The sequence below is a fragment of the Rhinolophus hipposideros genome (assembly GCF_964194185.1).
Source record: "Rhinolophus hipposideros genome assembly, chromosome: 3".
Classification (NCBI taxonomy): Eukaryota; Metazoa; Chordata; class Mammalia; order Chiroptera; family Rhinolophidae; genus Rhinolophus; species Rhinolophus hipposideros.
The window spans coordinates 92710069-92854247 of NC_138049.1; the positions used below are offsets into that span (position 1 = coordinate 92710069).

Genomic DNA, 144179 nt, shown 5'->3' on the forward strand with positions numbered 1-144179 from the left:
AGCAGAAAAGAGGACCAGGGCAAAATACTTTAGGATCATACAAATTTGGTTAGAATAAGTGAATAAAAGATCAAATGTTGGTTTCTGTTTTTAAACCTTGGTCAACGGACTTAGTAGAGTTTAGTAACACTTGATGGGTTTAGCGATTTTTATATACGGTTCTGTTTTTGTTTCACATATGCCAACATTTCCACCAAGCAAACCACGTCCATGGCAGATTCCTGTTTCCCCAGGAGCGTAACCAAACCATGACTGCTTTCCTAGTGTCAAGGGACCTTCAGTAGAAGCATCATAGCTCAAGAAGAAATAACCTTTCTGGCCCTAAGTTAACCTAAAAATACGGCAACGAGGGCATGCTATATTCCCACTTGTGGACACCTTTGCTCTTTTCCTGTTATCCTAGCAACTTCTTTTTCTGAAATTCAGGTGGACAGCAATTTGGGAAGCTGGAATCCAGAGGAACCATAGTGACTTTGATTTCTAGCTGTGAGGAAGAACTGCCCAGTGGCCAACCTCCCAATGCAATGATATCAATGGGGACGGAGCTCCAGAGATCATGGAAGCAGGACCTGGCAAGCATCCAGGCTGACAGCTGGACACTTACTACCAGTGTGAACCTATGGCAAGCTGGCCTCTGGCATCCTCTGTAGTGGCCAACAGAAACAAATAGAGTCTACTCTAAGGAACAATTACTTCTCAATATTTTTTATAGGGGACAGGTTTACTGTTAAGTAAATGTGGGATTTTTAAAGGGTAAAATATCAAATAAAGGCAGAAGAATGGAATAGAAAGGGAAGAAATGAGATTTGGAATCAGAGAGTCCTGAGTTTAAATATAGGCTTCACCACTTACTAGCAGACTTATATATAATTTGTCACAAAGGAGACATACAATTCTCACTGAACAAAATTCTTAAAAATTCACTCTTCTGTTAATTTTTACATTCTTGTAGCTCTTCCTGTGCACCCCAATCCATTGTAATATTTTCATTCACCCTGAACTGTTTTTTCATTTACCATCTGCACAAACCATTTGGCTATTAGTATGTATTAGTCAGGGTTTTCTAGAGAAACAGAACCAATAGGATATATATATATATATATATATATATATATATATATATATATGAATAGATTTATTGTAAGAAATTGGCACATGCAATTATGGAGGCTGAGAAGTGTCACAATGTGCAGTCTGCAAGCTGGTGACCCAGGAAAGCCAGTGCTGTAATTGAGTTTGAAGGCCTGAAAACCAGGAGAACCAAGGGCAAAATCAAGATTAATGTCCCAGCTCAACCAATCAGGCAGGAAAAGCAAAATATTTGCTTCCCTTGCCTTTAAAAAAAATAAATTTTCTATTGGGGAATATTAGGGAACAGTGTGTTTCTCCAGGGCCCATCAGCTCCAAGTCATTGTCCTTCAATCTAGTTGTGGAGGGCGCAGCTCACTGGCCCATGTGGGAATCGAACCGGCAACCCTGTTGTTGAGAGCTAGTGCTCTAATCAACTGAGCCATCCAGCCGCCCCCTCCCTTGCCTTTTTGTCCTATTCAGGCCCTCAACAGAGTAGATGACGCCCAGCTACCCTGGGAAGGCAAACCAATTCACTGAGTCCACTGGCTCAGATACTAATTTAACCTGGAAACACCCTCACAGACACACTCAGAAATAATGTTTAGCCAAATATTTGGGCATCCCATGGTCCAGTCAAGTCGAACATAAAATTAATCACCACATAATAGATGCTGTTACATACTGTTGTCTGTATAAAAATACTAATCAGATTTAGTATTTTTCCTTTTTCCCATGATTCAAAAATAAGCTCCATAAGGGAAGAAAGAGAAGACTATATCTTATGCCTCTTTATGTCTTCTTCAGCAAAGAAAAGTCCTTCACGGTGGGAACTCATTTGACCATTACTAGACAGTTAGCATCCCTGGACCTCAACACTAAATATGCATACTAATAGCACCTGCCACCCATGGTGACTACCAAAAACGTCTTTACAAATTTCCAAAGGTCTCCATATGGGGGGTACAACCTTTGGCTGAAAATCACCACAGTGTCTAATATATGGTAAATATATGTTCAGTAAGCATAAGTTTATTTGCTCATTTTACATGATTCCTCCATTAGTTGCAGGTGGGCAATTTTAGTCTACAATCCATTACTTTTTCTACAACAACAACAAAAAAATAGCTAAAAAATTGGATCATTCAATATTCTTTCAATTCTTGTTTGATCTACTAATCTATGCGTATGAAAAGACCTTCATGCTTGTGTCACAGGTAGCATTCCCTGAGCTGCAGATCTGAGGAAGATATTGTGCAGGAAGTGTATTAGGGGGTAATTTTGGGATCAACAATTGTGGAAAGGAAATGCAGGAAGTAGGATGAAGCAGAGGGAGAAGTTGAGCTGTGATGCAGATTCAAGAAAGGCCTGAGCCAACCCTGTGGGGATCTCTGAAACTGAGATGTTCCTTTAGAGTTGTCCGCAGCTGGAAAAGGAAGCCAGACTTTAATATCCTCTGTCAGTCAGCCATTGGGTGTAGACTGCAGAAGCAGAGCATGATCTGGAATGAGGCAATGAAGCAGCTCTTTTCAGCAGAAGGCATGTACCAAAAAGAGCTGAGAGCTGAGGGCTCTTTGCAGGCAACTTTCCCAGCAGCTGATGGAATAAGTTCTTCAGTCCTGAAGGAGGATATTGGTGGTGTATTGTCACAGCACGCACTCCTGTACACATCAGTTCACCTGTATACAAAGACGACCCCTAATCACAGTGTTTTTAAAAAGTTAGAAGAGTTGGTTAGAGCACGGTGCTCTTCACAACGAGATTGCCTGTTCGATCCCCACATGGGCCACTGTGAGCTGCGCCCTCCACAACTAGATTGAAACAACTGCTTTACTTGGAGCTGATGGCTCCTGGAAAAACACACTAAAAATGAATTTAAAAAGTTAAAAAAAAAAAAGCTGTGTCCCTCTGGACATAAAATAAGTCCAGAGGGAGTTAGTTCTAATTATCAAGGTTCTGTTACTAAGAAAAAAAATGGGAGAATGCATATTGGAGGGAAACAATGTCTATAATGCTTTATTGTATCATATCAACCCTTTGTGTACATATTTATAATGTTTATGCAATATTAACTTTAAGGGCCTCTCTCAAAATTTCCCACACATGAAAATCTCAGAAATTGATTGAGAACATTTTTAAAAAGTTGCTAGTAATTCAGGTTTTTCCACTTCTGCTTAAATATTTTCATTTCCATTATTATTATTATTATTATTTTATTTTATTTTAAAAAACATAGTTGTAATTAATTCCTTAATTGTATTTTTTCTTTGCTGGTTTATAATCTCAATAAAAGCTACAATCGCATCTATTTTGCTCATGCCTTTATCTCTAGTACCTAGTTCATATAGTAGGAACTGAGTTAATTTAGAAAGGGTAAATACGTGAGAAAATGTGACTATTTTTTCTCATTTTTAAATTTCTTTAAAAGATACTATTTAAAATAAAACCAAATAATGATAATATATAGCTTATAAGATTTGTAGAGGTAACTTGTACATAACAATTATAAATAACAATGTATGTTCTTACTATACAATGATAATGTATAGTTTATAACATGTAGATAACTCATTTACTATATGTTATAATTTGTATAATAATGTATATTGCAAATTTTATAATTACAGTATTTAATTTGTAACAGAGAGAGGTCAATTATATAATGATCTATATTGGGGATACGCAAATGTCTGAAATTTGGGAAACAATGCAATAATCAAAGATGACTTAAAACATTTAATCAACCTTGTAATAGAAAGGTAAACAGACCCCATATTTATATATTCATATATATGTTAGATTTTCTCTGGCATATATTAACTGATGACATACCATAAGGTTAGACTGACTAGACTCAAAGATAATTTATTGAGTGCATGCCACCTATTTGCATTGTAATCTCTGCAATCTTCATACTATTATCAATAAATTCCTTTACACTTTGATCGATCAGTCTCTACTGCTCCTCTCCCTTCTATTTCTTCATGTTATTTGAAACCTTATTTCTTATATCTTATAATCCTCTCAATTAGTTGTTTTTTTTATACTTTTACCCTAAACCCAGAAAAGGGTTCCTGTTTTTGTTATTCTTCAGTGCTCTTTCCAGATTGTTGCACTAACTTCTACCTTTGTGCTCTGTAATCTTTCTTCCCTTGAAAACCAGGATGTCAGATCATCACCTTCTTTCCAGCTTTGTCATTGTCATCTTCCAACTTCTAAATAATGCCTCCAAATGGCTGAAGAGTTTGAATTCCATGTATTGGCAACAGCCTTCTTCTCTAAAACATTTTCCACCCTTAGAATCTATGAACCTGAACTTTTCTGATTCTGAACTTTAAGGGCAGGCATTTGTCAAGATTCTTGTCTCAGCCCTTTGCCCAACTCCCTTGACCTCCTCTCCTTCACATTTTAAGTGAAAACCACTTTTTCTGACTAATTCCTGTGCTTCAGGAAGATGAATTTGGGAGTGCTTGCAAGAAGTACCAAAGTTTATAGCACCCCTGTGATCCCTTTAAACTGTACTGACTACAGAATAATCCTTACATAATATAGCCTTAATCAATTCTTCAACGACATTCGTTAGCTTTTCATTGCCTTCATGATATAGACTCAATTTCCTGACCTAGAAAACTGCACACACTATTTAACCTTACTCGTATATGTGGTAGGGAAAAGTCATTCACTTTTTTCATTCAATTCAACAAATACAGGGCGTGTCAAAAAAAATGTATACACATTTTAAGAGATGTTATCTGTGTAGCAATAGTTCGCCGTAATCAGAAGTGTCTGGACGCTGATGGTAACTACTTTGAGCACCTCCTGTAATTGCAGAAGTCAAATATTACTATAGAATGAGTATTACAAATTTAATAGTTTTTTCCTTTATTAAAATGTGTACACATTTTTTTGGTACCCTCTGTATTTTTCGAGAACTTTCTATTACCCAGGCTCTCTCTCTGTCCTAAGTGCTGGGGACACGTTAATGAACTCCAAGGACCTAGATGCCCGGCCTTTACAGAGCTTATATTCTAGCAGAGGGTGGGGTAGACACACAGTAAACAATAGAGATAATATGTAAGTAGATTAGTGTGTTAAACGTAATAATGATATGCAAAAATTAGGCAAAAAGTAGAGCAGAGTAAGAAGGTTTGGAGTGTTCGGGAGTGGATGTGTGGTGAGGAGGAGGCTGCAAAGAGTTGAAAGAGATCAGTGAGTCCTATGACTAACTGGTATCAGGGCCTTGCAAACAGAGAGGACAGCCAGTGCAAAGGTCTGTATGCACAAGCATTCTTGGTATGTTGGAGAACAATTAAACAGTATACTTATCCTCTTCATGACCAATAAACGTTCTATACCTCCATCAATCCTTGAGAGTATCAGTGTATTACCGTTATTCATAAGAATAGGTTAAACAAATTTTTGGAATGTTTCACATGTATGGAAAAATACAGGAGGTGCCAAAAAATGTATACATATTTTAAGAGAGGAAAAAACTGTATTAAAATTGTAATACTCAATATATACCAATAATAAAAGACAAATACATGTCACGTCTGACTTCTGCTATTACAAGAGGTGCTCAACGTGGTTGTCACCAGTGTAATTTTAATACAGTTTTTCCTTTTTTAAAATGTGTATACATTTTTTTCACACCCTTTGTATATAATGCATTTAAAAAGACCTCTGCCAAAATTGTTACAATAAAAAAAGTTTATAATTTTAGCCATTAACCACTTATATTCTCTAAGAGTTTCAAAAAGACAGTTTCTGCTATGTAATGGTAGTACAGAATAGTAATAACTCACCTACTGCTATATAAAAGCGCAGTATTAGGCTGGTACAAAAGTAATTGCAGCTTAAAAGTTGCAAAAACTGCAATTACTTTTGCACCAACCTAATACATTGCATAAAAAATAGATTAAATATTTAAAATATAAAAACATGAAAAGACAGCTTTTTGCTCAATATGAAGAAAATGAAATGTCCTAGCTGCACACAAGTAGCACACAAAGGTGAAAACAGATTGTTTTCAGAAAGATACACAATACCAATCAAATTACATTCTTTTTATTCTTCATTATATCCATTTTTGAAGTAGAAACATGTCAAACCTTTTATTTTTGTAGAGATGATTTGAGACATAGTGTAAATAACAAAAGATGTCATTGTTTCAGCATATTTCAAAAATATGGACAAAAATATCCACTCTCAAACTCTTTGCTGAGGTGTTTCCCCCCCCAACAATACTTTCTGTTTTATTTGGACAACTGCCTTTTGGGGGTTCAGGCTGATGGAGAAATTCAGTAGGACTAATTCTGGATTAATTTCTTTCAATTTAATTTTGCAGCTGCCGATTCTACAAGCCAGAGAATTTTGTGCCAATGGGCTAAGTGTGAAAGATTTTTCCAAGAGAGATTCTTAAAGTTATTGGCATCATTGTCACTGTCGTCATCATCATCATCACCACCATCACCACCACCATCACCACCATCATCATCACCACCATCATCACCACCATCACCACCGTCATCATCACCATCATCATCATCACCATCATCACTACCACCATCATCATCACCACCATCACCATCATCATCACCACCATCATCACCACCATCATCATCACCACCATCATCGCCATCACCATCATCACCATCATCATGACCATCATCACCACCACCATCACTACCACCATCAAGTTATCAGCCTCTTTCATGGTTCTGGCTTTAGTAAATGGAACACACTCAGACTTCAAAGGATAAATGAAAGGTGAGGAAGCTTTGTCTTATGCTGTTCAGGTTGATTCGGTAAAGGTGTCACAGTGTATCTGAGGTTTTATTTGTCCCCCTCCCTTCCACATACTGTCGACCTGGCATGCTGTGCTTCTGGTTACGAGACCTGCGTGCCATATATCCAGTACTGTGAGCACAGCCCTCAGTGGTAACTTTTTCAAACTGCTCTGAAGAGCTTCTCTGCTTCTCTCTTAGTAATTTATCAATATGCTTGTTTTGACCAGCAAAATCTTGGCAGCAACAAGGGGTCATCTTGGGAATGCTAGTTCTATCGTTTACCAGTGGGGTAGCTTAAGGCAACCCATTTCAAACCCTTAGATTCTTCATCTGTATGAGAATAATTACACTTATATTTGTTCAAATTTTGAGAATTTGAGATTGTGACTATAACTCCCTAATGCATGGGAAGTATTTAGGATAGAAAACGTGATGGATTGTTCCTGTAGGCAGTAGGTGAACTGAGCTGGATTGTTCCTGTAGGCAGTAGGTGAACTGAAGACAAATTGAAAAGTACGCTAAGAGGCTGGACCATATGCACTTGAATTCTGGGTCTCTCTCCTTCTGACCATTGATTCAGGACATGTTATTTAACCTTTCTGCCTCAGTTTTCTTATCTTTAAAATAGGGGAAGTAATATACCTACATCCTTGGCAGGTGTGAGGATAAGTCTGAATTCACATGATTACAGTTGGTGTTGCTAGGGCTCTATGATGTTAGTTTTGGAAATTATTGTTTTCTCCCCTCTATTTTCCTTTTCTTGGTTCCTGTCATATTTTTCCAGGCTGCTCATGGAAACCTCCAACTGGGAAAGGCACTGATAAATCTGTTCCCATCAAGGCTCTGAGGAAAGGGTAAGTGTGGCACCAAAGAGGAATAAAGAAGGCTGACGGTGTCGGAACAGAAGGTGTGAGGAAAGAAGTAATGGGAAAGGAGGCTGAGAAGGTGGGTAGGACACAAAGAGAACAGGAAGCCTTCAATCAAAGAATGATAACTTAATGATAACACTTCTATGTGACTTCTATATGACATGTTGGTAAAGGAGACACAAAGGAAGGATGAATACCCTCAGTGAACCTGCATTAAAGTTACAGAGGTTTATGAGCACAAGTCGTGAAATAACAGGGCTGAGTGCCACGTGTATGACATCAATAGTAGCCAAAGCCAGCCTTCAGCAGAGAAGGAGGCAGGCACTGCAGATGGAGCTGTGTTCTGGAAGTCAGAAGACCTTGGTTGTGGTCACTACTCAATTATTAACCAGCTGTATGACCTTTGCCATTTTGGGTCTGAGTGTCCTTATCTGTAAACTGAGACAGAAAAACTTTCTCATCTTTCCCATTGCTACACAATTCTAAAGGAGAAATTACTTATGGCCCAAGTGGTACAGATCTTTGTAGAGAATAGAGGATGTGAATTAGTGTCCAGTCTCAGGATCCAACTATCTCAAATTTTCTTAGGACGTACTCTGAAGAAGAGGTACCCATGATGTATTAGTTTCCTAGAGCTGCTATAACAAATCACCACACACTTTGTGGCTTAGAACAACAGAAATTTATTCTCTACAATTCTAGAGGCCAGAAGTTCAAAATCAAGGCGTCCCCAAGACTGTTTCCTCCAAAAGCTTTAAAAGAGAATCCTTCTTGGTCCATTGGCATTCCTTGGTGTGGGGCAGGATAACTCTAGTCTCTGCCTGATGTCACGTATCTTCTCTTCCTATCTTTGTCTGAGTCTCTTCTGTATCTTATAAGCATCCTTGTCATTGGATTTAGGGCCCCACTTGGATAATCCAGAATATGTCATCTCAAGGTTCTTATATCAGCAGAGACCCCTTTTCCAAATAAACTCACATTCACAAGTTTGAGGGAGGATGGCTAATGGTAAATGTCCCAGATTAGCATAAATCAAATATCCTAATGTTCAAAAGCAAAGAACTTTGATGCGAAATGTAATGCTCCATGGGGGGGGGGTGGAAATTTGAGGAGTAATAATGATGCACTATTCATAGAGTGAGCAAGGATTAGGGTTGCCCCTTGTGTAAAGTATTTCCACATAAAACATAATTGACCCATGTTCTACAACAAATTTTCAAAGTCCTACGCAACTTGCATATGTCCCCTAGGACACTGATGTAGGTAAAACCTGTTTATAATTATTTGGGTTTAGAACATGCTTCTGTTTAACAAACAAACAGGTGGTTATACCATCTGTGAATTTCATTTTAGAGTACGGAAAAGGTCATCACAAAATATTTATTATAAAAGGGGGTTGTTGTGACTGATTGGGTGGACCCTCACATATTAGAAAAAAATCCCTCCCAACATGTTTTTCTCAAATCTTCTTTTGAGTGAATTTTCTATTTTATCAGCATTTACTAAAGTAATTCCAATTTTCAGCCTCGACCTGAGTGACGCATACTTAGATCCAATGTAGCTCATGACAGGGTCTTGGAGAGGAGTCTAGAGATCCTGGGATGGGAACCAGAGTATTATGAAGTGAGACCTTCACAGTCTCTTGGTTGGCAGCGGATGTGGTGACCGGCCTCTCTAAAACTTAATTTTCTTATCTTTCAAATAGGAATGTCGTACATCAAATCACTGTTGTTTACAAATTGATCTGAACCTCCAAATAAGTTAATTATGAAACAATACCTACATGCTAATTGGAATACCGAGAAGTAGGAACCCTCTGAGCAGAAGTAAAGCTCAGCAAGGTTGATGTCTGCCTCAGTTTCTCTGCCTACCAGTGCAGGTGATGGAGATAAGAAAGTGGGGGAGAACAATAATCCACAAGTCAAAACCAAACTCTCCAGTGGCGCTCCTATAATTCACTCCATTAATGGTAGACTATGACCCATGTTTTTAACATCTGTGCTGTTCTCAGACTGTCAGAACAATATCGTTTTGAAAGAACTGAGAGAAAAATACAAAATAACAAGGTCCAAAAAATGCAGCTCCAGGTGTATGGTGGCCTTCAGATGGAATGCCTACCATAGCCTCAGACACTGTAAAATCTGGCTTTCTACTACATCCTCCCCACTCACTCTCCTTCATACTCATTCTCTTAGTCCTGTTCCTTGGGACGCCAACTTTTATTGCCTGTGTCTCCCCTTGGAAGTCTCTTCCCCTAGATATGAGGTCAGACAATTAAGTTCACGAACTCATCCTAGAAAAAGTGCTACATACCTCATTGCTGAGTATCACTATGGTCACCTTTGAAGTACTCCCCTTGGGAAGCTATGCACTAATGCCAGAGCCTAGTCCACCCTTCAAAGCAATTTTAGAACTTTTTCTGGAATGGTCATCAGAGCTGTCGTCATATTACCATTGAGGTCCTGAATGTCATCAAAATGTCTTCCTTTCAATATTGCCTTTATCTTCTGGTAAAGAAAGAAGTCATTGGGGGCCAGATCAGGGGAGTAGGGAGGGTGTTCCAATACAGTTATTTATTTACTGGCTACAAACTCCCTCACAGACAGTGCCGTGTGAGCTGGTGCATTGTCGTGATGCAAGAGCCATGAATTGTTGGTGAAAAGTTCAGGTCGTGTAACTTTTTCACGCAGCCTTTTCAGCACTTCCAAACAATAAACTTGGTGAACTGTTTGTCCAGTTGGTACAAATTCACAATGAATAATCCCTCTGATATCAAAAAAAGGTGAGCAACATTGTTGAAACAAGTTTGCGAACTGACTTGTCAGACTGTATTCTCATGCTTCATACTTCACATTGTAATGTGCCCCCTTTTCCTGACTTCCTTGTATAATATAGCATCCCTAGCCAATCATTCCTTTACCCTACTTGATTTTTCATCATAGCACCTGACATCGTATTACACACTTATTTGATAATTGGTTTAGTACCTCTGTCTCCCACTGGAACAGAAGGCCCAACAGCGCAGTGACATTGCCTGGCTCATTGCTTTATCCTCCGTGCCAAGAACAGAAACTGACGTATCATGAGATCCCAGTAACTATTTGTTCACTTTTGCATTCCATTCTTTCTTAACTGTATATTTTTCGTGAGGGCTAGAGTTCCAAGTTGGTACTTCCTCATGGGTTTCTTCTGCATGTGTTCTATGTGAGTTAAATGATGCACTTCTCTAGGGCCAAGAGTTGTGCCTTCCATTTTTCTTCTCCTTTCTGAATTTCCTTTTGATAATTACTAAATATCTTTGTCAGATCAGTTTTTATTATTTCGTTCCAAGCAATTTGTTAGTTATGGCTTAAAGGACTAGTTAGAAGTTTGGTTACACCTCCACACAGGGCTCATCTAATTCATTCCGTAAACTTTGCAACCATAGACCACTGAACATGGGCAGGGTTAACCACATTGTAAGGGGATTTACAGCAGATGATGGAAACATGGACTCCTGAAATGTTTATTATTTATGTTGGGGAAAAAAGGGGTTTCCGGTCACCATAATGTAATTACTGGCTACTATAGACTGTAAATCCATGAGGTACTGCTCTTGTCTATCATGCTCTCTTTTGTCTCTTCAGCACCCAAGACAGTGTCTGGTATATAGTTGGGGTTCAATACATGTTTTGAATGAATCACTGAATGGAAGAAGGAATACAGCCGTTGGGAAGGTGGCAGAAAGATACTCTGGAAATCAACACTGGTAATATTTCTCATGCATGTGCCTTTTATTCACACTTCTATTTTCAGCAGAACAATTCAGAGCCCTGTCACAGCATTCTCATATTCACTGATATGTTTTATCTTCTATTTAGCAAAGTTTAAGTAACAATTTTAATTGTCAACTAATTCTAAGAACAAAGAAGGGTGCATTCTTCAAGTGCTATTTTTTTTTATTTTTTAAATTTTTTTTATTTTTTTATTTTTTTATTTATTTTATTTATTTTTTTATTTTTTTATTCTTTTTTTATTTTTTTATTTTATTTTTTTTTATTTTATTTTTTTTTTTACTTCAAGTGCTACTTTTAATATTCTTTTCTCAAGGAAGTTTGTGCTAGAGCAGTAAAGCGTTCTTCACTTTGTGATCAACTTTGGCAACAAGATCACTGTAGAAAATTGAATGGTGGGCCCCAAGAGATATGTCTATGTCCTAATCACTAGGACCTGTGATTATTACCTTATGTGGCAAAAGATGTGATTGAGTTAAGGATTTTGAGAGTGGAGCTTATTTTGCCTTAAAACCCTAAATGCAGTCACATGTACTCTTATAAGAGAGAAACACGGAGGAGAAGACACACAGCGGAGGAGAAGGCAGTGAGTGATGTGGCCACAAGTCAAGGAGTGCCAGCAGCTACTCCCAGCTGGAAGAGGCAAAGAAGGACTTTTCCCCTATGGCCATCGGGGGAGTGTGGCCCTGCTGACACCTTGATTTCAGACTTATTGCCTGCAGAACTATGACAAAATAAATGTCTGTTTTTTTAAGTCACCTAACTTGTGGTGGTTAGTTATAGCAGCCACAGGAAACTAAGACACTCAGAGTCACTTAAAAAAAATAATAATTAAGTTGCTATCAATTTTCCTAAGGCCCTAATTAGGGCCTTTCCTAATCCTTTGGTACTCTAATCAATCTCTTGGACATTCTGATCTTGTCATTATCGTTGATCTTCTTTTCTTCCATTGTAAACTGGTAGTGTCCTACCAGCTTCTCATTGGTGGATGGTTTTTATTTGTGATGTGGGCAGTTTTCTACCAGGGAGGCAGGATGATTAGGTGAGGACTAATTTTAGCTAATGATCCATACCTTGGCAAATACTGTCAAATTATGACCACTTTTGCTTCCCTGACTAACTCATAAATGGAGAGTCAGAATAGAGGATTCATGCTCATTGTAAGGGAAATTAATTCAGAGAGATTGATGTGAGCTTGATGGGTTAGTCAGAAAAGTAAATACTTGGTCTGTGTTCTGAAAAACCATGATTGGATCAGGAAGAGACAGCATTGAATAAGGGTATTCTAGGTGGTTGGTGAGATGAGCCGCTTTCATGGCCAACATTACTTGGTAGGGTGCCATGAAATCCCTCACTCAATCAAGGTATGTCTAAGGTTGGGAGGCCCACTGGGCTTCCGTGATGGAGATAAAATAGAAAGTAGAAGAAGCAGGTCTGGGTGGAGTTCCCATCTGCTATTTTCACTCTGTTTACTGGTCTTTTTCTGAGGGCCTGGAGAGTGGCAGATGGGCACCACTTAATTACCTAACCAGAGAGGAAGTAAGAAGGACAAACACAGTTTTGATCTGCAGTCAGGCTACATGGCATGTTCTGTTCCCTCTACCTACTGAGCTCAGCTGTGCTCTGCCACTCTGAGCAGGCCCTGGAGTCCTGACCCAACATAATAAATTGACAGCACAGTTCTCTCAATTATGTTGTAGCTACATTCGTGGTATAGCCTGTCAATTAAGATGATAATAAATTGAACCTGATTTTTCCACATTTTGGACACAGCATTGGATGCTGACATCTAAACACCTGGATCAAATCCAAGTCCATTCGATTTTTCTAGATTTGTGATTCCTAATATTCTAGGGGCTTGGTTTTCCATCTCTACAATGATAACAACACCCTCCCCCACCTACCCACAATTAGATCAGCTGTGGCTATCTTTAGCAAAGTTAGTATTCCTATGAAGAGTTGGGTATTATCTGTCCTCTCACCGGGACTATGAGCTCTATGAAAGCAGGGACCCTCTGTCTTGTTCTCTGTTGAATCCTCAGATTAGAATGGAATATGTTGTACACAGCAGGGACTCAGCAAACATTTGTTGAATCAATGAATAAATGAAACATGCATCACCTCATATTCACAAGAAAGCTGAAGTCAACATGGTTCAGAGTCACCACAGATGGGTGAAAACTTACATCTTTGGCCCCCTTGACATAGAAATCAGAGAATAGCTCATACTCTGCTGTCACAGGCTCTGCCACCACTACATCTTTGAAACTGTAGGACCCCTGAGTGTTTTGTGACTTTCTTTCACTAGGAAGGGTTTCCTTATTTACCTTTTTAAGTTTTCTAGTGCCCCAATCTGCTGCCATACTTCAGGTTTCTTTGCCAAACGTACCTATCCAAAGTCCCCTTCATGGGTGAATGATCCATTCTTTGCCATGAAAGGGCACACGGAATCACAGGTATTGCCTGGACAACCTAGGCCAAAAGCAGTCATCTAGCCCAGATAATTTATCTCTTTGGAAATGTTCTGTAATGTACCTCTAGATACCAAGTTTTAGAATAATAACATTATCTCAAAGGTAATCTGTGTAAGCAGGTACTAATGATGAGGCAAGGGTACAAAGGCTCCTCTTCCCACCTATTTGTTTTGAGTAGGTCTGGTTCTTTCCCCAGCGCTCTGTTTGTCTGATCTATGAAATGGGTGTGTAAGCACCACACCTTCCCACAGAACTATAACTTTGACTTAGCTTTGTTAGGGGCTGTTTGTCTAGCCAAGGAGAACACAGGAGAGGTGGAAATTATCTTTTAATTGTCTGTCTGCCTATATGCCGGGTGTCACTCACCCAGCTTTCAAACTGAGATTGGTGTCAAATAGACTGGCCAAGCAAGGAAATATGGAACAATAGAAATGAAAGGCAGAAAAGAAGCCCAAGAGAGGCTGCTGAGTAAGCAGAACTTTGGTCTGGGCCCTGTGTTGTGGGAGGGTGTGATAGAGGCACCATGACCTGGTAGGTTAGGCAGACTCAGATTCAAGTCCCAGACAAGAGTCTTTGCAAGTTACTGAAATGTCTGAGCCCTAGTTCCAAGATTAAAACAGGGAAAAATAATACTAATCTCTTTGGATCGTTGTAAGAACTAGAGACATGTGTGTAAACCATATGTTGCATTGTACTACTCAAACACTATTAGGTTGGTGCAAAAGCAATTGTGGTTTAAAAGGTTAAAGATAACTGCAAAAACTGCAATGACTGTGCACCAACCTAATACTATTTCTGGCACTCTAAGGAAAGAGAGGGTAAAGTTTGATAATTCCTGCTATGTGTTCGGGTGGAAGCAAGTAGCCAGTTTTTCCCTCCTCCATGCTAGAAGAAACTATTGCCTATCAATTAGACTAATAAATATATTTTGAAGATGAAATCTTTTTATCAAAAGTTTTGCTTCAAAAAAATCCTTTTCTCCCTCACGTATCAGTTTTGTTTTTAATTTTTGTTTCTGGAACATCTTTCTTATAAACTTATCCTTGGTTGTAGCTGAGGTTGCTGGAAATGAATGAAAAATGACATATACACTTGTGTCATCCTGATGGGTTTCTCCTCCCATCCCAGACACACTGCTAATGTTGTCCTATTCCACATGTCCACATTGACTATGGACCCAAGCCTGCAGTAGAGCCAGAACGACCACACATATACTGTATTTGCCCCGTTTGAGAGCTCCTCACCCCAGCCTCTAAGTGCCTTCTGTTCTGAGGAAACCCTCACATAGTAGTTTAGAAGTGCATGTAAAATTCCCTGGATCAGGAAATGCAGGTGTAAGAAACTTTGGTGAGCCAAGCTGGTGTGACCCTGGTCTTGGGAGAAATGCAGTCCAGGTAAAAATAAGAATTTAAACAGATGAGCAATAGAGAACTCAAATACATGGGAGGATAGTTGAAAAGTAAAGGAGGCGGGAGGATTTGCCATTGGTTTAGCCAAGCTATCGCCCGATATATTAGCAGGCAAGTTGGGCATGGTACCTAACCTAAGTCTTATTTTCCACAGCTTTACAATGGGGATAATGAATACCTACCTCAAATGTTTATTATCATGATTAAGTAAAATAATATTGATGAAGCACCTTGCAGATTACCCAGTACTTCACAGGTACTCAAAAATATCAGTCGCCACCTCCTTTCTACAAATTCTTTCTCATATTGGAGTATTGGAGTTGGCTCACACGGGGGCGAGGGCCAATGGCGTGCATCTCTTTCCCAAGTCATGTTTCAGGGACATGACGTTGTTGGTAGCTTGCCATTTGCTATGGTGAGAGGATTTACACTATGGCAATTGGCAAATGCTATCAGTCAGGGCTTCCTCATCCACTTCCCTCCCAAGAAAGCTTGTTGTGAAACATTCACCAGTACATCACTGGGCATTGATCAGATAAGTTAACATCTTTGAGTCTCAGTTCCTCACCTTTAAATGAAGGAGCACACACACATTCTACCCATCTCATGGGGATTTTGTGTCAAATAACATAATGAAAACTGAAAATGACTGTGAGTAGTAATGATTAATATTAATGTTAATCAGAGAAGGTAACAATGGCATTTCTTTCAGGCAAGTGCTCTCAAGTCCCCATTTTTCTGGGTACCCTGAGGGTGTAAAAGACCACAAAAGTGGACATCCCAAGTGGGATAAGGTCAGCATACTTACCTTTGAACCAAGAACACTCAATAGACATATGTGTACTTGGCCCTGTATTAGACGCCAAGGATGTAACGATGTTGAAGATACTGCCTGCCTTCAGGGGGCTTACAGTCCAAGGGGAGAAAGGCTAGTAAAGCACAATAATAATAATTCTAAGTGATTATTCTGAGTGACAAGTGTTAGGACAGGAGTGAGCATAGGTTGCTTTAGAATTATGCTAATTCAGTAACCACTAGCCCCCTGCAGCTACTGACTACTTGAAATGTGGCTCGTCCAAATTGAGATGTGCTGTAAATATAAAACATACCAGATTATGAAACCTAGTATTAAAAATATAAGCTATCTCATAAATAATTTCATCATATTACTTACATCATCAGAATATTAATATTTTGGATATATTGGGTAAAATATGTTCTTGAAATTAATTTCCTAATTTTGTTTTACTTTTTTAAAGGCAGCTACTACAAACTTTAAAATTATATATGTAATATGCCTGATCACTGCACTGTACACCTGAAGCTGAACAATAATGAATGCCAACTATAATTTTATATATATGTATATGTATGTATATACTTACAAGAAGCAGAGTACAGCATTGGGAATAGAGACAGTTGAATAAGCAGTTCGCAGAAGGAGGAAAATCTTGTATCTAATGAGTTCATGGACAGGCTTAGCCTCACCAGTAGTCAGAAAAAGTGCAATTACGATTCCATTTTACTCTCAACATTAGGCAAAATTTAAATTATGTTACCAAATGCTGATGAAAATGGGGAAAGAGGAAGCCTCAGTTTCTTTTGGTGAGAGTAGGGTTTCCAGATGGGAATTCCTGCCCATTCTCAGGAATTTTTTTCGCTTTCCCATTCCTGAATACTGAGAAAAGTTGGTTGAGAAATCGGGAAAATCGGCTCCTTGAACCCAGGTGGTTGGTAGTATCGGCCGTCACTTTGTGGAAACGATTCATCGTGGAGAACAGAAAATAGATTCTATATCTCGGGATTTGGGAACGGGAAAGCAAAAAAAATTCCTGAGAATGGGTGGGAATTCCCGCCTGGAAATCCTAGGTGAGAGTATAAGCTTTTGGAAAGCAGTTTGGTGGTATTTAGTGAAATTAAGTATGCGCTTAGCCTATGGCCCAGGAAATTCCATGCTTGAGTAAATACTTTACAGAATCCTTCACAAAGAATCAAGGGGAAGGTGATTCATGGCAGCAATGTTATTAATGTTTGTCAGAGCTAAGACTGGAACCAACCTAAATGTTCACCCACAGAGATTGGATAAACACAATGTAGCATATGCACATTATGTAGCATATGCACAGTATGATGCACATACTGCATCAATAAAAGAAAAAACTAGATCTGTATTTATCAAAAAGGATACTTCCCAGATGTAATATTGAGTCTGAAAAGTAAAAACCAAAATGCCTAGCGAAACACAATTGATTTAGAACATAAAATACTTTACGTTGTTCATTATTACACAGATTTGTGAGTAAAAGTATGAATAGTGGGATGATATATCTTAAACACACGAGCATCTGTGTGTAGAGTGGGAAAGGAGATGATAAATGGCACTGGGTATGGAAGTGAAGGTGACAAAAATAAATGCATAAAATTAAATTGAAACGAGACTATGTAGGTAGTGCCATCAATAAGGCCCAGGCTAACTAGGAGCATTGGTCCTATCACCCTCATTCTACGTTCCTGAGATTCTCATAATATTACTGATGATCAAGTATGATAATGCATGTCCAAGTGACTAGCAGTGCGACTGATACGGGCCAACGAGTAGCCCCCACCCCAATGTAAAAGTTTAAGTTTTCTTTCCTATAGAAATTTTAAGTTTCCTTTCCCCCAGTTTTTTAGCTCCTACCCCTGTTTTAGATGATTACCCTAAAACTTCTGATTCATACTTGTTGATTGTGATCATTGAAGCCTAAGGTTCTCTCTTACCTGTTCCGGACCTAACTCCTAGACAACTACAACATCTGAATGACTGGATGAGTGGCCACAGGCTCTATAGAACTAACGGATTAATTAAAATCTATTTTTCCTCATTCAGGGGACTTGGGGATACAGAAGATACCCCAGCAAGATTGCCAGCCACAACCAAAAAGCCAACACGGTCTTCCAGGCGGATCTCAAGACCCCCTCCTCTCATGTGAGATCAGATAGAGTGAGAATTCTGTGAATCCTCCAATAGGTAGAGACAGCTCTATGCCCCTGTCCAGCAGGAAGCATACAGAAGAAAAGACCTCCTGTCCCTCAACTTCCCATAGAGAGTTTATGAGGATCATGTCTCTCAAGGGGAAAACAAGGCAGGGAGTTAGAGATAGGCATTTCTGCATAACCCACAGAATGTGACCGCCCAAAAGAGCTCCCCTCTCCACCCAACACTTCACCTTTTCATTGTAATTACCTACCCCTATGAGGAACAAATAGGTACAAAATACCCAACTAGATTAAACCGACCACTCACACCTGCACAGTAAAGGCCACAATTTCACCTGGGCCTCATTATACCATCATTATAATATCACACGTACGCCCAGAAGTTTGTTAATATGACGATAACAGACTGAATTCTGGGAAGGAACACGTGTAGTCTCAAAAGATGAGGTAATGGCCTGTTAATCACAGGTGTCAATCAAGTGGTCCCACACCTGGAAAGGAACAGCCCATTCTAGAGAAGAAAGAATAAAAACTCCAAGTTCTGGCCAGTCCGAGCCCTTTGAGCCTCTTCTCTTGTTTGGGGCCCACTCCAAACTCTTTGGAGTATACTTTTTCTCCTTATAATGCCACCTTGGGCCCTTGTGCCATTCTCTGCTGCTCGGGTCTGCTCCTATTTCTTTGGAGGGTACTATGTCTGTGTCTCATTGTCATGCAGGGTCTCAGCTCCCGCTCCCCGCACCAGAATGCAGGACATGGTGAGGCCAAAAAGGAACACCCACGGAGCCATGGATAGGGGGTTCATACCATTATATTCTCGCTGGCGGTTGGGTTGGAGACACAGGAAGCAGGAGCCACACGACCTGTTATCTGCCGTCTGCTTCTCTGCCAACCAACCGACCCCCTTGCCAGTGTAGCCACGGCAGCCACATTAAAGGCCAACTGGCAACAGCTGACGGCTACCCAGCCACAGCGGATGGCCATCTGATTATAGCTGATGACCATCTAATAACTGAGCCAGCACCTTCCCCGTGAGGCCGACGGCTCTCCTGCCTCGTCCCCACACTGGTTCAATTCTTTGCTTGAGATGCCAAGAACCTGGACACCGTGCCGAGAAGAGCCCACTCTCTGGTAACACAACCACCCATTGCTAGTTTTTCTTTCCCTTCTGACTACCTTACAAAAATTAGGAAGGAACAGCACAAAAATTAGATGAACATTCAACATGGACTTTAAAAATTCCCACAAAAATTTTAGTTTCAATTATTTTTGAAAAAATCAGGCTGTCATGCAGGGTCTCTGGTCCTGCTCCCCAAACAAGAACACAGGACATGGTGAGGCCAAAAAGGAATAAGAATGGAGCCATACATAGGGCAGTCAGACCACTATATTCTCGATGGTGGCAGGTCGAGACACAGAAGCAAACATCCGCCAGTACCCCAACGAGCGGTCTTCCTGCACCCCTGTCTTGCTGGCGGTTGGGCGAGACACAGGAAGTAGGATCAACCTGATCCGCAATTCGTCATCTGCCATCCGCTTCTCTGTCTGTCTGTCTGTCTGTCTGTCTGCCCGCCTGCCTGCCAGCCAGCCAGCCAGCCAGACCAACAAACCTACCCCCTTGCCAGCGTAGCCACAGCAGTTATATTACTGGCTAATGGCTAACTGGTAACAGCTGATGGCCACCCAGCCACAGCGGATGGCCATCTGATTACAGCTAATGGCCATCTAATAACCAAGCCAGCACCTTTCCACGTGAGGCCGAGAGCCTGGAAACTGCTCTCTGGGGCTCTGTCCCCACACAGGCATAAATTACAATTATAAAAAGTATTATTTATTGGTTTAAACTGGCTAGTGGCTTAGTCAGGTAGAGACCACCTGGGAGGGTAGACTTTACAAAGAAAATATTTGAGCAAGGCAAGGTGTCAAGGCTCATATGAATTTTACACAGAAAATGGGAATAAAAAGTTCCTGGACAAAATCTGTAAGTCCTGAAATATGATCCAAATGGTGCCATCTGCTCATAAAATCATGAGGCTTTTGGAACTTTCCAGCACTGTGTTGGACTGTTTCCACAATGTTGCCTAGGCAAAATTCTGTGACACCAAATCATCAGGAGAGTTTCCAAGGAAAGAAGGCCACCGGGATGTTTTCACTCTCTTTGTCTTATTTCCGCACAGCAATCCCCAATAAAGAAAATGAGGATTTGTCCTTATAGTCTAAACCATACCTCCTTCTGCTGAACTAAACCCTGGGATGCCTCTTCTTTATTATTCCACCCATCCAATTCATAATTATTCTTCAAATCTCATCTCAAGTCTAAGAGAGAGTGGAATCAGAGGGATGTTGGATACAAACCTCTGTACAAATCTAGACTTAAGTACTTGTTAGCTGCGTGAGCTCGGGCATAGTTTTAAGTCTCACTGGACTGCAATTTTCTAAGTAAAATTGGGGGAAAATAATACCTAACCTTCAAGTTGTAAGAATGAAAAAACTATAGTAGATATTTACATCAATCTTCACACCTGCGTTCCTGTCGTGGGGGAGACCCTGCTTGCTGTGCCATTTGTCATGCGAGGTGACCTGCAGGGTCTCTGGTCCCACTCCCCACATAAGAATGCAGGACATGGTGAGGCCAAACAGGAACACCCACGCGGAGCCATAGATGGGGAAGTCATATCACTATAGTCTCGCTGGCAGCTGGGTTGGAGACACAGGAAGCAGGAGCCATACTATCCACTACCTGCCGTTCACTTCTCTGCCAATCAACTAACTGCAATCCGCTCTTGCTAGCTGAGCCCCCATCTTCTTGCTAGCCCCCATTTTTCTGCTGGCGTAGCCACAGCAGTTATATTAGTGGCCAATGGCTCACTGGTTACAGCTGACGGCCAACTAGCCACAGCTGATGGCCATACGCCCACAGTTGGCCATTTACTACCCAAGTGAGCACCTTTCCACGTGAGGGCGAGAGCCTGGAAACTGCACTCCTGGCTCTGTCCCCACAGTCCCCTTCATGTGCTTTGATCACTCCTGTCCCTATTGATCTTTCCCTTCTTGGAACTTTCCTAACACCTGTACGTGCAATGCAGTAACTTCCTGTCTGGATTATAATCTCATTTCATGGTGTAAATCTTATCTCACCAGGAAGATGTTGCCATAAACTTTCTTTTCCTTCTTCAGACCTTCCCTGGCTTTTTCTCCCCATCTCCTCCCTCCCATGCCTAACGAACTGACATTTAAACCCTTGCAGACTTCCCGCCTCACAGCTTTCCAAGAGGCCTCCAGGAAAACATCTCAGTTAGGTGTAAACTATCTGGAAAGGGTGTGCAGGAAAAGTTTATTACCAGAAAGTGAAGCAAAATGTTACTGTTGGACAAACAATTGCAGTGCACAGGGCAGTGCGAAGGATTTCTGTGTATGCCCAGAGTCACCTTCTAGTTTTTACAGAGCCAACCTCACACAGGCAACCAGAGGCCTTTTCCAATGTGGTCTCTTTTCCCCTTCTCCAATGGCCTCTCCCAACCTTTCCTTCCACTTTTAGTCTGAAGGCACCCCGAAGAGCACTTTGTAGGCCTCTGGGCCTTGGAAATCACTAAGCTCCATCCAGAAGAATCTCCAGGCCCACCCTGGGTGTAGCTGAAAGAAGCTTTATGTCCTCAAATGCTTTGGAGGGGGGCATTTCAGAACCGCAAGCAAACAACATTTGTTTTGTCAATGTAAAATTTTACTTAGCGAATAACTTCATTGCCTCACTCTGCCGACAAAGCCTCTGTTTCAATATTGCATTAAAAAAAATAAACTCACTTACTGACCACTTATACTTATGCATTTCAGGTATAAATGCTTACTTCTATTTTACAGATGAGGAAACTGAGGCACACAGAGTTTGACAAACTTCCACAAAGTCTCTATCTATTGCCTGGTCAAATCTGTTATACTGTATTTCTCTGAAAAGAAGACCTAGCCGGACCATCAGCTCTCATGTATTTTTTGGAGCAAAAATTAATATAAGACCCAGTCTTATATTATATTAAAATAAGACCCGGTATTAAATTATATTATATTATATTATATTATATTATATTATACCCGGTCTTATATAAAACCCAGTCTTATAATTAAAATCAGACCGGGTCTTACATGAATTTTTACTCAAAAAGACACATTAGCTCTGATGGTCCGGCTAGGTCTTATTTTTGGGGAAACATGGTAGCACCACGATCCAATAGTTAAATAACGTGGGAGGAACAAAATTCCCACCCTGTCTCATAAGTCTTGATGTATGGAAATGCTTCCCCAGCAGTCCCTCAGACTTCCCAGTGATGAACTGGGTGAGATAGGAGTCTCATTCTCTATTGAATCCCCTAAAGAAGATTTAATGGGGTTAGGGCTCTGCCAGAGAGGACACTTCTCCAGGCCTCCCTGGCCTTTCATGGTCAGTGGGGAGCCCAGGAATCTTAGTGAGGGAGATGAGCATTTCCATAAGGGCACTTCTCAGGAAGCTTCTTCATAACCAGGGGACCAGATAGTATCAACCTGAGATGGCAGGATCACCCAACTTCAAAAGGTATTAAGAAAAACTCTCCTTGTCATAAGGAAGAGTGACAGAGGAGGACCTACTAGGACTCTAGCCTGTGTGCGTTCTTAGGGAACAAATCCGAAGGAACACTTATCAGCACAGGAGGCTGACTGCTTTTCACCAAAGTACCACGAATAGATAAGAACCAGAGGGACCCGCATTACACTTAAAATACCTCACTGGTAATCAGCGATAGAAAAAAGAAAAGTCTAACAATCTTCATCAGAAATGGGTGCTTTAGATAAAACAAAACTGAATGAAGTATTTTCAGCCACGGAGCGGCTACTCTCATTGTCTGTATGTTTCTGAAGGGGCCCCAGTGAGGGGAAACCAGATCCTTTGTTTCACCCTCTACAAATAGAGCAGTGACTCAACTTCTGTTTATTCTGCTGCCACGAAGGGAGGTGGACAATTTATTTTTCCTATGATAAATCTAAAGCAGATAATCATTCTTTTCTCCAGATAACAAGGCAACACTCACAGGCAAAAAGGATTCTCTTTTCTTGTTCATGTAAACTGAGAATGTCACATAGGCCTGTAATAATATACCAAATGCCAAAAATAGGTCAGTTTCATCACACTGTTACCAATCAAAAAAAAAAAGAGAAAAATTTAACTGGAAAAGGAGGGTGTTGATAGCTAAATGGCTATATAACAAACCATTTCCCCAACATTCCCTGGGAAAAGAGATGCCTTCTATTTTTCTGGGTGCGGGAAGCCGAGTGCCCTGCTTTGTGGGAATGCACATGGAGTACCTTTCAGTTCCCTTTCCATGTCTTAGTGGCCCCCAGGAAGGCAATCACTCGGCCAGCTCCAGAGTGACCAACTGCCAAGGCTATTGGGCCAAAAAACTTTACCCCTTTTAATGTAATACAACTTTCTATGAAGGGCTTACAACCTTCAAAGGAACTTAAAGTAATTATATTATGGCTTTAATATAGAGGGCTGTTTGTTCCACACATGTACCGTGTTTCCCCAAAAATAACACCTAGCTGGGCCATCAGCTCTAATGCATCTTTTGGAGCAAAACTTAATATAAGACCCAGTCTGATTTTAATATAAAACCGGGTATAATATAATATAATATAATATAATATAATGTAATATAATATAATATAATACTGGATCTTATATAATATTAAACCAGGCCTTATATAATATAAAACTGGGTCTTACATTAATTTTTGCTCCAAAAGATGCATTAGAGCTGATGGTTCGGCTAGGTCTTATCTTCGGGGAAACACGGTAAATCAATCCAGCTACATTTCGATTTACACAGTTAATATTTGCTGAGTGGCTACTGTGAACAAAGCACTATATATAGGCTTAAGAATAGCAGTTCTCACTCATGGAAGGAAAATAAGAAGACCTGGGGAGATTTTTATTTTCCTTTTAAACAGCTTCATTGTGGTTCAATTCACATATTCCTAAAATTTACCCATTTTAAGTGTACAACTCCATGATTTATAGTAAATTTGCAGAACAGTATGAAAATTGTCACAATCCAATTTTAGAATATTTCCATCACCTCAGGAGCTTTGAAAATCTACTGATGCCCAGGCCTCACCCACACCAATTTAGTCAGACATTTTAGGGTGAGTTTAGGCGTCTTCCCAAGTAGTTGTGAAATGCAGCATGTTGAGAAGGACGACTGTGGAGGATATGGACATAGGTGGTACCTACTTCCTGCTCTTAGGGAACTTACAGTCTACAGCTCTCATCCTTGGCACTGATGACATTTTGAGCAGGAAAATTTTCTTGGGAAGGGGTGGCTGTCCTGGGTATTGTAGGATGTTTAGCAGCATCCTTAGCCTTTACCTACTAGATGTTAATAGCAACCCTCCTCCCCAGATCAGATCATTGCCAAGTGTCCTCAGGGGGGGAAATTGCCCCCAGTTGAAAGCCACTCGTCTAGAGAGGTGATAAGACATGATTACAAATAAGTTGAAAACTTGACAGAGACATAACGATACCATGAGAGATACAAAAACGATGCTATAGAAGTTTAAAGAAGAAGAGCTTGTATGTCAGTGTAGTATAGTGTCAAGTTGGTGGGCTTTGATGCAACAAATGTTTAGACTGATACCTTGGCTAAGCCATTGGCTGGCTTAATGATCTTGGATAAGATAGCTAAATTCTATGAACCTATTTTTTCATAGTAACCCATTCAGTATGTGTAATTTAATGTTTCCTGCAAAATGAAGATAAGCATACCTTGGCAGGAGGAGTAGAGGTACCGTGTTTCCCTGAAAAATAAGACCTAACTGGAAAATAACCCTAGCATGATTTTTCAGGATGACATCCCCTGAACATAAGTCCTAATGCATCTTTTGGAGCAAAAATTAATATAAGACCCGGTCTTATTTTGGGGGAAACATGGTAGTATGCCAAGTATTAGCACATAGTCGACACTTGATATAGCCTTACACTGACTGAGCACTCTGCCAGGCATTGTGGTACATGCATTGCATAATATCCATTTCATTCTCACTACAATACTATTCAATAGGTACAATTATCATTCCCATTTTACAGCTAAAGATAAGCTGAGACTTAGAGAAATTAAGAAACTTATCCAAGTCTTGGAGCTTAGTAAAGAGAGAGATTCCAAAGGCAAATTGGCCCCACTTGAAAGCCAGGGTATTTGAGAACTATGCTATATGACAATGCTTCTTAAACTTTGCTCATCATAAAGACCGCCTGGCACATTATTAAAAGTGAACATCTTAGGATTCAGAAGTTCTGGGACATGATCGTGAGTCTGTATTTTCTACAAGTATCATAGATGATTCCTATGATCAGCCAAGTTTGGGGATTTTTCTTATGGTGCTTTTCATTAATACAGAATAGATGTTAAATTAAAAACAAGCTAGCTATCATGGACATTACCCGGAGTAAGATTTTCACTGATATATCCCCTCGCGCGAGGGAAGTAAGAGAAAAAATAAACATGTGGGATTACATCAAACTAAAAAGTTTTTTCACAGCAAAGGAAACCATCAATAAAACAAAAAGGGATCCTACTGAATGGGAAAAGATATTTGCCAATGATATATCTGATAAGGGATTAATATCACAAATCTATAAAAAACTTACTCAACTCAACTCCAAAAAAACAAACAACCCAATTAAAAAATGGGCAGAGGACTTGAGGAGACATTTTTCTAAAAAGGACATACAGAAGGCAAAAAGACATATGAAGAAATGCTCAACCTCACTAACCATCAGAGAAATGCAATGAGATACCACCTCACTCCAGTCAAAATGGCTATCATTAATAAATCAACAAACAACAAATGCTGGCGCGGATGTGGAGAAAAGGGAACACTAGTGCACTGTTGGTGGGATTGCAGATTAGTGCAGCCACTATGGAAAACAGTATGGAGGTATCTCAGGAATCTGAAGACAGAACTACCCTATGATCCAGTAATTCCACTGCTAGGCATCTACCCGAAGAAATCCAAAACTCCAATTCAAAAATCTATATGCACTCCTATGTTTATTGCAGCACTTTACACAATAGCCAAGATATGGAAACAACCGAAATGCCCATCGGTCGATGACTGGATTAAGAAGCTGTGGTACATTTATACAATGGAGTATTACGCAGTCATAAAGAAGAAAGAGATCTTATCATTTGCAACAACATGGATGGATCTAGAGAACATTATGTTAAGTGAAATAAGTCAGAAAGAGAAAAACAAGTACCATATGATCTCACTTATATGCGGAATCTAAAGAAAAGAATAGGTGAATGAACTAATCAGAGACAGTTTTGAGGACACAAAGAAAAAACCGAGAGTTGTTAGATGGGGGGGGGGTAGGTTGGGGATAAAGGGAAAGGTGAAGGGATTGGGAGGCGGCTGGTGGCCGCAAGATGGCCTCAGGGTTTTCTGGAAATTAATTTGGGGAACTTATTCAATAATGTTGTAGGGGTTTTGTTGGGTATCCGATGGGCATGCGTCCTATTTGGGAGACCACCTCAGGGATGGTGTGGATGCCTGATCGTGGCGTTGTGCACCAGAGGCTAAACATTAATGAATGCCAACTATAATTTTATGTGTGTGATGTAATGGCTGGGTGTGAGGTGGGAGGGATGGTGGGTGGGGGGAGGGGGTTCACAGTGTGAGGGATGTAGATGGTGGGCGTCTAAGTTGTACACCTGAAACTAATAAAAAATAAATAAATAAATAAAATAAAACATTATAATAATAAAAAGAAACAAGCCAGCTAAAAATTCTGGTTTGGAAAATTAGAAAAATGTGTAGGATTTTGATAAAAATAATAAGGAGGGAATGGGATGAACAAAGGTAAGAGCCTTAAATGTATGGGGTATGCTTGGGTGTTGCAGTAACAAAAGGTAACATTTATTTTGCACTTACGGGGAACAGGCACTATCTTAAGCATATTACATACATCATCTCCTTTGATCTTCACAAACAACTTTGTGAGACATGATTTTCTCATTTACAGATGAAGAAAATGAAGTCAAAGAGGTGAAGTAACTTGCATAAGTCTCATAAATGGCAAGTGGTCGAGCCCAGATTTGAAACCAGACAGCTTGTACTCCACCCTCAAAACAATCAAACTGAAGTACCTGAGACTCAGGGAGTGTATGAAACTTGTCCAACACAGCCACTCAGAGTTACAGGGGTTCGACTGAAACAGGACTTTATCTATTACCAAATCTTTATTTTTCTACTACACCACAATTGTCTCACTCCAAATTGTGGGCTGCTTTGAATACTATAAATTCCCAATTACTTTAAAAATATTTGTTTCATGCCTGTCATTCATTTAACAAACAGTCATGGAGTGTGTGCACTGGGCCAGAGCCCCAGAGCTACAGAGAACTAAGGCTTGGTTGTGTCCTGGGAGAGCACAATCTTGTGTGGAAACAGACACATAAACAATTAATTCTACCAGTAGGGAAATGTGAAAAACAGTCTAGAAAACAGGAAGAACCGAATTCTGACCAAGGGAGAAGAAACTTGAAGAATAAGCCCAGGAAACATGGTGGGGCAGAGTCAACACTTAATTCTTCACAATAGGACACGGGTGAGAGCAAATTCAAAACAGCATTTTAAGATTAGTTGATGGGCGAGAGATCTAAGATGGTGGAGTAGAAAAATACTGTGCCTGCTTCCTTCCGTGAACACATTAAAATTGCAACTAAATTATAGAACAATCACCCTGGAGAACCATCTGAAATGTGGCTGAACAGAAGTTTTATAATTAAGGACATAAAGAAGAAGCCATGTCAAAACTGGTAGGAGGGGTGGAGAGGCAAAACGGGCTGACCTTAAATTTCCATGTGACGGTTGAGAATCAGGAGGGATATCTCAGCCACGGAGATTCCCCTCAGGGAAGTGAGAGACCGTAGCCCCAGACTGGCCTTCCCAGCCTTGAGTACTGCTGCTGGGAAGAGGAGCCCCATCTGGCTGTGAAAAACAGTGGGGATTCTGACTATTCGGGAGGGAAGGCTGTGGGAAACCCAGACGTCCTCTTAAACAGCCCACACACAGATTCACTCGCTCACAGGCACTCACCTTGGGCTCCAGGGGAGGGACAATAACTCAGGGGGCGTCAGAGTCATATGGGGGGCAGACTGGGGTGTGTGGGTTCATTGTGAGGGATGGAAGAGAGTCAGCACTTTCCCTGTAAAGGGTGGTGTTCTTCCCTGCAGCAGACAGGTGGCACCATCTTTCCTGTATTGAGCCCTCCCCTTCCGGCCAAATATGAATCTGACTGGCCTTGTGAACTCCGCTACTCCACGGGCTGACTCCCTGAGATCCCATTCTACCCAACTCGCCCAACATCAGAGGCACTTTCTCCCAGAGCAGCCAGCCCTGCCTGCATTGCACTCTTTCTTGAAAAAAACGGTTGGAGTCCTCAGGACCCAGGTGGGCAGCAATTGCCTTTGGTGTGCTCTGAGACTTTTGCTGAGTAGCTCCAGGCTCAGCATTGGCACCAAACCAGAATTTACATCAATCTGTTGACCACAATTCTTCCCACTCTAGTGATTCCTGTGACCCTGTCTCACTCAACTCGTGTACCCCATGAGGCTTTATCGAGGGCTGAACCTTAAGGGAGCAGGTAGTTGGCAGCAGGTCTCAGGGTGTCCTGGCTTTTTGTGGGGCTACCTTGAGTCTGGTATTGGTGGCAGCTGTCCTCGGTTAGCAGCATTGCCTCTCCCATGCACCTCCAGGGTTAGTACAGAAAATAGGACGTAGAAACCATAAAAAAGAACCAGTCAAAAGTGAAAAATACAATTACTGAAATGAAAAATTAAAAAGAAGGAATCACCAGCAGACTAGATGAAGCAGAGGATTGAATCAGATCCTCAGGTAGCAGAAAACACCCAATCAAAACAGCAATGAAGAAAAAAGAATAATAATAAAAAAATGAGGATAGTTTAAGAGACCTCTAAGACAACATCAGGCATACCAACATTCACATCATAGGGGCACCAGAAGGAGAAGACAGAAAGCAAGGGATTGAGAACTAATTGAAGAAATAATGACGCAAAACTTTCTTAACCTGGTGAAGGAAATAGACATACAAGTCCAGCAAGTGCAGACAGTACCAAATAAGATGAGCCCAAACAGGCCCACATCAAGACACATGATAATTAGAATGGCAAAGATTAAAGACAAAGAGAGAATCCTAAACGCAGCAAGAGAAAGGCAACTAGTAACTTACAAGGGAACTTCCATAAGATTATCAGCTGATTTCTCAACAGAAACTTTGCAGGCCAGAAGGGATTGTCACAAAATATTCAATGCTATGAAAAGTGAGAATCTACAAACAAGATTACTCTATCCAGCAAATTTATCATTTAGAATCAAAGGACAGATAAAGAGCTTTCCAGACAAGAAAATAAGCTAAAGGAGTTCATCACCACCAAACCAGTATTACAAGGAATGCTAGAGGGACTTCTTTAAGACAGGAAAAAAAAAGATCAAAATTGTGAATAATAAAATGGCAATAACTACATGTGTGTCAACAATTACTTTCAAAGTTAAAGGGCTAAATGCTCTGCTCAAAAGACACAGGAGGGCTGAAGGGATAAGCAAACAAAACCCTTACATATGCTGCCTACAAGACAATCACATTGAAAGACACACACAGATGGAAAGTAAAGGGAGGGAAAAAATGTTTCATGAAAATGGAAACAAAACAAAACAAAAAAAAGCTGGGGAAGCAATACTTATACCAGACAAAATAGACTTTAAAACAAAGGCTATAAGAAGAGACAAAGAAGGACCCAGTAATCCCACTTCAGGGTATTTATCTGAAGAAACCCAAACGTTACTGTGAGGGGACATGTACATCCATATGTCCATTGAAGCATTGTTTACAATGGCCAAGATGTGGAGGCAGCCTGGGTGTCCATGGATGAATGAAAGGATAAAGAGGAGGTGGTACATATGTACAATGGAATATTGGTTGGCTATGAAAGGGAATGTGTTCTTGCCATCTGTGATGAATGGGTGGACCTGGAGGGTATTGTGCTGAGTGGAGTATTAGACAGAGAAAGACAAATGCAATGTGATTTCACTTATATGTGGAATCTAAAGAACAAAATTAACAAACAAAACAGAAACAAACTCATAGATACAGAGAACATATTGATAGTTGCCAGATGGGAGTGGGGTTGGGGATGAGTGGAAAAGGGGAATGGATTAAGAAGTACAAATTGGTTGTTACACAGTAATCACGGGAACATAGGGTATACCATAAGGAATATAGTCAGTAATATTGCAACTATGTATGGTGTCAGAGGGGTATTAGATTTATTAGGGTGGTTGATGGGAGGGGGTTGGGTGGCAGGGTGAAAAAGGTGAAGGCATTAAGAAGTACAAACTGGTAGTTACAAAATGGTCGTGAAGATGTAAAGTAAAGCACAGGGAATATAATCAAGAATGTGGTAATAACTATATATAGTGCCAGGTGAGTACTAGACTAGTCAGGGGGATCATTCCTTAAATTACAAAAATGTCTAACCACTATGCTGAAATTAATATAATACTTGAAATTAATATAAAATAATATTGAACATCAACTGTAATTGAAAAATTTAAAAGGGGGGCATAAAGGTGAAGCAGAATAGGAGGTCCAAATTTCCAGGTATAAAACAAATAAGTCATGGGGATGTAATATACAGCATAGGGAATGTAGTCAGTAACATTGTGATAGCATGGTACAGTGTCAGATGGTTGCTGGACTTATCATGGTGATCACTTCTTTACATATATAAATGTTGAATAACTATGGTGTACACCTGAAACTAACATAATATTGTATGTTAGGTATATTTTAATAAAAATAATAAAATAAAAAAGTAAAAATAAAATAAAATAATGACTAAAAAAAAAGATTAGTTGATGGTAGGATGGGAAATTGAGAGGAGATAAATTGTCAATCCAATCAGGAAGATACTCTGGGAGTTTGGGAATAATGTGGGAGGTACCTGGCTCATAAATTAGGGCCATGAACACGGAGAAGGGAAGGTGAGGAGAGCTGGTGGAGAATATGTACACAGTGAACACACAATCAGTAATTAAGTCTTTCTATGTGCTCAATATTGGGCAGGAGGATTTAGAGAGAGAAAAGGAGTGAGAGTGCAAGCCTGAAACTGTAATACAGGAGAGTCATGGACCCAAAGAAAAGGAAGAGAATCCTAAAGTTCCTGTGCATAAAACTTGACCTCCGTTCTCTCACACATAATATTCCTCCATTTAGAAGTCTTTTAGTGGGGTGGACGGGTGGCTCAGTTGATTAGAGTGTGAGCTCTGGGCAATAGGGCTGCTGGTTCGATTCCCACATGGGCCAGCGAGCTGTGCCCTCCGCAAGACAAGGAGCTGCAGCTGAGCTGCTACTGAGCTCCCAGCAACCAGGAGGCTCAGTTGGGTTGGAGCGCGTATTCTCAACTACACGGTTGCCGATTCGACTCCCGGAAGGGATGCTGGGCTGCGCCTCCTGAAACTAAGATTGAACAATGGTAACTGGACTTGGAGCTGAACTGCGCTCTCCACAACTAAGATTGAAAGGGCAACAACTTGACTTGGAGTTGGAAAAAGCACGCAGTTCCCCAATAAAGTCCTGGAAATACACACTGTTCCCCAATAAAGTTCTGTTAAAAAAAAAAAGTCTTTTAGAATTAGAAAGCTGTCCTTTGAGGTCAAGACAAAATTCCCCCCATTTTTTAATTTTTATTTTTTTAATATATTATACATATATACACATATATATGTATATATATTATTTGTTTGTTTGTTTGTTTGTTTTGCTGAAGCTTCTGATGACAGTTTGTGAGTGAAAATTCTAATCTTGAGTAGCTCTTATTATGACGATCTTTATTTTCATATTCCCACTAAGTAATCAGGACGTAGCTCTTCTCTTTGGCACCTTTCCTCTTCCTCTGTCGCCATAACCATGAAGGTCAAGGTCTGCAGGTTTGGTGGATATAGGGTCTACCCTGGACAGGGGGGGCTCTGTGCCAGGACTAACTGAAAGGTTTTCCAATTTCTTAATTGCAAAATGCAAGTCAGCATTCCTCTCGAAGAGAAATCCTCGGCAGATATAAACTGGACTGAAAGCACAAAAAAGGGACATCCTGAAGAAATTTCAAAAGGAAAGAACGCGCCATGCAGCCAAATTCCAGAAGGCCTTGACTGGTGCAGCTCTCGCTGATATAATGGCCAAGAGGCATCAGAAAGCCTTGAGGAAAGAGTGAAGACAGAGAACATATAAAATGGAGTCACATTAACCAAACCGCTAGAATTATTAATTACGAAGTGTGATATGTGAGAAAAGACTCCATTCTTATTCTAAGTAGCCTGGGAACTTACACATTTTTGAAACTTTCCAGTCCTGCATCAAAGCCTGGATATAGAGCTGAACTTCCAGGTAACCCTCTAATTACTCCCTGAAGGACTCACGTATACATTCACCTGACATCCATAACCCAGACCACTGGTCATGACCAGACTTCCTGGTGCCAATCTTCCGGACCACCTGGTGTCCATCACTCTGACAACTGAACATCTGAGTGACAATCGTCCTGGACTAATTGTAGGGCTAATTATGCAGGACTAATAATTCTCAAGTATACTTTTTATTTTTATTTTTTATTGGGGAATATTGGGGAACAGTGTGTTTCCCGAGGGCCCATCAGCTCCAAGTCGTTGTCCTTCAATCTAGTTGTAGAGGGCGCAGCTCAGCTCCAAGTCCAGTTGCCGTTTTCAATCTTTACTTGCAGGGGGCACAGCCCACCATCCCCTGCAGGAATTGAACCCGCACCCTTGTTGAGAGCTCACGCTCTAACCAACTGAGCCATTGGTCGCGACTCCGGAGGCTCAACGGCAGCTTGATGTCTTCAATCTAGTTGTGGAGGGTGCAGCTCACTGGCCCATATGGGAATCGAACAGGCAACCCTGTGGTTCAGAGCTCGCACTCTAACCAACTGAGCCATCGGCTGCCCCAAAAGTGTACTTTTTGCTATGCTAACTTAACTTTCTTTCTTCTTTGGAATACTGCTGGGTTTTTGCCTAACTCTATTTCCAATTTGAAAATTCTAAGACTCTTGAATAAATCTCTATCATTTATTTCTAGCAAAGCCTCCAGAATCTTTTTGAGTTTGTTTGACAGGGTCAATTAAAACAAGCTAACATGGCTGTTAAGGAGGCAAAAAAGACTAAGAAATCATCTAAAAAAGACAGCAATGGCTGCTGCTAAGGCTCCCACAAAGGCATCATGTAAGCAAAACATTTTAAAGGCTGTGAAATTTTTTGTTCCTTGAGTTGGTGGAAAACACCAAATTGGAAGATTTTAAAATAAAGATGTAAATATAAAAAAAGGACTTAGTTCTTCAAGTACAAGTATTTACATCTTTCTTTTTCCTCTATGCTCATTTCCTCCTGTGGGGACAGAGTCAGAGAGAGCAGTTTCCAGGCTCTCGACCTCACGTGGAAACGAGCTGGCTTGGGTAGTAGTAGATGGCCATCAACTGTAACCAGTTAGCCATTAGCCACTAATATAACTGCGGTGGCTATGCTGGCAAGCACAGATTGCAGCTAGCAAGTGGGATTGTTGGTTGGTTGGCAGAGAAGCGGACGGTAAATTGCAGATCGTGTGGAGCCTGCTTCCTGTGTCTCCAACCCAGCCGCCAGCTGGGTTGAGTGGCATGAGTCCTCTGTGGCTCCATTGGTGTTCCTTTTTGGCCTCACCATATCCTGCGTTCTTGTGCAGGGAACGGGACCAGAGACCCTGCATGACACCTCCCTTCCTTGTTTTTTCGTTTGTTTCATTTTGCTTTTTAAAGAACAAATTTGTTGAGAGGCTTCTATGAGTTAGCCATCAGCTGGAACTTCCCTGGCTCCGAATAACTATACATGATTGTCTTGCACCCCGTTCCATGCCTGATGAGAGTTCAAAGCTCACACTAAGATAACTGTATTTCCAGAAGGCTTACAGTGTATTCTGATCCAAGCTTCTGTTTTTTTCTCAGTTCCTGAGTTTCCTGATGAATCACTTGGCAAAAGTCTGAGTGCCTTCCCTTCTTCCTGCTGAATCTTTCACTCCAAGCATGTGATTGATATAGGACTCACTAAAGACTTAGGGAGAGAGAAGGAGGGTTTACATTGCAGAAAAACAAATCTACAAATTATGGGAGTGGAGGAAACTTTCCTCTACCCTCCAGTTTCTTTCTGCTGATCTAATAATCAAATAGACATGAGATAGACTAGCAAGAGAAAATGACCAAATTTAATTGCATACATATGTGTGGGAACCCTGCATACATGAGAGTCAGTGACTCTCATACGTGAGAAGTTCAAAGACAGGAAAAATGAGGGATATAGGACATTCTGAGTTAAGGATCATGTTGGGGCTTCAGAGGAGAGGGAACTTCATTGCAGGATGATTCGATAATAAGCGGATGTTCGATAATAAGAAGTGTGTCCGGGCCCCATAGATAGGTTAAAGAGGTTATCTCTGAAAATCTCCTATTGCGGGCAAGGCCCCTGATTCTAATTCATCTAGGTAGTTGGTAAGGGGGTGGGGCAAAAGTTTCTCTTGAGCTCACGGTAAGTTGGTGGCCTTCATCCCCAAACCATCTGCATACCACAGAGGCACATCTTGGGGTGACTCATTCTGAACCCCTTCAAAATGTACAAAGTCCTCCAGCTTTGTCAGTTTCCAGGGTCTCAGCCCTGATTTCCAGTCACACCAGCTTCTTCCTCTCTTCCTTCTCTTTGCTTTCTGAGAAGGTATCCAGGTCCCAGCAGCTCTGTGCTCAGCCCCAGGGGATGTTCAAGAGCTTAACAGCACAGTAGGGACTCTTTATTTAACAGAATTCAGCCATCTTAGATGGAAATGTCTGGTTGTAAACTTTCTCCAGTCTACTCCCACTACACTCTGCCTCTACTGTTACAGATGCCTTCCCTTTTAGGAGATTTTAATCTCTTGGGAATAAAGCCTGTGTACAATAAAGATTTGTACAAAGTGCTGAAAAGACATCAGAAAAGGAGAGACTTGCACCCAAAGGGACTTTGTAGGGCTATAGGGAAAGCTTTCTTCATCATTTGTCAGTCCGTTCCATCCATCTAACATTGACTGAGAGCAGCTAAGTGCCAGACATTGCTCCATTGGGTATACTCGTATAATCATGGACAAGAAAGCAAGGGCTCTGCCCAATCAGGGTTTATATTCTAGTTGGACGATATGAATTTGATTCATGTCTTACAGGAAAAATAGGAGTTCCCTACATAGGTAAGAGAATCAAGACTTTTCCAGCAGAGAGAGCAGGATCTCCAAAGGCTCAAAGGCAAGAAATAGCATGAAATAAGACTAAAGCCCTAAGAAACAATATGGTTGGCTCATAGGCTGTGAAGTAGCAAGGCAACAATGGAGGAAGATGAGACTGGGCCAGCCATGCCCAAGGCTGGAAGTTTGGGAATATCCTGTGATGAGGGGAAGGAGTGATAGACAGTACAGTGTTTCTTCCTGCCTATTTCCTGCTGTGGAGCCCTCTTTTTCCCTCTGTTCTAGTCAACATGTGTGCTTGTCATTCCCACTAAATTAGTCAGTGGAGCTGGCAACATTAATTTATTTGAACAGACATGTGTCAACATCATTTGGACAAAAGGCACCAGACCCATTACATACACTCAGATAACGTGATTAGGACTAGTTTGGAAGCAGCAAACCGCTGGTGCTCCAAATTCCGTCCTGACTGAAGCCCATTATGCTTCTCAGCCTTTCTCCTTGTTAATAGTTATTCTGCTTTCCTCTCTCCCTACTTCCCATCCCTTTTCCCCCATAACACACACACACTTTGCCCCATCTCAGTGTCTCTCCTCTTGTCTTGATTCTTGTTACAGCAAGCCACAATAGTCCCTGGATTTCCATAATACGTACGGGGTAAATTCGGAGAACCTGTCTCCCTTAATGTGGGGAAAGGCACTGTAATAAAAAAGATGTTTTGATTCTAATCTCGTCAGATCTTTATTAGATTCATGAAATCCTAAATTTTGCTAAATTCTAGTGAAATTCAACTCCTTCATTTTAGAAAAAACACAGTTCTTGACTGTCCCACCACCGGGGGTGGCTCAGCCCCCTCAGCCTCCTGTAACTGAAATGAGCAGAGGGTGGGGGAGCTCATCTTTGAGAATTTGGAGGATGAAAAGTGAGCCTGGAGTTTTAAATTCAGTCATTACACGGGTCAAAATTGAGGACCAAAAAGGCACAACGCAATATTAACAATAGCAATAATCAATATTTGGAATGAATAGATAGTAAAGGAATAGAAAGAAAGCAAAAATAATCTTTCAATAGTGTGGATGTATAACGGCTGGGCGGCAATATACAGAGTGAATTCAGAGAGCGGTCTTCAGGGAGGGTCAACTGGTATGGGGGAGGTTCTTCTCAGATTCTTCTCTGATCTTAGCTGGATAAAGCTGCATTTCTCAATCTGTGCCTTTGTTCCTGCCACCAACAGGTGTCATCCACAAGCAGCTGGGTAGGACTCTAGCTTTATTACTTGGCGGTGTGATCTTGAACTGGTCACTTGCCTCTCTGAAAATGTGTTTCTTCATCTATAAAATATAGCTAAGGATTCTTGCCCCACAAGATTAATATGAGGTGATGTTTGTGAAACTATCTGGCATATAGTATTCACTCAAACTAAAAGCCTCCGAACCATGACATTTGAAGTTACATCTCTGAGCTCTGCAGAGATACCAGTTCAGTCTTTACCCCTCACTTCCCCACCTTTAAATTCTGTTCTCTGTCTTACAAATCCCTCGGTCTCAGGAGAATCTGAAAAAAAATCAATAGAGCTAAAAGTGCAGTTATTTCTTTTTCAATTGTTTGTACACAGACTTAATTATTTTATTAGGAAAATAGTCATTTAATGCTTTCAAAAGAATCTCATTTTTTTTTTTAATACTTTTCTTTATTTTAAGTCTGTTTTTCCGGGACCCATCAGCTCCAAGTCAAGCAGTCATTTCAATCTAGTTGTGGAAGGCGCAGTTCACAGTGGCCCATGCGGGGATCGAACTGGCAACCTTGTTGTTAAGAGCACCGCGCTCTAACCAACTGAGCTAACCAGCCGCCCCCAAAAGAATCTCATTTTTACAATTACTTCTAAGAGGAGAATTTCATAAAATACGAATTTAGCAATGAATAAAGTCATTTTCAGCCCTCACTTCTTAAAAGAGTAAACAGCCCTGTATTAAAGACAGAATTTAACTGACCTGAGGAGGAGACATGTAAGTATGATGTTTTTTCAAACAACAGTGTTCATAAACCACTTCTAGAAAAGACTGCTTTGAAATACAAATATCCATTGTGTTCATCATTATGAATTTTTTATTTAGCTTTAGTTCTAGTGCTGTGAAGAGAGATGGATGGAAACCTTGCAAATTGACCGACATATTGTTGATTAGTCTTAGGCTTTAAAATAGTTTTGATTATTTCAGTAAAATGATTATTTTCCAAGAAAAGTTTGGGTGTTCTTGTTGGTTGTGAAATGACTGCAGCTACAGCAAGTTACTTCAATTCAGCCTAAGGCACACTGTGTGCAGGATTTCCCCAAATTCTTATTGCACTTTTAAGTTTCGATCACTTCGAGAGTGTATGTTACAAACAACAGCAACATAACAACAAATCCTTTGGAAGTGTTATTATTTCAATTTCTTTACTTTTAAGCATTTTGGTGAATTTGGATAATTGAATTTTATTTGTGTGTGTGTGTGTGTGTTTTAGTCAATGATTGTCATCTTCAATTAGAGGGACAAAATAAAAACTAAATATGTGTTATGCCAAAAAAATAAGAAAATGGGGCAGCCAGTTTAGCTCAGTTGGTGAGAGCACGGTGCTCTTAACACCAAGGTTGCCAGTTTGATCCCCACATGGGCCACTGTGAGCTGCGCCCTCCATAACTAGATTGAAACAACTACTTGACTTGGAGCAGATGGGTCCTGGAAAAACACACTTTAAATAAATAAAAGTTTTTAAAAAAGATAAGAAAATGTAGTAACTGTACAAAAAAGTTAAAAAATCAAGCTTAAGTTTTTTTGTAAGTTTATCACATATATACTTCTGAAAGCACTAACGTTTGAAACTCCACTAAGAACTTTGGGGCACCCATTGTAAACCACTACAATATCAAGTGCTGTGGAGAATAAAAGTGAAAAGATTTCACTAGAAGGGAAATTTTGCTCTAGAGAAAAAAAAAATCCCGTTTACTTAGATCAGTTGCCACAGGCAGAGCACCAAAGACCAATCATCCAAAACAGCCTTGAAGGCCTTTGAAGGGAGGAGGCAGGGTGTGTGTGAGGGATGGTGCATTGGGGAGTAGGAGATTATATTGCCTAAATTCCCGTTGCATATGGGACTCTGGATCCAGTTTTCTCTTGCTAATGAAGTTGTTTCTCTGTCCATTTATTAGAGGCTTTTAATGCTGCCTTCATCACTCACAAAAGCTGAAAGAATGGCTCAAGAGATGTGCTGGAATATCTATGTATCCAAATGATCTTCTGAAACCGACAACCTATTATTGTGAGGCAGTCTCCTGTATATTGGCTAAGCAGGTGAGCTATGAAGCCAGAAGACTTAGGCTCAAATCCAGTCTACACCAGTGGTTAGTTATGTGATCATAGGCAAGTTATAAAACCTCTATAAGCCTCAGTAAAGGCTCATTTTGCATCTGTAAAACAGAGGTGATGATTCCAATAATATATACCCCAAAAGTTTGCTGTGTGAGTCAAATGAGATAAAATGTTAGACTCATACATAGTAAATGTTCAATACATGTTGCTGACCATTAGTGTCACACTGATTACAGTGCCCCAAACTCTCTCCTTGCTCCCATCGTAAATGGAGTCAGGTTTCTTCATTTGAGGTTGGCAAAAAGAGAAAACTGCTTTTTGGTTTTGCAAAACGCCTACTGGAAAGGTAAGGTCCACTGGTGTCAAGACAAAGGGAGCTTAGGGGCACTACATAACAAAGTAAAATCTTTCTTTATGAAAGATATGAAGGGTTTTCTATGCAAAACAGTTTGCGCTTTTCTTGGGACAGACCCCAGAAAGGTTTCTGGAAGTATGGGGATGCTAATAAGAGGAAAGATGAGAGAAAGGATTCTGCAGAGAGTTGGCCCAAGAAACAAGGTGGGAATTTTCAGGAGAGAGAAGACTGTTTGTCCCAAACTGCCTTTAACTGGCAGATGTACTTTTAGAACAACATCTAATCTAACTTCACGTTCTGCCCAGGATCTTAACCACTATACTACACTCTGCTGAAAATCCAGCTTCTTTAGGTCTTCCCAGATGGGCTCCCAGTTGAAATGAATCTTTATTTCCTATTCTGTACAATGTACTATGCATAATATGCACTATGTTTGTACCTCACATAACAATTATTCAGCCATTCAAGAAAACATGCATTGCATAATCTGTGCAGCAGACCTTAGCCATGCATTTAGTACACAGTGTCAAAATCTGAACATATTTGTATATTCCCAATAACATGTCTTCTGAATAATATTGCCAACCCCTTGAAGGCAAAAGTCCCCTTTATTTACCATTGTGTACTTACATTGCCTAGCGTAATGCATTAAACATAGTCCTCAATAAATGTTTACTGAATTGAATGCAACTAAATAAGAAAGTAAAATATTAAGATAGGTCTTGAAATTACGGAGAAAATGGCCTAAATAGAATCACTTCACAAGAAAACGCATGGTATGCTCTAGTAACAGTGAGAAGCTCTTGTTCTCTGCAGCTAAGGGGATGGTGGGTGATGAGGCAAAAAAGGGAGGTTGAGACCATGTTGTGGAAAGCCTTGAATGGCAAAATGAAAATTTTATACTTAATTTTTCAATCAGTGGGAAGCCTTTGAGGGTTCTTTAGCAGTTGTGAGAAGTAATCAAAGTTGTGACTTAGGAAGCATAATTTGACGGTGGCATAGAGGAGTGTTAGAAGAGATGGGTGAGAGAGAAGTAACCCAGTAACCGAGCTAATTAATTCAGCTAAATAAAGATGGTAAAAACTTCCATTAGACTGTTTGTAGAGAAAAGTGGAAAGATATATAACGACATAAGAGACTGTGCTAGAATGTAGGTCTTAGTAGCAAAGTAGATGCTTGGATTGGGAGGTAGAAGGTGTGAGAAGGAGGGAAAAAAAAGAAGGAACTGGTTTTGGGAAGTGGATAGGGAAAACGTGGTGCCTTAAAAAAAAAAACCCAAAAAGTGATAGCAAAAAAAGAAAGAAATGGAGAATGGTAAAGTATAAGGGTGTCTTTTATTTGTTTATGTGATGATTTATGCATTTAAGGATGATGCTTCTTGGATATCACATGGGTGGGGAAAAAGAAAAGAGAGATTTTTAAGATGCAGGCGGAAAAGGAGTTACAATCTTAGAAGAGACAGGAGCAGTGAACTTACAATCATAAAGGGAAACATCGGTAAGAAAGACGGGGGCTTCAAACCCTGAAAGAGAAGTAAGAAAAGGGAAGGAGAGAGAAGATAGAGAAGGATTCAGACTTGTGAAGAAGACGTGAGGAAGCTTTCCTTACAGAACCATGATTAGCTGGTGAGGGTGAAGAGGCCACGGTAGGGACAGAGGATTTGACGGAAATAGAAGTAAAAGGAAAAAGCATGATTGCCCCTGAGCAGTAAGGACCAATCTGAGGGAGGACATCACAGACTTTGGTTAGCATGGGTGGGACTTCTTCACCAACACTAACTAGTCTGAGAACACAACGGCAAGCTTCTGCCCAAATGGACAGATGTTGTAAGGTGGGAATGGTAGGCCACAGGGTGAGGACATCTAGGATGAGGTGACAAGGGAAGGCGGGATGACAGACCAGGAGAGCAGGGAGAGGTATAAAGATCAGAAACCTTGAGGAGAACACAGGGCAGGCTCAGGAGGACTGAAGGAGAGAGAAAAGGATAGGATGTTTGGTCAGAGAGGGAATATCTCAGAGCTTGAGTTGGCAATGTCACATTTTATTGTCTCTGTGCCTTTGCTTGTGTTGCTTCCCTGGCTCAGAAACCCAACCAGTTTCTTCCAATACAAATTTCCCCACTCAGAGAATAGCCCATCCAGTCTTTCCCAAGTACTGAAACCCTCAACAATCTTACTTTCTTCTATACAGGTATAGCTTGGGCCACCTATCTTACTACTAAATCGTAGCCTGATCCTGTATGCTTTCATGGAGGTTCATTTCATCTATTTGATTTTGTTTGGATACTCGGCAATCCTGCCTTTTAGCACAAGGCTGGTCCAAAGCCTACCCTTCATAACTACTTGGTGGCTGAGTGGATGAAAGGAGATCAGTCAGAGAAAGCCAATGAGAAAAGTGGAGAATGCAATGACTCAATAAATCCCAAACTGGACAAGCAACTCCTGAACAGAAGCTAATTGTGCTCTATGCACCTTCCACATCTCCCAGCATCTTCTTGGACCTCCTCCTCTCAAAACATTTCTTTCTTTAATCTTCTCTGCCTTCCTCCTTCAAGCAGCTTGAACTCCTCAATGCCAGGAGAAAGTATGTCACATGAGCCAATTAGAATCTTAGAATTTCGGTAGTAGAAAGGATCATGAAAGATCACCTAGTCCATGTTTTGCACACCAGGAAACTTAAAAACAAAATTTAACCCAAACAAATATAGAGAAGTGCTGTTACATGTTTAGATTTGCCTAGCTAGCTAATACCAGAGCCAAGATCAGAAATCAGACAGCTCAACTATTATACTTTTCCTGACACTATATTGCACGATTACCACAGTAAGCAATTTTTCTATCCATCTTAACCCCAAATTCTACTGTGTTTCTGAAGAAATTTCAAACTCTTCAACCTAATGTTTTTTTCTCTAATTAGTTTATGAAAGGTTATCATTTCAAAAGGGGATTGTAGAGGCAACTTGATTTTTTGAGTACATACTAAGGGACAAGCGCTGTGCTGGGAATTTTACATATAATATTTTATCTCATTTATTCCTCATATCACCATTATGAGCTAGTGTCTTACAAGTGAAGAAATGAAAATAATAATAATAATAATTAAGGTACTTGCCTAAACCTACCCAATTAAGTGGTACAAAGGAGCTTTGATTCCAATCTGGTGGCTCCCCAAACCCATTATCTTTTGATTACACTATTAAATGAGGTCTATTTGCTCATCAACTCTCCCATCAAGTAAGAAATGATTCAGGGCTCTGAGTGGAAAAAGCTTGTGGTAAAATGAGAACATTACAGGCGTGGACATAATACACGTGGGTAATGGATAATTCAAGGTGAGCGGCATGTTCACAGTGTTGGCTGCTGGCTGCTGGCTCTCTCCCTCAGAGAAACAAAATCATTTAATCTCCTCACTGTACTTGGGAATGAGACAAAGGTGTCATCCCTTCAAAGGACTGGCTATTTTATTTGTCAGATAATCCCTCTTTTATCATTCAAGAGAGAAAGAAGCGTCTGTAAACTGCCTGCTTTTGCCATTCTGTTCCCATTTGATTTTATCCAAGAGTCCCTCCTTTGTCACCATGGAGACTTGATCAAACTCATGCTCATGCGTTTAATCTTGCAATCTGTTAGTGAATGGCTAATATTTCTTCTTAGGCCAAAGAACAGTGGGTTCTCAAATGAATTTGTTTAAGGAAACAGCTGCAGACAAGTTTAACTTAAATCTGTCCCAGTCATGTCCCATGGCACTTTAGTAATACGCAAGATTAAATCTGTTATTGTGTAACACAACTCAGGATGTTTTAATTAAGGTGTGGAAAATAAAAAGGTACATTAGGTGGGTTAGCTACTCCACTGCTTGTCAAATTTTCCAAGTTTGTTTCACTCAACAAATATTTATTGAGCCAGGTAAATATCTTGAATCTCGACTATGGAGATATGAAAATGATTAAGACAGGGACTTTGGCCCCAAAGAGCTCAAAATCTGCCCAGGGACGCAGAGAGGTAAATTAACTATAGTATAATGTCACATGTGCTACAACAGAGCCGCATGGGATAAAACGAGGGGAAGGAACGCAAAGTCTTTCCACGTGAGGGTACAGAAGGTGAAGAGAGGTTAAGAAAGGCTTCTCAGATGAGGTGCCATTTCAGTTTGGTCTTAAAATGTGGATTCATGGGAATTCAATAAACAGAGGAGGGGAAATGAAAAGAAAGCAACAGCTAGCAAAGGCTTGGAAGTATAACAGGAACCAGGCAGTTAGGAAACATAATGAGCTAATGAGATTAGTAGGTCAAACCTGGGGTATGTAGGGATTGGCCGGCAGTGGGCATGGAAAGCTCAGCTGGATATAAGAAGTCAAGGCTCTGTGTGTCATATCTGTACATGTGTGCTCAACCTTGTAGCAGTGGGAAGGGTTAAATTATAAGCAGAGATCAGAATGCGAGTAGTTTTATTAGGACTTTGGACTTCAATTTGAGAATAATATGAGGAAACTTTGTTGGGCTTTTTGGCAGGGTTTGGGTTCTAAAACGTTCATTTTCCTTAGGGTATGAAAAAGAGATGAATTGCAAGACTCTGAGAGGTCCAGGCAAAATGAGAGGCAGGAATGCCAATCATGAGGTTTGTGTAATCATCGAGGCAAGCAGCCTAGACTAGAGCAGAAGGAATACAGGCGAGGAACAAGGGAAAGCATGATAGAGATAGCTGTTAGATTAGAATTGATTAAGATAGAATTAGCAGGTGTTGGTGACAGATCAAATGAGAGGGATGATGAATAACTAAGTCCTAGTTAATGGGAGTGCTTCCCAGAAGGCACATGACAATCCACCTTGGCCAGAACTTTTGTCACAGGGCCAAACCTAGGAGCATTGGAGGCTGGGAAGTGTTGCCTTTTCTTCTGGGCAGCCACACAATCAGCTGAAAATACGTGTGTACTTATAATGGGGGACAATAGCAATCGATACCATCCATATTTGCTGTACTATGTTAGTCATCTTTTTACCTTTCTCCTCCCTGAAAATGTGAGTTCCTCAAAGGCAGGATCAGTTCTTATTATTGTTTCTGAAGTACCCAAGTGTGCTTGATACATAGTAGACACTCAGCACATGTTGAAATGAAACAAATTTCATCCTCTTCCCTCTGAGCTGGACTTCAGCCGATTCCTCCACCTTTTGCATGATCACACTTACTCCTGTCAAACTCCTTCAGGGATCAGCTCAGGACGGTGGTGATAAATCAGCCACTACTCAGAATATGGACAACTATTATTTTCATTATAGAAAGTGGGTACTTACATTTTTTTTTAAATTAAAATTTTACCAGAACTGCCAAAAATGGGCAGGATACACTTTTAAAAATAAGGTAAGACTCAAGGCAAGATGGTAATTTTGGTGATTTCTCTAGTGTCCATATACATAATCAGATTTTTTAAAATGGAAAGACAGAGAAAATGGAAAAAATAAAAGGATAGAAAAAGCAGATTGACTGGAAATGTACTAAAGAAGAGAAAGGAATTAACAATGATTTTGAGTCTGGAAACTAGAATTATGCAGCATTGGCATGAATAGAAAAAGCCCAAAGCTGGGATCGTTTTTGAATGATTTTATGGCAAAGATATGGCAAAGCTAATTCTTGTGCATTATTGATTTTCTATCCCTTTTCCAGAAAATAAACATGTCTAAGGGGCCATACTGAAAATGTGGCAGTGAGTTAATCAATAGTTGAAGAATTTATACATTTATACATTTTAATTCAAAGTAATAAAGTTTCACACTATTTAGATTCAAATTATTCGTAATCTACTTATCACTCATATTGAGGCACATTCATGTAAATGTTAGCAGTAAATTGAGTGAATTTTTCATCTCTCAAAATGGATATTCAATTTTACCTTGATGTGATCAATGCCACACCAGGAAATGGTGAAATCTGAAAGTGGTGAAAGCACAATTCAAACTTCTTTTAGGTCTCAGGAGGACAGATAGTTGAGAAAGAACTCCTTATACTGGTATAGTAACCCAAATTCTAAACTCTAAATTTGCAAGGCAATCAGGTGGATTAACTGACAAACTATGGCTTTGACTCTCTTATTTCGTGTAGACCTATATAAAACAAACAAAAAACTTACAATGGTATTGACCAGTCACTATCATGAAGAAACAATTGAAACTGTTATATCTGGAGACACACTGCATACACCTTACTCTTTAAATTTCTGGAAATAGCTAGAGAGATTCAATTCTAAACATTCTCCTCTCTCCAAAACTCCATAGTTAGTGGTAATGTTTTCTAGAACTTCTTTGAATTTTACCAGATATATTTTATGGCTTTTCTGCCCTCCAACATTTCTAGACAATTATTTTCTTTACTGAGAGATGTTTGAAAGAATGGATTGGAATTAATCCTCATATTTATTTTTAGCATCTTCCAAAGTGTGCACAAAGGTCAAAGCAGATATATTAATAAGAAAACAAATAGTTGGCACCTGTTGTTCCATCCAGGAGTACTAAGTACTGAGGCTTGAATCAGATAATTGAGGAAGTTTGTTTATCTTGAAGTAGAAGGGACCAACGACAGCTAGAAAATAAGCCCAGAACCCCAGGGCTCCTGGTGAGTGTGGATCAGATGTCCAGAGAGGTAATTTCAATACAGTATGCCACGTACTGTCAGTACCCAAAGGATCCACATGCCAATACCAGAAACACAGGGGAAATAGAGAAAGGGATGCCAGGTCCTCTCATATTCAGAAATGTGGGCAACGCCAACCATCCAAGAGGATTCTCTGGCTGTTCTTGTAATGGTGACCCTGGATCTTCTATTTTTGAAATTTAAACCTCTGATGTAATTCGATTTGGCTAAGATTTGGCTTGGGACTTTTTCAAAGTTTTTCCCCCCACCTTTCTTTGCTTCTCTCCCTTCCCACCAAACCTTGATGACTGTTTACCGGACATTTACTATGCACAGCAGTTCCAGTGGTTCTGTTTGCTTCGGACCAGTGTGCACACCTGGCCCCCGTAACTTGGGAGGGTTTTTTGCGTCTGTGTGGGAGTCACTCCTGATCCTGGGAAAGACCAGCCTCTGGGAATCGCTTTTTCCTGGAGGTGCCTGGCCAACTTCTCCTTCCTTTGTTCTGCCCTTCTTTGCGTGTCTATAAAACCTTTTGGCGATATTAAGAGCCGGGAGGCAGTCTTTGTGCAGGAGTCCACTGTCTTCCCTTAATGCTGGCATTTTGGAATGAAACCTGCTTTTCCCCCCACCAACCTCGCCTTTGCAGTGGCTTTCCAGCAGCCAGCAACCGGACCTTTGGCGCGGTAACTTACTTCTGAAGCAGTGTGCTCCCTTTCTATTCATTCATATCCTACAAAGACACTTGGAACTGAACTAAAAACCTAACAGTTTTTAGGGGTAAGGGTGGGGGAACGTGTCTGTGTGGGGGGAGCTTCTTATCTCTGTTCTAGTCTGATTCCAAAACTCTGGGTGCTTTAATTAAGGAAATGCACCTGCCCACACATTTCAAGGATTTCCACTGCCGACCCAGGACCGTCCATGGAGCCAACTGGACCGGCCTCCGCGTTTGGAATCCTAGTGTGGATTTCCTTAGCTGCATTCATTAGTTAGCCAGGAGGTTTCCGAACTTCGCACCACATTAAAATCACCTGGTGAACTTTAAAAAATCCCAATGCCCAGGCCACACCCTGGTACGATCACATCAGAATCTTTGGGGGGGACCAGGCATCACTTTATACGGTATAGGTTTTAAACTCTCCAGGTGATTCTAAATGCAGCCAAGTTTGAGAACAAACTCACTGGTCTCCTTTTGGCACGCAGGTGACCTAAGTGCGCGATGGCCGTTGGCTGTTTTTAATCACAGAGTCGGAAACAATAGAAAGGCGTCTATCGCAGAAATAATTTACATAGAATCATCCCAGAAAAAGAAGTCAATTTGGGTGGGGGCGTGCGTGCCTCCGCTCGGCTTTCCTTGGGTCCAGGAGCAGCTGCAATTTCCTCAGTGAACGCCGAGGGGCACCCTCTCCCTCCGCGGTCCTCCTGGAACGCCTCCCCATTTCGGATCGCACAAAGAGCGCGGCCTCTTCCCGGGTGACATCACAAAGGGCCGATTCCCCGCCCCTTCGGCGCCACCACGTGTGTCCCCACGCCCGGCGGCCACCGACTTAGTCCCTCGCCGGCCAGACTGGTCAGCGGAGGAGGGAGGTTGGCAGTGGCTGGAGGCCTCGCTATGGGAAGTTGCTCCTTTGCTCTCTCGCTCCCAGCCCTCCTCCCTAGTTCTCCGCAGCCGTGGTCGGAGGAGAGCCTTGGGAGGCGCGGGTTGCAGCCGCCGCCGCCTCTCGCCGCCGGAGCGGCCGCGCCGCTGGGCAGGTGCTGAGCAACTCCAGCGCCTTCGTCGCCCCCTCCCGCCTTCGCCCGGCTGCCCTGCTGCCGCAGTGCATAGGGGATGTTGGAGGTAGATGGGCTCCCGGCCGGGAAGGCAGCGGTGGATGCGGCGCTGGGCAGAAGCAGCCGCTGATTCCAGCTGCCCGAGAGCCACGCGCTCCCGGCGCCCCTGCGAGCCTCGGGCTCAGCCATGGGGACCTCTGCGAGCGGCAGCACCGCCCTCGCCTCCTGCAGCCGCCTCGCCAGAACCACGATGATCGCGGTTTCCCTCTTGCTGGTGAGCGCTCGGGGGCACCCCGGGCGGCGGCCGGGTGGGAGCTGCAGGCGCGGCTCTCCCGGAGCAGGGCGGGTCCCCGGGCCCGGGTGGCGGGAGGCGCGGAGTCGGGCGGGCTGGGTTAGGGGGCTTGGCAGGGAAGGCAACACACTGGAGGGCTTCTGCCGGTCATTTGGGGGAGACGCAGGGCTCCGCTGGGACTCCGGAATGAAGGCGAATGGTGTCCCTTGCTGCGTTGGAGGAGGTGGCCGCCGAGCTGCCTGCGCATTTCAGGGCTTTTTCCTCTCCTCCGCCCCCTCGTGCTCCCACCCATCTCCCCCTCCCCAGGCACTGGCCACTGCTCCCTCCGTGTGGTGTGGGGCCGGAGCCGCGATGTGCGGCGCCGAGGGATGGCCGCGGCCGCCGCTTTGTTACAGCTGCAGTGTCATGTCTGGATGCTACCGCAGTGGGGACGAGGGGTACCGGTGCGCGCCGGACGCTGGAGACCGCCCGCTGCACCCGCGCCTTGTATGCCTAGCAGGGCGTGAGCCGCTCCTCCCCTGTCTCTGTTCCTTGGCTCGGCTGGATCCCAGTTTCTGTACGCCAAAAAAAAAAAAGAACCCTAGGACCCACTCTCAGGCGCCTCCACAGCCTCGGCCCCCAGCCAGCCAGAGCGGGGGCAGGGGGGGAGAGATCTGCATAAAGGGAGACGAATTTTCTCGTCTTATCTATCCTTCCTTTCCCTGTGGCCTGGCAGGTGACCCTGCAGGGAGGGGCAGTTTCCATAAACTGCATTCAGCCCAAAGGTTTGCCGTATAAGTAATCCTTTATCACTTACCTGGTCAAAGCCTGAAACCACCCTTGATCCAAAACTTATCCCCAACTTCCCCAGATCCCTTCCCCGTCTTTTTGAATGTTACGGGGAGGGGTGAGTTAGGTGGAAGAAAATCTCTTTGAGATCAAACCTCAAAGTGGCCATAAGCCTCCCATTCCTATCTTTTTATCTCTCCAGGGAAGATGGAGATTCTCAGCTAAAAACCAAGTAAGAACAAAAAACAAGAGTCTATTTTCTTGGCAGGGTTGTGTAAGGGAAAGGCAGGCTTGCTGTCTCCTTCCTGGAAAGGGTTTAATGCCTGGCCAACCCAGATCTGCTTAGATCCCAGGGCATTGCAGTTGCTATGGCCTGGGAATTCATCCTACAGACACTCTGGTTCCCTGTGTGAGTGTGTGTTTTAAGGGGAAGAGAGAGAGATGAAAGAAAAGTTTGGTGCTGTTAGCATTTTTAATGAGGTGAATCCCAGTCTCCCGTCTCCTTTTTCTGCCCACGTGTAGTAATGGCAAAGCCAAGATTTGCAGTCTTGAAACAAGTGTGGATGGTGAGCAGCAGGGGGTCTCTTTGAGCGGTGAGGTTGGATTGACGGTCTTGGTGTGGAGAGAAACCATCTAAATCCATGCAACCGTAATCCTAATACCAGTGGCGTTAGATCTATCCTTGAGTTTCCTCCTTCACAGCCTTAGATCTACTACTCTACCCTTCCACATGTCTCTCAGATCTCTCCAACACATCTGATTACTATGCTCCCCGTAGAGTCCACTCCTAGATTAACTCTTAAGTCAGGGCGATGTTTCCTTTATTTTACCTTTTAGCGTGAGATAGGTGCTTTACATTAGGCCTTGATGTGATCCAAGTGTAGGTTGCTTTAACCAACTGAGAAAGAGCCCAGCACCTTTTCCTAAATCATGAAACTCTGTTTATGTTAAAACTGTACATTGGATTGGTAACTGAACACCTGAGAATTTACGTTTGGCTATCTCTCTGAAAAATGAATTATATAGTAGAGCTTAGAAGCAATCTCAAGGTGTTAACTAAAATACGAGTCCTTAGTCTCCTGCTAACTCTATTAGAAAGGCTCTTCTTCAATTCATGGAATAGCTTGGGGTTGAACCCTTTGTCCTGAAGAGTGACTGAGAGGGTGGACCAAGGGGTTCCTAGGGGCTCCGTGGTAACCCCCAAGCAGGATGGGGAGGCAATGTCTTTTACTTTCTCTATCCCGACTCTGCAAGCTCCCATCCTCAGTCAGGATCCGTGGTGTTAATCGATAATGTGATAATCTTGTGACGTGGTCCGAAGGATTATTTATCCCACTGGGATTCTTGGCCATGTGAAAATGACAGACACCAGGTACCGGAGCCCAGGTAAATATGTCAGGGTTCTCAGAACGCTCCTGGGGGAGGTGGAGAGGTGTGTGACCTACCCATGTGTTGCAGTTAGATTAAAGAATAATGAACGTGATAAAATGTCCTGTGTATACTGGCTTTCAGTTAACTCCTCTTTCAAATATCTCCCTTATCATGTGGCAATATTTGTTGTCATATTTTTGACACTTTTTCTTGTCACGACAGGCTATATGAAAGAGAACTTAACTATAAGCTTTAAAAAAAACTAACATAGGTATCCTTATAAATATGACGTATCTATGATGTAGTATGATTTTATTTATCACATGTCAGGTGCTTTCTGTACAGTATCTTATATACTCTCAACATCTCTGTGAAGCAGATGGTGTTAGCTCCATTTCACAGATGAGAAAATGGAGCCTGCAAAAACTTCATTGGTTTGTCCTGGGCCACACAAATGATGGCACTGGGACTAGAACCCAGAATTGCCTGACTCCTCAGTTCCTGTTTCCCCCACTCCTGAACCATGCCGCCTGTTTCACAACTCCAAATTGCTCGATGATGAAATGTAACAACAGAGAAGGCACACTGGGGGAAAGTGGAGAATGACGGGTCTGATTTGTTGCAGAATATAAATGAGAATTGCACGAGTGCCTTTGCAAGGAAGTGTGCTTGCTGCTTGCTTCTGAAGAATTGTGTCTGCATGGTATTGGGAAGCAAACCATAAACCGAAAGACAAAATACTGTGTGTCCCAGGCCAAAAGTCTGGAAGGAAGATAAATGAGACCTTTAGGTTTGTGCTAGTGTTAAGGAATGACCTAGCAGGCTTGTCCAGGATCATACAACACACTCAGAGATGTCTTTTACCCTCAGGGAGCTTGCTTTGACTGGACAGATGAAACGTTGGCAGTGGGGTAGTCAGAAGAGAAGGGAGCCATAATTGATAAGGAAATGAGGTCTGAAGTTTTGGAAACTGCTATTCTACATGTATTGTGAATTCCACATAGAGGGGCATTTGCTGTAAGAGTCTGTTCAGAAGTGTGGTGGTCTAGAAAGCACCACGTATTAGTGTTTGTCTCTGTCATTGAGACTGGCTGTCTAACTTAGTACTACCTCTTGTTCTTCACTTATCGAAGTTAATTATCTAGTATCTTGGCACTTGACTTTGGCTGTTTGATTAGGCAGGCACAGAGTGTTCTGGTGGGGGCTGAGTTCCTGAATGGATGTGGTGGCATGTTTAAGTAGAACTTTAAATCAGAGCTGATACTATATAAAAACGTTTGCTCCTTTCTGTATGCTTTAACTCTACAATCCTAGAGCGGGAAAGCTGGAAGGGAAAGCTGGAGTGGAGAAGAAAAAATTAGCCTACATTGAGCACCTTCTCTGAGAGAAGCACTGCCCTAGGCAATGGGAACCCAGGTATGAATTAGGATTTGGGTCTCGCCCGCAGGTACAATTTATTATATATGGTATATAAAATGTACGTGGCCATCAGTAGTGCTGGTTGGCTTTCATTCTCTCCTATAGAATTGGTGGATGAATGTACTAAAAGCAATACATGAAATGTGGTTGATGTTAAAATCTTTCAACTACTTGAAGTAACTTTGGCTGTTAATCTGAAAGTCAGAGGAAGAAAAATCTTCTGTGTTTCAGAATAAGATACGTTAGCCTCGGTAGGGACAGTGACATAATCAGCCGAATAGGGAACGCAGACTTGTGCTGGAATGCAGGTTTTCTGACTTAACCCAGGAATCTCCCATCCTGTTGTCAAAATGTATAGAATGGGATCAAACTTTTTTATCTGAACAGTTTCTAAGGGCATATGGCTGAATCTACCTCAGGTCCAGTCTAAAACAAACAGAAAAATAAACTTCCCGTGTAAACAAAATACACAAGCAAACTAAATCAGCCAGAAAAAAATTCCTTGTAATGGAATGTAGACTAACATAAATTGAGAAAAAAACCCGAGAGTAAATAGGCAGAGATCTAACAATTGACTAAATTACATGTTAGTTTGATTAAATTTGGACAAAGTTGATCAACCAGCTGGATACGCTAAGCACAGTTAATGCCATATTTTCCAGGACAGTTTGCAGAAGGCTCCTTTCTACAAGTATGTCCTTATTGTATAGGGGCAAGTAGGTGTGACCTCCTAGACTGGCTCTAGCAGGTGGTCTGTGTACTTTCTGCACTGTGGATTAGAAGGCAGAGACCTCACACTTGAACTTCACACTTGGCTCAGTTCCTGAAGATGAGAGGTTAAGCCTCTTTGGAGACTCCATAGGCAAGTCGCAAATTGGTTTTGTACTCAGCTGGCCCTTTATAAAGCATGTGAACTAGAATGGGCTTAAGTAACCGTTATTAAATTACTTTTCTGGTAACGGGAAACGGTCGGATGCATCATCAGACTTTTTGGGGGGCCAGTATGAATTAAGTGAGTTTTCACCATGAAAACTGCAATGCCTGACAAATTCTGGTGGTGCCAGATCACTGGCAACTTCCTGGCAAACACAGGTGCTTCTCTTCTGTGGCAAGAAGAACCCAGGTTATCTGATGTGTTCGATGACCATTTGGAGCAGACTCAGTCTGGACCACCAGGCACAGGTATGTCTGTTTGACAAAATGAAAACTGCAGCCACACTAGGAGTCATCTTGGTGCCCAAAATTGAATCTCTATTTAGCATTAGCAGGACACTGGGCGTCGTTGCTGTAGGAGTAGCAACTGCTGAGCTTTGATTCTTTAGGAATAGGGGCGAGATCATGAATAAATACCAGCCTTTCCCCAGTGTTTGTATTTGTCAAATATCAAAAATAAACAGGAATCCTAAGTTGGCTTGAATCCTGCCACCTGGTTTTCCTACCACCTCCCATTTCCAGCCTGAGTCCAAGAGGAGAGGAGCTGGGCAGAGGTTATAACCCGGGAGGAACCTGGCAGATGTCTGTGAGTGTGTGCTGGACTTGGGGCTGTACAGAGGTGGGGCTCACTTTTATTAAGCTGTTGATTCAAAGCAGTAGTGATCTCACTCTTCTTGCGGGGTGCTAAAGGTCACTAGGAACGGTTCACTTCCCTGGATTTTGGCTATCTGGATTTTTTTTTTTTTAACATGTCAGCATCCTGGCCTTGGAGATGATAGATGTTGGCAGTGGTGGGAAAGTTGCGCTCAGAAGGACCCCAGACAGGGTGGCTTGTTAAGGCACTGAGCTACAGCCCCATCTTCTCTTTAGAATATTTGAAAATTATGTGTAAGCATGTTCTAAACAAAAGCAGGCGTGGGGACTTAGTAAGCTAAGTCATTGCAAGGCTCATTATCTGATCTTCATATAATTTCTGCCGCCAGAACTGCTTGGTGGCTCAGTCGCTTGGAACCATTTGCAAATCTGTTTTGGGAGGAGGAACATGAGTTTAACGGATTTAGGAGAGAGGCGAGGAGTGAGTCCATGAGTCCTGGAATCAAATGAGAGCAGCCATGCTTTCAAGAGGGCTTTAGCACTGAGAACTCACAGGGGAGGGATATTAGTGGCTGTTAATATTAATCTTTGATATTGATATCAGGAGCTCCTGTTTACTGAGCACTTATCATTGATAATTGTGTTGCATACCTTCTACAAATGATCTCAGTAAATCTTACACGTCCAAGAGGTCGTAGCCTTAGCCCCATTTTGTGGATTAAAGACTGAGGCTCAAGAGAGGTTAATGTCAAGCAACTGGCAACTGCTAGAGAGAGGATGCAAATCTAGGCCACTGTGGCTTCAGGCACACTGCTCTTTTTGCCACATTGTGGATAGGGGACGCATAACCTTAACTTACCGGAATTTTGTTTCCTGTTAAGGGAATGACTTTACCCGAGAGTTGAACATTCTCTTTCCATCCGATGAGCACTTCTGCTCCATTATGGCACTTGGAAGTTTAGCCAAAACAGCTGATTATAAATTAAGAGCAACCTGTGTGTGTGTGTGTGTGTGTGTGTGTGTGTGTGTGTGTGTGTGTGTTGAAAGGGAGAGGGCGTGGAGTCATTGGCAAGCATTTTCCTATGGTGTGACTCTGACGGGCAATGGTGCCATGGTTAAGACGGAAAGATACTCTTGCAAATTGAAATGTTATAAATAGGGAATGGATACTTTGCTTTCCTGCTCCTTGGGTCATTTTGAAAAATATTTGCTTAGTGAGTAACAGTGTGACATGGGTTCTGCTTAGCAATGTAGTTTCACCTCACTTATCCTGAGAAATTGAGGACCTTTTAGGGTTTTCTTTGCTGCCAATCTGATTATTTGTATAGGATTAGTGCATGGGTTGGCATCATCTGTTGTTAGTATTTCCTTTGTTAACTTTCATTTCAGGTCTCTTAGAAACTGGTTTAACTTCATGGCTGTGTGAGGTTCATCACACTCCCTTGTAGAGCTCTCCTAAGCAAGCTTTTAAACATATCTCTTCATAGATTGTAGATACTATAGAAAGGCAAAGGGTGAGAGGAAATTTAATCACTGGTTCAGGGCAAGAGGTTGGAATTCTGATCTCCCAAAGGAACTCTGAGACAATGCCATTATCTGATTTCATCCTTAGTATGGCCAGGTCAGCTTAATCAGGATTAAAAGAGGCAGAAGTGGGACGGTTGGGAAGGGGGAAAAAGATTCAAAAGCAAATGGTGACAGGTTCTCAGAATAACTTAATTGGTTATTATTCACTCCTTGCTCCTTTACTTCTAGAAGTCCAGGGCTTCTCTCTCCTCTTGAGTTTAAATCTTATGTTAAAAATCTGGTCCAGGAAAAATACCAAATCATTCAAGGTTCGGGTGTGCTTCTTTCCTCATTTGGAATGCTCAGGGCTAATGGTGTTATTCCATTTCAACTTCTCAAAGACGACAATGTGCTATTCATCTTTGTGTTTTTGGCTCAATGCCATGACACATAGTAGTTAAGCAATAAATGATTGTTGAATGAATTCCAGAAGGATCTTGCCCTAAACTAACTGTTCACTCTAGACAAGTTAGAGGGCAGTTGGAGCTTGAGCTATAACTCACTACTGTGAGCTACAATTGAAGGGTATTTGAGTGATTAACAGAGAACAGTTTAGAGGTAAGCTAGTTGGCAGACTAGAAGAACCTAGTGGGCATGTGTCTTCCCAATTCACTTCATTTCTTTGACAGTGTACAAATATTTATATGTAGTTAAAACTAATGTGTGCACACTTGGTTGTATTCTTCTTCTCTTTATGTGGCTATTTCTGTTACCTTACAGAGATATATTTCATTTATATTGAATACATATTTATGGTGCATGTCTTAAATGTCAGGCATTGCTAGACATTGAGTATATGACAGTAAAAGGCTATTCATGGTTCCTCCTTCTTGAAGGTCATACTTTATCAGGGAAGACAGAAGGAGGGATAGGTAAGAAGGACAAGCTTTCTTAAAGAGTGGAGGGAAAAGTGTGCCAGTAAGAAGGAACAGCATGTAAATGGCCCAGAGGTAAGAAAGAGCCTTCATGTTCACAGAATAGAAAAAGAAGGCCGTGGTTGTTGGTGCTCAGTGAACAGGGGCAAAGGATGTGTGGATTGAGGTTGAAGAGGTCGTCAGAGGCCAGGTCATACAAGACCTTTAAAGGTGTGAAAGTGTCAGGACGTCACTCAGAGTACAGTGGGAAGAAGGGTTATAAATACAGCTTCACTTAGATTTTTTTTTTGAAGATCACTCTGGCAGCTCTGTGAAGAATGGATTAGAGAGGGAAGTGTAGAAGCAGGAGGCCTGCTGGGATCTTTTGCTGTAGGCAGGGGAGAGATGATGGATGTGGGGTGATTACCAGATAGATCTGAAAGATTCTGGAAAGTTTAGTAATGGTGAGATATGAGGGGACAGGTGGGGTGGAAGGAAATCAGACATCAAAACTGACGCCCTGGTTCCTGAGTTGAATCTATGGTTGTCTGATTACTTTGAAGGGGAATGCTGGGGGAGCAGTGGGTGGGATTGGGGAACCCAAAGTTTGGATGTGTATGAGTAAGTTTGAGGTACACATGGTTCATGTCAGCTCAAGCCTTCAGGCCTGCCATTTTTAATACCCTCCTTTCCTCCAGTTGGCTGTGTGTTGAGCCATCCTACTGTTGTTGGACGCTTGGATTGCTTTCCCCCCACTGCAGGCAAGCAGCACTAATGAAGTTGTCTTTGTACAAACCAACTGCTCTTTTTCCTTTTGGATTGTTCCCAAAAGTAAGGTGTATTTGAGGTGCCTTCCCCAAAGATTTGAGGTCACAGGAAATGAATGAACTGTTTTTATGGCTCTTGCTGCATATTTCTAGATTGTCTGTAGAAAGACAGTTCCTTTAGAGTGCCACCAGCAACCAGTAAATGTGCCTTCTTTCCCACAAGCCTGCCAGCATTGGAACTCATCATTTTAATTTATTTATGCTGCTTTGCTGTAGATACGTAAGTATCCTTGCTTGTGCAAATTCGCATTCCAGTATTTGCTAGGGATGTCATCATTTTACCTTTGCAATTTCTCACGTCGCCCTCTGTCTCGACAGTTGAGGGGAATTTGTTGTTAACCTCATTTGCATTGATGCTTTACATTTGCGGTTATAAGCTTTTATTAGCTGTGCATGGCACAGACTTTTACATTCTACTTTTAATATTATTATATTTAATAACACAAAAATGTAGATTAGCGTTCTTAAATCCATTTTCTTTTTGTGTCTGAGAAGATCTTTGTTGTTGGTGCTAATTTTGTTGTTAATAGTCAGAAATCGATCTCTGTACAGATGGGCTAAATAAACTATTGTGATCACTTTGAATTTTATATTTGATCTTTTTAATGTTGGGTTTGTTGACTTTTCTGGACTTGAGTGTCATGTTGGTGGTGAGAACTACATCAGTGTGTTCTGCAGGACGTTGATACACTTTGCAGTGAGTAAAGGATTGTGTGGTTAAATAAGTTTGGGGAGTGCTGGGTCCAAGGAGGTCACCATTTTCTGCAGCCTTCTGGCAGATCTTCTTGGAGCCATCAAGAGGATAATATTAATTGTGCCTCTCCAAGAGAGGGCTGTAATCAGGAGCATTTCCTAAACTTTTAGACCAGGCATTGGTAAACTTTATCTGTAAAGAGCTACATAGTAAGTATTTTTGGCTTTGTGGGCCATATGGTCTCTGTGGAAACTGCTCAACTCAGTCTTTCTAGTACCTTGAAAGCAGCCCCAAGCCATACCTAAAAGAACGGCTGTGGCTTTGTGCCAATAAAACTTGATTTAGGGACACTGAAATTTGAATTTCAAATAATTTTCGTGTGTCACAAAAATATTGCCCTTCTTTTGATGCCCCCCCCGCACCCAACTATTTAAAATGTAAAAACCATTCTTAGCTGTGGGCCGTAAAAAAGCAGGCAGCTGGCCAGAGTTTGTTCACCCATGTTGTAGACCCTAGAATCATTAACATCTTGTGGGACTAGATCAGGGAAACTCACTCTGGAAAGTGCTTACTTAAATTCTGCCCCGTTTGTCTAAAGTATACTTCTTCATAGTAAATTCGCTCTCCTCTCTTGTATGTTCTCATTTGCTATGCACTAAGTTTATATTTTAAATCAGTTTTGAAACGCTCCCTTGTTTGTCTTTTACCCCATTGTTGTACGGTCTGAATTTTTTGTTTTGTAATACGCTCCAAGTCTAGTAAGGGTATGTTTTCGGATTACGGCTTTTTAAAATCTGGAGTCTTTGACACATTTCTCAGGAAGTGGAAATTGGCATTTTAATTGGGGGAATTTTAAAAGATTCCCGAAGGAATGAAGCTAAAATATAGTAAAATGATAAGTAGGATAATTAAAATAACTAACATTTATGGAGCACTTAACTTGTGTCACACATGTCCTATCCGCTTTATCTGTATTAAAAATTAATTCTGAAACCCTCTTAGGAGAGTAGGTATTACTATTATCTCCATTATACTAATGAGGAAACAGAGACACAGGGCTGAGTCCCTTGCCCAGCTCCCCCAGCTAGGACCTGGTAGAACTGTGTCTGCTCAGCATACTCCAGGCTAAAATACTTTGTTTATGCTTTCATGTTGGAGCTGTTGCACTGGCTGTGTTGTTAGTTTTGCCTTGGTTTAATATAAGGATTCTATAAATTCTTAGTGAGCGTAGAAGAATATTTCCCCAAACCTTTACCACTGTCAATTAATAAAATGGGTTCTCCATGTAGGTGAGGGTCTTCGCCTATAGAAATGGCAGTTGCTGTGGACGGAAGGAGATGAACTTCAGTGGTCCAAAGACTGAATGCTGAGTGTACACACTCTTTTTTCTGCATTGCAGGTTCCAGGAAAGACAGCATGTGTGTTAATTAAGTCTTGCCCTTTTTTCCCCTTTTCCCGGTGTCTCCTAAGCTTCAGTCCTATAGTCAGCACATTCTCGCTTTGGCATTCTCTATATTTGCAGCTTTAATAACAGTCCTCCTTTTGCCCTGGCAACAGAGGACTTTTCTTTCTTTCTTTCTTTCTCTTTCTTTCTCTCTCTCTCTCTCTCTCTCTCTCTCTCTCTCTCTCTCTCTCTCTCTTCTTTCTCTCTCTCTCTCTCTTTCTCTCTCTCTCTCTCTGTCTCTGTCTCTCTCTCTCTGTCTCTCTCTCTGTCTCTCTCTCTGTCTCTCTCTCTCTCTCTCTCTCTCTCTCTCTCTCTCTCTCTCTCTTTCTTTTTTTTTAAATCAGAGAGGATAGTAGGAATTGCAAGAGTCAACCAAATTTATATAACATAACTGGGGACAGTTCTGTTTGGGCTTTGTGGATGTTTTACCTTTAGAACTTTCCTCTTCATACATTCTTTTTCTCCCTCTAAACTTAGAGAATTCCCCGTAGTCAGTGCCTTGCTGTTACTAATTTAATGTGATGCTCAAAATAAAATGGTCAGAAATTCTGGAGGTGTCTAGCTTTGCCTGGCTTTTGCCTTTTGATCATGTGTTAGCATGTTTTATAGTCACCATCTCAAGAGTAACTTGATTGCCTTGTCTTTCTTATACTATCCATAGTAACTGAGATTCCTCTTAAAATACTAGTTTTATGCAGCATTAAAATTTTTGTCTATATTAAACTCATAAACAGTCTTCCTGCTCATCCGTTATGAATAGACAAAAGTTTATCACTACCTTGAGTTTCAACATTTCTTTATTAAAAATGATTGGAATTTGATAAGAAACAAGAATAACATAAATATGTTATACTTATAAACTGCAAGAAATTTTTTTTCCTCATTTGTTTAAAGGATGGGGTCATGGTATAAGAACTGTTAAAAGATAAATTGGCATCAATGTTCTGACATGTATTAGCACCCCGGGTGCTTCTTATCTTCAGTCAGGCCCATCTCTGTGCCCTAAAGCAGAAGTGACACTAGGACAGGTATGATGTGAGCCACCACAGTGAGTACAGTGATCCGGAAGCCCTTATAGCTGGCCATTTTAGAGCTATCTCTCTTCCTGCCTTTGACATTTGTTTTGTCCTAGGTTTTACCTTTTAATCACTCAATAAATATTTATAGCGTTCTTACATCCTGTACAGTTTGGATGGTACACTATTCGCTCATTTATCCGTTATTGTTGGTGAAAGAAGTGTCCTGAATAAATGAAAATTTCCAAATAACTAAAGTTTAAGCTAGGATGGAACATAGGTTACTTCTGGAGAATAATCTCGTTCCACTGCTTATAATTCTAAACATTGAGTTAGTGTTTTTTTTTTTTTTTTAATAAAATGGAGGAGGGGATGTTTTAAATTCTTCATTACATTTGCTTGTCATCTTAAGCACCATGGTGAGCATAATTCTTATAAGCCCGTTACGGTTCTGTTAAAACAGAGTGATATCATCAGGGTCTTTGCAGGTGAAACGAATGATTTGCCCTTATACCAAAGGAGGCCAGACTGCTATGTCTCTGAGTTAGGGTGGCTACGTGGTGGAGGACTTCTGGTTTACTCGCAGAAGTTGCTTTTATATCTGTGCCCATCTCCAACAGTCTCATCTCCCACCACACTTTATTTTGCTGCTTCTAATTATTTACGGTCTGCAAATCCATTCACTCATGTAGTCGACAAACACTTGTCAGGTATATCTTGAATTGGGTACTGTCCTTGAGTGCTTGGGTAGCCTCAGTATGTAAAAATAGACTCTATCCTTCCTCTCATGGAGCTTGTGGTCCACAGAGGAAGACACACTAAATGGATAAATTTAGTGTGACTATAAAATTATGGTAGTGATATAGGAAAACAAAAAGGAATGAGGGGAGACAGTGAAACCCAATGTAAGCGAGGAAGAAAGGGGACGGCAGGCCAGGGGTGGCATTTAGAGGATGTCCTGTCTGTGTGAAAGATTTTTGCATTTCATTCTAAGTCATGTGGAAAGCCGTTGAGAGTTTTAAGCAGGGATGACAGTTATCAGATTTGGTGTGTGAGTGAGAGTGGGTGTCAGGAAAGAAAGCCAAGAACTTAATACCCACTGATGGACTCCAGAAGAGGCTTGCGGGTTCCTGGGAGTGAGCTCTTGATCCCTGCATTTTTTGATATTTCTTTTGACTGATCAGTGCACGTATTGGCAGACTTTTGTTTCCTAAAAGGGTCAGATAGTAAATATATATATATATTTTTTTTTGTAACTGAATTTTAAAAAATTTATTGGGGTGACATTTGTTAGTAAAATTACATAGATTTCAGGTGTACAATTCTGTATTACATCATCTATAAATCCCGTTGTGTGTTCACCACCCAGAGTCAGTTCTCCTTCCATCACCATATATTTGATCCCCCTTACCCTCATCTCCCACCCCCCACCCCCCACCCCCTTACCCTCTGGTAACCACTAAACTATTGTCTGTGTCTATGAGTTGTTGTTTCTCATTTGTTTGTCTTGTTCTTTTGTATAGTAAATATTTTAAGTTTGTGGGCCATATGGTCTCTTTTGCAACTATCCAGCCCTGCCATTGTCGCATGAAAGCAGCCATAGGTAATACCTAAATGCATGGCTGGGTTCCAATAAAACTTATTTACAAGAACAAGTGGCATGCAGGATTTAGTGTGCTGACCCGTGGCTCAGAGGATGCTTTATTTATTTTGATGATCTTCATTTTGAGGTGGTTGAGCAAGGGAGGAAGTGCAATCTGCTTGGTTGTCCCTAGCCTTGAACTGCTTATAATCATTATGTGAAGATAAATACATACACTTATGAGGACATCAACAAACATTATAAGACAATATGTAATTAGGTACCAAAATGACGAACAGAAACAGGAAATGTGAGGAACAGTTTGCTCATCTGCTTGGAATCTGGGTGTCTAGGAAATGTTGTAAATGGTTCATGGAGAAGGTGGAACTTGACAACTGCAGTAAAACCAGGTCCAACTGATCTTAAGGCAGAGGCTGGACAAGAACACATCTTGTGTTTTCTAAATCTTTGCCCAGGTATTAATTTTTCTTCTTTAGGTCCGTTCCTCCCCCAGGCAGAAAAAATATATATAGTATTAATGTTCACACTATGTCATATTAATACTGTGTCATATTAGTAGGGAAGAAGAGGAGTGACAGGTTCCAAGTTATGGGTTTTATGGAGACTTCTTTTGTCCTTGAAGAAAGCTGTCTCAAAAGACTGAGAACAGCATGATTGTACCTGTCATTTGGGATGAGAAAGAAAGAAAAGAGAAACTGGGGCTGGGAGTTGGAAGGGTAGGAGGGGAAGCTGGAATATAGAAAAATGCATGCATACACTGAAATATGAACAAGCAGGCAATCTCCATGTCCTCAGAAGGAAGTATCTAAATTAAGGGATATCCAACTGTTGAAAAGAACTTGACCGTTATAAAGAATGAAGTAGTCTCTATGTTTTGACATGAAAAGAGTTCAGTGGTGCAGTATTAGAAGAAGAACAAAATAAAATCACAGGACAGTACGTATGGCCGGTCCGCTTTAGATATGGAAAACGAAATCAAACCCAAAGCAACTGAAACAGTCAACTTAAAGTATGTATGTATGTGTTATGTGCTCAGAAAAAGGTCTGGAAAGATGAGTTTCTCTGAGGATGGGTGGATTTGAACAGACACCTAAAACATTTTATTCTATTTTGTAATTGTTGGAATTATTACAAGAATGTTTATTTTTGTTATTAAAAATAATAATGAAAAAAGAACCATATTCAAACAAAAAGTGCCAGGTTGGCAAAGAGGTGGGAGGCGGGAGGGGCTCTGATAGTGGAACTGGGCTGTCTCCAAAGTGTTTCTCAGAATCAGAAAAGATTCAAGCCAAAGGGGTCAGGCCTTGGTTCAGTGGGTCCAAAAGTTGGTTGGGCATCAGAATTGCTTGGAAAGCTTAAAAACAACAAAACAGAACAAATTCCTGGCCCCACTGCAGACCCACATGATCTCAGGCGATGGGACTGAAGATGTGAATTTTTTCAAAAGCTTCCCAGGTAATTTTGATGCTGTGCTTGAGGCCTGAGGCTTTGGGGAACCTCTGATTTAATTTTTCTGCCTTTACAAATGAGAGAATTAAGGCTCTTAATCAGGTAGAAGTCAGCCTTGGGTGTTGTGGCTCCTGTTCTCTTGCATTTTTCGATGACTGTGTCCTGATTCAGGTGTTTTCCCTAACAGTGGCTTCTAAGTATCAGCTAAATTTGTGTTTACATTTTATAGGGAACATTATTAAATACTGTTTTTGAACGTGGTCCCCTCCTCCCTACTACCTATTGCTTCACCCCCGGAGTCATCTTTGGGAATAATTTTCCCATTGTTCTAATTTTCTTAGAAACCAGAGGGTTACCACCAGGCTAGTGGAAAAAGCTCTCGTTTTAGATCACGAGTCTTCAATTGACTAATTGGCCTTAAGAAAATAACATGTCTCAGGTGCCACCTGTATTTCTGTTAAAGGACAGGGACATTGCCACCTCTTCGTCTTAGCAGGGTTTCATTGAAGACGAAGAGCCCAGGGAACAGTTCCTCCAGCTTTGTAGCTCAGATGGGTTTAGCCTTTAACTTTAGAATTGAAGGAACTCTTAGACAGGTCCCACTAGCACAGTGATTTTCAAACTTTATTTTAGGAGTAAACCTTCCTCCTAATGAATTCTTATGTGGAAGCCCCCTTAGTCAATTGGTGAATCAGCTGCTCTGTTTGAAGCAGAGATGGCGAGCTTGGATCCCTACCTCCTGTCCCTGCCCGTGAACCTCAGGTACACCCTCCCAGCCCTTGGGACAGTCCTGAAAACTTTGTTTTGTCTTGTGGTCCCTTGAGTCTGGTTTGAAAACCATTGACTTCTTCGTACTTTTCCTTCCATAGTAATCATTCCCCAAATCCAGCTGATCTGACCTCATATCTGTTGCTTTCTCCTCTTTCTATGGCCTCCACTCTAGTCCAGGTCACCCCCAGTTCTACCTTGGCTTTTGTCGTTTAAGTGGGTTTTCTCATCTGCTCTCCCCCACACCACTTTCACCTTCCACTCTCACCCAGACAACTTTTTTTATTCACAAACGTGATTATAGGCCTCTATCCCCAACCTCCAATATAAACAAAGTGACTTTTCATCGTGTTTTGGGTTAGGATCAAATTGCTTCTCCACCTTTAACTATGGCCTGTGCTGCACCTCGAGGTGTAGAGCTACATATGCTTTTTAATTCCTGAGCTGACTAATATAATTTCAGCTTCAGACTTTTGTTCTGGGGCTCCTTCTGCCTAATCCCCCTCCATTCCCCTGCCCAGAGTTAAGTTAAGTTCTCCTCCATCATTCAGAAGTACCCCAAGACACAGCTCTAACATTCCTGAGCTAGGAAGTGCTGCCAAAACCCCCTCTCACAGGACTCTGTTTCTCTTTCTCAGCAGTCACCTCAATTCTAATTAAGTAATTACTGATGTAATTAGTTGTTTCTGTCTGCCCTGCTTTAAAAGGTATACTCTGTAAGGGTTGGAATAGAGCTTGCAAGGTTCTGTCATCAGCCCATGGTACAGTGCCTTTTACACACATAGTAGGTCTTCAATAAATATTCAATGCTTTTATACTGTCTAGTTTTTGCACAAATCTTATGTCTAGTGGTCAGCCTAGGTGAGACTGCTGAGGCACCGTTGTGTGTTAGCTCTGTTTCTAGGAGCTGGAATTGCCTCATGTAGCATGAGGTAATTTAATGGTCCAGTTTTAGAGGCACATTGTCTTAAATGGGTTACCTAGTATAGTGCAGTTTAAAGAGCCCCTGAGCCTTGCTTTAATTAGAAACTTGATCAGTTATTCTAAATGAACAAAGAACTGAAAAATCCACTTAACGAGTAGGGAAATGTGTGGCTTCGATGAGGTTTGGAGGTGGGTTTTGTGTCCTGCTAGGGGGACTTCTGCTAATTTAGTAATCGGAGGGGACAAATGCAGAACTTCCGTAGTAGCATCCCTGATTTAGATTTAGAAGTGTGTACCCTGGGGAAATACCTGAAACTGTAGGAAGCTGATCCCCAACCTGCACCCAGACTCACACCGTGCACTCGTTCTGCAGAGCCACCTCCTGAGTGTGTATCTGGCTGACTGCCCAGCCTCCCTGCACAGGTGGGGGACCAAACTCAAATCCCACAGCACATCAGTGATGTTCTTCCCTGACCACCGCTCTCTGGCCAGATTGTCCATTCTGTTTTCGGCTTTCAGTTAGTTTGCACAAGTGTAATAACCTGCCATTTGGGTTATTTATACATCTTTCAAACTTCCAGAACACTGCAGCTATCCAAGACTGCTTTTGCTTTTAGAAACTAGACACACCCGAACTTGGAGAAGTACAGAGCAGAGACTCTTTTGCAACCTCTTGGGTTGGGTCCTTAGCGTCGGGGAGATTGGGACAAGATTTGTCTTCGTGTACTTGCCAAATGGCACTGGGGCTCCCCAAGATGGTAATGAGTTGTCTTTCCTCAAACTTATGCATCTGCTGATACATTTTTTTCTTTTTTTTTTACCACCAAGCAATACGGAATGTTTATTTTTAATGTGATTTCTGTACATCTGCTGTGCCTAGAAGACGATGGCTGGGGCTTATTTTGCAAAGACAAGGAGCCCCAAGTGAAAAGAGAAGTTATTACAGAATTTGTTATTATCAAGCAGATTCATTTTCTTCTGAGTCTAAGATGAAGAAGTTAAGGTTCTTACCAGGAAAATCAACCACTATCCTGTTTTAAAAAATCTCAGATTAAAGAAAAGATGAATATTCTCATAAACTGAAAATTTGTTTGAAGTATTGTCATTTAACTGGAGGCAGCTCTGGGACTGGGTAAAGGACTTCAAGAGTGATACTTTTGGTTCAAATAGTTAAATTTGAATCTTGGGTTAAATTTCAGGGTACTAAGGAGACAGGAACTCTGATCACTTTGAAAAAATTCTCTTTATTTTCAGTTACTGGTACAGTGGCAAATTTCGAAGGAATTTACCCTATTTGGTAGCTGGTAGTTGAGGCAGCCATTATTTTCTTGGCACATAACCTTTTTCCATTTTGTAGAATACAGTGAAAACTTCCTTGTTGGAACCTCTCCATCTTCATTAATGCAGAAAAGCTCTCTTTTAATATTCATTCTTACCTCCTCCCCGCCTCCATGCTGAGAAAGACCTCAGGATTTAGTACCACAAATATAATTTCCCTTTCTCCAAGTTTTCCTTCTGGAAGCTAGTATAAAATTCTGTCTAGCTGGATGAAGTTTCTGTTCTATAAATTACATTTAAACGTTTGTTGAGTCCTTGCTGAGACCAGCTTTGTGCTTGGGCGCCTAGGTGGCTGTAGGTCCATGCTGTATTCACCATGGGCCTCAAAGGCTGAACAAATAGGCTGTGCATCTGAAAGCATCAACTCTGTTGTTTAAAGCACATTAAGATTGCCAAGGACCTACCTCTGTTTTGCAAAAAACCCAAAACAAACAGAAAAAAACCGGGGGGTGGGGGGGGTGCCAAAAAATGTATATACACAACTTGTATTCATCTTTTGCTTTCGGTATATATTGGGTATTACAATTGTAATAGTTTTTTTCCTTTCTTAACAATGTGTATACATTTTTGGGGCACCCTCTTTATAGCTTTGCAAAGATGAAACATTTGAAAAAACCATGCCATGTTTATCAGTTAACACCAACCGGGTAGTCTGGTGCTATGGAAGCAGCTGCTTGAATATATGCCATCCTACTTCTCAGTTGCTTTGTCCTGGTATCAAGAAGTGGTAACTTAACATTTGGGTCATGGAAAGAAAGACAGCTATTCAGCAAGTTAGTTTCTTCTTGCAATCCGATGTTTGACTTCTAGATAGCATTTTTAATATGAGCTATAGAGTGCATCCGTATTGATATTTTCAGTTGATTTGTATAATCAATTGAGAGGTATTGTCAGCTTTTACAGATGGAAGAAAAAGAAGCTGAGGCAAAGGTCAGGCAAGGAAACCAAAGCTTCACTGCTAGTAGGTCAGGCCCTGGGAGGGAATCGGAGTCTTTGTTTCTCTCTTTCTATTCTTTTGCAGCCTAGTCTTAGGAAGATACAGTACTGGTCAGATCTCTACTAGGAAGGATGATGGTGGTGGTAGAGTGTTCCATCTTTTCTTCTCTGCTGTTCTTACATAACGTCTTTGTTTTTGTTCCTTCCCCATTCCCTTTTATTTCTTTCAGCTTGGATTCCTTAGCACCACCTCTGCTCAGCCAGAACAGAAGGCCCCAAATATCATCGGCAAATATCACCACGTTGACCGTGCCACCGGCCAGGTGCTAACCTGTGACAAGTGTCCGGCAGGAACCTATGTGTCTGAGCACTGTACCAACACAAGCCTGCGTGTCTGCAGCAGGTGTCCGGTGGGGACTTTTACCAGGCATGAGAATGGCATAGAGAAATGCCATGACTGTAGTCAGCCATGCCCACGACTAATGGTTGAGAAATTACCTTGTGCTGCCTTGACTGACCGAGAATGCACTTGCCCACGTGGCATGTTCCAGTCTAATGGTACCTGTGTCCCCCACACGGTGTGTCCTGTGGGTTGGGGTGTGCGGAAGAAAGGGTCGGAGAACGAGGACGTGCGGTGTAAGCAGTGTGCTCGGGGGACCTTCTCTGATGTGCCTTCTAGTGTGATGAAATGCAAAGCATACACAGACTGTCTGAGTCAGAACCTGGTGGTCATCAAGCCAGGGACCAAGGAAGCGGACAACGTCTGTGGCCCACTCCCGTCCTTCTCCAGCACAACCCCATCTTCCTCTGGCACAACCATCTTTTCACGCCCCGAGCACATGGAATCTCATGAAGTCCCTTCCTCAACTTATGTTCCCAAAGGTAACTTAAGCTCGTGAGTTATTTATTTGAGGAAGGCTTTGAGCCCAGTGAAGATACCAACAGTGAGTTTGTACCAAGGATGTTTTCTCCATTTTGTTTAAGTCACCCCTTTATGAAAGGGCCTGTATTTCGTAGCGAATTGAATCTGGCTTCTTTGGACGTTTTAGAAATATTTAGACTCAGAAGTTTTTCAGTTAGGGGCATCAGATATCTAAAAACTAGGTTACATCAAGCTAGAAAATAAGAACAGAGTGAAACAAGGACAGTGTGTGGCCTTACATAAGTCACTGAACTTCTTCTGGCCTTGGTTTTAAACCTGTCCAATAAATGAATGATTTAGATGTTTAAGGTCCCTTCCAGATTAAAAGTTGTGCGATGTGGAGTTGATCCTGTGTAGAAAGCCAGAAGGTCAGAAGGAGGAAGAAGGAGAGCAAATACCATGATGTCTGGAAGGGAGGGATGAATGAATATTGGACCCAAGGTCGGGCAAAGAAGGAGAAAGAAAGTTAGAAGCTTCAGGACAGGCAAATTCGTATCACATTGAAGGTAACTAGCATTCACATCTGGAAAATAATCATTTTATTTCTTTCAAATGATTTTAACTTGATGCCCTTCATCAGGTATCTCAATTTTCCTCAGAATTCATATTGAACCTCAGGCAGAATATAAGATTTAGTATTTATTTTCAAGTCCTTTTTTGTTTGAATTTAATTTTCATGAGATGACAGCCAACTTGAGTTGTGCTTTTTAGCGTAATTTCAAATGTGATCATATTTGACCATAATAATCCTATAACGAGGGCCTTCTTACAATCGCCCTTTTGAAATGAGGAAATAGGCTTAGAGAGCTCAAATGACCTGACCAGGTTTTCTCTGGGGTAGGGCTGATACAGGTGGGGCCCTATCTCTTGGGACTCAAAATCTCTGGCTCTCACACTTGTTAATGAAGACAACTTGTGGAAGAAAGAAATCCATTCTGAAAGGATTTCAGAAAGAAATCCTCTCTGAAAGAAATCCACTAAACTGCCAGCCCAAATCTTAATCTATCTATTAATTGAGGATCCTAAGAAAGTTCTGTCCTGTCTTATTTTATTCACTCACCTATCTCACTAAACCGTTCATTGGTCAACCTTGAATTTGAGTTTGAGCTCTTTTCTTTATCTTAGTCATATTCTCAATTTTACCATTGCATCATGAAATAGTCAAAAGGTGGAAATGGAGGAATAAAGGAATTAATGGACAAAGGAATTAAATGTAAACTAGTTCTCTGAATAGTCAGAACAGTTAAGAGTTGGCTAAAGCTCTGAACATACATGTGTTTGCTCCATGTGTGAAGCACTGCTGTGGAGTTCAGATGCTGGATCCCTGAGAATGCTCTTGGTTTTGGCACAAGGAAGTCAATGAGGTTAGTTGCTAAGCTTAGTTTTCTTGTGTTTTTTTTTTTTTTGAAGTGTGTTTTTCCAGGACCCGTCAGCTCCAAGTCAAGTAATTGTCTTCAATCTAGTTGTGGAAGGTGCAGCTCACACTGACCCATGCGGGGATCGAACCAGCAACCCTGGTGTTACGAGCATCACGCTCTAACCAACCGGCCACCCCTAAGCTTAGTTTTTACCTTCCACATACAGGTGTTTTTCAGGTCTTCATGAAAGTGTGCAATATAATTTATTCTTAAGCTCCAAAGGTCATCTCTTCTTTAATTATCTGGCCTGGTTTGGAGATGACCAGGAAGAGGAGGGAATATGTAGATCCCCAAATATAGAAAAGCTCTTCCCCCCTCCTTACTCTTGTTTTCTAGGCATGAACTCAACAGAATCCAACTCTTCTGCCTCTGTTAGACCAAAGGTACCAAGTGGCATCCAGGAAGGGACAGTCCCTGACAACACAAGCTCAGCAAGGTGGGAGGAAGGTGTGAACAAGACCCTCCCAAACCTCCAGGTAGTCAACCACCAGCAAGGCTCCCACCACAGACACATCCTGAAGCTGCTGCCATCCATGGAGGCCACAGGGGGCGAGAAGACCAGCACGCCCATCAAAGGCATCAAGAGGGGCCATCTCAGACAGAACCTACACAAGCATTTTGACATCAACGAGCATCTGCCCTGGATGATTGTGCTTTTCCTGCTGCTGGTGCTCGTTGTGATAGTGGTGTGCAGTATCCGGAAAAGCTCAAGGACTCTAAAAAAGGGGCCCCGGCAGGATCCTAGCGCCATTGTGGAAAAGGCAGGGCTGAAGAAATCCGTTACCCCAACCCAGCACCGGGAGAAGTGGGTCTACTACTGCAATGGCCATGGTAAGCTTTCTTTTCTCCTTGCTTACAGAACCCCTGCCTCTCCTTCCCTACTCCCTGTTGTCTGAAGGAGTGGGAAATGCAAAGTTCCTTGAATCTCTTTTGTGTACCAAGTGCTATTTGATCTGGCTGTGTCATGAAAAACGAAGTGGTCAGCATTTGATGTACTACATTCAGAGAGAATAACCACTCTGCCCTTTTCTCCCCTGGCACATTTAAAGGAGAATGTTTCAGAATGAGACCTGAGAGGGACCTTTAGGGACTTGGTTCAACCTTGTCATTTAATAAGCGAGGAGATCAAGTTCAGAGGTTTGGCTGCATCATGGACCCAGGCTAGTTGTTTGTTCAGGACAGATGGGACTGACTCCATGTCTCCTGACTGATGGGGCCCTCACTTTTACATTACGAGGCCACTGAAAAACAGAGGGGGGGAAGAACAACTTGTCTTCAGCTTGCTGTTTTGCACCTAAACCTTGTTTTAGATTCCTATCACGTTTTGCGTATGCACCTTTCTTTCCCCTCCTTATATTTTTAGGATCCAATTTCTATCAGAATAGGAAAGTCCTTTAGACACCCAAAGCTTAATATGTTGGTGATCATTTGAGGCTGGGCCCTACATGTTCAACATATAGGAGTCAGTGTGTGTTGATGCAACTGGAATATTTGTTTTTCCTCTCTTGAAGGCAAAAAATAGTTTACGGAAGTTGTCCCAGCAGCTGTTTCATCTGAAGACGGCAGTTTTTAGACTGTGGCAGTAACTTCCCTTTCATTAAATCCTGAATGAGATTTCACCCTGAAGTTTTGATAATTCTGTTCAAGTGCCTTCTTTCCCCTTAAAGATAAAGGTGTTAGGTTAGCTTTCTAAAGAAGTAGTTTGGCCTTTTGTATTGAGTCTTAAAAATGTTTACACTCTTTGGCCCAGCAATTCTATTTTTGTGAGTCTATTACAAAAAGGTATAAACCAGAACTACTAAAAAATAAATTAAAGATTGAAGCACAAAGATCTTAAACTTTTAACTCAGCATTATGTATAATAAAGTTGGAAACAATCAAAGGGATAGCTTTGAGGAAATGACTAAGTAAGTTATGGCCTATCTGTAATACTGTAATATGGACTATTTTGTTGACACTGAAGACTTTTTTTTTGTTGTTTTTTTTTTGACTGATGACATAGGAAAATGTTTAAACTATGTTAAAGAAAAAAAGAACACAGACTATACACTTTATATACTGTAATCCCAGTTCTCTTAAAACTTTGGAAGAAAGACTGGAAGAAAATATGCCAAAATAACAATGATGTTTCTTCAGGTTTGGTGGGATTTATGTGTGGGGTATTTTTGTTTTGGTTTTTGTGTGTTTTTTTTTGTTTGTTTGTTTTTAGTTTTCTTTCCTTTCCCCAATTTTCTGAAATAAGTACATGCTACTTTTATAATCAGAAATTTAGAGAAAGCGAAGAAACAACAGCAGCTCATTTTGGTTCCCTTTGCTAATTTGTGTGAGTGATCAAACCAAGTGGAAATCAGACTGAGGTGAACATCCTATGAGGCTAGAGCCTGCCAGGCTTAAATTAGACTACCCCTTGCTGGCAACCCAGCTAGGGAAAAAAGGCTTCAATTCTCCCCTCCTTTTTAAGAAAACAATTTTTTTACTTGGACATAATTTCAAACTTATGGAAAAATTCCAAGAATACTATAAATACTTATATACCTGTGCCCAGACTGACCTGTTGTTAACATTTTGCCCTTTTTCTTTTTCCCTTTATGCTTTCTTATGTGCTTATGTTAAAAACAGATTTTATAAATTATAAAATATGTATAATATAGAATAGTTTATATAATATTATATAATGTAACATTATATAATATATACTATATATTGTGTGTATATATATGTACATATAATATCCATAAAATACTTTTTTCTGAACCATTTCCTGGCCCTGTATGCCTAGATATTTCAGTGTGTATTTACTAACAATAAAGATATTCTCTTTTAAAAAACGTAGTATAGTTTCAGACCTCAATAAATTTAGCATGGATACAATATTTTAATTTAGTGTCTGTATTCCAGTGGTCTCAATTGACCCCGTAAGGGCCTTCATAGATAGTGTACTTTTTTCCTCTGGTAGAGGATGTGGTCTAGGATTCGGTATTTCATTAAATTGCCCTTTAAGTGGCTAGTCAGAACACTTGTTCTGATATATTTAATTAGTAGAAAATTAGTAGAGAACATCCTGCTAGATTAGGTAAATATTTGAAACTCTCCTCTCGTTATTCACGTTATCAAAGAAGTGACTCCATTCTGTTAGCAGTTCCATTTACGGATTAGATTATAGTCAGCTATATTTCTAAACTTTCTTTTGCAGTGTAGTTTTCAGAATTCTTGAGAACAGTGGCCTTAGACATTCTTCTGATCATGGTAACATTTTAAACTCCTATGGTTGTATTCTTAAAATAATGTCTAATTTTGTAAAAACAATGCAAGGGCCAAATCAAGCAAAGCCTGACCATACTTTCTGTGAAAGCAGTACTTCAGCAATATGCTTTTCCAACTAAATGACAATACAGTGGTTCCCTCTTATTCATTTCAGTTACTGCGGTCAATCGTGGTCTGAAAATATTAAATAGAACATTCCAGAAGTAAACAATTCAGAAGTTCTAAGTTGCTCACCATTCTGAGTTGCATGATTAAATCTCACACTGTTTTGCTCCATCTGGCCTGGGACGTGACTCATCCCTTTGTCCACCACCTCTATGCTTATAGACGCTACCTGGTCTTTAGTCACTTGGTAGTTGCCTTGGCCATCAGATCACTGTCCTGTTATCGCAGTGCTTGTGTTCAAGTCACCCTTATTTTACTTAATAATGGCCCCGAAGTGCAAGAGTAGTAATGCTGGCAATTCGGATGTGCCAAAGATAAGTGCTTGCTTTAAGTGAAAAGGTGAAAGTTCTCAACTTGATAAGGAAAGAAAAAAAATCATATGCTGAGGTTCCTAACACCTACAGCAAGACCAAATCTTCTATCCATGAAATGGTGAAGAAGGGAAAAGAAATTTGTGCTAATTTGCTGAGAGAGAGAGAGACCACTTTCATATAACTTTTATTACAGTATATTATCATAATTGTTCTATTTTATTATTGTTGGTAATATCTTGTGCCTAACTGATAAATTAAACTTTATCATAAGTATGTGTGCATAGGAGAAAACACAGTAATTATACATAGGATTCATTACCATCTGCAATTTCAAGCATCCAATGGGAGGTCTTGGAATGCAACCCCTGAGGAGAAGGGGACTACTGTAGTTTCTGGTATAACCAGCTTTTCCAATGGTTTAACCTTTCCCCCAGGGTTTTACTTTGAGATGTTTATATTTGTGGTATTTTTCTAAAGAAGATCTATCTATACTTTCCAAATTGCTGTTCTCAAAGGCTCAACCAAGTAAAATCCCATTACAGAGCAAGGTTCTGTTTAAAAACCAGGTGCTCAGAGAGTCCTCTGGACACAATATCTTGTTGATCTGATTGCAGTGAGGTCTGGGCAGCAGATAATCCTGTATAATAAGATCTTTTCGGGCCCTTGTCCATTTGACACTTAATTGATCATGAGGAGGAGGGTGGGGATAAAATCGCTTAGCGCTCTGTGTTCTCCATATGAGGTCACGTGAGACTTCACTTATGCCTGCCCACCTTAAGCAGACATGCCGTACTCTTGAGAGCCATGTAGAGACCCTCAGCACTCTGAAGCTAGACCTCTGGTTCCCATCTTTCTCGCCAACAAGAACCTTTTTATTTGGCTCCCTTCACCCCTCTCTGCCTACTATGGATTTGGGATTTTTAAAGTTGAACTCCATAAAACTGCAATCCTACTTTCATGGAATTCTAGTGTTGGAAACACAAGATGGGTCCTTATGTGGCTAGGAGGATGGAAGACTGAGGGTGCTATGGTATTTTGAATGCTTCCTTCTTTTCTGAAGTCAATTTTATGTTTGGTAGATTGGGACTGAAGTATGGTTTCTTGCAATGTGTCTATGTCAGTAACAGGCATTGGAAGTCCCTTCAAAATTTTTACACACACAAATCTTTTTAAGAGCTTATTACTGGACCCAAATATCATAAAGATGTAAGTCTATTGTTAATGTTCAGTTTATGTTTTTGTCATTTAAATAAAACTATTTTTTTGTAGTATACGCCCAACATTAAGGGGTAAGTGGGGGGTCCAAAATGTTCCATTTAATTTGAAATTAAGATTAATGCAGGTTTGCATTAATTGGCAGGTTACATGGAAAATAATATATTTTGTCTGATCTGTTTTGTCACATAAGGCACAAAAGTAAAGATAGTGAAACTTAGTCCACACACAACTGGCTGTACGTTGCACTGAGAAAGTCTCAAGTTATCTCTAAACAGTCAGTTCAGTCACTTCCTTATAACTATGGAAGATACAGAACTGTAGTCCAGTCCCAGTTTGAGAATGGGGATGGCTGAGAATAGAACCAACTGCTGTTCTGTCATTGCTTTTTCTAAAATGGGTCATTCCGATTGACCTTTCCTTCCTTTCTCCCTCTCCTCCCCTCTTCCTTACCGACTTCTCTCTCTTCTCCCCACCCACCTCTCCTTTATTCACCCTTGTCTCTAACTATTTGCAAAAACTATAAAGTTGGGTCCCCAGCCACCTGTTGCCCTAGGGGTCTGAGGAGAAGTTTGAAAAGCAGGTAAGGAGTGGAAATTGCCCTGAAACTACTTGTGGAGGAGGTTCTGCAAGGTGATAAAGGGAGTAAGATGTGGGCAGTGTATGTCTCTTCAATCATATTTCCTTTTTCTTTCAGACATAAGACTATCAAGGAAAAAAAGGGTGAGACACAAAGGAATTGGATTTATCTTGTTTAAACTGGCTTAGTTCCTAATTAGCGCATTCTTAGTCCTGTACCTTAGGGAGAAGGTAAGCATTTGATCCGGATAGCAATCCATTCTGGTTACTTAAAGTACATGATATATAAAGACAGCGTCTCCTTTAAATTGACTGCAAAAGGGATTGTGAAAGAGCTGGAGCACTGTTTTTTCAAGCAGACTGTTGTGTACCTGCAGCAGCAAAAGGGCAAAGGTCTTACCCTTTCTATAGAACTAGATTCTAAGATTTGATTTCTTAATTCCTGTAGCTCTTACTGTCTTTCACCATTTCATAGTTTCTGTGCACGTGGGTTGTCTCTCCCACTTGCCTGGAAGTTCTTGGAGAGGAGACACTGGGTCTTATTGTGTGTCTCTTATGCCTGGCCAATAGCACAGGGCTCAAGGAGGGGTGGTCCAGAGCTGAGCTGGCTTACGTGGTCGTCACATGAAGTAGTACATTTAAAACTAAAATTAACTAAAGTTACAAATCCGGTTCTTCAGTTGCACCAGCCACAGCTTCAGTGCTCAATAGCCACGTGTTGCTTGGAGGTACCATATTGGACAGGACAGACATAGAACATTTCCATCAAACAATGGGCATTGCATAGCACTGGGTAGATGACCGTGACTTACCCACTTATCCTTTTCCAGGTCAGATTGTTTTCAAGTCATTGAACTATGGGATTTGTTCCTTTTAATTTGCAATAACATGTAGTGTTAGGGATTTAAACAGAGATTTTAAGGTGGGGTCTTTAAACTGAATTGCTTGCTATATACTAAAGAAGAATTATTGTTTCAGGCTAAAGAGGGTTTTCATGACAGCAGTGCTTTGAAATATGCAAAAACTGGCTACAAGGAGATTGCTGATATCCCTCCATCTGATTTGCTTCTTTAAAGTGGAACACTTTGGCCCTGAACACTGGAAAGTAGGGTGATGGGAAGAGAGAAACCCGCTAATTCTCAGGCCAAGGCACCTTTGTATATGCTTAGCACCTGTGTTTAACCAGAATGGAAATGGATTTGCCTTGCGGGTTGCCTTAATCAGAGAAGCTTGTGGGAGTCATGTGATTGGGTCAAAGGTGGGAGGGAGGGAAAGAAGGAGGCGGTGGAAGAAAGAATTTTGGGGAGAAAAGCAGCGTCATAGATTAGAATTTACATCCATAAAACTGTGTCCTAAAATTCTAGATATTCCATTTCCTCATTATTTCAGTGAAGAACTTTTACTTCTCTGGGCCTCTGTTTATAAGGTTAGAAAAAAATATTACAAAATGTAGTTAAGAGCAAAGATGCGAAGGCCTGGTTTCATTTACTGGCGGTGTGATCGAGGGCAAGTTAACTAACCAATCTGTGCCTCATTCGCCTTATGTATAAAAGGGGAATACTAATAGCACGTAGTTTGTTGTGAGAACTAGATGAGTAACCGTGCCCAGTGCTGAGTACATTGCTGGCCACGTGACCGGTGGTCCATAGCTGCTAGCAGTGATGAGGATGACGATGACTTTGGTAGAGAGGATACATCATCAGTCATGTCCTCCAGTGTCACCATCACCGCCATTCTCTCTGCTCATCGCTGGGTTTGTTTCCTGATTCAGTCACAGAAATACTATTAACAAGGCAAAAATATTCTCCTTTAAAATACAGGCAACTATACCTACATAGTGTCAAAACTGCCATCTTAAAAGAGCATATTAGGGCAGATATGGGTCTGCCTCCATAGCTGATGATGAATTATTAGCTTAATTAATCTCCTTTTGTAGGCAGTGCCCTCTCAAATGGGCAGAAAGCCTCCGAAAATCAAACAAGTCTTTATTGGCTTTATATATGGATACGGACTTATCCTCTCCCAAATAATAGTTTCTCTAAACTCTCTGTACCGGGGGTCAGCCAACTAGGAAATACTGGGCTTTGAGGGTTGTACAGTCTGTATTACAACTATTCAACTCTGCTTTTGTAGTAGGAAAACAGCCGTAAATTACACGTAAAGATGGGCATGGCTGTGTTCCAATAAAACTTTATTTGCTGAAATAGGTGGCTTGTCCTGTGGGTCACAGTTTACCAGTCCTTGAGCTATATCATAGATTTGTCATCTTTTAGTAGCTTCTTTCTTGCCTCCTGGTGACTTGCACAACTTAGATAAGCAGTCTGGTTTTTCTTAGAGACTTGAATTCTAGCAACTGTTGCTAACCTTACTTTTAGTGTAGTAACTGTTTCCCAGTCTGCTGAAGGGATAAGTAACAAAGCAGGATCTTCAGATATATGTGGGACATAGGAAGAGCTGACAGTTATTCTTGTATTTTCCCTTAAATGATTGCACAGCTCCTCCGTCTTGTCATAGATATCCGCTTTTACCAGGAGAGCTCAATTTTTACCTTGTAGTTGTACCTGCCACGAACTTGCTACAACTTGTCTCTTAGCCTGGAGCCACCGAGAAGGAGAGGGTAGCTTGGGTACCAGTCTCTCCTCTTATCTTTCATCTGTTTGCTCAAGCAACTGATAAAGTTTGAATGGAGAGAGGGGTCACCAGTCGTAGACAGATACATCTAACTTTAGACTCCAGCTCCACCACCCCTGCTTTCCTTATATAGAAACTGAGAGGATTAATTGAGTTACATCAAACATCTTAGTTCAGTACCCATACACAGAGTGCTACTTGAGGACAGTTGGGAGGAAGGAAGGGACGCAAGATCTGCTACACAGGATAAGGATATCTGAAATTCAGTCCTTTGAAGAAGAATGAGATGATTGACTGGAGGCATGGGCTCAGGCCTCAAAGGTTAGATTGCAGTACAAAGGGGAAGCTGCAGGCAGCAGAAATAACATTGGGTGAGAAATATTGAAGTCCAGACCTGGTTCTGCTACTAAAAGGCTGGATGAGCCTGGGCATAGCACTTTCTCTCTTTGAATCTCAGCTTGGTTTATAAAATGAGGAGACTTGAACCCATCACAGGGAGGTCACCAGAGTTTGATCAATGTGACTATTTTGCCATAACAATTTGAGTATACCTGCTGTCACACTGATGTCTGTCAAGGAAACACTGCGCTGATTGGTCTGCCGTGTGCTGTAGAGTGGAGTCCAGTGTGCTGCTAGTCAGAGATAAGAGGTCAGGCTTCATTCCAAACTTATATGGGCTGTGTGCTCACTGCAACACGTAAGAGCTTTCCCTCATGCTTATAACAAAGTCAGGGCAGCAAAATATGTCCACTTCAATCAGGACACATGGTTGGGGAGGACCAAGAGAAGGTGCAATAATTCTGCATGCTTTTAGGGAGAACGTGAGACATTTTTATAGTGTAGTAGAGATGGAGCAGTTATTACAGAACTAAGGTGCTGAATGTTTCAGTTCCTTCAAGTGCGTCACCTTGTTTGCAAAGGAGTTGCAAATGGCTCTCATCCATTTCTGAAGTCTTATGCTGAGGGAGACCTTGGTCTCCTCAGGTGGGCCAGGGAACCCCAACTACAAGCAAAACTCCTGAGAACCGTTTGCTTTGGTCACAAGGTGGGGCATACCTAATAAGTGTTTCCTGTGCTTTGGACAAGTTGCTCAGCTTTTGTTCTGGCTGACAAGTGGCCAGCAGCTCACATCTTAGAGCAGCTTGTGGGATACACGTATGCTGGGAGTACACTCCTTCCCTTCTAGCTAAGTATTAATAAATAGGGTTAGGCTTTCACTACACTGAAACCCTCTTTAACTTTCATAAATTCTTCTCTTCGCTCATCAGTGTGAACACTGCTCTTCCCAGAAAAGGATTTCTTAAATTACATATTTGCCACAGATCCATGCTTTTGTACTTCCTTGGGACTCTCTGCTTAAACTTTTAGAAGATAATCCTTGAGGATGGGGAAAATGTCACTCACATAAGGTTGACAGTTTGGGGTAATAGAAACCATTAACTTCACTTCCAGAAAGGCAATGCCCAAGTCGCCTGCAGGGGGACAGGCCACGGGCCCTGCCAGGTACTACAGCGGTCCAGGCAAAGCTCTTGTCCACAGGTTTTGTCTTTCGCTATACAACCATGAATTTCTTCAGGGAAAAATGGTCTGACAGACATTAGATTCGAGAAGAATCATTCTCTTGTCTTAGTTCCATATTTCTCTCCATTCTGCTTTTTGCTGTTTGATCTGCTGTTTGAGACTTGTTGTCTAGATGTTAAATTATTTTCCTGAGGAGAAACCCAAAGGTCAATCTGCCTAATTCTGAATTAGCTGTGCTTTGGCTGAAGAAGGGGAGTAGAGTATATGAGGCAGGCATGTCCCGTGTACACTGTGCTATTCTCCTCTGAAATTACGGGGGCTGTTTGTCACCAGGTTCACCTGCAAGGGATCCCAAGGTAAAGGAAAGATTAGGACATTTAAAAAATGACTTGTAATTAAACTGCTTAACTTGTGTTATTGTACAGTAGTTATATGTATTTGAACACGGAGTTGAAGACACTAAGTCTTAGAACCAGGGCTTCCTATTACTAGACTTTAGTAATATAACGTGTTTGTTTTAGCTTTAGTTTGGGAAAACTTCAAATTGGAGAGCATTGAAGATCATGGAAAATGTAGTCTGTGTGTGTGTGTGTGTGTGTGTGTGTATGAGTCAGAGTTAGAAGCGACTCATTTAGTCCAATTCTCTCACTTTGCAGAAACTGAAACTGAGGTCCAGGGAAGAATGGTGACCTTGGGTACAAGGTCATGTTGCCAGTTGGGTTAAAGAGGAGACCAGAATTTGGGTCTCCTGACTCCTGGGATAGTGCCCTTTATAGTTCACATGTTGCCACAAGTGTTGCAGGGTTCTGTTCAGTACAGAGGATATCGTGATTGAAAACAATTACTCGAGTTTCTCGAGAAAATGGAGAGGCTGTTTGCCTGTGAGGATACCGGAGGCTGAGGCCGCAGGAGCGAAAGAACTTAGCCCTTTGTCAGGGACTCAGGAGGTCGATGGAGGAGAGGGGATTGAAGGCATGTTCAGAGGAGGAACGTCTCCTAACTTGAGTCTCCCTAGAGTGTCTTCATGATAAGGGTGATGGTCCCTAGATGATAAGTCAGTCAAAGGGGGTGTAATATGTGTCTACCTGGGCTGAGCATCTTAATTGGATGATTTCAGACTAGGGGAGGTGAAGGAGCTGGTGGCTGGGAGATGAATTCGGAGATGTTGGCTTCAGGTGAAAGAAATTCTTAAAGGTCTTCAAGCTACACAAAGCCATTCCTACACAAAAGCGTTCTCCATTTCTCCTTTCCTTACACCTTCTTAGCCTGTCCCTCCAAGGTTCAAACGCCTTTCTGCTGCTCTTGGTATTCTCTGACTTCATGTCCTTGTCCAGGATAAGTCTATAAAAATATTTCTCTGGGTAATGCTTTATTATCAACACACTAGTTTGGGGAGAGGGAGAGAAATAATAATACTTCATGTTTATTGAATGTTTACTGTGTGCCAGGCACTATTTTCTGGGATTTACCTGTATTTTTTCATTTAATTCTCAGAACAGCTGTATAATGTCAGGATCATGCCCATTTTACATATTAGGAACATAAGCACGGAAAGGTTACGTGACTTGACGAAGGTCACACCTCAAGTCAGTGATGAACCAAGCAGTTGGCTTTGGATCCTGAGCTGGTCACTAGTGTGCCAAACTGATTGTCACTCTGGTCCCTGTCTTTTCAAGAACGGGGGTTGGGTGGGGGTGAGGACAGACAGGACCTAGAGCATCATAAATATGTCACTGTAACATTATTTTCCTTTAATTCTATTTGTCTCCCTTTCAGTGACCCTGTAATGGTGAATGGGGGTTGGTGGGGAGACATATGCAAATGATTTATGTTCAAAGAAGCAACCAAGACTCAGAAAGACAGGGTTAGTAACATTTTACTTAGCCCTGGGAGGGAGCACACTGGAGTGAAAGATGAGGACTGAGGGGTCAGATTGGCCCAGGTTTTGAATATGAGCCCTCGCTATGTAACTGTGCTAAACTCCTGAACCTCATTACAATTTCCTGATCTGTAATGTGGACATAAGTTCTATATCATGGGGTGGTTCAGGAAGATTGAATGAGATCATATGTAACATTGATAAAGCTGCTAGCTCAGCTTCCCTTTCTTTCTCTTCCCCCATGAGAAAGTCAGGGAGTTCAGCTGTATAGGGAGAGAAGCACTGATGGAGAGCTGAGGTCAGGGAAGAGGGACAGTTATATTTGCTTTTCAGCCAAGTAGAAATCCACGAAGGGTCAAATTTAAGGGGTCCTATGGACCAGGAGAAATGTCTGCTGAGAGAACCTCTGTGCTAGGCACTGTGGCCATAACATGTCTTGGAGTCGGAGGGACCAGTACAGAAAGAACTGAATGAGAAAACGACTGTGGCACATGTAGTCTGATTCTCAGCATTCTAGAGGGTGAATGGAAGGGACTTTGCTCACCTGGCCTGCTCCTGGGGTGTGAGGAGCACCTGCTGAGGTGATAGTGCAGCCTGGGGAAAGGGGAGAAAGGAAGCACCCATGCACAGGAGAAAATGGAAACCTCAGTAGGAGACACATGGAGTGGGGCAGCATTGGTTGGGAGAGGGGAGCTGTGCAAAGGGAAGGACCTCGTGGGGCCTGATTTTTGCTCACTTCTATGGTGAAGGCCTTGGATTCAAGTATGTCTGACGTCTCCTTCCATTCTAAAATCCGGTCCTTCAGGGATGCAAAAGCTGAAATGTGAAGTTGAAAACGGCCCACAACCAAACCCTTTCCCATAGCTCAAGCTTGAAACCCAAAAACAAAATGAAAGTGCAGACCAGGTGGCTTGGTGGTTGACCCTTTTATTTGCATAGCTTTGATGTCCCAATCTGTATGTAAAGACCAGACTGCTCTTAGGGGAAACAATGCCACCAAAGAACCAGGACAAAATTGGCTTAGTGCACATATTTAAAAAGTTCAGACACTGTCCTTGAGTCAAGCTGTATTTTAGAACCAGAGTTCCTGGTAATGTATTTTTTATTTCTTTCACACTGTAACTCACTGTTCCCGCAAAACCAAATGTGACATCATCTCACCTTATCTAGCAAACAAACAGAAATGCATCCCCTCTCATCTCTGCTGTCTTTAGGCTTTACTCAATAACAAGCTTGCTCTTGGTTCAGTCCTTTATGAATCCCAGCAACAGGCTTAGGAAAAATGCTTCCTTTCTTCTCGAATCGTGGTTCCTCCTTTAGGATTGTTTAGGTGTGGAAGAACTGGTCTTTACTTGGGGGCTGTGAAGGAAATGCATCTCCCAGATTCACAGCTCTGCAGGCTTTGTCTTCTCCCCAGGGTAAACAGTAAGATGCAGTCCAGTTGTCGGAATGGAGTGTGATTGTGTTTTTTGTATAAATATTCCCCAGAGGTTGCAGTGGTTGGTTAGGTTGACAGATGCTGAGTAACTGGAACCTGTGCCTTGGACATGTTTGAACAATATCAATACAATCTTCAACCAGGTTTCAGGAATGACTTAAGAAAACATTTCAGCTGAAATATTAAAGCCACCATATACAGTGTTCAGGAATGAAGGACAAATGAAATGTGTTAGGAATTCGATAATACGTACTTCTCCACTTCATTTTTTTCTAAAATGAGGTTACGGGATGTTTGCTACTCCCCACACAGGCAAGATCACGAGGTGATCTGAGAAGGCAAAGATGATATAAGCTGTGATTACTGATACATATTTTTAACCTTACAAGAAAGGTTTCTGCTACCATTAAGCCTTCATTGTTTACTTTTCTTTAACAAAGACTTATGTTTACCAAGTGCCATGTCCTGTTTAAGCGTTTTATAAAGATTAACTTAATTTTCTTAACCTATGAGGTAGATGACTATCATTGCCATTTTAGAGAGGGGGAAACTGATGTGCAGAGAATCTTTCCCAAGTGGCAGTGCCAGGTTTTAAACTCGGGCTCCAGTCTGACTCTACACACTGCCCCTTGATTCTTAGAATCTGGATTTATAAAACTCTGGATTTTAATTTTTCCAGGTTAGAAATTTCTGTGGTTTCTGTGGTTGATTTTTTTTTCTTTAACCATGCTCAAGCAAGAAAAATTTATCTCCCTTATTAGCAAAACCCAGCTTGCTTGTTCTGAAATGAAACAACTACAAAATTGTCACCAATAGAATGAGTTTTCCTCTGTAGAAGTTGCTCCGATTTCCCAGTTTTTTCTTGGCTGGCTGGAAATGGAAACATTCTAAAGCCAGATATCCAATGGCTGACGGCTCTGAGGGTTGTTTTAAAAAAGAAGGGCTGTTTCAAAGAAGTCAGGGGTGATGGAGTCCTGCTAATCTAAACTCACATCTGTTGAACTTGGTGGGTTTCTCAGCACCAGGCAGTGGCGGCGGCAGCTGCTGCAACCAAAGAAGCCTTCCTTCCTTTGCCAGAAGCCTCCTTGACTAAAAATTCCAGACAGTCATCCTGTCTGTCAGCCCAAATTTCCTATAGGAAGCAGACTTGAAGTGTAAACACACCGAGAAGCTGGGGCTGAAGGGAGCAGATTATTCCCGTGAAGAGGCTGCTGTATCCCAGCGCTCTGCCCCCAGGGCTACCCCAGCCACAGTGATTTTTCGGTGGAAGGAATAGGTGGGCTCTTTCCACCTCTACCCACCACCCCTCTGCCTTTTCTACCTTTGCTTCCAGCAATGCCTTTTCCTGCAGACAGCACCTTTCCGTTTAACCTCTTAGGATATTTGCGGATTATAAAGCACAAAGAACTGTTGCAGGAGAAAAGCCTCTTATTTGCTATAGTCTAAAAAGCGTTATCTTGTGCAGAGTGGCTAAAGACACAGTGACAGAGACCAATAGCCACTGTGGCCTTTGCCCTGGGGCGTCAGAGGCTGCTGTCCTCCCCAGGCCCACCCACTGATGATTTCTTCCTCTAGGCTTTAGAAAGAAGGTATTTATTTTTTCTAAATGCATATTTTATTCTATAATTTATCTAACCTTTAATTGAATCCACTTGGGATATTGAAAAACAAATTAGCATTTTCACCAAGGAGGACTAAAATGCAAAAAAAAAAAAAAAAATCCTTAAAAATTATTGTCCTCAATCAACCTGGTCAGGTATCATGTAAGCGATTTTGCAGAGGATGAGGAATTTCTAGACTTCTGTTAATCATTCTTCAGTGTCACTAACATTGCAGTGTATGTACAGAATTCCACATATTAGGTGTGTTGATGATATATTGAATTTTAAAAACTAGGTGGGTTCAAGTTTATAAATTAGAAAAATAACGTATTTCATCAAATCTAAGGCACCATTAATCAATGGTGAGACATACCATTCATTATTTTATACACCACGAAGGAAAAAAAAACCCCACCACATTGATTAAAATATGTGCATTCAGATGTCTTAGAATCAGTGAAGTATGGGAAGATTTTAGGCACAATCTTGCCTCTTTTCCATAGAGCTTGACAACATGATTCTAACTGTGTTGTATAGGTCTCAGATGGAATGAAATAAAAGATTACTAGTTTTCCTCACAGCATCAGTGATATCTGTTTCTTCCATCTGGAAAATTGTCTGCTGTTTTGTTTTGATAGTTTGTCATTGGTAAATATTCTGTCTGTTAACTTCATGAGACCTTCACACGGTGGTTTTTAGTAGCTCCCGAGTCGTCAGAGCTTACTTACAGTGATTGTCCATTGAACCTTCTGCTTCCGAAATCACTTTTTGAGTTTAAAATGAAATCAAAACATTTCCTTCAACTTTTACACCTCAGCTAGGAAAGGAGTCGTTTTTAACTCAGGGAAAACCAAGTTCCCAGTGCTGATAAAGTAGTTTCTTGGGTGATGTGTTGGGAGTGATCCCTGTTGATATACCATTGTTTAACCACCCTGTGATATACTGGTTACTGCAAAACACATATACATGTGGGATTGTTGCAGGTCAGATAGACTATTGCCTGGATGGCTTATCTCTGTAGTGGGAAAACCCAGGAGAATGTAGCTTCTTGTGAGCTCTGGTCCCTGACGTGGATATGGTGGACCACCGTCAATGGGAAGAGGACACCCGTAGAAGGAGGAGAGCTTTTTGTACAATAATTGGGTTCCTGTTTCAGAAAGCTTGGGTTTCATCCATTGGTGACCACATGATGGGCCTTCCTTGTCGTTATTATAGAGTGGAGGTATTGTAAGGCCACACGGCAAGGGTGTGATGGCATGTGGCTGCTCAGGTACTCAGTGGCTTGTTACAGATGCTAAGGAGGGCATTCATGCAAGAGGGGAGAGGTGAAAAAAAAGGCTCTCATTCATTCATTCATTCATTCATTCATTCATTCATTTATTCATTCGAAGATACTCATACTCTTATCAAGTGCCAGACTCTGGGAGGTACTGGGGATAACAGTAATCAAAGAAGATGGGGGCTTGGGCACAAGTTGGTGGGAAAAGGCATCTCTGAAGATATGACCATTGTACAGGCAAGAACATCCATTCTAAGAATGCTAAAGCCAGGCTTTTATTCAAGTTTCCAAACTTGACCTACATTGTTCTGTATATACATTGTATGTGTTGTGTCCATCTTTGCCCTTTCATCTGTAATTTGTAAGCCTGAGGTCAGAGCTCATGCCAGTGAAGAGTGTCCGCCAGGTGTGGCAGAGATCGGGGTGGTGGTTAAAGGGGAAGTAGTCTTGAGCACAGCTCTCCTCTTTTCATGTGTGTATCTCAAGAGACTGCTGTGTGTGTGGAGAAACCAGTACAGGGGTAACCATGGAGTCATCTGTCCTGGGAGGAGGTGGTGCATTAATTACCTCTGTGGGCATTTTCTCATTGTTTGTCCCTCTGCTTCTCTTTCCAAAAGGATAATGAGAACTGACATTTAATGAGTATGGAATGCTTGAATCTTTTAACTGATGAGAATTTAGTACCGTGAAAAAGTGTATAAACACATCCATCTCTTGCATGTATCCTTTCTGTGTGAAGCCCATTTGTACAGTATGAAACCCAGAGTGCTGAGTTGGGGGTTTCAGGTGGCCTTTGTTTCCTCCAGCTCTGTCATCACTGTCCTTCATATCTATCTCATCCAGGGAAGGCTTTAATATGGGTTCTTAACGATGGCACTCATTTCAGATATTTACCTCCAAAAGGAAAGAGCTTTAATACCTTCTCTGATTATAAAAGTTAATTCAGGTTTTTATAAAAAGAGGAGGAACGCTTTTTTGCACCCTGGAGCTCACACTGAGCTTTAAAAAAGATCCTCAAATTAGAGGTGTCACCCAGAGATACTATCTAATTCTGAGTTTTAGAACGCAATGGAAAATGCCCTTTCTTCCGTAATAACCCAGTTGGTCACCTCATACCTCTCTTCTTAAGCTTCCTCATGGCAGATCTGGGCAGAGTCAGCAGTGTGTACTGTGGTGATGCCCGGCATGAGGCAGGGGCAGCAGCAGCATTCTTCCTTATACACTTGCCTTTCTGTGGATGAGGCCCGTCTTGTGCAATGGGGCCCTTCCTGACACATACTAGTGAGGTTCTGAAAAGCACAGAAAGCCAGGATTCTGGCGCTTGGCTTCATTGTTCAGCACCTACAATCCTGATGCTAAAACATTTGTCTCTGCAGAGCTCCTCCCACCTTTTAGGTGCACTGCTCCTGTGATATTTGTCAATAAATACAGAAGTGGAGGGGACAGGGCTGGAGAACCAGTGTGCACTAAGGTGCTGTGCTTGATGCCATAAATCTCTTTACCACCCTATGAGATAAGAGGTGGCATTTTCATTTTACTGATGTGGACACTGATATCCTAGAGGTTTGTCGTCTGCCCAAGGTCATGGAGTTGGACACCGTATCTTGTGATTACAAAGTTCATGTTCCTGATCTTTTCACTATTTGCACCTTAAAATTTCACAAGCCATTTAGCTGGGGCCAGGGCCACCTTTTCATACATCACTCCCGGCAAGTACAGACGCTGATTTATAGGGCCTGACTCCTTTGATGACTTGTTTAGAAATTTCAGCCATTCCCAGAGTTGGGAATGGACCTGACATCATAGAAAAAGCAAAGTTAAGCTCCATGCCTCTCTATCAGCACACCAGTGGGATGAAGGTTGTTTCTTTTCAACCTAAGAAAAAAGAGACTTAGCATAATATTCAGATAAACAATTCAGGTCAATTCAACACATAGTAACTCTCCCGTCTAGATGGAAACTCTTGGAACTCTGATGCAAAGATGAGCAAGTAGAGAATTGGTCTCTATTTCATTTACTGTCATTTCACATTGAGGTTAATCGTTAGAATGGAAACTTTTGTTGTTTTGTGTATGTGTTTTCTTTTAACAAAATGCTTTTCTAAATACTTCTGCTATTTGATAGTCTAGGTCTCTTTAAATTGCTGTAGTTTCAGGGATTGCTGAACTGTAGCACATGTCATATCCAACCCACCATTAGTTTTTGTAAATGAAGTTTTAATTAGAACACAACTATACTTGTTCGTATTGTCTAGGGCTGCTTTCAAGTTTCAACAGCAGAGCTGAGTTTTGACAGAGATCATACGGTTCTCAAAGTCTAAAATATTTACTGTTGCACTTTGTGGAAAAGTTTGCTGATCTCTCTTTTTTTTTTAAGGTACCATAGTTTTAAAGAAAAGAAATAAACTTGATGGCCCCAGAGAAAACTTTCCTAGCATCTGCTTGGATATAACAGGCCAGGAAGAAGCATACACACCATGGCCAACATTGAGTGCATTCACATGTAGACTAGATGGCCATGCCCTAGAAACATAATTCCAGTGAATAATGACGCTCCTTTACTCCATTACATTTCCTGTTAACCACAGTAGAAGCACCACTAACTAGCTGGGTGACCTTGAACTGGACAAGCAACCTTTCTACATGAAATTCCTCATCAATCAAATCAAACACTTAAAAAATTATATATATCCCACATAATAGTATGTGCATATAGAAAGTATACATAAATACATGTTATTTAAATGTGTGTTTTATATATATATATATATAGTTTAAAAAGGGATGATAAATACCAAATCAAGTAACAAAATAAAGCGAAGACCCATTTTTTTTCACCATCTAGTTTAGAAACCAGAACATTGTAAATAGCTCTGAATTTCCTGCCGTGCATCTACCCTGTAATATCCTCCTCCCTTCCCATAACTACCTCATTTTGGTTTAATCATCCTATTGCTTTTCTCTATAGTTGTATTTAATTTTGCCTAAAACTTTTTTTCTAAAGAAAGAACATTTACAAAGGCCATCAAATTTTGTGTTTCATTGGTGTTACCACATTTTTTTAGTGATAAACTCTTTTTGTTTTAAAAGTTCCTAAGGGCTATCGGTCCAGCAAACATCGTAACACAGTGGCTGCTCAATAAATTCTCTTGAAATATTCCGCACTTTTTGCCTTTCTCCTTGGTGGTCAGGTGGGGACAAGGGGCATCAGACTCACCGGCTAGTTCAGACTGGTCTCACTTTCCCCGGCTGGGGTTTTGTGATTGTGTGCTAGGCTCAAAGGCTAGTATCTCCAGAGGGAGCCATTGTCTCTGCCATCTTTAGATTTATCAACTCTGCAGTGGGAGGGGATAGTGGTGTAGAACATTATTGACCAGAGCCGGTTTGTGTGAGTTTGACTCCATGTTTTCATAGTAAATGAATAAGGTGAAACTGAATTCTAGGCTTTAAATTTAGCTTCTAGTCAATTTCAGTTGAAGGAAAATCTCATTGTATCTCTTCTTTGTGTTTTTCTTTTTTCCTTTATTTTGTGGCTGAAAAAAAAATATAAATGCTGGGTTTTAGAAGAAGGAGCTGTTGTTAAGCTTAAACCTTTTCAACTCTGTAATTACTCTATAAAGGCTGTATATCTGCATCAGAAATGCATGTAGTCTTAAGTTATAGTGCCTAGTATATGGAGCATTTATAATGATGGGGTACTTCCAAAAATAAATCAACTCTATAGAAAATGTTAATCAGCTCATCCCCAGGGACCATAGTGAGTATCTCCATTGTATAAATGAGGAAATGGACATGACAGTTAGTGGTTTGCCCAAAGCCACACTGTCATTGGCCTTATGAAGATGTAAGCAATGGACCAACACACAAGAAAACAGTCATGTTTTAATGTAAGACACTGTGGACCTTAGTCAAATTGACCTAAATTAAGATACAGGGACTAACAAGCCTTCTGGTGTTTGGCACAATCTACCACGTTCACCACAAAGAGCTGCCTTAACTCCTCAAAGTTACCTGTGGGGTTTTAAATAGGACACAGGTTTTTGAGGAGTCTGCTTGAAATCAAAAGCTCTGTATCTGGCTAAACATTGTTATAAAAACTGACAAGTAACTGGTTTAAGTATATTTTCACTGCCAAAGAAAATTGTATGAGAAGTACAATAATGTCTCGATTTGTGGCATTCTTCTTTTACAGTGGACAAGAAAGCAGCCTCCCCTAGGAACTTCTTTTTTTTGAAAACCATTTTCAGGAGGTTGATTCAGAGTGTGTGTATGCAGGCTTCGAAATCATCTGCCTGATTATAATTTATGGTAGAGGAAGGATTTATATCGAAGAACCACAGAGTCCTCCATTTTCAAAGAAACTACTAGAATTGCTCTTTCCTTAGGCAAAAATTGACAGCTCAATTTATAAATTTTTCCCTCAACAACTGATTGGAACAACAACAAAAATTTTTTTCTTGGTTAACCTAATTAATTGAAAAATTCAATTAACTGTAACAGAAAGGTCCTCTTTATTCCCCTCTTTTCCTTTCTTTACTGAGCTTCACTCGGTAAGGTAGCCCCATTTTGTTTATTGAGTAGTAAATGTTAAGACATTGTTCAGTATAATAACTCTGTTATCTGGGCCTGTGAGTGTGGCCTCATTGGAAGAAGACATGGTATTGACTCAGAGACCTCACCTATCTGTTGTGGTAAACGACCATTGCCCTTCCCATGAGGATACATACACACCCCATGTATATAAATTTGGGCAAGGCCAATGTGTAATTATAGAGAAGATACAGTAAAGAGGATGACACTTCAAAGCATGCTACTCAGTGAAAGCTGCCCCTCACAGGGGGTCAATCCCGGGTGCCTTTCCTGAGTTTGCAGAGTCCGAGACTTGATTTCAGCATTTCACCTTGTATTCATTAGATTTGGGGACTGCAGACCCACGCTGAGTTTTCAAGTGACTGATAAGCCAAACAATGCATAACATTATCCAGTAAACTGGGCTCAACACCCAATCCACCTACCTTTGTGATATTAGGCAAATTGCATAACTTTTCTAAGTTTTTTTTCTTACCTGTGCAATTGGAATGTTAATGCTTTATAAAGATGTTCAATGAGCCTGGAAGATAATAGCTATTGTTATTATAGTGTCATTTTTTGCTGTTGTCTTCATTATAACTGCTAGTCAATTTAAGAGACTGAATAATAGATCAAAAAATTGCTTCTTGAGCATAAATTAGAGCACAAGAAGTCAGAAGTACTTAAAGGAATGCCTCCATCGGGCTGAAACAGCTGGGTACTGTGTCAGCTGACATGATGGACACCTTTGCCAGAATCTGAACACCCTTTACCCACCCAGACAGTGCTGGATAAACTCCACTGCAGTTTTAACCTGTGGCTTATCTTTTTCTAGATTTCATGAAGTCACCACTTTTTAAATCTGGGAGCCTCTGATTTATTTGGTTCCAGGTGTTTTTAGCAGAATGATTCCTCTGTTTGGGTTTGGCTTCCAAAACATCTTTTAAGGGTGATACTTTCCGGATTGCTGCTGCTTCTAGTTCCACATTCAGGAAGTGAAATTCGCAGGAGGGTCCCTCACTCGTGCGCAGGACGGGCCCCCTGTGCTAAGTGCTTACAGAAGGCAGTGCATTCCCCCGAAGTATAACAATAAGCATGCTTTTTTTTTTTTTTTTTTTTTTAGTTCATTGAAACTAGAGCGGCCTTAGATAAAACCTTCTCTCACATGCACGTATTTTTTGTCTCCCCCTTTGGTCTCTGGAATAGGTATTGACATCCTGAAGCTGGTAGCAGCACAAGTGGGAAGCCAGTGGAAGGATATCTATCAGTTTCTGTGCAACGCCAGTGAGAGGGAAGTGGCCGCCTTCTCCAACGGGTACACGGCGGACCATGAGCGGGCGTACGCAGCTCTGCAGCACTGGACCATCCGCGGGCCCGAGGCCAGCCTCGCGCAGCTCATTAGCGCTCTGCGCCAGCACCGCCGCAATGACGTAGTGGAGAAGATTCGTGGACTGATGGAAGACACGGCCCAGGTAACGCAGTTCGGGGCGTCTGTCTCTCCCACTGACTCTTTGGTTCCTGTGCTTCAGATTTTACCAGGCATATGTAATAAGGAAAAGTAACTGGTATTTGGGGTTTAGGTACGTGTGTACACACACACACACACACACACACACACACCCAGCCTTCAGGGTGGTAGTTCTCAGTGGCTGTCCCTAGAATAACCTAGACAACTTGAAAAGAATTCTGATACTTGGACCCCCACTGTAGAACAGTCAAATCAAGACGGAGAATCCGTGTGTTTGTTTATTTTCCTAGGCCCTTTCCCCTCGAGAGGATGTTTTCTGTGATGTGACTTAGGAAGGCTCCATATTACACCCTGAACATGCTGATGGTGCAGTCAGTAGTTAGTAACAGGATTCGTCCTCCCCCGTGGGCTTATTCAATCCCTAGGTCAGATTGGAAGTGAGGGGACCCAGGCCTGTGATTTATTTATAGTCTCTGGTCAATGAGCCGTGGCTTTGGAGCCAGACAGTACTGGATTTGAATTCTGTCTCGGACACTTACTAGCTAGGTGACCAAGGGTAAGTTACTTCAACTTTTTCTGCTTGTTATCTCATTTGTAAGCGAACTTTATTTCACAGGGTTAATTAAGACTAGAAATAAAGTATACAAAATGCCTGACACATTGAAAGTGTTCTACAATGGTAGTTATAGCTATGATGTAACTCATTCTATTCAGCTTTTCTTAATCATCATATGCTTCCCTGAAAGATCATGAATTAAGGATAAATTTGGGTATTGAATTATATTTCTCACAGACTGTGATTAAAGTTCTGGAACATACTCCCAAAGTAAAAAACAAACAAACAAACAAAAGAACTGCCGCAGAGACTTGATAAAACCTCTTAAAATTTAAAAGACCATTCTGCCTGTGTTGTTTTCCAGTAATCCAAATTCATTACCTGAATGAGCTAGGGCGAAAGTTTTCTTTTATCCACTCTAATTCACTACTTTTCTGCACCAAATTTTGTATAGCAAGGGACTCAATTTTATATATTTGAAGTCCAAAAGCTATTATCTTTTTATACCAACAATATATAGTGTTTTTTCACTGTTGAAGTAAATACTCATCAGGTGGATATTTTATCTAAGTGATTGGATAAAAATTGATAGGTGCTAATTGACTCTGAAGGTGGCCTTTAAAACTCTTGGCATATTTTTAACTTCTTTGAAATGTGAAATTTCAGAAAAAGTATTTGCTAGTAGATGCAGTGATAAATGTTGACAGGCACACACCAGTGTCTTGTAACTTTGTGAATGAGAAACGAGCTGAGTAATTATGATTCACAACTAAAACTAGGCTTTAAGTACCTTATTTCCCCGAAAATAAGACCTAGCCGGACAATCAACTCTAATGCATCTTTTGGAGCAAAAATTAATATAAGACCTGGTCTTGTTTTACTATAAGGCCCGGTATAATATAATATGATATAATATAATATAATACCTGGTCTTGTATTAATTTTTGCTCCAAAAGATGCATTAGAGTTGATTGTCTGGCTAGGTCTTATTTTTGGGGAAACAGTAGATGGATTTGGGGAAAGGAAAGGGAGATATTTAACTTCCAATTAAATAAAATAGGTGCAGTCTGAATAAAGGGAGTTCCTGTGCTTCCTTGGAGCGTTGGCTTTAAGGAACAGACTGGTTGGGTGTGCAGCAGACTTGAAGAAGGATTTGGATACTTGAGAGGAAGTCACTAGATCTCTTTGGTAATGCCTACAAGAATGACAAAATTGTTTGGATTTTGTTAAATGCAATTTAATTAGGCAGAAAGATTATCATCATAATGTATTGTTAAGGAAAAAGAAAGTTACTAAAGTTCTATATGTTTCTCATTAGGAAAAACAAATGTAAACATGGGAAAATATAAACATAGGAAAATGAAAAAGCATAAGTGTTGAGGTTATGCTATTAAGTCTTGATGGTAGAATTAGAAGTGATTTTCTTTTTTTTATCATTTTCTATAATAAAAACATTACTTTTGTGATTTTCAATATTTTTCAAAATGACAAACCTTGAAGGGTGTAAGAGAAAGGATAGGTAAGGCTTTGTTTTATTGTGATAAATTGAGAGAGGGAACCAGCCTCATTTTAATTTAGGGAAAGCAGACAGTAATTTATGTGACAGCTATTCTTCCTTATTAGGACTAAATGAGGTTTGTGATGTTGGGTTAGATTTGCCAAAAACTCACCAAAACTTACTTCATTATTGGTTTCTGCAAATCCATCTTATTTCCCTGTGTACACTCCACAATCACTTAGAATTTAGACCCCATTTTTGGAATACTTTTCTGGGGGGAGGTAGTAATGGTGATAGACTATAACAAATGACTTTTTTATGTTTTTATGATCGTTCTGTTGAGGTCCCTAAGTGTTTACTGAGCACCTTATTCCAGGCACTGTCATAGTTGCTGGGAACAGTGGGCCCAGTCTCCACGGAGGAGACTGCATATCAAGGAGACTGATTCCTAACAAAAACCACTGGGTCAATGAACAGGAAAAAACACCTGGTCCCCAAGTGCCAAACTCTTGTACCTTTTAGTTCTTTCCTTGCTCTATCTCCTCTGTAATACAAAAAGATTCTAATATCTAGTTTATGTTATTTAGTTTTTAAGAAACAGTGGCACCAAAGCATCTTACAGCTTTCTCTTTGGAGCTAGTGTAGCTTATGTGTTATGATGGAGGCTGAGAAGGCAATATAAAGCTTCTTGTTCCATATTTTAATAATGTCCGTCATTGTTTAGCAACATTCTGGACCCAACTCTGATTCTTAATAGCCAGCGAACATGGATTTCTGGCTGCCAGCTGCTGCTAATCACACAGTATGTAACTGTATGTTCGTAGTTTATCTCTGAGATTTGTCGATTCAAACAAGAGAATCAGAATGCAGGGGGCATAATTGACACTCATTCTTCCCATCTTATGGTGGATTTGTATTCTTTGTGTATTGTGGTCCTGCTGGGGATTTGAGACTTTGCCCTAGGAGTTAATGGACTCTTAATGTGTAAAAACGACTGTGTGTGTGTGTGTGTGTGTGTGTGTGTGTGTGTGTGTTTAAAAAATGGTTAATGTTTTTTCCTATTCATGAGCCTGAGAGCACCTATCTTATGTTCCACTCAAAGGATTAGCCCCATGTGCCTTTTACTTACCTCTGTCAAGAACAGCTTGCCTGTTATTAACCATGGTGGCCCATTAGACATTTAAAAAAAAGTAAACACATTCAGAGACTTGACTTTTTGAAAATTTTATGCATTAAAAATTATATAGTAAAATTTACTTTTTGGTGTACTGTTCTTAGAGGTGTTTTTTTTTTTTTTTAATTAATTTTATTGGGGTGACAATTGTTAGTAAATTTACATAGATTTCAGGTGTACAATTCTGTATTACATCGTCTATAAATCCCATTGTGTGTTCACCACCCAGAGTCAGTTCTCCTTCCATCACCATATATTTGATCCCCTTTACCCTCATCACCCACCCCCCACCCCCTTACCCTCTGGTAGCCACTAAATTATTGTCTGTGTCTATGAGTTTTTGTTTCTCATTTGTTTGTCTTGTTCTTTTTGGTTTATATACCACATATCAGTGAAATCATAGGGTTCTCTGCTTTTTCTGTCTGACTTGTTTCACTTAGCATTATTCTCTCGAGATCCATCCATGTTGTCACAAATGTTCCTATATCATCTTTCCTTAACGCCGAATAGTATTCCATTGTGTATATGTACCACAACTTCTTTATCCATTCATCTATCGAAGGACATTTTGGTTGTTTCCATGTCTTGGCCACCGTAAACAAAGCTGCAATGAACATTGGCGTACACGTGTCTCTATAGAGAAATGCTTTTATATTTTTGGGGTAGATACCCAGGAGAGCGATTGCTGGGTCATATGGTAATTCCATTTGTAATTTCTTGAGGAACCTCCACACTGCCTTCCATAGCAGCTGCACCAGTCTGCATTCCCACCAACAGTGTATGAGAGTTCCTTTTTCTCCACAGCCTCTCCAACACTTGTTACTATTTGTTTTGTTGATGAAAGCCATTCTGACTGGGGTGAGGTGATATCTCATTGTGGTTTTCATTTGCATTTCTCTGATGATTAGCGATGTTGAGCATTTTTTCATATGTCTATTTGCCATTTGTATATCCTCTTTGGAGAAATGTCTCTTCAGGTCCTCTGTCCATTTTTCAATTGGGTTGTTTGTTTTTTTGTTGTTGAGTTTCATGAGTTCCTTGTATATTTTGGATATTAGCCCCTTATCAGAGGAACTGTTTGCGAAAATCTTCTCCCATTCAGTTGGTTGCCTCATTATTTTGTTAATAGTTTCTTTTGCTGTGCAGAAGCTTTTCAGTTTCATATAATCCCATTCGTTTATTTTAGTTTTCACTTCCATTGCCTTTGGAGTCAGATTCATAAAATGCTCTTTGAACCCAAGGTCCATAAGTTTAGTACCTATGTTTTCTTCAATGCAGTTTATTGTGTCAGGTCTTATGCTTAAGTCTTTGATCCATTTTGAATTAATTTTGGTACATGGTGACAGATAGCAGTCCAGTTTCATTCTTTTGCACGTAGCTATCCAATTCTGCCAGCACCATTTATTGAAGAGGCTGTCTTTCCTCCATTGTATGTTTTTTGCTTCTTTGTCAAAAATTATCTGTCCATATTTATGTGGTTTTATTTCTGGGTTCTCAATTCTATTCCATTGGTCTATGTGTCTGTTTTTCCGCCAATACCAAGCTGTTTTGATTATTGTAGCCCTGTAGTACAAGCAAAAATCAGGGAGTGTGATACCTCCAGTATTGTTCTTGTGTTTTTTTTTTTTAAGACTTAATTTTTTCGAGCAATTTTAAATGTATAACAAAATTGAGGGGGAGGTACAGAGATGTTCCACATATCCCATGCTCCCACACGGGCATAGCCTCCCTCATTGTCAATGTCACTCACCAGAATGGCTTATTTCTGATGTCCTTATACTGACACAATCATAATTATCCAAAGTCCATAGTTTATCTTAGGGTTCACGCTTGGTGTTATGGGTTTGGACAAATGTATAATTACATATATTCATCATTATAATATCATACAGAATAATTTCACTGCCCTAAAAATCCTCTACACTCTGCTTATTTATCTCTTTCCCCCTACCCCACCCCTGGCAACCACTTTTTATTGTCTCCATAGTTTTGCTTTTTCAGAATCTGATATAATTGGAATCATACAGTATGTAGCCTTTTCAGACTGGCTTCTTTCACTCAACAATATGCATTTAAGTTTCCTCCATGTCTTTTCATGACTTGAGCGCTCATTTGTTTTTAGCGTTGAATACTATTTCATTGTCTGGATGGACCACAGTTCATTTATCCATTCACCCACTTGACTCTTGATTTGAGGTACAAGTCATATTTTTCAGTACTCTCTTCTTTGAAATTCAACACCTCAACTGAACCCAGTCTTCTAGAATTCTATCTATTCTTCCCTGCCATGAGCATTTGAAGAGACAGCAAAGCAGTAGCATAGTAGTTAGTTACAAGTTACTAGGACTTGGCCAAAGCTATTTAAAAATCAAAACAAAACAAAAACCTAATACAACATTCCAAATTGTATGTTAACCCTTTTTCCATTCTTTTACTTTGATTTTTTTCCCCTGTAGCTTTATTTAAAGAAGTCTTTTGTAAGTTGCATATATTTAAGGTTTTTAAAAATCTAGTCTGACAGTTATCATTTAATTAGGGAATTTCAATGTGGTTATCTTTTCAATGTAACTACTCATATATTTGGATTTAAATCTACCATCTTATTATTTGTTTTATATCTGTCCTGTCTGTTCTCTTTTTCCCCCCCTCTCCTTTCTTGCCTTCTTTTGGAGTAATCAGGTATTTTTTATTATTCCACTTTTCCTCTTCTATTAGCTTGTTAGTTACACATTTTTAACTTTACTCTTAATGGATACCATGGAGATTACAATACACACACTTAAATTATGAGAACCGTTTTATAAATGTCCACTTTTTACTGTTTTCCAAACAATATAATAGCCTTAGAAGACTTTAGTCCTATTTATTCTTCTATTGCATTATGTGTTTCATTGTCATGAATTTTAACACTACACATTTCTTAACCCCCAAAAGGCATAATTATTATTATGGTTTTACACGGTCAAGATTCACGTACATTTACCTGCAGATAAAGATGTTCTATTGTTCTTCATTCCTCCCTGCAGCTGCAGCTTCTACCTGAGATCATTTTTCTTTGGCCTAAAGAATACTTTCTGTAGGTTTCCAGTAATAAACTCTGTTTTTCTTTGTCTGGAAAATGCCCACCAGATCAGTTGCATTATTTGCCCTTTGTTTTTGAAAGATAGCTAGAAATTAGAATTTAAGTTCGATCGTTGTTTTCCTTCAGTACTTTCATGCCTGGGTTTACATTTCCCCTGATTACAGCAAAGGAGATGATGTGATTTTATTTTTAAATCTGTATTACATAAGCAGTGATGTGGGCAATATTATATCATGTACTTTGGGCAATGCAAAGACAAGTGAGTAAGACAAAGTGCCGACACGGAAGCTTACAGTTGAATGGGAGAACATATATAATTTAAGGGAGGGGGGAGGGGAGTGCTGGGTGTACAACTAACTAATCAGCCATTAAGGCTCCAAATCGGAACAGCAGTGCAGAGGTGTGTGCCAGGTTAAATTCATGTCCTGGCATCATCTCACTTTGGTGACGTTATGGCCTCTCTGCCTCAGTTTTTTTTCCTGAGAAAGTGGGAACACCATGAGTGCCTGCCCTGTGAGCTGTTGTGAGAATTATGTAGGACCCACAGTCAGCATTTAGAGAATGTGTCCTATTAATAGTTGCAATTATTCTCATGCTCTAGAGGCAAGAGAGATGGAAGAATGTTCCTAACTAGCTCCAACTCATACACATAATAGATCCTTTAAATCCTGAACACCGAGGGTTACTTAGTGTCAGGTGGAGAGGTGCTCCTAATTCCAAGACTGCTTAAAGAAGACGGTGGAACACAAGGGTTGCTATCTGGGTTTAGTGCCCAAGAACTGGAAATTCCAGCTAGTTGTAAATATTTATTCCTTACTGCCTGAGCAAATGTTCCTAGGCTGGCAGGGATGTTTTCTCTAGTGAAGAAACAAAGGTGATGGTATGTATGAAGATAACAGCCTGCTGCTGTCAGAAAAAGGGAAACAAAATTGAAGAACTGAATTTCTAGGTTTTCTTTTGTGTGTGTCTTTTCCACATTTCTTTTAAGGACTTCCTATATTTAGATAGGCTTAAACGGTGCAATCTTTTTTTCTCTCCCCTCCTCATCCCCCCCTCTCCCCTGTCCCCTCTGCCTCCCTTTGAAGGGGTAGACTTGATTTTCTCTATAGGAAACCTTGGCCAAACAATTTTGTTAATTCAGATTTTTCTATTTAAAATGGGAATTCAATTAAATTGAGGTAAATAGCATGTTCAACTGTAAGATATAAAAAAGTGAGTTATTAATGTGCTGTTTAGTGGCTAGATTCAGGAGTAATTGTGATTTGAATTCCAGCATTCTTTTATTGTTTCATTTTGAAAAAAGGAGGAAAAGGAATTTTATGTACATTTAAAAATGATAATATTAAAAGCAACTATAATTTAAAATAATATAAAGTGTTACTTTAGCTGTCTACTTTGACCAGAGATTTACAAATATAAAGAACTCTGGTGCAGGGGAGTTGGGTATTTTATCCTTCTTCTCCTTCCACAAGATTAGATAGATTAAAACTACACTGTAATTTAAACAACTAGTGGACCTGAAGCCAATATGATCATTGTTGTTGACTTATATGTAGTAGAATGATTCTTTGTTAGGTATCTTAATCCTTTCCAGAAACCATGAAGAACTCTGGGATAGAGTTCTCTCTCTCTCTCTCTCTCTCTCTCTCTCTCTCTCTCTCTCTCTCTCTCTCTCTCTCTCTCTCTTTCTCTTGACTACAGTAGACTCTGTGTTGGAGACTGGGTGGCTTTGCTCAGTATAATCAACTAGGAGATTCTTCACAGTGAGAAGAGCACTGGGCATTCTCTTTCGGCGAGGACAAAACCACTGCTTCTGCTGCTGAGGGAACTACAGTTAACTGATTTTTTGCTTGCCAGCTGCAGGATGCAGCTGTCCTTATCTATGGTCTGACTGAGACGAGCTAGTTTCAGAAATTTAATATAGTGAGGTCGAATTGAAGCAAATACCAGCTGTACATTTAACTGTTGGCTTTTTGACCATTCAAATTTGTCTTTGACTTTAATTTGCCAGTTGGTCATCTCTGAGAAAATAGGGATTCTTGTCCTAAGGCCTTAAGATGTTAGCTAAACTTGAATGTATCTAGCCCTTGCCCTCTGTTGCATTACCACATAATAGAGGGTCATTTAAGGTCAAGTTAGGTAATTTGGAGGGTGTGGTTGCAGGCTCTGGGGTACTTCTGGGATGGTGAGGAGGAGACATTGTAAAAAGATTGTAGTCCACACAATAGGCCCAGGTTCATTTTAGTGATGCTTGTGTTTAAGGTGGTCATTGTGTACAAAGATGTCTGTGAATAAGCCTTTAGACTTTTAACGACCTTCAGGCTGTTCTACTTATTATTATAGTTTAAGGTTTCAGTTAGTCAACAACTTTTTGTCACGCACCAGCTGTGTGCCTGGTATTATGTAAAGAAGAAAGATGGCCCCTGCCTTTCATAGCTCACTCACTGAGATGGAGACACATATGCAAATGATCACACGTCAGTGGGATAATAGAAGTGTGCATGAGGAATTATAAGATAGTATCAGAAGACAGGGATACCTGACCCTCCAAAATATACATACGAAACAAGAGCAGATACATACTTGTCGATTTGAAAGTTGTTAAAAACAAAAACAGACTAGTTTCTTTCAAGACTGTATTTTGGGGGGCGGCTGGATGGCTTAGTTGGTTAGAGCGCAAGCTCTCAACAAGGTTGCCGGTTCAATTCCCATCATGGGATGGTGGGCTGCACTCCCTGCAACTAAAGATTGAAAACGGTAACTGGACTTGGAGCTGAGCTGCTCCCTCCACAACTAGATTGAAGGACAGTGACTTGGAGCTGATGGGCCCTGGAGAAACACACTGTTCCCCAATTAAAAAAAAAAAAAAAGGCTATTTTGGTCTTCTCCAAGACTTTCCCATCTGGTTTCTGCCCAGGGAGCCCCACCTGCTTTTTCACACTAAGGGATTCTCAAACCTTTGACTCTGCAAAGAACTTCTGATTTACTTAGAACCTTGTTTTGTTTTGCTCGGTAGCAAAACAAGGTTATCAGAAACTTTTCAATGTTCTGCAGTAGTAAATAAAGTACAGGAATAAGGTTGTAATGTGCCACTGACGTCAAGTGCTGGAGTTTGAACTTTGAATCTCCAAGAACTGATAGAAGGGACTGACAAATTGAACAATTTGGTTTTGTTCCTCTGGATTGGGTTTGAATCTGCTTTTGCCACCCATTGTATGTCCTTGAGCAAGTCCCATCACGTCTTGAAGCCTCAGTTTCTTCATCGTTGCCTTATAAGGATCTGGTGAGGACTAGAAATGTGAGTGTATATACTAGAGATAGTGCAAATGCCAGTCCTGCACTTGACAGGTAGTAGGGGGCTCAGTAAACCTTAGCTACTATTTTCCATGTTAGAATTTGAATTCCACTTTTGCCTTTTTTGACTCAAGAGCAAATAATACCACTCTACTTTTGATAAATGCACATTAAAAAGAAAGGGAAGCAGTGTTTGCTGAGTGTTGTGTCCCAAACACTTACTGGATGCTTTACATCTGTGCTTACCTAACAAGCTTCATGGTCCTGCCAAGGTATAGGTAGGTAGTAGAGTTGAGATATATTTCTATATTTTGTTGAATGCTCTGTCAGTTGCAAGATGTACCAGTATTGTATGTACCACTAAGAAAGAAAGAAAAACAATACCAATTATAGTTGTAAGATCATCCCTATTTCAGAGATGTTAAAATGTAAAAAAAATATGCATAATAGAATTAATGAAATATGGTAGTTGAGCTTGAGGTATACAGGTTATAAAAAGAAAAATCTGGGAAATAGATTCTGTGGTCTTAATATCCCTCCCCAACACATACATACACAAATGATTTTTTTTTTTTTTGGTAGCCTGTCAGGATGAGATGGTTTAACACAAGCAATTTATTTAGCAAATATTAATGGAACACCCATTGTGTTTTGAGCCCTGTAATTGGCACTGGCACTAGAGGTACTCAGTGAAGCACACATGCACACAAAAAACAAAACATAAAAACAGAGAACTATCCCTCCACATGCTGACATTTTCATAGGAGAGATAGGTAGGTTAGCCAAACTTTAGAATATATTCTGTGAAACTGCTATATAGAGGAGGTGAGGTGATATTTTATTTTTTTCCTGAGACATGGTATCTCAACATTCAGAAAAGCTTGAGTCTATTAGTTGATAACATTTTCCAGCTCTTTAACCCACACCCTTACTGGCTTTCTCAAAAAGTGAATTGGGGGAAATCAGAATCAATATTGTAAAAAGAAGCTTATTTTCTCCATCAATTACCAGTGCTGAAGAGCAGTTTCTTTTATTTTAAGCCAAAACACATATCTGGATAAAGCTTAGTAGCTTCCAGTTTGGGCCTAGCTTCTCCATCCTATGTTTGTGAGATTGTCTCTTGATCTGTTATAACCCAAATGCCAGTAGTGGGTACACTCGTTGAAGAGGAATTGCATCACGGTTAGAAGTAGGTTTTGTTATACACCAGTTAGTTTCAACATTTTAATTGCTTATTCCTCACTATTTTCTTGAGAGAGACAGCTGTTACTCATAATTTTTCCCACAAAAAAATTGTAACAGAGGCAACTTCGAGTTCTGCACATTTGGGCTGAGTCAGGGGATAGGCTAGAATGACCAACCATTGGAATGGCTTATCGCCCCCAAAAAAGGAAACTAGAGGGAAAAAAAGGAAACTTTATTTTGTGTTTATAATCACAACACTTGGTAAGGCTCTTCTGAAAATGATATAAAACACAGAAATCATACAAGAAAGATTTAACTTCTTAGCAATAAATATACAAGTCAGAAAACATGCAAATCTAAAGACAAAATAATAACTGGGAGAAGATGTTTGCAACATAGGGTATTTTGTTAAAAAATGAAGAACTTTTACAAATGAATTAAGAGACCAACAACCCAAAAAGAAAAATGGGCAGTCTGTGAACAAGACAGTTCACAGAAAAAGAAAGGCTCTTAAAGGGACACAGATTTTTCAACTTCATGCAGAATAAGGAAAGTTCAAAGTGAAACCTACACTGAGATACAATTTTAACCTCTCAGATGGCAAAGAGGGAAAGGTATGACACCATTCTTGTGTTGTGAGGGAACAGAAAGAACAGCATCAACTGCTAATGGGTGTGTACAGTAGCCCAGTCCCCATGAGGCCACCTGGCGTTATCTACCACAGTACATGTCAGTTGACCACTTGACATTCCTCTTCTAGGAATATGTCCTGCATGTATTCCACATATGTCCCACATATGTGCAGAATGATGCAAGTGGAAGTATTCATTGTAGTAGCTTTATTTGTAATAACAAAAGAGTGGAAGCAACACAGATGCCCTTCAGTAGAAGACTGGTTTTGTAAGCCATAGGACATCCATACAGTGGGACAGTATGAATGTGTCAAAAACAGTGAGTCAGCTCTTTATATGCTCACCTCAGAACTGTTTTTAAATGGAAAAAGACAGATGTAGAGCAGTGAGTACACTGTGCCACCATTTGGGAAAAAAAATTAAAAAATAAAAAAAGAGCTGGGGTGGGGTAGACTATGTGTGCCTATTTATTGGTGTAAGGGCACACTGTCTCTGGAAGACTGCATAGGGAATTGGTAACAGTAGTTACCACTCGGGTGTGGAACTGAGTAGCTGCGATCTCGAAGCCAGAGGTTGAAGTCAGAGGTTAATGAGAGAATTATTCTTCACGGTATCCTCTTTTGTACCTTTGGAATTGTGTACCACATATATTCGAATTCTAATGGCACCCATCCAACGAATCATTCTGTTAAAGAATGCTAATTTAATCAAATTTGCCAAGTTCAAAACACGAGTCACAGATGAGCATGAGCCTTCCTACGTCAAGGTCATGAGTTTTCCTAGGAACTTTCTGTCCTCCAGTGTCTTAAGATATGCTTATAAGATCCGTGCAACTTTTTCTCATGGTTAGAGTTGTCCAAAGGATTTTTTGTGGAAAGCCTTCCTAATACTATGTCTCATTGAGTGATGTTTAGGGAAACCCAAGTCATTTCCAGCAGTGTAAGGCTCGATAGTACATTTGAATGTGAGTGGGCTCCGGCTCTGAACCAAGGGAGCCCACGTACTAATCCTCACTTCCTTTGTTGAGAAAGCCAGTGAGTGAGTCAGCTCAGGGCTGTAACATTAGTGTTGATGTCAGCAGCCTGGACAGTTCGCAGACACATGCCCCAGCAGCTGGGCAGGGCACATCTCCCTTCCTCCTCCCTCCGGAGCCAGCTGGTTCTTACCAGCTTTGGCAGCTTTGTGCAGCTCTACTTGTTGTGACTTCCTGTGGTTTTTACCCACGCATCCAGAAGAAGAATTCTCTTGCTTAGGGCAAGGGTTGGCCACCCACACCTTGACTTAAATGTGAGTGGATTTGTAGCCTTTGGGATTCTGTTTTGAAATCCTCTTACAAATGATCAGAATTAGCAGAGGACATACATACACAAGAATATAGCCACTACCTGATTAGGGCCTAGGGTACTGAAGGGAGAAACACGCCAAGGCCAGTTAACCTGGGCTGAAGTTTAAATGTAGTCTTAAGTGTTAAGGTTGCAGTTGAAACAAAATCCTTTCATTATCCTATGCTTGGACAGATCTAGGGTAGGTAAGAGGTGATTTTTTTTTTTTTTTTGAATCCCCAGTGGTTTTGGCATTTTTCAATCAAGTGAATTCTGTGAGCCTCCTGAGTGTTATGGCTGCTTGCTGGCAGGTTGTGAAAGAAATCATGAGGCAGGTAGAAATTAAGAAGGAAAATTTGTTTAAGTGTTAGGTAGAAATCAGAAAATGTAAGAGGAAGAGGGTGGGAGGGGGTCCACAGTGCCTACAGAAAAAGCTCATCACTTAGCTTGGATTAACTGCCTCCAGCCACCTATCTGTTTTTGCAGCAACAGATGACAAGACATGGTCTGGAGCAAGACAAGGATCTGAGTCAACAGGCCTCCACCCATCTTACTAGGAGGGTAGGCTCTCCTGTGGAAGAACATGCCCCAATTTTCCCGCCAAATCAACATATAATTCCCTGACTCCACCCAGCAAACTTTAATCCTTGGGACAAGGGCTCTCTGGACCTCACTCCTTGCTCTCTCCACCTCTCTCTCTCTCTCTCCACCTCTCTCTCTCTCTCTCTCTCTCTCTCTCTCTCTCTCTCTCTCTCTGTCTCTCTCTCTCACTCACCCCCTCAGCTAAGCCCGTTCTCTTCCCTGAGAACTACCACTAATACACCCTGCTTGCATATTAATCAGCTTGCTGACCTTTGATTCTTCACTGCGTTGACAAGAAGAACCGAGACTCCAGTAACAAACGTGAGAGGAGGGTCGGCTGGGCAAAATCTGTTAGAGACTATAGCTCTCAGCTTTTGTTTGATCTGAAGTTTTATATTTTCTAACCAGGATGTAAATTGCTTCGGCCAGTACGTAATGAAATCTATTATGTTCGACTTGGTCCGTTGAAGTGTGGGAAGGAAGGTGTGGTTAAACTGGTTAGGGCAACCTTTGTATATGTTTTGTAAATTTAAGTTGGAGCCAAGAGTGGATCCTATACAGATGTGGAAACCTCTCCCAAGTTACCATGCCAGGCTTGCAAGGCCGAAATAAACAGAAACATTGAAACTGGTATGCACAATAAATGTAAACAGAGTCAGGTTTGGTGAAGGGAGGCCAAGAAAAATAAAAGCTTGTAAAAAGTCCCAAGCTAAATTACACTTCTTAAATGAAATTATACCAGAGGTCCAAATCTCAAAAACAGAAGATTTAGTGCCACCATTACAATCTACCCTGTCTTGTTACTGAGTGTGGGTGAGTTCGTTCTGCAGGCCCTTCTGTTGGCGCCCCACTCACCTGGGCAGTACATGGTGTTCACTCAGCTCTGCAATCTCTGTGGTCTGGCACGGGGCTTTCCAGGGAAGCTGAGCAGGGCATCTTGGCATTGTACTCCTGTTCCTGCTTCCGTCCCATGATCTCTAACGACTCCAGGGAGATCTAGAGTGCATAAGGCCAACAGTGTCTACTTGCCAATCGATGATTTAGATTTGTGTTAGTGCTGTTCCCTACTTATGCAATGGAAGCCCCTTCTTGCTCCTTTTCCTGTGGTCTGGACTGGGCAGAAGAAAAAGAAGGAAAGATCACAAAAGACTAAACAATCGGAAGACTAGGAAAAGTTTGGGGAATTTTTGTCATAAGGCTATTTGGCTCTTAGCCCACCTTTTTAATTTATTTTCCTAAAGTTGAAAAATAAGACTTACAAAACAAAGTAAAGTTGAAAGCACAGTACAAGCACCACCCATAAACCTACCACCTAGATTCAATAATTAATCACATTTTGTCATTTGGCTTTATTGACTATATATGTGACAGTATATTTCTAGTTCATGTTTCTATTTCTAAGACTTTCTCCAAATTTCTTATAACTGATAACCCTTCTTTTAAGAATTAGCATCTTCCCATTTTCCTCTTTACTTTTTACTTTTTGTTTGCAAAAAAAAAATTTGCTGAGTAAATTTGGATTATTCTTGCCCAAATCCCTACTCTGGGTTACATTTAACAAGAATTCACATTCAGAAGAATAAGTCATTGTTTCCTATCATCTGGACTTTAAAGAAACCTGCCTATTTTTTTCTTTTTTTTGTTGGAGGCAGTATATTTGCGTTATATTTTTTAAAGGGAGAAATCATACAGGTATTCTTCGGTATCTGAACTTAGGAACTGAATAAGATTCAGGTAAATTTTTTGAGATAGGAGTTGATAAGCATGATTATATGAACACTCATTTATATCTGAATTCCTGTAAACATAGGGACCTAGTAGATTCAGATATCAAGAGATACTTATGGCAAGGAGGATAGTACTTATTTTTATCAAAGCCCAACTGCACATGCCTACATAAACCTATAGGAGGTCATAAAATCTAATTTGATCTTAATTATATGAACAGCGGGATTGAAAGCAGGGGAAACAAGTTTGAGACAGCATAATCCCTAAATAGTTGTAGTTACGTATTCGTGTGTATTTGTGTTTCAATACCTTTGAGATAAACCTTTAGTGGAAATGGAATTTGTTTTTTTTAATAGTCACTGATCTGTTAGGATCTGAAATATTTTCAAACAGAAAACAAAGTTATTGGGTACAGTTAAAGTGTCTGGAATTTACAGAATCTCCCACCTTGATCTCAGGACAATCGTCCAGCCAGAGCGTAAGCTCTGCCATTGAGCTTACCCTGCTTCTGGCGCCTTCACTCTGGCTGAGGAGCCAGGGTAGGTCCTTTCAGTCATGCAATTGCTTATATTGAGTTTACAGGATTTGTCAATTTCTCTCAATGCAGTGGGTCCAGAAGTGACATGGCTCAGCAAAGAGGATTGTGTGAAACTAGACAGTCCTGATCTTGAATCCTGGCTCAGTGACCTTGGGTTGGTTACTTAAACCTCTTAGAGCCTCACTTTTCTCATCAGTAAAATGGAGCTAATAAGTGCTACCTTAATAGCAAATAGATGACATGTTTCATGCTGGATCATTTAGCACAGTATTAATAATGGCTTATTTCTTAAAGTCCCTTTTTGTTTACTGGATCTTAGTAGCAAGCTGGTCAACTCAGATGGAATAACAATTAGTTTTCATTGAATTTAGCAAATGGGCTTTTAAAAACCATTATTAAAGTGATGGAAATTTTCACAAATGTAACAGAATTCTTCCTTCTTTCTAAGTATTAGATGAGGTCTGAAGGCTTTTGACTGTGTACGGAGCTTTTCGAGTCTGTCAGGCCTATCTGACTACAGAGGGGGAAAAGGGAGAGCTTGGTAGAATCCAACTGGGTAAAGGAGCCATGGGGTTAAGTTGAACCATTTTAGCAGATTGGTAAGGAGTATCCAGGCTGAGTAATTAATGCTTCATTTCAGGGGGTCACTGAGGCATCAAAGTTGTTAATTAGTTTTATGAAAACAGATTGTGCAACCACAGGGAGACTGTAATTGGGTAGTAATTGAAAATAACTCAGTGGTAAACTTTAGTTGAATGAACCAGTTGGATGTAACTTGGAAGGAAAAAGGGGAGTTGGAGTGGTGGCTAGGGTGGGGGTCAAGAATGAAATAATAGTGAGACAAACAATAAATAAGACATCATTTGAACAGACATGACCTAGTCTAACCTTTTTTCATTTAGAAATGAGGAAACAGGTCTGAGGAGGGAAGTGGTTCTTTTAGACCACCACACAGCTAGTTAGTTGTATATTTCCTTTCTTCCCTTGCAATGATATTCCAGGATGCTCATGACTTGGATTTTTAGGAGTTGACTATGGGGGACATGAAATGCATATTGAAAAAAATGGCTTCTGAGGCCAGAGTTCTTTGGCACATCTCTGTTTGTAGAGTATATTCAGGAATGCTCTTAGATCATAGGAGAGAAGAAAAGTACTCACAAAATCTTGTTTCATTTATATGCCATCCTTGCCATGGATGAAGCTCTGAAGGATTTTCTTTACTGTTTGTTCATGGTTCTACCATCACCAGGGGCTAGAAAAACACTTCAACTTTCCACATTGTGTCATCTTTGGAAAGGCCAGGCAACAGGGAAGTGATTGGTTTTGGGTTTGATATTAAAGAGGAGAATTATTTTTGAGTTTCAGTTTTTGGTTGTGATTTAGTTGAGAACCCAGAGTGGGCACTTGGGTTCTGGGGTTCTGGTTGAGGTAGGAGTGAAGGGTTGCAAGGACACAGCTGGAAATGGCTCATTCCATTACAACCTCCGAATATAAGTTTAATCATTGTTCTCACAAACATGCTACAAACCTTTGTAGCCCAGTGAGGTTCAGGCTCACTCATTTCGATCAATACCCTGTTATACTAATCCATTTGGATGGTTCTTCATACTCTGGTTTCGGGAATTAGAAAGGAAAGTAGTCAGGTCAGCAAGGGAGCTAGGTGTGACTCAGATGTTGAGTCAGGTGGAACCATTTATCTCTAATCTTATCACTTTGGACTAATAAATACAGTATCTGGAAGGACTGAGTGTACTTGCATGGAAACTAATCAGGAAGACATTTGGGGCTCATTTGGCTAAAATAAATTGCATGCTCTTGAAGTTTACACAATAGATCCATCTGTTTTTGGCTGCTTGGGGAGCTCTTTCTTCATTATTCCTGCCCCCTCCCTTTTGGTCTGTCTTACTGTCTGTCTCTACCTCATTTCTCAATTGAGTCTTGCAAGTTAGCTTGATTATCTCATGGCTATAAAACAAAAAGAGCCATACTTTTCAAGTGTCTCCAAAGGGACTTCAAATATCTCTCTGGATATATTGCCTTCACTGGTGAAATTTTCCCGGAGGCTGTTCTTTTAAGTCTTAATATCTGTCTGACTGCAACAAGTGGGGGGGAGCCTTGCTCTTTGGTGCCGGGGAACATTTAACAAAAGTATAGAGAGGAGCTCAGCCAAGCAGATGATCTTCCAACTGTCCTGTTTCTTGGCTACCGATATAAATAAGAGCTGCTGCAGCCACAACATTTTCAAGTTAGCAGAAGGAAAATATACTTATCAGTGGTGACTGCTTTTAAAAATAACATTTATTGTTTTTCTAATTATAAAAAGTTAAGATGTCCCTGTAGAGAATTTGGAAAGCTCAAAGAAGCATAAGGAATAAATTAAGTTACTCATTTTGTGAATGTTTTGATAACTTTATGCTCAAAGCTTTTGTAAGACGGTAAGACCCTCTTCCATGGAAATCTGCCTTTCTTGTTTAGAATATCTGTCTTCTCTTTTAGTATATAAATCTTATAAGTGTTCTGCATTTGCTATAAACTCAGTACTGAACCATGAACTTTCTGAATTAATAAAATAAAAAATTAATTTATTCCAAATATCCTGATGACTCAATTTCTGGTTAGAGATACCACAGGTGGCACAGTGCTTGAGTTGCAGTGTTGCAAACCAATTTTGATGGGTGATGTAAATATTAAGGTAAAGGGAGGAAAGAAGTCAGTTTGTGGGAACCAATTTTTTTTTGGGGGGGTGGGGGGATTAACAGTCAATTTTATTGGGCTCAGACCAGGAATCCATGGGTCTTGAGGACCTCTGTGTATCTGTCAGTTTTCTTCTCCATGTTCTTTTTGGCCTATTTCCGTAGCCTCATGAGCTGTTTTTTTCTTCTGGTAATGAATCTTGGCCTTCTCCTTCCTCTTCTTCTCCAGAGTGGCTGTAACTGCCCGGTACGTCAGCCAACCTCATGAGCCAGGCGCCTTACGTAAGCAAACTTATGTGTAGGCTTGAGGGCAGCAGGAACCACCATTCGCTTTTTCTTGTCATCGGGTGGTGGGATCCCATCAAACATCTTGAGGGGGTCCAGGGTGGCCCAGCCCTTCTTGGTCTTGAGGGGCAGCGTGCCTTGCTCAGTCCGCCAACAGATGCGGCTGGAAGGTCAGCAGTGGTAGGGGCCTAAGGATGGGTTGATGTTCATCTGCTTGCAGAGGAAGGGCAAGTACTTTAACTAGAAATTGCCAGAAATCTTGATGCCCTCACAGCGCACGACCACCACCTTCTGGCCCAGCAGTACCTGCTTGACCATGATGGCTACAGGTGGCCCAGGAGATGACCTCAGGCATCCAGCACCAGGACCTGCCCCTCTGCCATCTTCGGCAGCCATCTGGGAAAGCGAGCAATTTTTTTTTTCTTATAAAAAATTGTAAATAACTTTAGAGAAATCTCAAATTCAACCAACTACTGGGTATCCTGCATAAAGTGAGGAATACCATACTCAGTACCTGATTTTTCTAGAAGGATGATTTTAAATGGTTTCTGGCTGTTGCTATAGTTTTTAGCTCCAATGTGGCAATGCTCAAACCGTTCGTAGGGACATTTTTCATATTACAAGAGAGCATCACTTCAGCATTCTGTCTTTCCAAGTTACGTTGGAAATCATGTGCTTAATTTTCATTGATAGGATCCTTTGGCAAAAGTGGGGGGGGGAATTAAATATTTAAAGTTTTGAACTGAGTTCAGGAAATAGGTGGGTGGACTTCTTAGTCTATTGACATGTGATTTGTGGGTGGGAATTTCTTTTTTATGCAAGAACAGTGCACTATATTGACTGACCATGTGGTCCAATGTAATGTCCCTGAGAAACAGAGTGTAGACAAGTGCTCTTTGTCTAACTGAGTGAATAAAAAACGTGTATTGGCATGAATGGCCAAGTGCATTTTCGGGGAGGAGGGGCACATGCCCGGGCCTATTGAATTAAAAATTTTAAAGCATATGCATAAAATAAAAGACTTGTCTGTGGATCAGAAGGGGGTCTCTGGGAATACATGTTATCCAAGTTTTAAACTTGCACTGGAAGCAGAAGCAGGGTGTGGGTGGCTGTATGGAGGAAGAACGCTGTTGGAACCTTAGACGTGTCCCGTAATCAGTGGTCTTCAGAATCTGTAGCCAGTTGCAAGAACTTCTCCGGCCTTAAAGGCTGTAAAAGAGGCAGTCATGTTTGCTTTGTGTGTTTTACAACTATTCAACATAATGCTTTGAAATGAGGGTCAATGTCTTCCTGATGGAGGAACTTGAAGTTTCGCTTGACATGCGTGAGTGAAGTCATGAGGGTTCTAATGCGCCATGATTAACAGCTCTGGGAAGAGTGCACATCACTCCCTAAACCCTTCCCTGTGTGATCTCGCCACCGGGCTTTCAGATTTTCATCCATGCCGGAAGAGCCAATAAAAAGATAAAAGTCAATGGACTGAAAAATGCCCCACGTGCCTGCCAGAGTTCTAAAGTATAGTGTTGAACGGTAGGGCCAAGTAGAGATGTCAAGCAGACTTGAGATGAGCACTGGCTTTCACCCTCTCTGTGCTTTAGTCATTTCACCTGGAATGGGGTGATACCACCTATCACTTCCCCCATCTCCACTGTACACCTGGGACAGCCATGATTATACCTCACCTGACCACTGTAACAGCATGCCAACTGGTCTCCCTGTTTTGATGCTCGTCTCCCTAAAATCCATTCTCCACACATCAGCCGGAGTGGTCATGAAGCTCACTATCTCCATCGGAAACCATCTTCTTTGTTTGCTTCTTTTTATTGTCTCTCTGGCGCCCACTCCAGAACGCAAGCTTCTCGCTCATGCTCTCCATAATATGCTTAAGAGTTGATATACTGGCTCCAGAGGGGTGGGCCTTACTCCTTTTAGCTGCTTTTGCCTCTGCCGTTCTGTTCTCATTCTTTCAAAGTTTTATTTAATTCCTGAGCTAGTTTGAAATGGGAGTCGGGAAACCAGGATCTAGTCTTAGTTCTGCCACTTACTGGTTGGGAGCGTTTAATTAAGAAAGTCACTTAACTTCTCTAGGCCTCTGTTTCTTTATTTGTGAAGAGAAGGTGTATTAGTTTTCTAGGGCTTCCATAATAAAATACCACAAACTGAGAAGCTTAAACAACAGAAATACATTTTCTCACAATTCCAGAGGCTAGATGTAATACACTAGATATTATGTAAGACCTTTTCTGGCTCTACAAAATTATATTTTAAGTTGGAGATCTTTTTCGCTTCCTTGTCCAGTTCCACTCCTGCGAGGTAACAGCTTGGTACATAAGCTTCCTAACTTTTAATGCTCATACATATCCTTACGTATATTTTTAAAGGATTTAAAAGTGTGTGTGTGGTGTGTTTGTGTGTATGTGTGTCTCTAGCAATAACATAAGAACTGTCAAAATGGGAGAATTTATCTCTAAAATTTTAATTGGAACAAAAACTAGCGTCTGAAAAGATTTTAGTTTCCTTTTTCCATATAATTTTTAAGTACATAATAAAAAAATTTTTTTTTTCTCTCCTACAGCTGGAAACTGACAAACTGGCTCTCCCGATGAGCCCCAGTCCGCTTAGCCCGAGCCCTATCCCCAGCCCCAACACGAAACTTGAGAATTCCGCTCTCCTGACCGTGGAGCCCTCCCCGCTGGAGAAGAACAAGGGCTTCTTCGTGGATGAGTCTGAGCCCCTGCTTCGCTGTGACTCTACATCCAGTGGCTCCTCTGCATTGAGCAGGACGGGCTCCTTTATTACCAAAGGTGCAGACATTCTTTAAGCCTCCCTCCACAAAAGCCCCCAGGGTTTCTCCCTCTCCACTCCCACAGTCCATTAGTAGTTGAATCATTCTAGGACAGGAAGACCTGTCCTAGACTCCAAGATAAGGCTGGCCTGAGAGAAAGCACGTCGTTAACCAGTAGGGACATGCCTAGGAAACCTTTACAGCTCTTCACTGCCTGGCTGAGAGTCTGCGGTCCAGGGGGTCCAGTTACCCTTATCTCCTGAGCTATCAAATGCGTGTTTCAGGGACAGTCTGATAAAAAGTAGTCTGGCAGGGTTTTTTGAAAATTATTCACCAGGCTTGCAGATCCAAGGATTTAAAGTATTAACTTATTGTGAGTATCTGAAGTACATGTAGGTTTTAGGGACTCAACGTATAGGTTTTTAGTGACTTGGATGCCAATTTGCTGTTAAGCTTGATTGCATATAATAATGTTTTAAACATTATGGATTGGTGCTTTGATGTATAATTGGCCACTTTCAGTTTTTAATAGGAGGGTAGAGAATTAGCAAGTACGCTAGACTCATGACGTTTTTGTTAGAAATTTCCTAGTTTGTTGAATTCCAGCTATATTTTTGTGAGAGGGTTATGTTTTACGTTACAGTTTATATGTTTATAAAACATGTTCTATTTTACATATTTATATCGTATACGTTTTATATACTTTATGTATGTATATTTATCTATTTTAAATTTGTGTAAAATGTACTTTAGTGTGTACTTTGTTACACATTATATTTTAGAGAAAGCTTTTTATACTAGTAATAAAAGTTACACTTCCTTACTCCATTGTAAGGTGTGACCCAAGAAGCACTGTTGTCTTGTGTGCTTTTGCTCTTAGCAGGTTAGTTTTAAAATATAGCGACATAGTGAGGAAGTCATATAAGCACATTACAGTGACTTGGGATTTTTGAGGGGAAAGGGCGGGAAGTTTTTGTTTCGTTTTACTTTTTCAGTTTTTTAAAGTTTTTTCAGTTTTCTCCCGAGTTGCAGAAGAATTGAGAAGAAGTTATTTAGGTGTAGCAGACGTCATGTCAAAGGGCACATCAACAACGCGTTCAAGTTCAATTAGATCCTTGTCTGATCTGCATTCGGCAAATCTTGTTATTCTGTGTGCAATGCAAGTAAAAACTCCTGTGTTGTTTGAAATGTGCCAGAGGTTCTCTCACTCACTTTGGGGTGGGGTGGGGTGGGGTAGACTGGGGAGGGAGGAGCTATCACTCTTCCTTCTCCTCCATGACCGCCCAGTACAGTCCCTTTACAGCTGACCCCTTCTCTTCCCTCTCTTCCCTGCAGAAAAGAAGGACACAGTGTTGCGTCAGGTACGCCTGGACCCCTGCGACTTACAGCCTATTTTTGATGATATGCTCCACATTCTGAATCCTGAGGAGCTGCGAGTGATTGAAGAGATTCCTCAGGCTGAGGACAAGCTGGATCGGCTATTTGAAATTATTGGAGTGAAGAGCCAGGAAGCCAGCCAGACCCTCCTGGACTCTGTTTATAGCCATCTTCCCGACTTACTGTAGAACTCAAGGGATGCTGCACTCTGGAAATGACTCATTTTAGGGACAGGGTGTTTTGTTTTGTTTTGTTTTGTTTTTTGGGTGTGTGTGTGTGTGTGTGTGTGTGTGTAACAGAGTATATGGCCAGTGTTTTGAGCTCTTTCTTTTTTTCTTTTCTTTGAACCCTTCTGGGAAGTTAGTTTATAAACCTTTTCAAGGTGTAACTGTTGCAAAATACCCACCACTGAAGTTTTTTAGGTTCCATATTTTCTGTTTTGCCTTCTTACGTATGTTCAAAATTATTCTGTGCACTTTAAATTCACTTAAACGTACCACAAATGCAGTGTGACTATTCCAGCACGCTGGATTGTGAGCCTTTTCTTTAAAAATGTAATGCCATCATGTGAATTCTGTACGCTGTCGTCATGTCTCAAATCCACACCTACTTGTTTTATTCTTACTATTTTTTTTTTAATTATATGTCATTTACGGATTTTTCTTAAGGGTTAAGGAAATGTAAGACCCCACTGAGTTACTGTAATTCAATTAGATTTTGAGTTATCTTTCTAATATGCCTTGTTGTATAGTTCATATTCATGGCAGAAACTTGACCACACTGTTGCTGGTTGTGCGGTTTTCATCTGGACACCGTGTAGAATGCTGGAGTACTTGCGCTCCTCTTACACCAATATGCTCTGGGCTGGAGACATGAAATCCTCACGCCATCAGAACTTGCTATTTAAGTGGCTTGACAACTAGGCCACCAAAGAACCTGAACTTCATCTTTTAGGGATTGAGCGGTTTTGGAACATATTGCTGCACCTTGGAAAGTCACCATTGAGTGCCAGTGGCACCTTTTCCATAGGGAATTTGCCCAGCTTTGCTTTGAAGATGTCTTGTTTTTTTTTACACACACATAGTTGATAGGTCCAGTCTGCCCTCCAAGACCACCAGGATGGTCTTGGTGGATGCCTTCATTACCTAATCACTTTAAGTAAAAATGGCTGCAGCTGTAAGAACTTTTGTCTGATATATTTGCAACTATGCTCCCATTTATAAACATACTCTCTAAAGCTCAGTTGCCAGATTCTAATGCAAAGGTGGTGTGGAATCCCTTTGTGTGGGCAGGGTTTGTGGATAGTGGTAAGGGACTGATATCAGAAAAATGCCTTCAAGTGTACTAATTTATTAATAAATATTAGGTGTTTGTTACTTGAGTCGTTTGTGTATATTTATTTAATCCTTGCCTTGTACATGTGCCCAAGTTACAACTCTTTGAAAATATGTATATTCTAAAAACCTCATAATTCTAATCTACATCATGTAAATCAGCAAAGGTCTGTGTCTGAAAAAGTACCAGGAGATTCACAGAAAAAGACTACCAAGCATGAAATGACCAAGCATTTTCCAGCCTTTGGGGGTAAGCCTGAGGCTCCTGTTTTGAGATTGTTCCTATTTTAAGAAATGAGGATTTGGGGGTGGAGAGGTACAAATGGTAAGCAGACCTTGGAGTATATTCATCTTACTCATTTCCACCTAAGATTTACCACTTGTGGGAGGGTCTATAAAAGTTCACAGGCTTCTCTATAGGAAATCTCACTGCCCCGAGTAATTTCAAAGGTCTTTCTTGGCAGTAAGGCAGGGTGAAATCTTATGGTAGGCTATATTACATTATATTTATTATATTTCATATGTTACCACATTGCTTAGCTTGGGAACCCTGGCTCTACAGATTTTCCAATGGCCAGAACCTTAGCAATTTTGAGTTCTTCTTTCAATGAGAAACTGGAAATAGATACCCTGTCTGAACACCGTGAAACCCATGTCAGTGACATTACAGGGGTTTTCTGGTTTCATCCACTTTCACCTGGGTGGTTTCTAGAGAACCATCCTGGTATCCTGGTATTTGGTTTCACTGGTTCTCAGGCTAGGTTTTCCCTCTTTTGTTGACAGAAGACAGGAACTATTCACATACACATAGGCACACACAAAGCGAACTAAAATGTGTCATAGACAGGAGTGGGAAAGACAGATTTTGTATTTCAGAGGATTTCAGGACTGCCACTTATTGTGGGCATGGAAAACAATGAATGAATGCCAAAATGTTGTGGTTATTAAGTTTGCAAATTATTTGTAGCTTGGGGATGCTTTTATTAATTAATTATTTACCCAGCTTTATACTTTCCAAAGTGCTTTTTACATTATCTTAACCGAATCCATGCAACTATTCTGTAAGATAGGTACTATTATTGTATCCATACAATATGAGAAATAGGCTTATAAAGGTTAAGGAACTTGCTTAAGGCCCTATAGCATAGTTCTAGAGATCAGACTTGAATCTGAATTCAACCACAGCTGTTTATGCAGGACTAAACTAGAACATCTTCACTGGGCTCAAACAGTGGGTGATGAGATCACAGTGGTGATATTTATCTGGGTCATAAGTAAAGCCCTATAGTTAAGTTCAACACATAATTGTGAAACTATAGGAATGGGGTGGCATCTCTTAAAGACCCAGAGGGAAAGGGACATAGGAGTTGTGGTTAAACAGAAGCTTAATACTGAGTTAACATAATACATAGCTTTCCTAAAAACAAAACAAGATAGAATGCAACCTCCAGCTGCAGGATTAAAAAGTATAATAATGTTCTGATCAGAGGTGATAGTCTCATTTGTATACCGTGTTGCTCACTTTGGAGGTTATCTCTGCTTTGAGCTGCCTTACTTTGATGGGTATGCCGAACTGGAAGGTATCCAACGTGGGGGTAACCAGAAGAGTAAGAAACAGAACGAGGAACGATTGTTGGGGAATCTAAGCCTGATAAAGATCACATAGGCAAGAGAAAGACTATCTTCGGTTCCTTAAAGGGTTAAGGAAGAGAATTTTTCTCTAGAGAGTAATATTGTTTCCTCCAGGCCAACTTCGGCTCAATGCAGAGCAGCTTTTAAACAATTAAATTGGGCTGCTTTTCAAAGGAGAGCATGATGCCTACTCTGGGATAAGTAGAGCAGATAAACAACCAGATTCCCAGAGATTTTGAATCAGGAAGTTTGTGGTCAAGTCCAGAACAGAGCTTCACACTTCTTTTCTTGAAACCCTCGTTGGGCCACACTTGGAGAAAGTACTGTAGATCCTTGCCACTGGGGCTGTGGACAAGCAGAATCACAAAATCTGGGAACTTGTTAGGAATGCATAATTTGAGGCCGATTTGCTGTGCTCTGTAAAGTTTACCAAACAAATGAAACACCTGGGTATCTTGTTAAAATGCAGATCCTGTTTCAGTTGTTAGGTGAGGGGGCTACCGAGGTGAGCTGGGCGCTGCTGGTCTCCAGATCACACCGAGTAGCCTGAGATTATGCCTCGGTTTCACGCAAAGAGTAGAGATAATAGGGGAGAGTACACCAACCCCACAGGAGAGAAGTAAATAATTCCTGATGATCCAAAGACACTTCTAGAGTTAAGCAATCCTGGTCAAAATCTACAGCAGTAGTTCTCAGTCCTGGTTGTACGTTGGAATGAGAAGCGGGGGAGCTTGGGAAGTGCAATGCTTAGGTTATACACCAGACCGATTACATAAGAATCTCGGGATGGGACATAGGCATCTGCATTTTTTTTGAAGCTCTCAGGAAGATTCTGATGTAGAGTCAGCTTGGAGAACCACTGATTTAAGAGCTTGTGATGGGAGTGTTTTTTCTCAAGCCTCACTGCAGATCTGATGGATAAATCTTACAGGGAGTTAACCTGGAGATCTGCAATTGCGATTTTCCCATAGCCAGTCCCGCTCAACTCTGCAGACTTGCTTTGGGACTCATAACCCGATGGCAAATGTTTATGGACTATTAAGAACTGATACATTTCCAGGCACGATGGGACAACATCTTGGAGGTTAATTGCATTGATGAACCCACCTGCAACGAATCAATTCTTCGTGATTTTGAGCATAATGTACAGGGTATGATTAATCAAGAATATTTGGGAAGTGATGTTATTTTGATTTGTGTTTCTATATATATTTGAGTGAAGTTTTTCTGATTTTCAAAGAAATGACGTAACATGTAACGAGTTGTAAAACTGCACTGACTACATCATGGAATCTGAGTTCTGTAGCACCTGGGCCATCAGAGCATCAATCTCACCGTACAGTCCTGTAGATGCAACAGGTACCTATCTTGCACTTTGACTTGAGAAAGGTAAATGTGATCTCTTGTTTAGTAGAACTGTGGTCCTTACCTGTGGAAGGAAACTTGAATGTCATCTACAGAGTCTGTGGTTTTTAGGAGGGAAGACAGGCCATCTCTGACTTAATGGCTGAGCACGGTGGCTTACTCCTCGCCAACACTCTTAGAATTCCAAGATATTTCTTCTTGCCTCTTTTCTTGAAAGTAAGTAGAAAATATAATCAATCCGTTGAGCAGGAATTATTTGAATTAGAAATCTAAACAGTTTTTTTACCCTATTTTACTCCAAGTAACTGTATATGTGAAACACATTTGGATGATGGAGTCTTGTTATTTACAAACTATAGATGTTCATAAAATTTCTTGCAAGGACATATAAGAAACATGTTAATGGATGCCTCTAGGGAGAGGAACAGGCTGTCCAGGAGACAGGAAGTGGAAAGGAAGGACATGTTTTTCGCATGATTTGTTCTTTGGAGTCTTTTGAGTTTTGCACAATGTGTATGTAATAGCAAATTAAAAATAATAAATTAAAATCATTTTTAGAATATTTCTACCGCATCCAGGGAATGTACATCCATGAAAATCAAGGTAAGAGTTACATGAACCAGACTTAAAATGTGAGTAATAGCTTTGTGAGGAGCATTTTATACAATCGACAAAGGGAATCAGCTCCTTACCCTGCTGCTCTCCAGAAGAAGTGGCAACACCATTCCCAACCCCTTTGTTATTTTAGATCCTTTTCCTGGATTTGGCTCTGAAACAAATATTAAAGTAATGCAAAAGTCAAATGGAGAAAATTCAAAATTAGAAAGTTAAAGAGGAGCATTGCTATTTTCTGGCCAATCTTCTTATATTTCTCAACACAAGAATTGCTCATAATTAACATCTTCATGAGGAAAAAGGTCAAAGATTTCTTAAGAGTCTTTTAGTAGTTCCTTATCTCTCCAAAGGAGTTGCTTCTGCAATGGCATTGTCTTGTTTTTGTTCACTTACTGCTTTATACACAGCAAAATGATAAACACAAAATCTCATGGGGAAGAAAGAAGAGGCAAAAAGATAGCTCATTTGCAATAGTCCTATGACAATTTTTTCTCATTCTCCCAGGAAGCGTAGAACAGCCAATTTCACACCACGTTTTGGCACATTTTGTTTGAATACAGTGTACCTGCCAACAGAAATATTCATTTTATCACTCTACCCATCCACCTGTGAAATATTTGACCACCTACCATGGGCTGGGCACTATGCTAGAAGCAGTAAATACAAAGAATTATTCCATACACAATCAAAACTACCAATGGGAATAAGGCATAAGTCTGTACAGAGATGTATCCTCAGCATCTGGAATGATACCTGGAACATGGTAGGTACTGAGTCACTATATGTTGAATAAATGAATGCATGCCAGCTCCTGACCTCAGGTTCACAAGTTGGTAAGGGAAAGACACGTGGACATTATAGTCAAATGGGTCCAAGTGAAATGATGAAAATACAAAGAGGGCATTAAGAGAGTCAGAAACCAAATATGAATCAGGGAAAAATTTGCAAAATTCCCTAGTGTAAGCTGTCCTTCTTATTAATTTCAAAGAAAATTAATGTCAAAAGCAAAGGGCTGAAAGTGGCAGTTCCATGCATTTCAAAGCTTTGGAAAGTGAGATAGGTTGAAAAGGGAAAGAAAACCAGAAGGTAAATATAGGTATAGTGTAGAATTACTATATAAGCAAGGAGTTCATATCATTTATACCTTGGTTGTTCCACCCTTTCTTAGGTGTGTTGTTAACCCTCATGATGACACAGGAAGCCCATCACGTGACTGCTTGTACATATCACTTATTCAAAGGAGAGCATGTGTATGCTCTTCATAGAACTCCTATAAAGTATTCAAAACAATTGATATTATTCACTCTTTAATCTTAACCTGAATTTTATGATGTAGGAACCATTGTTATTCCTATCGTATTGATGAAGAAACTGAGGCACAGATTGTGACTTCCCCAGTCACACAGCAAGTAAGCAGTGGATATAGGAAGGCTAGCTAGCTGTAGAACTGAGTCAGCCAGGCATGGTCCGAAAGGGCAATTAAGGTGGAGTAGAACCCTGCCTTTCTAGCCTCTCATCCGGGCTCCACCAAAGTTGAATTGTTTTTGTTTTTGTTTTGGCTTTCTCCTCATTAAGCAAAAGATTACTTGACTTTGAAATAAGACACAAGAAATTTCAAAAGTAATGCAGATAGTTCTTATCTACCCTTCGCCCTGTTTCTCCCAAGGATAACTTCTTACGTAGCCATAAACATCACCAAAATCAGGAAACGGACAATGTTATTAACTAAACTACAGACCTTCCTCAGTTCACATCAATTTTTGCATGTGCTTTTATTTTTGTTTTGGTGTATAGTACTATGAAATTTTATCACATGTGTAGATTCATGTCAGCACCATCAGACTCGGAATACAGAACTACTTCCTCATCACAAAGAAACTCCCTCCTTGCTCTCCTTTCATATGCCTTTTCTCCTCACTCTAAACCCTGGCAACTCTTCTCCATCACTGTAGTGATGAAGAGTGTTATTTATTTGTCACTTAGAGAGTGTTATGTAGATGGAATCATACAGGATGTAATCTGCTGAGATTGTTTCTTTTTCACTCAGCATAATCACCTTGAGATCTAACTAAATTGTTAACCTATATCAACAATTTGTTCTTTGTTACTACTGAGTGGTATTCCATGACAAGGATGCATTAACAGTTTAATGATTCACACATTGAAAGACCTTTGGACCTTTTCAGTTTGGGGTTATTACAAGTAAAGCTGCTATGATGACCTCTTGTGCACAGGTTTTTGTGTGCAAGTAAGGTTTCATTTCTTTAGGGTAAATACCCAGGTGGAGGGTTGCTGGGTGGTATGGTAAATGCATGTTTAATTTTACAGCAAACTATCAAACTTTCTAAGTGGTGGTACCATTGTATGTTCACAGATCCTTGCTAGTCCTTAATATTGTATTTTTTTGTTGTTGTTTAAAATACATTATTTACAATTTTATTAAAATCATTTATATTTTTATTTTAGTCATTCTAACGTGTGTGGTGATACAAACTTGAATTTATAAAGTGTTGAACAAATGCCAAGGAAGAATTTAAAATTAAAAAGTGCTATCTCTCTGATACTCCTATCTAATTACTATAATTTCATTCTTTTTCTTCTTTTAAATTTTTATTTATTGTGATAATAATACTTCACATGAACTTTACCCTCTTAATACATTTTTAAGTGTCCAGTACAATATAATTGACCATAGGTACTATGTTATACAGCAGATTTCTAGAACTAATTCATCTTGTGTAAGTGAAATGTACGCCTTGATTAGTAACTGTCCTTTTTCTCCCTCCCTCTATCCCTTGGCAACCACTATCCACTTTTTGATTCTACGAATTTGGCTATTTTGGATACTTCATATAAATGGGATCATGTAATATTCATCTTTCTATAACTGTCTTGTTTCATCGTGTCCTGAAGGCTCATCATGTTGTCACATATTGCAAAATTTCCTTCTTTTTTTTTTTGTCTGAACAATATATGTACATACATATATACCAGCTTTTCCTTATCCATTCTTCTGTCAGTTGACATTTAGGTTGTTTCCATATCTTGGCTCTTATGAATAATGCTGCAATGAATGCAGGAGCGCTAATATCTCTTTGAAATCCTGATTTCAATTCTTTTGGATAAATAAATATCCAGAAGTGGAATGGCTGGGACATAAGGTAGTTCTATTTTTAATTTTTTGAGGAACCTTCATACTGCTTTCCATAGTGGCTGCACCAATTTGTAATTCCACCAACAGTGTACAAGGGTTCCCTTTTCTCCACATCCTCGCCAACACTTGTTATCTTTTGACTTTTTGGTAATAGCCATCCTTACAGGTGTGAGGTAATATCTCAGTGTGGTTTTGATTTGCATTTCCCTGATGATTAGTGATATCAAATACCTTTTTTATGTACCTGTTGGCCATTTGTGTGTCTTCTGAAATGTCTATTCAACCCTTTAGCCCATTTGAAAATTGGGTTATTAGGTTTTTTGGTTTCTAGTTTTTTGTTATTGAGTTATAGGAGTTCCTTATATATTTTGGAAATTAATCTGTTATCAGATACATGATTTGCAAGTATTTTGTCCCATTCCATAGGTTGCCTTTTCACTCTGTTGATTGCTTTCTTTGCTGTGTAGACTCTTTTCAGTTTGGTGTATACCACTTATCTATTTTTGCTTTTGTTGTCTGTGCTTTTGGTGTCATCTCCATGAGATGATTGCCAAGATCAATGTCAAGAGGCTCTCTCCCCCGATGTTTTCTTCTAGGAGTCTTATAGTTTCAGGTCTTACGTTTAAATCTTTAATCCATTTGAGTTCATTTAATTTTCGTGTATGGTATGAGACAAGGGTTCACTCTCTTTGTGACATTTAGGGGAGTCTTGGCTCCCCTGCTGCTTTTAAGCTCTGACAGAGAGAAATTTGTTCAGGTGGCTCCAGACGAGTATCACAGAATGGAATTGAAATCACTCAGCATTTCCCACATGGTGTTCCGGGGACCTTCTGGTGACACGTCGAATATTTCACCGAAAAAACTTCTGTAGGTCAACAAATTTTTAAAAAGCTATATACTCTGCCCCCTCCCACTATCCCTTTAATATCATTATGCTCATTAGCAGCACATTAAAGGACTTGAAAAGTCCTGTAATGAAGTGTTTCCCAAATTCACATAATCATGAAATAAACATTTCAAAATTTTTCAAAATTTGTTTTTACAAATGCCTATTGTATCATAGAATAGTAATTTTCTACAGATGAGTCTAGAAGATGCTGAGGTAGATGATAACGTTGTGGCATCCTGGAAAGCACAGTGGATTTGGGGCCAGAAGTCCTGGCCCCACAGCTGCTGTTGGTTAAGGCTAGGATGGTCTAAGTACATTTGAGCCAACTATCTGAGTAAAGTAATATCCCAGTGGCTCAAGAGGCCCTGAGAGTTCCATGGAAGCAAAACGTGTAAGACGTAAGCTGTTACCATGGTCAGGTCAAACTCTGGGTCAGAGACCAGCATCCAGACATATAAGAAATGAAATCGATACCAGAGAAAAGCAATTAGAAGTGATAATGTGAGGTGCTGATAAGTGAGGCGATGCTTTGGCAGAGCCAGACATTTCACCTTCACTTTCTCTTTGGTAAAAAACCAAGTCCAGGGTCACAAGCGAGGCTTCAGGCCTGGCGGGCCTGGGACAGACCAGGGAACTGCGGGATTATGAGCCCAGGCTGAGCTTTTGAGTCAAGACAGAGACTGAAGGTTCAGATGGGAGCCCCGCTGGCAGAAATGTGGTCAGACAATTAAGTTCATGATCTCATCCTAAAAAAGTGCTACCTACCTCATTACTGAATACAACTATGGTCACCTTCGAAGTACTCCCCTTCGGAAGCTATGCACTGACCCCAGTACCTAGTCCACCCTTCAAAGCAACTTTGGAACTCTTTTTCTGGAATGGCCATCAGAGCTGTCATCATATTACCCTTGATGTCCTGAATGTCATCAAAATGTCTTCCTTCCAATATTTCCTTTATCTTTAGGTAAAGAAAGAAGTCATTGGGGGCCAGATCAGCTGAGTGGGGACTGTGTTCCAATACAGTTGTTTGTTTACTGGCTAAAAACTCCCTCACACAGTGCCCTTGAGCTGGTGCATTGTCGTGATGCAAGAGCCATGAATTGTTGGCGAAAAGTTCAGGCCGTGTAACTTTTTCATGCAGCCTTTTCAGCACTTCCAAATAGTAAACTTGGTTAACTGTCCAGTTAGTACAAGTTCATAATGAATAATCCCTCTGATAGCAAAAAAGGTTAGCAACATAATTTCAACAAGTTCACGAATTTAATTGTCTAACCTTGTATATGGTGGCGGGATTCCAGATGAGATGTGTCCCAGGGATCTAGAACTTGTAGGTCACAAGGACCATTTTCAAGGCCTTACAGTTTAAAATCCAGTGGTAGCTCCAGGCAGGAGCAGAATGTTAGTATGAGAAGAAAGCTAGCAGTATGTGCCGGGCAAGCAGCCCCTGAAAGATGAGAAATAGAGACTGGAGTAAGAGTAGAAGGATTAAAAATAGGGATTTTAGGCTGTGTAGATCCCTCCCCAAACAGCTCTTCTTCTCTAAGACCAGATCTATCCCTGGAGTTTTTTGTTTTTATTTTTTAATTGGGGAACAGTGTGTTTCTCCAGGGCCCATCAGCTCCAAGTTGTTGTCCTTCAATCTAGTTGTGGAGGGCACAGCTCAGCTCCAAGTCCAATTGCCGTTTTCAATCTTAGTTGGAGGGGGCGCAGCCCACAATCCCATGCGGGAATTGAACTGGCAACCTTGTTGCCAAGAGCTCTTGCTCTAACCAACTGAGCCACCCTGCCGCCCAGCTCTATCCCTGGAGGTGGAGGCACACCTGAGTTTATAGGTGAAGGTGAGAGGTGGAGGGATGGCAGCCAAGCAAGACAGTACAATCAGGGCATCGAAAACCATGGACCACAAATGAGGAAAACAGGTGAGTGAGCCCCTGACTCAAATGGAGAACAAATGGGTGGAAATGAAGTCACGTCTGGATGCAGAGGAACTGGCATTGTCCTGTGTCATGTGGGGAGTCATGTGGGAGACTCTGCTCGCTGCTCCATGTGTCATGCGGGGTGGCATACAGGATTCTGGTCCCACTCCCCACATAAGAACACAGGATATGGCGAGGCCAAAAAGGAACACCCATGGAGCCAGAGATAGGGGAGTCATACCACTATAGTCTTGCTGGCAGCTGGGTTGGAGACACAGGAAGCAGGAGCCACACTATCCCCAACCTGCCATCTACTTCTCTCTGCCAAACAACCTCACTTGCTAGCTGCAATCCTCCATGCTAGCTGCAATCCCCTCTTGCTAGCTCAGCCACCATCTTCTTGCTAGCCCCCCATTTTCTGCCAGTGTAGCCACGGCAGTTATATTAGTGGCCAACGGCTCACTGGTTACAGCTGATGGCCAACTAGGCACAGCTGATGGCCATCCAATCACAGTTGATGGCCATTTACTACACAAGTGATCACCTTTCCACGTGAGGCTGAGAGCCTGGAAACTGCACTCCTGGCTCTGTCCCCACACCTGGAACAAGATTCTTGGTGGACTCTAAATCTAAATCTCATAAGTATGAAACTAGATCTCAATATGGTCAAATTCTCCTCTCCACCACCCAAACTGGTCACTGAGTTAAAAAGTATGGTTAACTTTATGAAAAACTAATTATAAATTAAGCAGCTCCAGATATCTGTGGCCCAAGGACTAGAGTATTATGCAAATAAAATGAACAGTAGAGGTCATTTAATCATACTTCTCCAAAGCTCTCTATTGCATATTTCATTGCAATTCAAATTTGTGACCCCTGGAACTTAAAGGCCTCGTCCCTCCCACCTTTGAGCTCTGAAACCAGTCAAGTGCAGCAACTCAAGTGCAAAGTGTACAATTTTCATCTGGCAAACAATTTGGGGCAGTGGTGATAGCCAGAATAGATAATTCCATGGCAATGATTATCTATCTACACCACTCCAATTCAGCAGCCAGTTGGCAACTCTGGATTTCATTATGAGTTCTACAAATCTAGCTCAAAGTCTGAGCTACATGATTGAACAGCTCTTATGCTATGAAGTGAACGTTTCCAAATATATTTTTATAGGTGCATTGCAGATACAGTCAACCTAATAAAAACAACAGCCACAATAAAAACGATATATCTGCATTACCATCCTCCCGTCTCAATTAGCATTTATTTTGTTGCACCAAGTGAAACAAATATATAAAAATAATAAGCTTTGGTCTAGTTTCTGTTTTGAATATTTTCCAGGAAAGCAAATGTTTGCAAACTAAATAAATGTGCATACCCTGGATAATATTCTTAGTCTGACATATAGTTTCTATGTCAAGGAACAATCTTTGGGGGAGGTACCAGACCTCAGTAAACTATGGAAGAGATACGCTAGTCTTGGGAGGTAATGTTCTCCTAGACGACTCTGTAGAAGTTGAAAGGGCTGCATTGAATCCAGGTGTTTCCATCTTCTCAGGACTCCTCTCTCCTACCAGTTCTACTCCCAACAGCCCCACCAAATCCAATCGGGATTGTCCTCCAAGGTTTGGACTGTACTTAACTCTACATTTTCAATCCTCATTCTTGTCCTCCCTTTATCACTCACGTTTGTTGGTCTAGTCACATGGTCCATTTTGAAGTTCCCCAAATAGGCCCAAATTTCCTTCACAGAGCCTGGCCAGGGCTGCTTTCTCTGCCTAGAATGCCCTTGTTGCACTCCCAACTACTTCCCACCTCCTCCTTAACTGGCAAATTCATTCTTACGCTTCAAGACTCAGCTGCACTCATCCCCTTCCTGTCAGCTCTCAGCCTCCAATGTCTCCTAAGTGTTCTCAGTTCATATTTATTTTGTCTACTATATGCCAGGAGCTGTGCCCAGTAAACATTGATAGGATTAATAAAAGGAAGTTAGGAAGTTATTAGGAAGTTAGGAGATTGGTTAGGGAGGAAGGCAGGACATGAAGAAGAGACGGAGGTAGGAAGGTAAGCCAGATGTCATATGGAGCACTAGAACATAGAACAGTAAATTCAGTAAGATGGCTCTTGCTAGCCAGATGTTTCCGATTCAATTAGAGTTGATGAGGCAAACCCAAGTGGGACTATTAAAGCTACAAGTTACAAGGCATCATATTTACCAGCAATAATAAAGAGTAAACTGTGTAAATGTAAAGTGGAGAAGCAACTAAAATGGAGTACAATTAGTCACTTTCTACCCATCCCGGGAACTTGCTTTCCTCTTTGCCATGCTCTATCCCTTGTTTTAGGAGAAGTAAGATTTATGTAAAAGGTATGTGCCCCTTCTCTCTTTTATTTTTTTAGAAATATCCTCATCATGCAATGATACAATGTTTTGGATTTGCTTCCAAATAATTTGTGGTTGAGTAGAGTGAGTGGGATATACATAAAACAAGCTTGGCTATTAATTGATTATTATTGAATCTGGGCAATGGATACACTGAGATTTACAATACAGAATGCAAAATAAATACTCATTGGGAACCACGAGTTCTGCTTTGGTTAAATAATTTACCAGGCTAAGTTAAATACTACCTGAATGTTTGTATATGCCTTCAAGAAAATTTAATGCACATGTGAAATGTGTCAGATACTTGGTAAGGCATAAGATATTTCTCATGATAAATGCAACTATCCCTATATTTCCTGCTTCCTCCTGAACCTGAATCCAATGGTCCTGGACCCTGATTCAGTTCAGGGATGATTTATTTGAAGGGAGATGCTGAGCGTCATGAATGGCTCCACAACCAAGAAATGGACATAGCTTCTCCTCTCATTGGATAACACTGAGGGCCTCTTACATATTAGATATCCACTTAATATGGGGACTGCCATGCTATACCCCTTATACAGTTTCACTAATCTACTAGCCTTAGATATGGAAATTAAAGCCCGGAGAGGTTAAATAACTTGTACAATTCACATGGCAAGTTAGAGATAGATAGATTGAAGATTTGAACTTTAGGGTGTCAGACCCCAAAGCGAATTCGCTAATCACTAAGAAATACCCAAGTCAGCCCTATAATGCTTTGGTTTCTGCCTCCACTGCATTTGTTCTGATACCTTCCCATCATCAAATACCGGCTTTAGGAAAAATTTCCGCACTCTCCTCCCATTTTAAAGGTTATTTTTATTCTTTATTTCTTGTATATCTGATGCTGGACTGCCTTAGGTTAAATATGATTACTCTTAGTTCCCAGATACAATTTCCCCCCACAGCTAAGTTATTTTTGGTTCTGGGGTCATTGAGATAACCAATTAGGGGAGGTGGTAACATAATGGCAACGGAAAATGAAGAGAAGGATGTAGATGAATCAGCTGCTCTCTTAAGAAATTATTGATGCCCCCCCTCTTCTTTCTGGAGCCAGATCTTCAAAGAAGCAGAGAAGGCAAAAGACAGTAATAGCTAACATTTGGTGAGCACCCAATGGATTCTCATGTTAAGCACTTTACATTCATTTTCCTATTTAACTTTTCAAACAACCCAGTGGGGTAGACACTATTATTTCCATTTTGCAGATGAGGAATTGAGGCAAATAGAAGTTAAGGGCCTGCTTCCGATCATGCAGCTAGTGAGCATCATAGGAGAGATTTGCACCAGGGCTGCTATGTACAGTTCTGCAGGTTGGGCACACCTCTTTCTAATAGGCACAGAGTCACCATATGGACCAGTGAACCCAGGTCCCAGAGACTCAAGAGTCAAAGCATTGACTTTTCATACTGCTGCCCAGGCATAAGCCTGGGCTTTTTACAGGGCACATACTCTACACTCCTTGGTGTACATTGGATTATTACAAAAACATTTTGAGAAGCGAGAGGTCAATGTAAATTAAAGAAGAGGAATTTATGGAAGAAATAAGCCTGAGCCACAGCTTGGTGGGTAGGTAGATTATTTTTTGGCAGCAGGAGAAGACAGGATTTCTTAGGGGAAGAGTAGAGGGAAAAAGGCATCAGAGTTCTAATGAGCTTAGAAGGTGCAGGGAAGAGGGAGGAGGCTATCCTGATTAAATCAGGTGTGTAGGTGAGGGGAGGGCTAAAAATAGGCCAAATAGTGAGGCAGAACTGAACTGGGCTGGCCTAGAATGGGGAAGAGCAGCTTAGACTTGAAGTGGGAGGCAAGATGGAGCCAGGAGAGTGATCTGGTCCAAGAAGGAGTGAGATGAAAGCATTTTATAGTAGGATTAGGCTTGCTGAGGCACCCGATGTCTTGGTCTGAAACAGGTTCAGACCAAGGTTGATGAGAAGTCCCGAAGACACTGCCATGTTCTGAGCTTTGGCCCAGCTTTGGTTCCAAGTTGCAGTTATGGAAGCTCTTCAGGACGGTTGGAATTATCTAGGAGGGTTTGTCTGTCTCTGGGACTCATCCTAACACTAACTTTGCTTCTATGCTACGTTTCACCTTACATTTCTAGGTAATGTAAACCAAAGACCTCAGGAGGCTGGGGTTTTCTGAGGTAACTCCCAGAACCTGTTTTCCTCCCCTGCTGAGAAGAGAGATTCATTGCTAAACTTGGCCCGGGGCCTTTGCAGTCATACGTCCATGGCTGACTCTTTGGCTCACCTCATCTGCCCCTCTCCTGTTGTGCGGCCCTTTCTCCCACCTGTTCATACATTGCACTTACGTAAACCTTCTCCAGCCCTCTCTGGCTTCTTTATGTGGAGATTCTGAGGAGAAATTCCACTGCGAGCCTCAGTGGCAAGGTTCGGAAAGACACTATGTGCTGCCAAGCCTTGGATGGTGGCTTAATGAGAGGGTGAACCTCATTACTCCTGCTCTCTCTCATTGGCGGTGTTTTATAGACGACAAAGAAGGCTCCCCATGGGCATTTGTGTTCCACCCCATGTCAGGTCCTGAGGAGGGCTTGGGTTGTGGTTCTTGCTCAGACATAGCCTGGGCCAAGCTCTGCACCACCTGCAGCCCCACTTCTCTACTGGTGTAACGGTGGCCTTGGGTTTCTTGCTCTCTAACTCCTCTCCAGCTCCAGCCATTAGAATTCCCTGAGAACCTTCTCAGTGCATTGGCTGAGGTGGAATCCTCGCTGTAATCATGACTGGCTGCTCAGTGAAGGCACATGAAAGCAGTAGCCAAATAGGAACCACTCCTGCAAACAACAGTTACACACATGCTCACGCTCACACACACACACACATCCCTTTGCTTCTTGGGACTCTGACCCCTCTCTCTGCAGAGAGGATGAATTTAAATATCATTTCCCCCAAGAAGCTTCAGGGACTTATTACCAGTGTCCTTGTTACCAAAATCCTCTTGCATCATGTTAAGGCCTTGGATTGTGACAAAGCTAAGGGAAGTATCAGGTTGAATGTACTTGTGTCGTCCCCAAGTCACAGTCTCCTGGTTCCTCTGTTCTGCCCTATTTCCTTGAACTTCCAGACTCTCTTCTCTGCGATTCTGGCATCACATCAGCAATAGTCAATTGGAGATGGACATGCAGGGTGCTCCTTTGCATGGCTCCTGGTGCTGTCCCAGAGCAGCGGAGGCGAGAGTTTCAACTTAAGGAAGATGTCAGCCTGGTTAAGGAAGACAGGTAACCAACCTGCCAGAGAAGTTTATGTGGCAACTACCAAGTGAGGGAGAGGTTTTCAGTGCCACGGGAGTCTTCAGGAAGCTGGGGAGCTGATAGGTTCAGGGAAAGTTTCCAGGGGATATGTCTGTAGGGGAGATGTGATTGAGAGCATTTGGTAAGTGGAGTGGACACGGGGAGATTTCTCCAGAGAACATGGGCCAATATGCATGTGAAAAAGAGGAGGTCCAGAAGCCTGGACTTGCCTGTTGGAGGCAGTTTCATGGGCAGTGGAGGTGTTGGAGAGAGAGAAGGAGGCATCAGTCAAAGGCACTGGGGATGAGCTGAACGGCCAGCACCTGGAAAGGGGGGCCCAGGGCTCTGTGTGTGTGTGTGTGTGTGTGTGTATGTGAGAGTGTGAAAGAGAGAGAGGCAGAGAGAGAGAAATTGAGAGAGAGAGCTTGAGAGAGAGAACACACTGAAGCAGGAGGAGAGAGAGGACAGTGTGTGTAAAAGTTAGTGCTTAATAAATGCTACTGTATGGAATTGAAGGAGAGAGCAGAAATCAAGAGCTGTAATGTACCAGGACTACCATGCATTCCCTTTCTTGTTAGACTCTGCACCAAACAAGTCATCACCATCTTGTCACCTCCGCAGCAACAGAAATACTGGCAAAATGAGGGAGCAATTTGGAAGTCAATTTCTTTGGAGATAGTTTGGCTCTCTCTTGTCCTTAGATTCTTTTGTTCCTCCTAGTCTTGGATTTATTAGCTTTGCCTCACAGCAAGGTTATAAACAGCACCCAGAACCCTAAGTCAGGTACCATATAAGCAGCAACCCTTGAGAGTACGATTGGCTCCACATTAAACGGTCACACTAAAGACACACAAAGGTCTCCTGAGTCTGAACCAGCACTGCCATGGTCAGTGATGGATGGAAGGTGACATACACCATCTTTCCCAAGGACCTAAGCTTTCATTTCAGTTCAACAGTCAACCAATTAATCAAATAAGTACTAACTGAATATCTATTATGCTGTTCAGTATTTGGACGCAGCCTCCTGTCCTTTGATACCCCAGGAATTCTAACTCTGACTTGAGCTTGGATCTGCCTTTGTTCCAGAATCACTTAATTTTTCTTAACTATTTTTATTCCTTTCTTTGGAAACTGAAGAAATAGCTCTGACCTAAATGCTCATGGGGCAAGTAGAGAAATTGGATAATTAAGAATCAGTACAAAAGATTCTTTAGTTATTGAATTCCCCAGTGATTTTTGACTGCATGGATATTTTCCTCCTCATTTTAAAGATGTGAAATATTTCACACCAATAGAAAAGAATAGAGTAATATTGTGATCACCTGGGCACCGATATCTAGTTTGTCAGATATTAACAGTTAGCCATAGTTGCTTCAGAATTTTCTTTTTTAAAGAAATGGAACTTTGTACTTTAATAACGATTCTATTATATGACCTAGGGATGAGTTGGTTATCTCTGTGCTTTGTCTTTAAAATGCGGTGAACGGTGGGTCTTTGGAAGTGGGGAGGTGAAAAAGTTTCAGATTTTGTTGCAGAATTATGAAATACGCTTAAGAGAAATTCTAAAATATTTAAAAACTAGAGTTTATCAATTTTACTATTACTAATTAAACAGTTTAAGTTGATCTTAATTTTCTCAACTACTAAAACTTCTGAAAGGTTTTGAAAGTCTGTCTACAATGTAATAAATTCATCCACCATTCTAAATATTCTCCTTTCTCTTTAAATCAGCCATATTCAAATGATCATCGGGCCCTTAGAATTTAAGAATATGACTTATTCTTTTGGTTTCAATCCTTAGAAACACAGAAGTTCAATGTCACTTTTCTGTTTTGGCTTGCTTTAACAATTTCCTAGGTTGTTCTTTGCAAAGGGAGAGCTATGTGTGAATAGTTAACTCAACCTCATTAATGAGTTGCTACTTGAGTGCTCCGAGCTTAAACACTGAGTGGGTTGTTTCACTTGAATCAGAAAGGTGGTTTGTAGAGTATTCATTCATATACAGAACCAAGCTGATAACGAGTTTGTAATAGAATATGTAAATAGTTAGCAGTAGTGAAAATATTTTGAGAGGTTAAAGATGACACTGGCAAATCCTAAGATGTTTCATTCTCACTTTAAAAATCATTGTCTCCAAGGAGAAAGATTATGTCATGCATGGCATGTGCTTATGTCACTGCAAGGTGGAGAACAGTCAAGTTCAATTTGGATGACAACAGTGCCCAAAGCCCTTAATTGGGATCCAGGAGAAATTCAAAGATGATTAAATACACAGCTAGTGTGTCATCAGGTTGTAAAGTTAGGGAGACAGGTGTGTACAACTAAATAGATTACAATGTAGCAAGAGGCAAGTGCTATAATGGCTGTACAAAGGAAGTTTCATGTATCAGTGAGATGGGAACAGCTTTCTAACTCAGCAAAGATTTATGTGGCAAATGCTGAATCATCCATCCTAACTGCCAGGAGTTCAGGGAAGCTCAAGATACTGTGGGATTTGATTTAGTTCTGAGAAGTGTCTAGTACTTCAATAGGAAGAGAATTGGGGGTGATGGTATAGGCATGTAGGGAAAGAAGCAGAACAGGAGGAAACTGGAACAGAATGAGCAAATGGTATAAAGATATAGCGGGGTTTTGAATTTCCATAAAGATTTGTCTACAAATCGTCAGCACACCTTCCATTCATTTCTCTCTCCACTGTCATTTACCTTTCTACGTCACTCGCTCAGAAGGCTTCTGGCCAGGTCATCAAAGATCTCTCCATAAATCCAATGGATGTTCTTTAGTCCTGCTCTTATTTGACCTCTTGGCAACATGGAGACTGTGGTTCACTCTTGCCTTCTCACTCACCCCTTGCTTCTGTAATAACTGGTTTTTCCTCCTTTTTCTCTGATTTCTATTCTCAGTTATCTATACTCTTGCCATCCCTTCTTGCCCCAAGTCTTCATGCATACACTTTTTCTGTCTGAATAGCAAACCACCTCTCTGTACTATATCTGAATAATTCTTAGCCTTCAGGTATCAGCTCAATTCTTACTTCCGTCAGGTAGCCTTCCCTACCTCCCTACTTCCTCAATCTTGCCTGTTTACAGTTAGGAGCATCTAGATGAATGCTCACAGTACCCAGCTAGCTTCTTAGATTAGTACTTACCACACTTTATTTTCATTGCTTGTATCATCTAAATCTAAACACAGAAGTCATGTTCACCATTATGTTTCCTATACTGAGGAAAGTGTTGAGCTAATACCAAGGACTTAACAAACTTCTTGAATGAATCCTTCTTGAATCAAGTGGCATCAACAAATCTGGGTTGGTTAGAATAGGGTATATATAAAAGAAGGTGAAGGAAAAAAAATGTTGGAAAGAGAATCTTGGCTTTCAAGCGAAAAAGTTTTAACTCTATCCTATACACAAAGTTGACACTTGGAAGAGATCTGAACCTGGAATGACATGTTCTAGAGTCAGTGTAGTAGTCTGTTCTGTTAACTGACGTAGTGTGACCCATGAAGCGTGGCACGCAGGCTAGTCTGGTTGAGTAGCTCTAAGAACAGAAAGACGGTGATCAATTGGAGAGGCATGATGACAAAAGGTGTGTTGGGGGATGACGAAAGAGAGGAAGGCACTGGAAGCAATTCTGAATATTCTCTTGTATGTCACTGCCCTTCCTTGGGAGAAAGGGGGCAGAGGGAGAGCCAGGTTTGGAAGGAAAAGAGTAAGTTGATTTTTTGATGTAGTTTGTTTGAACGGGCACGATATTTTGGAAATAGTATCAAAAGACATTTGGAAAGGACAGCCTTAGCTCAGAGCAGGTTTGAGCAATACGTGTGCAGTTGAGAGACTTTGAAAAAAGATAATGGTTGAAGCTATGATAGTCACCAGGAAGAGAAGAAGAAAAGGAAAAGAGTTAAGGACTGCACGTGGGACCTTGAAGAAATCCCACCTTTTTGGTGGAGGAACAGAAAGCCAGCAAAGGACAAAGGAAGAGACTTTTCAAAAAGAAAAAGGCAGTCACACTGAAATATTATGTGGCCAGAGTCAGCATGCGGAAAAGTAACTTGGTGGTTGGTAGCTAGCAGGGCAAAGATGAAGAGAAGATAACATTCTGACATGGATTTCAAGAGAGGAGAGATTGTTGAGTGTAGGAGGTAAAAATTAATGCAAAACTGGTCCGAAGGCAAATGGGGTAGAGGGTAATGAGAATATGCCCACTTCTTGACTGGAGCAGTGAAGAAGGAGGCAAACTCTCCTGAGAAGGTGAAAAGCTAGGTTAAAGAGAAAGATAAGGGCTGGCCCAGTGTCTCAGGTGGTTGGAGCCCCATGCTCCTAATGCAGAGGTCGCCGGTGGTTTGATTCCCACGTGGGCCAGTGAGCTGCGCCCTCTACAGCTAAGATTGTGAACAACGGCTCTTCCTAGAGCTGGGCTGCCATGAGCAGCCGGGGGGTGGGTGTGGGCTGCTGTGGGCTGCTGTGTACTACCAGGATTGGCGGGCAGCCATCATGAGTGGCTGACAAAAAAAAAAAAAGAAAAAGAAAAAGAAAGATAAGCTTTCAGTCATGGAAGGAAATGAAAGGGGGGAGGAAAAGGTGGAGGTGCTCAGAGCAAAGGTCCAAAGCATACAGGAATTTATTGACAACGGAATGAGAGTCCCTAAGGGTACAGTAGCAAGGTTTAGCCAGTCAATAAATTCTGATTGAGTCAAGTAAGTCGGACATACAGTGCGTCCATCAGCTATCTGGCACAGAAATGTAGATTATGGGTCTGTTAACTTCTGTCATAGTTAACTACATGTTTCATAAAGATGATCATGAATTAGTAATTAGCATTCCACCTTCCTTGTTTTCATTCTTTCGGAGAATCACCCTCCTCCTATTAGTTTCTTTAAGTGGACTCATTGTTTTCTTAGTCTCATTCTAAGCAATAATATCCATAAAAATCACTAGTTTCTACTTAACAATTTCAGGCCATGTGAATCAAATACACAACTATTAAAAGGCAACAGGTTTATATAGGTGGAGTATGGGCTCTGGCGCCTGGCAACTTGAGTCAAATTGTCATCTAAACCACTTACTAGCTGTGTGACCTTGGGCAACTTAAATTTTCTGTGCCTCAGTTTTCTCTTACATAAAATCAGGACGTTGCTGGATACTCCAGCCCATCATAGTCTCCTCCTTCTCTCAAACTTTTGTTTTAAACTTCAACATTTTTTTTTTTAATTATTGGGGAATGTTGGGGAACAGTGTGTTTTTCCAGGATGTCAAGTCATTGTTTTCAATCTGGTTGTGGAGAGCGCAGCTCACTGGCCCATGTGGGACTTGAACCGTCAACCTTGGAGCGCAGCGTGCACTCCAACACCTGAGACAACCAGTCACCCACTGGTGGCTCAGCTCCAAACTCAAGCTGTTGTCTCTCACTGGCCCATGTGGGAACCGAACCGGTGACCTTGGTGTTAAGAGCTCGCGCTCTAACCAACTGAGCCACCCGGCCACCCTCTCAAACTTTTTAGTAGCTCTTTCCATCTTGTTTTCTGTGTAATTTATTTGTTCCGGATCATGTACTACCTTCACTCTTTTTCATTCCAGGAAATTTACTGAGCACTTACTATGTGTCAATCACTGGGGGTACATAATGATAAAGACCCAGGCCCCTCTCAAGGAACATACAGCCTACTTTAGAAGGACTTGACAGACTGGCTAACTGACCACTATGGTAAAGAGAGCACCTTTAATATAAACCTCAGAGAGTAGCTGTGATCATAGGGAAGTCCTACCAGAGTTGTGATGCTCAAATTCAGATTCAGAGGATAAGTGGGAATCAACTTCACAGACATGGAGGGTGGGATCTAGGCAGAGGGAGCAGACTATGGGATTAAAAGGCACTGAGGTTGGATGACACAGTACATTTAGAAAAAAACTAAGTGTTTCCCACTGGTTGGAGCATAGGGCAGGGAATAAGATCAGAGCAAGCAGGATTGGATTATGAGGGGTCTTATAAACTGTATTAAATGCCCAGGCTTTATAAACAGGATGGGGTTTAAAGCCCAGATTCTAGAACTATATTTAAGGGTTTAAACCCTCCTTACGCTATTTACTAGCCGGTATCCTTGAGTAAGGAACAAAATTATCTATGTCTCAGTTTTACCATCTGTAAAATGGGGATAATACAAGTAATTATACATTTACCTTTTATCAGTTACTATAGGTAAAGTACTGAAGACAATATCTAGCACGTGGTAACTTATAAAATAATTATTATTGGTTATAGAAGGATCATTTAAGGACCAAATAAGGGAGTAACATGGTTACATTTGAATCTTAGAAAGATCACTCTAAGAGGAGCGTAGATGATGAATTAGAGAGCCATGAAAACCAGAGTCAGGAAAATGACAGGAGGAAACTGTAGTAATTTAGCAGTGAAGTAATGAGGGTATTGAAGAGGCAGATGGAGGAGGGGCAGATATAAAATAAATTAAGAAGAACGCATCATAAGACTTGATGGCCCATCAGATGGGAGGTGTGAGGGTGAAGGAGAAGGTACTTAATGCTCAGTGTTTCGATGTGAACACTTGGATTTCTATTTGTGTCACTAAACCAAAATAGGGAAAATCATGGGTTTGGGAGTCAAGTGGGCCTGGGGACCAATCTCACTTTTATTGAATTAGCCATGGAACCTCAGCTAAGTTACTTCACCAGGCTGAGGTTTGATATCTCCCCCTAGAAAATGGGGTTGGTAAAATCAACTTTGCAGAGTTATGAAGGTTGAAATGAAGTTGAGTAAGAAATGGATCTCACACGCCACCTGACACACACATAGCAAGCACTCAGTGAAATCGGGTGATGATGATGGTTTGGGGTTTGAATGTGCCGAATCCCAGGTCCCTGAAGAACATCTTTATGGACAAAACATCTCCCCAAACAAACAAAAGGTATCTTAGACTGTGTGCATTTATCAAGAGCTATACTTTCAACACAAACCCTCATGGCATTCTTATTTTGATTTGCTAGCTCACTTCAGAGGACCTGAGACTACCATGGCCTTGTTAAAACTCCAAGGCTTTCCTGGATTAATTAACAAGAAAGAAGCCACTTAGATTTGGGCAAGTGGAGATGGCAGAAGGGTGAGGAACACTCCTTGCCTTGAGGAGTGATGATTCAGTAAATAGAAGGAATGTCCCTATCTGTAGTTAAGACTCAAGGTGCCTTTTCAGCAGTCCTTTCTTCCCTGGCTAGGACTTATCAGACCAGTGAGATCTTGGTTCACATTTCAAATCTCAGCCCAAAGAGTTTCAAGAAAAACACTCTGTCCTTAGCTCTGGTGGATAAAGGAAAAGCAGACTCAATGCTGCATGTCAATGCACTGGATGGTTGCTGTCCTTTTCCCCATGTGGAAAGTTTCTCCCCATGTCTAGAAAGTTTCCAAGCTCTGAGTGAGCCCTCCTGGTTGAAGAAGACATGAACTTCAAAAGGATTGCATCGTGGTCTTTGATGTTTATTGAATTGAATTTGGTGAATCACAGGGAGCGCCATTTCCAGTTCATGCTCGGGGCAGGTCCTGGATTTTAAACAAAAAAGGGGTGAAACTCTTCTGGAATCTGTAGACTCTCTGGTTAATCAGATAAGAAGCAAAAGGGAATTTTTCTGAGGGGATTTCAAAGATTTTAGTAGAAATAGCTGAGAAGCCTGTAGTTGAGTTTGAACTTTCCTTTGACTCCTGGCCTGCATGTTGCCTTTTGGGTAAACACCAGCTATTTCTCTGACTTATCTCGGACATATAAAAGCCTTCTGAGGGTCTGTGTTCATTGCCAGAATTATATAAAGAGAAAGTAATGTGCACTTTCTGTAGCATTCAGGAGCTGGATTTCAACATATAATGAGTTGATCTATTTTCATTTTACTTTGTATATCAATAATATTCACTATAAGGTTGAATCAATACTAATCAACAATACTTAATTATGAACTAGATTCAAATTGAGATCTAACTGACCATTACTGGACATCTATAACCAACTGTCATTCCACGCATGTCATCACATTTAATCATATTAATCTTCATAACAAATTAGTGAGATAGGTATTATTAATTTTGTTCTAGAAGGAAGAAACTGAGATTCAAGGTCACTCAGCTAATATCTCACTCACACTATAACCACAAGAAATGCTTTTTAAAAAATATTGTTTTACATAGTGACACTCACATATACATGAACAAATGTAGAAAAGTTTACAAACAACATATTTTTAAAATTGTAACTTAAGGATAGAGAGATGAACTGTAAACAACTTGAGACCTTAGGCTATGTCTTGTTTTGCTTTTTATTCCCAGGTCCCAGTATGAAGAGAGATTTTATCAATGTTTTTGGAATAACGTGGGTGAATAATAATGATTACGTTGTGCCTTGGATAAATGTATATGTTTGCAGAAAGTACTAGAGTTCCAGAACTGGAAGGGATCTTAGAAACATCTACACCAATGGTTCTCAAACTTCAACCTGTAGCACTAGAATACTGTGTTTCCCAGCCCCTCAGAGTTTCTGGTTCACAAGCTCTGGAAGGGGCCTAAGCATTTGCATTTCTAGCAAGTTCCCAGGTGCAGCTGCTGCTGCTGTGCTGGCCCAGGGATCACACTTTGAGAATCACTAGTTGGCAACAATAATAACTATTGTTTATTAAGGGCTTATTATGTCCTAGGCACTTGGCTAAATCCATTACTTTATTATATCATTTAATCCTTACCAGATTAAGAATGGTGACATTATTAGCATCCCTGTTTATTTGTTAAAAAAGATGAGAAACAGAGAAGTTTATTTTGCCCAACTTCACCTAGCTAACGATTGGTGGAACCAGGGTAATGAACTCAGGCAGTCTGATGCTAGATCCGGCACTCTTATATCATGTTACAGGACCTCAAGGAGTGAAGGGCCCCTTGCATCAGTCCAGATGAGGAAAAGATGGCTCCCAAGAAGTGACTCACCCGAGGTCACACAATGAATTGGAATAGGAGTGTGAATGAGGACACAGACTTCCTCATACTAAATTCTGTCCCCCAGAGACTCTGTCATTAGATGTGCTGTACCCACTGCCCCAGAGTGTGTCCTCTCCTGGGCCAGTTGGACAAAGGTTTGCAGAGAGGCAGCATACTGCACTGGACAGAACACTTCGGCCTTAGCCCAAGTCCCTCACCACTGTCAGCTTCATGAGCTTGAGCAGGGCTCTTATCTTTCAGAGCTGGCTTCCTCGTCTATACAGGGGAGTGTGCTAAGCAGGATAATGACCTCTGCTAATTAATCCAAATCCCTGGAATTTACAAATATGTTAACGTAAATGGCAACAGGGGATTTGCAGATGCGATTAAGGGTCTATGGTAATACAGGTAGATTACAGGTAGATAATACAAGTAATACAGGTAGATAATACAGGTAGATTATCCTGTATTATCCAGGTGGGCCAGTGTGATCACAAGTCCTTATAAGTGAAAGAGAGGCAGAAGAGTCTGAGCCAGAGAAGGAGACGTGACCACAGAGGCAGACGTCAGAGCGATATGATTGCTGTCTTTGAAGATGGAAAGGGATTGTCAGCCTAGGAATGCAGGCTCCTCTATAAATTGGAAATGGCAAGGAACTTAGTCTCTTCAGAGCTTCCAGAAGGAGCACAGCCCTGCTGACACCTGGGTTTTAAGCCCTTAAACCTTTTTCAGACTTCTGACCTCCAGAAATGTAAGATAATGTATGTTTGTGTTGTTTTAAACCACTAAGTTTGTGGTAATTTGTTAGAGTAGCAGTAGGAATCTAATATGGGGGTGGGGGGACAGAGGCAGGAGTGCAGTTTCCAGGCTCTTGGCCTCATGTGGAAAAGTGCTGGCTCGGGTAGTAAATGGCCACCAGCTGTGACTAGTTGGCCGTCAGCTGTAACCAGTGAGCCACTGGCCACTAATATAACTGCTGTGGCTACACTAGCAGAAAATGGGGGCTAGCAAGAAGATGGTGGCTGAGCTAGCAAGTTGGCGCAGTGAGGGTTGCAAACAGTGTGGCTCCTGTTTCCTGTGTCTCCAACCCAGCCGCCAGCGAGAGTATAGTGTTATTACTCCCCTATCTATGGCTCCATGGGTGTTCCTTTTTGGCCTTGCCAAATCCTGCGTTCTTATGTGGGGAGCGGGACCAGAAACCCAGAAGAGACCCCGCCTGTCATCCTGCACGACAGGGGGGCAAATAATAACTGCCCTATCTACCTCTTAGAGCTGCTGAGAGAGTCAGAAGAGATCATTTATGTGGTGTCACTTTAAATACTGTAACCCACTATCCAAATGTAAGGCCGTCATTATTACTTGAGACAGGAAGCATGGATAGATAAGCAGTGTGGTGTGCTGGTAAATGTTTAATAACCCGTTCTCAGGATCAGGGTGGAGTGGGAAGAGCCCTGATTTGTAGCATTTACCTATTTCTATGGTATAAACACTCACCAAGGCCTATCTCAAGCCATAAGGTGAAGTCACTGAACCAGGAGTTGGGAAAAGATATACATCATTGTAGAAGCTAAAGCCAGGGACACCACAAAACAAACAATGCATAGAAAATGTTCATTCCAGTGAGATTTCAACATAATTGTTGCACAGGAAGGCCAGAACATTACTGCAAACCCAAAGATAATATGAAGGAAACAACCATAATATGAAGGAAACTCATATGCACTGAGTTTGTAATTTTTGGAATGAGAATATATGTTATTCTCTGCCTTGAATAAGGACAAATCAAGGTGGGGGAGGGTGGCATGTGACCAAAAGGTAAAAACATCCAGTTATAAATTCTGGGCTGTAATGTACAGCATGGTAACTGTAATTACACTTGATCTTAGCCAAAAGGCCAAGAAGCGATGGTAACTATAATTAGTAACACTGTATTACATATTTAAGTTACTAAGGGAGATCTTTAAACTTCTGCTCATAAGAAAAAAATTGTAACTGTGTGAGGTGACAGATGTTAATCAAACTGTGGTCATCATTTCACAATATATACATTGATCAAATTATTATGTTAGACACCTTGGACTAATACAATGTTGTATGTCAATTATATCTCAATAAAACAAACAACAAAGGAGTGAATGGAATCCCTGCATAGCCTCAAAAAGAATTCAAGTTTGATTGAAGGAAGAGTCTCCTAAACGCAAGAACTGTTCTTATAAGGATAAGTTCTTATAAAGAAAACAAATGGGGGGACCTGGGAAATAGGTTCTCTTGAAATGTGGCCTCTTAGGGGTGGCAGGGAGGTTCCATCCAGCAAGTATAAATCGGGCACACACTGTTTCCCAGTGCTGGGCTCATGAAAAGCTGTGATGACAACAAGTAGACATGATCCCTATCCTCAAAGAGCTCATGATCTAGTCCAGTATTTTTTAGACATCAGTCACTTGTGCCTCATACTTATGTCTTCTGCGTGATATATCACCTATACTTATACTTTCAAGCTGAAAATTTTAAATATAAAGTACTAGAACTGGATTTGGCTGGATAGACAAGAAACCCAACCAGAGTGGCCTAACCAAACTTGGGGATTGTTTTTCATGTAATAGAGAGACTACCATTAAGAAGTGCAGCACAAGGTCAGCTGCTCAAGGAAACAGCCTCTTTCTTCCTTTCTTCTCTACCATCTTTAGATCTGCATGGTCCAAACTGTCTGTACCTTGTCCAGCTGTTTCACCTAATTTTCAAGCAGAAGATGGAGGTTGGTGGTAGAGAGGGATGATGGAGAAGAATTAAAGGGAAAAAAAGATATCTGCCAGCTGTCTGACCCTTTTTATCAAGGACATAATAGTTTTCCCCCAAATTCCTAGCCAATAGACTTTTGCTTACATTTTATTGGCCAGAAATTGGTGACATGCCATCCATACCTGCAAGGGAGTCTGGGGACATTAATATTTTTAACTGGGAATATGGCTACCTGAATAAACTTGGGTTCTGTGAATAAAGTAAGATGATGCGATAGTCTAGGCAACTCGCAAAAATCTACCACAATATCTATGCACTAAGTTTTCCTTAAGAAATATCTGTATAATCATGTACTTGCTGGGCTAATTGGACTAATGCATGTTAAAATGTAAAACAAAAAAATAAAACACGAAATACATAGCTATGAAGAATTTAAATATCAGATTTTGGAAACTGGACTGTCAGTACCAGTGTTTTTCTGGAGTGCTTTATGGGGATATAGAATTTGCTGAATCCCTTCTTAGGCCACAGGGCTTACTCGGGCTCCACTGAGAGATGATTTTCAAGGACACGTGGCAGAAACTGGCTCTGAGATGTAAGATCAGGAAGCAGGCATTTAAACTTTTAAAAATTGAGGTATAATTATATACAATAAAATAAATAGATCTTAAGTGTACTGTTTGAGTTTTAACAAACGTATACCCTCTGAAACCAACACCCCAACCAAGTCATGACTATTTCCATCACCCCGGAAAATTACCTCATGCTCCTTTCTAGTCAACCATTCCTCCACCTCAGGAGGAAACTATTATTCTGACTTCTATCTCCATAAATTAGTTTTGCTGAACAGGTATTATTGAGCCACATTCAGTGTAGTCAAGATAAAAAAATATTAATGAGCTTAACATCATCATTACAGAAGAAATTTGCCCACTTTTCAAAGATACAAAGTACCTGGCAAATAGCAGATACCAACAAACAGCAGTTGCTTTGGTTGTGTTGGTGTCCAGGACGGTCCTTTCTCTGGCCAGAAAAGGTTTCTGTCTACACCCTGCCTAAAGGACTCTCCTCCTCCAGTGCACATCATTCACAAAGCTTTTCAGTATTGAGATTGTGGGTATGATTGTAAATGAGCCCTAATTCTCTCCAGAGCATCATATCAGATAGAAGCATAAACTGGGTGAATGCCTGTGTGGTGGGTGAGTTTGCTCTTCAGGATGAAGAACTCTGGGAACATGCAGAAAGACCAGGTGCTCTCCAGTGAGTCATTGGTAACAGCAGACAACGCACAATGCATGCTTAACCACTTTTACTGTCTCGACTCCAAAGTCCCCACCACGTCCGCCCTTCACAGGTGGAAAAACTACATGAGAAGACCTATGTTTGCAAACAAGATAAGGTTAGAATGATTGTTGCTATGACCCAGCTACTTATCAGGAAAACATTTTCAGTGCAATCATGAGTGAGCTTGTTAAACCACTTTCGTCTTTTCTCTTACAATGGAGGTGCACACTTTTGTAGCTCTTTTGGTGAAAACAAGAACAAAATGGATGTGGTTCCTGGAACACTGATAGCTATCATGTTTCCCCGAAAATAAGACCTAGCCAGACAATCAGCTCTAATGCATCTTTTGGAGCAAAAATGAATATAAGACCTAGTATTATATTATATTATATTATATTATATTATATTATATTATATTATATTATATTATATTATAGACCAGGTCTTATATTATAGTAAAATAAGACTGGGTCTTATATTCATTTTTGCTCCAAAAGATGCATTAGAGCTGATTGTCCGGCTAGGTCTTATTTTCGGGGAAACAGTAGCTGAAGCCAAATGCATCTTTGTCCAATAAAATGCACCTGGCCTATTGGGTTCCCAGTCACATTAGTTACACGTGCTGGGGAGGTTCACACAGGGCTGTCCACACAGCATCTGGCTAACTGACCAGCTTTGTGATGTCTGCTGCTCTCCTCACCTTCAGTCCCAAATATTTCTGGAAACTGTTAGCCATGGCTTGGGCATGTAGTATTTTCGAAAGGTTGTACCTTTCCTCGTTATTCTTAATTAAGTTGTTCTTAATTAAGCTCATAGGACTCAGCCTGGCATTCTAGTCCCTGGCTCGTCTGTTCCCAACCAACTGTTGTCACTGGCTTCTATCCTGTGTACACCTTGTTCTTCTCTAATTAGTAGAATGCAATAGGCATGGATTCTAGAGACAGAAAACCCAGAGTTCTAACACAGCTCAATTCCTTATTATTGGCTAGAGTAAGCCATAACTTTATATTTCCCCACCTCCATGCCCTTGGTCACACCATTATCATGGCCTGAAATGCC

At 40.9% G+C, this 144179-nt stretch overlaps 1 protein-coding gene and 1 pseudogene across 2 annotated transcripts; one reads left to right on the forward strand and one right to left on the reverse strand.

The window, feature by feature from the left end:
- The first annotated feature begins 47539 nt into the window (after positions 1–47539).
- Positions 47540–114965, forward strand: TNFRSF21 (TNF receptor superfamily member 21). Its single transcript, XM_081038405.1, has 6 exons — positions 47540–48069; positions 66822–67473; positions 69268–69762; positions 90592–90857; positions 111998–112226; positions 113543–114965. The coding sequence occupies exons 1-6, from the start codon at positions 47983–47985 to the stop codon at positions 113770–113772; spliced, it is 1959 nt and encodes a 652-aa protein (XP_080894531.1). The 5' UTR covers positions 47540–47982; the 3' UTR covers positions 113773–114965.
- On the reverse strand, positions 109219–109805 carry LOC308492919 (large ribosomal subunit protein uL13-like; annotated as a pseudogene). The gene has a single exon. The product of its transcript is annotated as a large ribosomal subunit protein uL13-like (transcript).
- Positions 114966–144179: the final 29214 nt, after the last annotated feature.

What these genes read in the sequence shown, in the direction of transcription:
- TNFRSF21 (XM_081038405.1), top strand. Translation starts at nt 47,983, where the DNA reads ATGGGGACCTCTGCGAGCGGCAGCACCGCCCTCGCCTCCTGCAGCCGC. An exon ending in CTCAACTTATGTTCCCAAAG is followed by an intron (nt 67,474 to 69,267) that starts GTAACTTAAGCT and finishes CTTGTTTTCTAG; the next exon opens with GCATGAACTCAACAGAATCC. An exon ending in GGGCTCCTTTATTACCAAAG is followed by an intron (nt 112,227 to 113,542) that starts GTGCAGACATTC and finishes TCTTCCCTGCAG; the next exon opens with AAAAGAAGGACACAGTGTTG.